The sequence below is a fragment of the Crinia signifera genome, chromosome 2, assembly GCF_055691185.1.
Source record: "Crinia signifera chromosome 2, ASM5569118v1, whole genome shotgun sequence".
In the NCBI taxonomy this organism is placed as follows: domain Eukaryota; kingdom Metazoa; phylum Chordata; class Amphibia; order Anura; family Myobatrachidae; genus Crinia; species Crinia signifera.
In genome coordinates, this window is record NC_139218.1 from 22,971,184 (window position 1) to 23,115,362 (window position 144,179).

The 144,179-nt window shown below is 48.4% G+C and overlaps 5 protein-coding genes across 6 annotated transcripts; 1 reads left to right on the forward strand and 4 right to left on the reverse strand.

Moving 5' to 3' along the window:
* Positions 1-13,583: 13,583 nt before the first annotated feature.
* LOC146059484 (carbonyl reductase [NADPH] 1-like) lies at positions 13,584-20,436 on the reverse strand. Its single transcript, XM_083171744.1, has 3 exons — positions 20,073-20,436; positions 16,413-16,520; positions 13,584-14,343 (listed from the first exon to the last, which is right to left on the reverse strand). Exons 1-3 carry the CDS (start codon positions 20,359-20,361, stop codon positions 13,907-13,909), a joined length of 834 nt encoding a protein of 277 aa, XP_083027870.1. The 5' UTR covers positions 20,362-20,436; the 3' UTR covers positions 13,584-13,906.
* Positions 20,437-20,555: 119 nt separating this feature from the next.
* Positions 20,556-33,370, reverse strand: LOC146059485 (carbonyl reductase [NADPH] 1-like). 2 transcript variants are annotated; one of them, XM_083171746.1, is made up of 3 exons: positions 26,980-28,366; positions 25,003-25,110; positions 20,556-22,365 (listed from the first exon to the last, which is right to left on the reverse strand). In XM_083171746.1, the coding sequence occupies exons 1-3, from the start codon at positions 27,266-27,268 to the stop codon at positions 21,929-21,931; spliced, it is 834 nt and encodes a 277-aa protein (XP_083027872.1). In that variant the 5' UTR covers positions 27,269-28,366; the 3' UTR covers positions 20,556-21,928. The 2 variants fall into 2 exon arrangements, with proteins under 2 accessions (XP_083027872.1, XP_083027871.1); XM_083171745.1 differs by lacking the exon at positions 26,980-28,366 and adding an exon at positions 32,909-33,370 and having other exon boundaries at positions 21,762-22,365.
* A 5,539-nt stretch (positions 33,371-38,909) lies between these two features.
* LOC146058379 (uncharacterized) lies at positions 38,910-48,344 on the reverse strand. The gene is made up of 3 exons (XM_083170662.1): positions 44,159-48,344; positions 38,971-42,169; positions 38,910-38,936 (listed from the first exon to the last, which is right to left on the reverse strand). Exons 1-3 carry the CDS (start codon positions 48,319-48,321, stop codon positions 38,910-38,912), a joined length of 7,389 nt encoding a protein of 2,462 aa, XP_083026788.1. The 5' UTR covers positions 48,322-48,344.
* A 6,211-nt stretch (positions 48,345-54,555) lies between these two features.
* On the reverse strand, positions 54,556-59,939 carry LOC146059486 (carbonyl reductase [NADPH] 1-like). The gene is made up of 3 exons (XM_083171747.1): positions 59,497-59,939; positions 57,853-57,960; positions 54,556-55,138 (listed from the first exon to the last, which is right to left on the reverse strand). The coding sequence occupies exons 1-3, from the start codon at positions 59,783-59,785 to the stop codon at positions 54,702-54,704; spliced, it is 834 nt and encodes a 277-aa protein (XP_083027873.1). The 5' UTR covers positions 59,786-59,939; the 3' UTR covers positions 54,556-54,701.
* Positions 59,940-63,263: 3,324 nt separating this feature from the next.
* SETD4 (SET domain containing 4) lies at positions 63,264-87,294 on the forward strand. Its single transcript, XM_083171748.1, is given in 11 exon segments — positions 63,264-63,724; positions 65,104-65,199; positions 67,410-67,447; positions 68,320-68,408; positions 70,770-71,058; positions 71,060-71,200; positions 74,842-75,016; positions 75,179-75,260; positions 80,042-80,122; positions 81,714-81,837; positions 86,605-87,294. Coding segments are annotated over 11 exon segments (1,311 nt in total). The 5' UTR covers positions 63,264-63,660; the 3' UTR covers positions 86,737-87,294.
* The last annotated feature ends 56,885 nt before the right edge of the window (positions 87,295-144,179 follow it).

Here is a 144,179-nt window from a genome sequence, read left to right on the forward strand (position 1 = left end):
ACCCTCTGAGGCATGTATTATATAGCTTCCCATTGGGACTTGTAACTTGGTGGGACTGCTATGCTATTACTGGTGCCTGTCCTTGTGTTTCCCTCCTATGTCCCTATAGATTGTAAGCTTGCAGCAGGGCCCTCCTACCCCCAAGTTTGTTTTATCACTGTCTACTATTGTAAAGCGCAACGGAATATGCTGCGCTATATAAGACGCTGTAATGGAATCTGCTGCGCTATATAAGACACTGTAACGGAATCTGCTGCGCTATATAAGACACTGTAACGGAATCTGCTGCGCTATATAAGACACTGTAACGGAATCTGCTGCGCTATATAAGACACTGTAACGGAATCTGCTGTGCTATATAAGACACTGTAACGGAATCTGCTGCGCTATATAAGACGCTGTAACGGAATATGCTGCGCTATATAAGACACTGTAACGGAATCTGCTGCGCTATATAAGACGCTGTAACGGAACCTTCTGCGCTATATAAGACACTGTAACGGAATCTGCTGCGCTATATAAGAAACTGTAACGGAATCTGCTGCGCTATATAAGACACTGTAACGGAATCTACTGCGCTATATAAGACACTGTAACGGAATCTGCTGCGCTATATAGGACCCTGTAACGCAGGGCTGGGCAATTGCGGCCCTCCAGATGTTGATGAACTACACATCCCAGCATGCCTTGCATCAGTTTCAGCATGGCCACATAGCAAAACTAATGCAAAGCATCCTGGGATGTGTAGTTCATCAACATCTGGAGGGCCGCAATTGCCCAGCCCTGCTGTAACGGAATCTGCTGCGCTATATAAGACACTGTAACGGAATCTGCTGCACTATATAAGACACTGTAACGGAATCTGCTGCGCTATATAAGACACTGTCACGGAATCTGCTGCGCTATATAAGACGCTGCAACGGAATCTGCTGCGCTATATAAGACACTGTAACGGAATCTGCTGCACTATATAAGACACTGTAACGGAATCTGCTGCGCTATATAAGACACTGTAACGGAATCTTCTGCACTATATAAGACACTGTAACGGAATCTGCTGCGCTATATAAGACACTGTAACCGAATCTGCTGCGCTATATAAGACACTGTAACAGAATATGCTGCGCTATATAAGACACTGTAACCGAATCTGCTGCGCTATATAAGACACTGTAACAGAATATGCTGCGCTATATAAGACACTGTAACGGAATCTGCTGCGCTATATAAGACACTGTAACCGAATCTGCTGCGCTATATAAGACACTGCAACGGAATCTGCTGCGCTATATAAGACGCTGTAACGGAATCTGCTGCGCTATATAAGACGCTGTAACGGAATCTGCTGCGCTATATAAGACACTGTAACGGAATCTGCTGCAATATATAACACACTGTAACAGAATCTGCTGCGCTGAATAAGACACTGTAACGGAATCTTCTGCACTATATAAGACACTGTAACGGAATCTGCTGCGCTATATAAGACGCTGTAACGGAATCTGCTGCGCTATATAAGACACTGTAACCGAATCTGCTGCGCTATATAAGACACTGTAACAGAATATGCTGCGCTATATAAGACACTGTAACCGAATCTGCTGCGCTATATAAGACACTGTAACAGAATATGCTGCGCTATAAAAGACACTAACCGAATCTGCTGCGCTATATAAGACACTGTAACCGAATCTGCTGCGCTATATAAGACACTGCAACGGAATCTGCTGCGCTATATAAGACACTGTAACGGAATCTGCTGCGCTATATAAGACACTGTAACGGAATCTGCTGCGCTATATAAGACACTGTAACGGAATCTGCTGCGCTATATAAGACACTGTAACGGAATCTGCTGCGCTATATAAGAAACTGTAAATAAATAAATAAAATCCCTCTATAAATACAATTGGAAAATGCATAGTATACTATATCTGGGCATTAATATCCCCCAAAAATTCTCTATAACAGCGGAGATTATCTTCTCCACATTATTATCGCAAATAGAAGCCACCCTAAAAAGATGGAGCGAGTTGGATTTATCGCGGCTAGGTAGACTGGCAGCGTATAAGATGTCCATCCTTCCGAAACTGATGTATTTATTTTGCACTATCCCAACGGGATACCATATCATCCTGAAAAGACATACAAAAACCTCTTATTTTAATACCCCAATGGTGGAATTCGACATCATAGAAGATCCCACTGAGCCCAATATCTGTGTACCATCATGCTTAGCATCTTACCTTACCTTAACGGCACCTGTTAGAGACAACATCTCTCAGCTTTTTATCACCTGTAGGAAACCTTATTATCCCGCCAGACCCTCTACCATCAGAGGGTGGATAGACTAGGGCAGCTGCTAAAGGCATTCCCCTGCAATCAATTATGCAAGCAGCAAGATGTCCTCTGCCCGTACCTTCCCAAAGCACTATTGGAGACCAACTGATCTTCAAAAGATCGAGTTTCTCAGAGCAACCACCGGGTATGTGGTAGTCTGCCCAAATGCTGTTGCTAGGTGGCAAGCCTTCCGAAGAACAAAACACTGGTTTGCAGCAATCTATGACCTGCAAACTGGATATGTTCTAGGGAACAGGATTGCCACCTAGCAACAGCTCCCACCCTTGGTTTACACCAAATGTCGCTAGGTCTGGTGTTTCCTCTAAGAAATTTGTTGGATACTGATTTTACCCTCTTTCTTCCCATAAGGTGCACAGAGGGACCAAAAGAAGCCGCAAGCAGCTGCCAATAAGGATCAGAAGTAAACTACATCCTACGGTCAACAGTTAATTTTCATACTTCACCAGACGTTACCCGTTTCAAGTTCAGTTCTAAGGAGTCCAATCCTTCTTACATAAGGATCATTAACCCATCTAGTTAGCCCAGTTACCAAAAAGGGCTGCCTGTTTTAGTTTAATAAACCTTTTTTGGTTTCAAGGCATTACTGGTTTGTATCTTTCCTGTCCTATGACTGGGCCAGGAGTAAACTAAGGTCATAATGCCTTCTCATATACTTGGAGGACAGGTTTGTCACCAGTACGCTTCTGAAAAAATCTGACCAGCACTGGGGGGGTGGGCTCATGTGTGCGCGAGCATGCACGTGACGCGCCGTGCGCACATGCACGCCCCCGGCGGTGCTGTAGCTGTATAGGGAGAGGTAAGTGAAAAATGTTTCACTTTGTCTCCCTCAGCAAATTCGGGAGGCTTGCTGCCTAACCCACCTGCTGTTGCTAGGTGGCAATCCTGTTCCCTAGAACAAATCGGTTTGCAGGTCTTAGATTCCTGCAAACCAGTGTTTGTGCAAATCTGCTTGGGGAGACTCAGACAAAAGTCCTGCACCTTCAGAACTCAGAGCCTATTATGTCATTCCAAAAACACTATCTGTACCCAGGAATCATGATGGATGGTGCGTCATGCCTCAGTGACTGGAAAACATTTTCAGGGTGAATGGCAGATTGAATAGAGTAAAGGTGCCCATACACTTATACGATATGGCTCGGTTTCACACGATTTCACATCGGGACGATATCGTGCCATATCGTTGGTGTTTTACCACGGGGTCCGATGTGTGGTCCCGTGCTGCCACAAGGATTGGTCATATCTTGGGCCAAAAGTATCAAGCTTAAAAAAGTGACAAAATGGAGAGTGATAAACAACAAGCCAATCAGCTCATAACTGCCATGCTACAGGCTGGGTTTGAAAAATGACAGGTAGGAGCTGATTGGCTCGCTGTTTATAACGCTCCACTTTTTGAAGCTTGATACATCTGGCCCCCTGTGGCAGATACATTTTTATATGATACATCGTATGCAAAAAGACTGCATAGGGTATATCCTGTGCAATCCTGCCGCCCAGCGGGTAGCTGGCTGGTTATCACATACGGTACTCTCTCTGAGCCGTAAGACATTAGAACAGGCATGTCCAAACTATGGCCCTCCAGCTGTTGTGAAACTACGAGTCCCATCATACCTTGCCACAGTTTTGCTATTACAGAATGCTAAAAATATGGCAAGGCATGCTGGGATGTGTAGTTTCACAACAGCTGGTGGGCTACAGTTTGGACTAGAGATGTGCGGCGGCCACTTTTTCGGGTTTTGGTTTTGGATCTGGATCTCCCTTCGTGTTTTGGATCTGGATTGGTTTTGGCAAAACCACCCTTGTGGGTTTTGGTTTTGGATCTGGATTTTTATGAAAAAATGCTAAAAATGGCTAAAATAACAGAATTTGGGCCTGTTTTTGCCCCTAAAGTATTATTAACCTCAATAACATTAGTTTCCACTCATTTCTAGTCAATTTTGATCACTTCACAGCTTACAAAATAGTTTTCATTTACTGTAGTTGGGCCAAAAGGGTATACCGAGGTAGCTGGAGGACTAAGCTAAGCGACAGCAGTCGGCATCACATACATGTGGACCTTACACTTCCAACCTGGCAGAGCGGCACTGCAGGGGCAGACAGGGTGGCAGTTTAATAAACTATCCCAAAAAAAGAGAAATGCTCCAAAGAGCAAATACAAAGAGGTATCGGCCTTGTCATGACTGGTGGTAGAAGCTTCAGCACTTCTATCAGGTTGCTGATCTCCCACTATTTCCTCCTCCATCATCCTCCAAAAATGTGTTTTTATTTTATTTATTACTTTTATTTGTTTTTCTTAATTTACACTGGACACAGCCTGTCACACTGGACACAGCCCCTTGGACACTGGACACTGCCCCTGGACACAGCCCCTGGACACTGCCCCTGGACACTGGACACAGCCCGTCACCCTGGACACAGCCCCTGGACAATGGACACAGCCTCTGGATACAGCTCTTGTACACTGGACACAGCCTGTCACCCTGGACACAGCCCCTGGACAATGGACACAGCCTCTGGACACAGCTCTTGTACACTGGACACAGCCGTCATACTGGACATAGCCCCTGGACAATGGACACAGCCGTCACACTGGACACAGCCTCAGGACACAGCTCCTGTACACTGGACATAGCCTTCACACTGGACACTGCCCCTGGACACTGGACACAGCCCGTCACCCTGGACACAGCCCCTGGACAATGGACACAGCCCGTTACCCTGGACACAGCCCCTGGACACGGCCCCTGGACAATGGACACAGCATCTGGACACCGCCCCGGGACACAGCTCCTGTACACTGGACACAGCCGTCACACTGGACACTGCCCCTGGACACAGCCCCTGGACACTGGACACAGCTCCTGTACACAGCTCCTGTAAACTGGACACAACCCCTGTACACTGGACACAACCCCTGTACACAACCCCTGTACACAGCCCCTGTACACTGGACACAGCCCCTGTCACACTGGACACTGGATATATGTAGTCACACTGGACAATGTATATATGTCACACTGGACACTGGATATATGTCGTCACACTGGACAATGGATATATGTCGTCACACTGGACACAGGATATATGTTGTCACACTGGACACTGGATATATGTCGTCACACTGGACACAGGATATATGTCGTCACACTGGACAATGGATATATGTCACGCTGGACACAGGATATATGTCGTCACACTGGACACAGGATATATGTCGTCACACTGTACACAGGATATATGTCGTCACACTGGACACAGGATATGTCGTCAGTCGTCACACTGGACAGGACACAGGATATATGTCGTGAGTGACTTGAAACACTGGACAATGGATAAGATATAGGCCGTCACACTGGACACAGGATATATGTCGTCACACTGGACACTGGATATATGTCGTCACACTGGACACAGGATATATGTCGTCACACTGGACAATGGATATATGTCACGCTGGACACAGGATATATGTCGTCACACTGGACACAGGATATATGTCGTCACACTGGACACAGGATATATGTCGTCACACTGGACACAAGATATATGTCGTCACACTGGACACAGGATATGTCGTCAGTCGTCACACAGGACAGGACACAGGATATATGTCGTGAGTGACTTGTGACACTGGACAATGGATAAGATATAGGCCGTCACACTGGACACAGCCCCTTGTATTAATGCTGCCCCTGTACACAGTGTACTACTCAGCAGCACTGCAGCCCCTGTGTGTGAGCACTGCAGCACTGAGTTAGTTAAATCACAAAAAAAAACACAGGGTTCAGGGCTAAATAAAATAAATCACAACACAGGGCTTAGGGCTAAATAAATCACATCAGGGCACGGGCCACAGGACAGCCCCTGGACAGTGGACACTGCAGCCCCTGCGTGTGAGCACTGCAGCACCTAGTTAGTTAAATCACACTACAGGGCTCAGGCCACAAGTCTACAACACAGGGCACAGCACAGCACGGAGCACATGGCACGGAGCACAGCACAGGGCAGTGAGGGCAGGTCACGGAGCACAGCACGGAGCACATGGCACGGAGCACAGCACAGGGCAGTGAGGGCACAGGTCAGGTCACGGAGCACATGGCACAGAGCACAGCACGGAGCACACGGAGCTTCCCAACCACCCTCTTCCCTCTCCAAGATTGGAGTGAAGATGGCGGGCGCGCGTGCGTCTTTTATAAGATCCCACTCCCGCGAGAATCCGACAGCGCGATGATGAAGTTCGGCCTCGTTATTGGTCCGGAATTCAGGCGGGAACACCCGAGCCGGCTCGGATCTGGCCCGGATCCCCGATATTCGAATCTGTCGGATCTCGGGGATCCGGACCCGCTCATCTCTAGTTTGGACATGCCTGCATTAGAAGGTTACAGTCTGCAAGAGGCAGGACCTGGGAGATTTTAGTCCCCCAGAACCAGTGGCATAACTATGAATTGGGCGCCCCCCCGCCGTTAATGGGGGGCACCCCCCGCCCGCAGGCTTACCTGCCTTGCTAGTCCCGTCCCGGCTCCCTTGCTGGCTTCATTCTTCTGCTAGTGAGACGGACCAACACAAAATGTCCTCCCCCATACAGCAGACAGTTTCAGAGAACTGTCTGCTATATGGGCGGACATTTTATTGTGGTCCGTCTCACTAGCAGAAGAATGAAGCCAGCAAGGGAGCCGGGACGGGACCAGTGAAGTCAGGTCAGGCTGCGGGCGGTGGATTGGCGGGCGGCAGATGGGCGGACGGGAGGGGGCTAACTATAGCACCACAGCCCCCCGGCGCCCACACATGCACAGCGCCCCCCCCCCCGCGGCCGCGGGGGCTGCGGTGCTATAGTTACGCCTCTGCCCAGAACAATGACCCCAAGCCTATGGGCAAACAGTACTGGACAGGTTCAGAACACAAAAACTGTCCTGATTTCTGGTCAAAACCTAGAACTAAAGCAGCAGGTAACAGAACAACCACAGGTACAAGGTTCGGTGGAGAGCCCATGCTACACAAGGGCCAGTGACTGAGAACGTGGCCCCTGTACTGTAGTCCCCTCTCTATCCTCACCACCAGCAGCAGCAGCTGTCCTTCCACCAACGTAAGTATGTATGTATGTATGTATGTATCTATCATTACCCATCCCGACAGTAAGCGCACTCGTGCTGGGCCCTCATTACAGCCTGCATAGTGTTGTTTATTCCATAATAATCCCCTCAATTAGACATTGCTGCATAATATGTTTGTACGGTATAAATAATAGATTACAATAACAATTCTAACGAGAATTTGCAGAATGATTTGAAAATTGCTGTTCACCAAAAGGTCACTGTGATTCCATCAGTATTACAGAGGATGAGCTGAAGGGGACGTGTACGGAGGTGCCAGCGGCTACACTTCCCCAAATAGTAGCTACAGGTGCTCCTATCCAGTATTACATCAGTATTACAGAGAATGAGCTGAAGGGGACATGTACGGAGGTGTCCAGCGGCTACACTTACCCAAATAGTAACTACAGGTGCTCCTATCCAGTATTACATCAGTATTACAGAGAATGAGCTGAAAAATGAATGTGTGTTTAGATAGGGGGGGGGGGGGGGGGGTAACATAGAAACATAGAATTTGACGGCAGATAAGAACCATTTGACCCATCTAGTCTGCCCCTTTTTTGTAACCTTCAGCTAATCTCAACCCTTTTTAATCCTTATTTCTTTGTAAGGATATTCATATGCCTATCCCCAGCATGTTTAAATTGTTGTTAAGGTGCCCACACACTAGAAAGATCTGCGATCGTAAGATGTGCGCATAAATTAGCCTTCAAATCTCTTGCCCGTCCTGGACAAAATATTTCAGGCAAGCGCACATCTTTACCAAAGATTTTTCTTAAGGTCCCGTGTGTGTTCCTATGGATCTTTTGTTAAATCTTCTGATCTTTCGTGCAGCACGTAAGATCAGAAGATTCAGCTAAAGATCCACGATTTTCGACCGATTATCAGTAAACATCGGATGATATATCGGATGATTTATCGGAAATCGGCCAATCGGCCCAAAAATAGTTCTAGTGTGTGGGCACCTTTAGCCTTTACCACCTCTGATGGGAGGCTATTCCACTTATCCACTACCCTTTCTGTGAAGTAATTCTTTATAACATTTCCCCTGAACCTCCCTCCCCCCAGTTTCAGTACATGTCCTCGTGTTCTATTACTTCTTTTCCTTTGAAGAAACTTTCCCTCCTTTTAAACTATGTTTAAACCCTTGATATATTTGAAGATTTCTATCATGTCCCCCCTTTCCCTTCTCTGCTCCAAACTATACATGTTAAGATCTTTTAGTCTTTCCAGGTAGGTTTTGTGATGTAGGCCATGCACCATTTTAGTTGCCCTTCTTTGTATACTCGCCAATGTATTTATATCCTTCTGAAGATATGGTCTCCAGAACTGGACACAGTATTCCAGATGAGGCCGTACCAATGACCTATAAAGTGGCATTATTCATACCTCCCAACAGTCCCGATTTTATCGGGACAGTCCCGATTGTCAGGGCCTGTCCCGCTGTCCCACCCACAGGCGGCAGTGTCCCGCGGTGTGGGGAAGCTGTTGGGAGTCCCCCCTGTCAGCTGCTAAGCAGCGGGGAATAAACGCGTCTATTCCCGCAGACAGGGGGCTGGGGGCATGGCTAGAGGCTCACAGAGCCTCTGGGTCATGCCCCCATAGCGGCAAAATGGGGGCGTGGCCTCGTGGGGAGCCGCGAGTATAGGCCACGCCCCAATTAGGCCACACCCCCGAAATTTCACCGCGCCTCCGGCACGCAGCAGCAACGTCCCGCCTGCGGCACTAACAAAGTTGGGAGGTATGCATTATTACTTATTTTTTTCTGCTACTGATTCCTCTCCCTATGCAACCAAGCTTCTGACTTGCCTTCCTCATTGCTTTGTTACATTGCCTCCCTGGCTGCCTTTAAGTCACTTGAAATAGTGACACCTAGATCTCTTTCCTTCTCAGTAGTTTCCATTATAGTACCTTTGATACTATATTGAGCCTTTGGGTTTTTGAGTCCCAAGTGCATAATTTAGCATTTATTTTAGCATTAAACTGTAGTTTACTTTGATCATCAGTCATTTGATCTACCCCTCCTGGTGTGTTTACTCTGTTGAATATATTTGTATCATCTGCAAAAAGGCATACTTTACCTTCAATACCATTTGCAATGTCACTAACAAAGATATTAAAGAGCACTGGTCCAAGTACAGATCCCTGGGGTCAATGTTCCCTCTAATTTTACGAAGGCTGTGTGCGGCAAAAGATTTTGGCTGTGCAACTTTGGAAGGAAATTAAAATTTTTGTGTGTCACTTCTATATATAACTGGAAAATGACGTTCAGCATTTGTGTTAACTTTACTTCAAAATGATATTAAACATTTAAACATTCAAAACACAGCACACAATGTAGTTAATGGGTGTAACACACATTAATTGAGTCCGCAACTGCAAAAAGGGACCACTGCTGCTTTGTGCGCTCTGTTGTAATGTCTGTGCACACACTCGTCGAGTTGTGTGCGCGCGCACAGCTTAGAGGGAACACTGCCTGGGGTACTCCACTGGTAACATGTCCCTCCATAGAATGCACTCCATTTGCTACAACTGTCTGTTTCCTATCCTGCAACCAGGTTCTTATCCATTTAATTGTTTTATAATCCAATCCCAGACTTTCAAGTTTATTTAGCAGCCTGTGATGTGGGACAGTGTCAAATGCACTAAAGTCTAGATATGCCACATCTACAGCCCCCCCTTCATCTAGTATTTTGGTCAAGGAGTCAAAAAAGTCAATGGACTTGTTTGGCATGATCTCCCTGCAGTAAAACCATGCTGTTTTGGATCCTGTAAATTGATAATTTAAGATATTCCACTATTCTTTATTTTAATAGAGTTTCCATTAATTTCCCTACTACTGATGTAAGGCCCACTTCAATACAGGGCCACAGCTAAACTATGGCCACAGCCGTATGCAATGAGAACTAAAATACTCTAACAATGAATGGTTCTCAATTTCCAATAATTGGAATCTACACCCTCAGTCCCCACCCCCTGCTATACAGAGCAATAAAAGTGGCTTACACAAACAGTTCTGGCATTCCAGGATACTATATCTCATTTAGAATAAAAAATACATGCCTCACTACACACAGGCAAGGTACTGTTGTTATTTACACAGATCAGATATTTGGTTGAATTTACCTATAAGACAATCCCACACACAAGGGATGCAATGTTCTGCAGTGAAGACACTTGCTTGCAAATGTACCCAGTAGAGTTCAAAAGCATGTGGATGTTACAGCAGAGAGAGATACAGTCTGCAGGTATGCCCGTGATAAAGTTGAATTGACCTATAACACAATCCCACACACAAGGGATGCAATGTTCTGCAGTGAAGACACTTGGTTGCAAATTTACCCAGATAGATTATGTCCGTCACGTGTACAGCAATTACCCATTTAGTACTGAATGTAGCGTCCTAGAAAGGGAGCGCAGGCAGCCAAAATGGCGCCCGGAGCGGCATAGGGGGGCGGGGCAGTGGCGGACCAAGTCCGAACGAAGGGAAGGTCAGGGGGCAGGCAGGTAGGCCTGACCCCCTCCTTTCACACCTGGCACTCCGGCCAGCCAGTCAGAGAGAGCAGGGGGGAGCCTGGCCGGGAGGGGTTTAAATAGTCAGGCCAGTGGGGGAGGCAGCATTCAGCACAAGCAGAGCCAGGACACAGGGGGAAGTCGCGGCAGCGCAGCATCCCCTTGTGTGGAGTGGAAGTATTTTTGTTCGGACAGGCAGGGAGGTGGGGGGCTCGGGGAGGCACCAAGGTGCGAGGAGCGAGCAATGGGCTGCACGGGGGGCGGTTGTTAAGACGCCTGGGCGGCAACGACATTGGGAGGATAAGGTCCCTTGGTTTTTAAGTGAACAGTGCGGGACAACCTGGCATGGGCAAAAGTGCGAGGGCCAGAGTTGCGCATTATACGGTCCTAGGTCGGTCGGGCAAGAGGCGCGCAAGGGAGCGCCAGCGGAAGACGAAAATGCTTAAAAGCATTTTAGGGGTGAGCATCGTACAACGCACGGATAGCATTCAGAAGGCACCAGGCTTATACATGGGAAAAGGGGCAATGCACGCAAAGGCGCCGGGGGGCTAAACTAAGTGGAAGCGGCAGGGTGGGGGTTTTTCGGCCCCGGGGCAGGTAGAGGGGCCTCAGTGGCGGGAAGAAGCAGTGCGCAAGGCATCGGGACAGGAGGAGCCAGCTGAGGTTTGCAGATTCACCCTCGGTCGGGCCACACGCCAGGCTCTAGCTGTCGACGGCAGGCCAAACGGCTGCGCGCCAGCCAACGGGTGATCCGCGGGGGCTGGCTCACTGGTAAGGGGCGTAGCCAAGGGCCTACAGCGTAGGCGGGGGGCACGCCCCGCGGTTTAAGTCAATGAAGGTCATTGACAGGTTTCTTGCCTTGCCCACCGTTCTCTGTCCCTACCCTGCAAAGGTAATTAAGGTGTGGTAAATAAACTGTGGCCAATGATTCAATCCCATGCACTGTCTCTGAGTATGATTTCGGTTGGGAGTGAGGTGACACGGGGACACAGCACACAGCCCTCGCACCCTTATGACCCTGTAATTGGTTACCGATCTTTTCTTGGCTACAGTCGTGTTTTTTTCCCTTAGAGAACGTGCTTTGTGGATTTAGCAAGTATTACAGCGGAGAGGAAAGGATGTGACAGAGTGAGTTTCTGTATAATAAAGGTATTGGATATGCGTTTGCAGGAGGTTCTGATCTCGGACCATTTTTTAAAGCGGCAATCATTAACGAGGCAGAAGTAGTCTGTGGTGGCTGCTGCTGCTGCTGACCTCACCCACAGTCGGCCATACAAACCGCCAGACATACCAATATATATGTAATTGATCAATCAAATGATATTTTGAAAGTGTGTAAATCTATTAAAATGAAAAGAGGTGATGTTGCCCATAGCAACCAATCAGATTCTGTCCGTCATGTAAATTGATATCTCTTTTAATTTTTTAAAAGCTTTAGTTAATTTAACCCTTGTAGGCTATAGATTTAAAGCAGCAATAGTTTAAAAGGCAAAACCAACCTGGATCGGCCTTTCTAATGATTGCTGCTTTAAATCTGTGGCTTTGGGTCCTGATTCAGACAAGTTGATTGACAGGGAGTGGGTGTGTGGTGGTGGAAACCGGACGATTTTAGGGAGTGGCAAGGAAAACGATGGGCGTGCCCGAAACTTTTGGAGTGTCAGGGAAAACACAGGCGTGCCAAAGCCGGTTAGGGGAGGGTGTGTGAGGTCAGTGGCAGGCCGGATGTGCCTGGAGTCAGTCCTGGGCTACGCAGAGCCAGCGATGGGCTGTGGCCAGTATAATATTCATCGGATGGCGAGACGGTTGGGAAGGGTTTTGAACATATTTGCCAGGGGGCGAATGGATGTGCAGCCGTACACATCCATTCGTACAAGTGTACAGTACATATTCAATTTGGTTGTGCAAATTTAATGCCAGCAATTATGTCTGAATCAGGCCCTTAATTGCAGAGATTGTGCCAGTTCACGGAACTCACATATACCCCTCTGTATCCTCCCTATATGTATGCAAACCTCCCACCTTTGTCAGGCACCCAGTCAGGACTCGCACATGGCCCGTCGTTCATGGGCCTGAGAAGGGGGTGTGGCTATGAGCAAAAGGGGCGTGGCTTCACTGGATGTCTGTGGGCATGGAGCCAAACCCCCGTTTTTTTGCCGCTGTGGAGGCCATGGCCAGCGCGGTGTGTGCTGCTGGCCACGCCTCCCGTGAATAGACGCTACGTCTATTCACTGCTGTACTGCTAGACAGAGCAGCTTGTGGCAGGGGGAACTACAAACTAGCCCCCCCCCCCCCCCCCACAGCAGGACACTGCCGGCCCCCCCCCCCAAAAAAAAAAAAAATCAGGAAAGTCCTGAGAAAATCGGGACAGGTGGGAGGTATGTATAACAACAGGAACTTGTTCTACATGCTAAATGGACTTAAATCTGCAATCACCCCATGCATATGATGAGCTGTCTTGGTGATCACTGGGACATGGAAAAGTAATAGGCCGCAATCTCATTGATTTTGGCTCAGCCCACAACATGGCCGCCTCCACCATGCGCATCATTGAAGATTGTGATATCATATATTGTATCCCATTCTACTTACTGCAACAATATTTAATCAGCCGCAAACGGTTTATCAACGTAATCTTTTATTCCTTAACAACAATAAGAGATGAAAGGCACGAATGATGCACAAGAGGTATCATACAAAAACACAAAACTTTATCAGTGCATCCGCTAACACAAGAGGTTCTCAGCTCCTGTCCCCAAGTGTCTCCAACAGGCCATGTTTTGTGGAGGTTTTCCTTCATGCACAGGAGAGTTCATCTATTTTGCTGGACCAGTAATTATCCCATCTGCTCCCACAGACCGACATCTCGAAAACATGGCCCGCTGGGTTGATGTTGAGAACAGCTACGTAAACATCAGGAGGTTTGGGCGCCAGTTTGGATGTTGCTATTACCAAGTTACGATCTTCTTTTCACTGACGATCTCTCCATTGGGTGATTCGGTTCCAGTCGGGAGTAGAGCCAGATATACCGGTGTGACAGCCCCTTCATCTGGAGACTTGGTAGCGTTGGGACCAGCCATGTCGGTCCTCACCCAACCTGGGCAGCAGGCGTTGAGGATAATGCCCTCTCCTTTCCTGGTCTTGTTTAGCTGACGAGCTTGGATTCTGGATAGCACCGTCACGCCAATTTTGGACACCCCGTAAGCAGTGTTTGGCCAGCCTTCTTTTTGGTGGACGCCCTTCTTGGCAGCTTCTACAAACTTCTCCATGAGCGTTGCCAGCTCCTCCTCGGTGATGGTGTCACTGCGGAATCTCTCCTGGAGTTCCGGGCTGCAATTTGGGAGGCTCTTATAGCTCATCATACTGGACACATTGACCACCCTCCCTAGGGGAAAAAGAAATAACAGCACTTACATGAAAATACACAAAATCTAAGGAAATTAGCTGGAAAACACCACCAGGAGCCCCCAAAGCCTCAATGGAAATGGCTGCCTTGCATGTGCGGTCAGTGGGGCAGCTCACTGAGCACATCACCAGCACCTTGTAAGTGACCCATAATGCATCACTCCTATCTAATTGCATATTGCAATTCGATCGAGGGAGTTTATATCAGCTGCAGTGGGCACACCAACAGGTACAGCGGCCTGGGCAAAATGATTTATGGCTCCATGTTACCCACTGCCTCACCAGTCACCCACTATCCCTGTCACCCTCTGCCTTACCAGTCACATGCTGCCTCTCTCTGTCAACCACTGCGTCACCCACTATCTCCCTGTCACCCGATAACAATCTGTCTCTCTCTGTTTACCTTGCCTCTCTCTCTGCACCCACTGCCTCCCAGTCACCCTCTATGCTGCCCTGTCACCCACTATCTCATTGTCAACCACTGCGTCTTGCTAGTTACCCTCAGCCTCTCACCATCTGCTATTACCACTGACTTCCTCTCCCTCTTAACCACTGCTTCTCTATCTCCCACTATCTCTCCCTGTCACTCACTGCCTCTCACCATCATCCTCTACATCACCATCTTCCTCCGCACGTTACCCATTCATCACTCACTGACTCCCCCTGTCTCCCATTCCCTTGCATCACCCACTACCTCCCGCTTTCACCCTTTGCCTCTCCGTCTCCCAGTATCTATCCCAATCACCCACTGCCTTATACTCTGCCTCACCCCTGCATCACTACCTCTCCACCACTCCTGTCACCCTCTCCCTGCCATATGGATATTGTATTCCTTTTGAGGCTACACCCTTTCCATAAGGCTATTTCCTTTTGCTTGGCCATGACCACTTCCCCAAAGAGTGGAATGCTTTTGGCACGTTCAAACATAATCACGGTGCCCTCCAGTAAATTTCTTTTGTCAGTTCTCGAACCGCCCCTATACACTGTCCTACTATTGGGACAGCCGGCCAATAATCATCTGATTGGGTCAATAATTAAACAGTGTATTGCAGAGACTGATCAGTAATTATCTGTCTGTCTGACATGCTGATATTGCCTAGCTGTACCGTAGACTGCCCGACATCTACCCTGTTCCTTCACTGGAAGGGAGCGGGGAACTGTGTCATCCCCAGAACATCTCAATGTATCAGATAAAATGTCTGTCAGTCTATGGTCAACATTAGCCTGCCTCGGCTTGCCCTAATACTAACTACACCGTAACCTCACAGCAATCTTTGTAAGAGGTCCCCATTCCACCAAACTGTGTCCCAGGTCAACACTCTCCCAACACGTATACAGTGCCACATTGGGTTTGCTTGTTCTGCATTGTAGGGGTTCGGGGAAATGTACGATTTCACGTTCCAGCCTGCTGTAGGCCAATCTCATGCATTCTCCTGGGATGTTGACCCAAGAATAAGTTATGTCTGGTTGCCACCTTCTAGTTACAGGTGAACCCATCACAGCTGGGATACGGCCATTAGGTTGACAACTGGAGGTCGACAGGGCTGAGGTCAACAGTCAAAAGGTCGACATGAGTTTTTCAAGCTCTTTTGAGCCGACATGCTGCTAGGCGGTATTTTATACCATAACATCCACTACGGCGTGGCGGGAGAGTAAAATAGCGTGCCGAGCGTAGCAACCCATGCGGTACACTTAGACGGTGTCCATGTCGACATTCAGGACAAATTAAAAAACTGAAAAATTCATGTAGACCTTTTAACTGTCGACCTTCCGACCCTGTCAACCTATTTCAGGTGTTGACATAAGCTCTGTCAACCTTCATGCAGTCGACCCTATGACCCATAACCTCACAGCTTCAGTCTTAATTTTAGACCCAACTTTTCACACTCTTACCCAATGGCCTTAGCTGCTCTATGACATCATAAGTTTGTTTATACACACACGCACGTGTGCACACACACACACACACACACACACACACACAACTTTTGGCTGGAGCAAGTTAGTCTGCCAGTATAATTTTCAATGAGTTCATTGTTGTCAACGTACCATTTGGTTTAATGAGAGGAAGAAGCTCATTGCAAATATCTCTGGTGGCAAAGAAGTTGGTCTTCAGCGTTACTTCGGCTTGGGTGCCAAACGGGGTGGTGTCAGCGCCTGGAAGTACCAAAAACAGAACTACATTAGAACCTGCTCCATGTAACAGTAGGAGAACTGAATAAAAAAATGTTTAATTGGTATTAATAAAACAACAAAGCTAAAGGATGGGATGTATCAAGTCTTGGAGAAAGATAAAGTGGAGAAGTTTCCCATAGCAACCAATCAGTTTTTGTCATTTCATAGACTGTGCTAGATAAATGATAGCTAGAAGTTGACTGGTTGCTATGGGAAACTTCTCTGCTTTATCTTTATCCAAGGCTTCATACATATCAGATATCGAGATGTAAACAGGACAGTAGACAACAGGACAGGATATAACCAGAGTAGGCCGCAGAGGGAAATGACCAGAGAAGGCGGGAGACAACAGGATAGAGCCTGAAGAAGGCAGGGTGGGATAACGGCTGGTTAGAGAAGGTAGGGCAGGATAACATTGGGCTCGAGAAGGAAGGGCAGAATAACACTGGGCTGGAGAAGGCAGGACAGGAAATCGGTGGGCTGGAGAAGGCAGGACAGAATATCGGTGGGCTGGAGAAGGCAGGACAGGATATCAGTGGGCTGGAGAAGGGAGGACGGTATAATGGTGGGCTGGAGAAGGCAGGACGGTATAACGATGGGCTAGAGAAGGCAGGATGGTATAATGTTGGGCTGGAGAAGGCAGGGCGCGATATCGGTGGGCTGGAGAAGGCAGGACTGTAAAACAGTGGGCTGGAGAAGGCAGGACGGTATAACGATGGGCTAGAGAAGGCAGGATGGTATAATGTTGGGCTGGAGAAGGCAGGGCGTGATATCGGTGGGCTGGAGAAGGCAGGACTGTAAAACAGTGGGCTGGAGAAGGCAGGACGGTATAACAGTGGGCTGGAGAAGGCAGGATGGGAAAAGGGTGGGCTGGAGAAGGCAGGACAGGATAATTTTGGGCTGCAGAAGGGATAATGTTGGGCTGGAGAAGTCAGGACGGGATAATGTTGGGCTGGAGAAGTCAGGACGGGATAATGTTGGGCTGGAGAAGTCAGGACGGGATAATGTTGGGCTGGAAAAGTCAGGACGGGATAATGTTGGTCTGGAGAAGGCAGGAGGGGATAATGTTGGGCTGGAGAAGGCAGGACGGGATAATGTTGGGCCAGAGAAGGCAGGACGGGATAATGTTGGGCCGGAGAAGTCAGGACAAGATAATGTTGGGCCGGAGAAGTCAGGACAAGATAATGTTGGGCCGGAGAAGTCAGGACAAGATAATGTTGGGCCGGAGAAGTCAGGACAAGATAATGTTGGGCCGGAGAAGTCAGGACAAGATAATGTTGGGCCGGAGAAGTCAGGACAAGATAATGTTGGGCCGGAGAAGTCAGGACAAGATAATGTTGGGCCGGAGAAGTCAGGACAAGATAATGTTGGGCCGGAGAAGTCAGGACAAGATAATGTTGGGCCGGAGAAGTCAAGAGAGGATAATGTTGGGCCGGAGAAGTCAGGACGGGATAATGTTGGGCCGGAGAAGTCAGGACGGGATAATGTTGGGCCGGAGAAGTCAGGACAGGATAATTTTGGGCCGGAGAAGTCAGGACGGGACAATGTTGGGCTGGAGAGGGCAGGACAGGATAATGTTGGGCTGGAGAAGGCAGGACAGGATAATGTTGGGCTGGAGAAGGCGGGACAGGATCACGTTGGGCTGGAGAAGGCAGGACAGGATCACGTTGGGCTAGAGAAGGCAGGACAGGATAATGTTGGGCTGGAGAAGGCGGGACAGGATCACGTTGGGCTAGAGAAGGCAGGACGGGATAATGTTGGGCTGGAGAAGGCGGGACAGGATCACGTTGGGCTAGAGAAGGCAGGACGGGATAATGTTGGGCTGGAGAAGGCAGTATTGTTACATTGTATTGGCTGAGGCAGTGAAAAAAAAAAAAAAGAGTGAAATATCTGCTAAATGTTACCACAGCATGATAACTATGCCAAGGTTACAGTGTAACAGTGACCAGTGATATAGGCATACAGGGCAGCAGTGGAAGTGGTTTGTAAGGAGATGGGAGGGTACTACTACACTAATCCCTCCTAGGGATGGCCATAACTCGGTTATCATCGATGGCCACAATTGATGTTAACCTCATTGAGGTAAAATCACGTGCAAGGAAGCAATCCATCGGTTCACCCACTGATGGTCAGTCCTGCTTTACTATTCACTGAGATGCGGGCCAATCACAGACTCTGGGATAGGGCTTTGCGGGTGTGTCAGGGGGCGGAGCTAGGCTCCGTGTCCAGGCACCTTGTAGAAAAGAAAATACACCACCCATTGGTTCGACATCATCGTGCATAGACCATGGATGATGTTGAATCATCGATAGTCGATGGCCAATCCTAGTCCTTACTCACATATCACAATCAGAAGTTAGCTTTATTTTTTTGCAGTCTCACCGCAGGCGGAGCCGTCACCATGACTGAACAGTGAGCCCAGCTTCCAGAACACACAGAGCATCTGACAGACTGGGGTTATTTTCATCTGACACAATTTGTCTTGGGTCCAAAAATGACTTGTGATAGCCCCGGGCATGTGACACAGACTAATAAATACAATACACCCTTATTTTGATTACAGTGTAACGATACTGAAGTGCCAGCCCTGTATCATTATATGGGTCAAGGGGGAAGTCGACATGCGTCAATATATACACACCTGAAGATTGACATGGGGTTAGGTTGACACATGCATTAGATCAGCATGGGCTAAGTCGACAGTGAAAAGGTCAACATGGGGTTTTTAATTTTTTTTTATCCCGGATGTCGGCAAAGTCAATGTGGATACTAAAAAAGTGCACCGCTGCGCTCGCCATGCTTCGGGCATAATATTTTGCTCTCCTACCATGCCCTAGGGCATGGTAGGACATGAAATATGGTCTGTCGGCACTTCAGCTGTGTCGACATCTAGTAGTCGACACAGTGCATGTCCACCTTTCTATTGTCTTCCTAGTGACCGTATCCCTCATTATATACAAGATCAATATTTTCTGTTCAGTTATGGGGCCAGATTCTCTAAGCTTCAAAAGTGATAAAATGGAGAGTGATAAACAGCCAGCCAATCAGCTCCTGTCTGACATTTTTCAAACACAGCCTGTGACATGGCAGGTAGGAGCTGATTGGCTGGCTGTTTATCACTCTCCATTTTATCACTTTTGAAGCTTAGTGCATCTGGCCCACAGACACTGAATTCTTACGTAAGTGCAGCTGTCATTCTGCACAGGCCGGTTACTTCACGGTTACTTCACTGTTGATGAACTACAAGTACAAGCATTCTTTGCCAGCCAATGTCTGGTGTCCCGTATGATGACAAGGCACAAGGGGAGTCTATTTACAAAGGGGTCTATGTTCTAAGGCCTGGAGAGAAATAAAGTGCATGGAGATAATGTACCAGCCAACCAAGCCTGTAGCTAGAAGCTGATGTGCTGGTACTTTATCACTCTCCACGGCTTATTACACAGACCCTGTAGTTACCATGGTAATGAAGCAAATGCTCATTTCATATGGGGTAGGGCATGCTGACACGAGTAGTCCAACAACAGGGGAACATACCTTTAAATGCAATGCCAGCATTATTAATGAGGACATCCAGGCCTCCATACTTGTCTTTCAGGAAGTCGCGCAGAGCCCGGATGCTGCCCAGGTCATTGATGTCCAGCTGGTGGAAAAGTGGGCACAGACCTTCATTTTCCTTCAGTGCCCTGATAGCTTCCTCCCCCAGCTGGGGGTTCCTGGCTGTCAGATACACGTCTCCCTGGAACTGCTGGCACAAGGCCCTCACTACAGCCAGGCCGACCCCTTTGTTGCCCCCTGTGACTACTGCCACCCGTACCCCAGCCATGCTGCCAGTTACTATGTGCACAGAACCTGGTGACAGTCTGCAGGATCTCACACAGCCAGTACACTATGCACCGGGCAGAGTCTGCTGCTGCAGGTATTTATTAGAATAGCTCCACCCAGCAAAGGTAACATCATGCCCATCCCCCAAGCACAGACAGATTAGATAACAGGATAAACTGCTGCCTGTACAACCAGATACAACTACTGACACCTAGTGGTAAGAAAGGGAACTGCCCAAAAAGTTATATTTTATAACATTTGTAGTCTTAAATCAAATGTTTAGGAACACATTTCCTTTCCAAACAAAAAGCTGCACCTTTAGGGCTGGGAGCAAAGTATAAAAAAGGAGTAATTTGGCACTTTGGCAGAACCGTGCTGCACTGCCGATATATTCTGTCCATGCTGTGTTGGCACTTACATGTTATAGTTAAAACTTAAAATCAAGATTAATGCCGTATTTATTAATCTATGTCATCTGCCCAGGTCTGCCACAGACCATGTTTGCATGCTGTATCGTGGGCCTTATTCAGAGGTGCATGCAGTTGTATCAGACCTCGAACATCATAACCAGGACAAGACCCCTCTTCTCCCGCAACACTACCAAAACACTTCTCCATACAGTACATCCTTATAATTATATTTTGTTATATCACTTTTACATTTTTTTTACGTTTTTGGATCCGGATGCAACCCGGCAGTTGTTCCCTTTTACACCGGTGTCCCCCGGCACCGCTGGCGAAGGCGGGCCCTGAGCCGCGCAGCTTGGAGATGACATCCTCTCCATGCGCTGGGAAACCCGCCAGCCGGGACCCCATCGACGAAGACCAACACGCTGTGGGAAAGCCCAGCACCCGGGAAAGATGCTGGGCTGCCCCCATCCTCCGTCCATGATGTTAATGGATGCCACACACAGGCATCCATTCACCTCCTCCCAGCCTCCGCTGCGGTCTGCATAACACCGCAGACAGCAGCAGAGGCTGTATGCGGCCCCTGCCTAACCTCTGGACTGACCGCACGATGCTGCGGTCCGGCGGTATGGGCTCCCCTATTGGTGGAAATGGGTCCTCGGGTCGGATGACCCGGGCTACCCATTTACACCGCCCCTGACTCCGTGGAACCCAAGTGTCCAACCTGAACATTTGCCGGGTCAGACATTTGGGGAACAGGTTATTTTTTTTTACCCCTTTTACACCAAGCCCTGTCCCGGAGTCTAGGCTCTGGTGTAAAAGGGATATTATTGTACTTGCTTTATTGTTACCTTACTTGTATTACATCCTTGTTATTGCTTTTTAAAAATGTGACGTTTATTGTGTTGTAATTTATGTGATTTTTGCCCACTGCGCTCTATGGCACTGCAGTAATATGTGGCACCTATAAACACCAGTAATAATAATAATACTCAGGAAAGAAAACCACGTACTATTTAGGTCAAGTAACTTTATTTCTACACAATAATGACAAAGGCATGCAACTCAGGATACCAGAGAAGGATTCCATAGGTTAAGGCTGTAAGTGGGCAATAAGGTCGGCTGGTTGGGATTTCACAAACACTTATTGGGATTTTGCATCTACCACGGCAAAACTTTCTTTTCACTGACCAGCTCCCCATACGGTGAATCCACCGAAGGCGGGAGGAGCGCCAGATACACCGGTGTCTCTGCACCTTCATCAGGAGACTTGGTAGCGTTGGGACCAGCCATGTCGGTCCTCACCCACCCTGGGCAGCAGGCATTGAGGATAATGCCCTCTCCTTTCCTGGTCTCCTTTAATTCCCGCGCTTGGATTCTGGATAGCACCGTTACGCCAATTTTGGTCACCCCGTAAGCAGAATTCGGCCACCCTTCTTTTTGGTGGACGCCCTTCTTGGCATCTTCTACAAACTTCTCCATGAGTTTCTCCAGCTCCTCCACAGTGATGGTGTCACTGCGGAATTTCTTCTGGAGCTCCGGGCTGCACTTAGCTAGTGCCATAGAGCTGGCCACACTGGACACATTGACCACTCTCCCTAGAAGGACAGAACACAGTCAATAGATAAACAGGTAGAGGACAGTATAGTCCTTCATACTCAAAATAACTTGGCATGGCAACAGAGGGCCCTCCCCAATCAGTCTTCCAGCAGGCCTATCATTTATACACAGTACAGGCAGCCATTGTGTGGGCTAAACAAATATTTATTAGAATGTATCCAATCATTTCCCTAGGAACCACTACTTCAGGAAAATAAGTCTGGAATTTTGTGGAAACCATTCGTGAAATTTAATAGGATGAGAGATTCAGAAAGTGAGAGATTTGGTAAGAAATCTCCAGGGTTTTTTAAAGCGGCAATTACACTGCAAAATCAAACTGGCTTTGCAGTGTAAATGATTGGCGTTTAAAAAATAAAAAAATAAATGGAGATTTCTTTCCAAATCTCTCACTTTCTGAATCTCTCATCCTATTACATTGCCCCTATTATATATAGCTTATTACTTCTCACCTCTGAGGTGAAGTACCACCAGTGACCACTAGAGGCCACTGGACAGACCAAATTACTCATTTGAAAGTGAAGCAAAATGATCTGTTTCAAACTTGCTGGATATGGAGGGAGGGAGCTGTAAGACATTGGGCAGTATTCAATGTAAAATATCGCCGTGTGCAGCGAATCCTGTTTAGGATTCGCTGCACACTCGCTGTGTTCCGGAGGGCTGGCTGACACTCGCTCTCCCTGTATTCAATGTCGGAGGGGCGAGTTGCCCCTCGCGGCGAATCTTAACCCCTGCAGCGGACGAGCAGGGAGCCATGGGATGGTGGCAGGCAGGGAGATTGAAGTCTCCCTGCCTGCCCCAGAACTTTTGTGGAGGGGAGGAGGACTCCCCGGAACCCAGGCAGCACAAGCTCCCCCCCCCCCCCCCCCCAGAGCCAGCAGGGGACCGGGTATATTCACTGCACCCGATCGTGCATATGTAATGATCGGGTGCAGTGAATATATGAATATCTAATCAGCAGGTCGGCTCCCGGGCCCCCTGCTGGCTGCTCTGTGTAAAAAAAATAATAAAAATGTTTTAATTTTTTTAATTAAAATATATATTCATGTGCTATAAGCACATGAATAAAAATAGCATGCCCCTTCACAGAATAAAATTCCTGATTTTTAGACACCAAAATGAAAACAAAAAACCTTTTATTTTAATAGTTCACATTCCACTTCTCCAAGAAAAGATGGAGAATTGCTACACGGAGAGACACGGCGAAAATCACTCAGAAAGACGGCGAGAAGTGCACGTTGAATAGGGTTGCCTGCTTTTTGAGAGCAAAAGTCTCCGTCCAACACGAGAAAAGCACAAACTCGCCATAAAACACGGAGAATTTTTCTCATTGAATACTGCCCAGAGATTGGAGGGAGCAGATAGGGACTAATACTGGCCACACCTCAGACCAAATTTCCTTCAACCATACAACTAGTCGCGCAATTTTTCATCGCATCGCATGCCATACACCCGATGCACTGCGATGCGATTTAAGCCCCCTATGCGATGTTAAATTGTATAAGCACCCTAATGGGTGCTTACAATGTTAAATGCACCCCCACGCCACCCCCCAGTATAAACGTGTACCCGAAGCGTGGCGAGCGCAGCGAGCCCGCGAGGGGCGGCGGTACGCGTCCTCCGACCTTTTCATACCCCCACTATCCATGTCGGCGTGGAGTTGATTTTAGAAAGTGTGGCGAGCGTAGCGAGCCACCGAGCCCGAAGCGTGGCGAGCCCCGCGAGGGGACGCGTATACCTGTGAAGTTATGCGCGTCCGCTCGCCACGCTTCGGGCTCGGTGGCTTGCCACTATCCACGCCGACGTGGATAGTGGGGGTATGAAAAGGTCGGAGGACGCGTACCGCCGCCCCTTGCCACGCTTCAGGTTCACGTTTATACTGGGGGGTGGCGTGGGGGTGCATTTAACATTGTAAGCACCCATTAGGGTGCTTATACAAGTTATAATCGCATCGCATTGTATGCCATATACAATTTTAAAATTGTATGACATTGGGGAACATCGTGCGATATCGCATCGCATGCCTTATGGTCTGCGATGCGATGGGTGCCGTGATACTACACAAGTACCGAAATTAAAATATGGTACTGGATGGGCGCAAAGGACAATCAGAAATGTGCTCACAAACCCAGGGAAATGGTCAAAAACATTCAGTCAAATTGTTTAAATCAAACAGGTTCAACTACAGTACTGTGTCTGAGCGACAGTTTTTGGCCTTTTCTAGATTTTGGGAGCAAATGTCTGAAGTTAATATTACATTTGCTCCCATCCAGCACCATATTTTTATTCCATACATTCTTAAAAGAAAAGAAATAAAGTGACCACTAGGGGCGCTTTCCTATAGGAATCTATTTCCTAAATATTTTATCTGGTTGTACATCAAAAAAATATGTCTAGAATAATTTAAAATATACCAGGTTTATGCCTACATCGCTTTTGAATGAATGTGCCGGAAAAAGCGCCTTTTAGTGTTGCCTGGAATATTGTATTAGAGAATGCGGAATGTAGGTTATGGGCTTGGTTCTGAGGTGGCCACGTCTATTGCGGCAGTCACATCGGCATCTATATGGTAAGGTTTCTATAGGGGGATGGAGACACTTACACCGCTATGAACTTACCGTTTGGTTTAATTAGTGGAAGTAGCTCGTTACAAATGTCTCGAGTGCCATTAAAGTTTGTCCTCATTGTAACTTCGGCCTGGGTACCAAACGGGGTCGTGTCAGCAACTGGGGAAATAGAAGTTCATCGAAACATCACTAAACAAATGATAAAATAGCGGTGGTAACCAGGTGTATCTCCGCTTTACCACTCATTGGGGCAGATGTATTATAGTGGCGCTTATCGTGCTGATATAATACTCCTTGGGTGCTGAGCGATCTGTCAGGGCCAGTGTTCTCCAGTGAGAACACTAGCCCTGCTCAGCAATTAACTAGATTTATCCAGCATGCTGGATATTAATTGCCAGGCTTCTTCAAAAGTGCAGCACAACTTGAAACCTTACCCTGCTTGGAAATCTTTGCCTGGGAGAGACCTTGCTGATGCAGTATAACCACTGTGAGTCTTGTTACTGTGCCAGGTGTTGCCATGGTGTATGACATGAGACATGAAAATGTCCTACCTCATCTTTAAAGCAGGGTTTGGTTGTTTCTCACCTAGTTTTAAGCTTCCTACATACATACACCTGACTATGGGCCTGATTCAAACTCAGTCACTTTGCGAAACTTAATTAGTACCTCAGTCAATTTGATGACCATCTGTGCTGAGCAATGGATTTCTTTAAAACCTGGATCGTTGGGGTGCCTCCTTAAGGACTGTGTTTGGGAACCCCTGCTTTAGACCATCTGCTGGTCAGCATGGATGACGTAGTGGTTAGCGTTACTGCTGCACAGCACGAAGGTCAAAGTACAATTTGTATGTTGTCCTGTACTCTTCTGCATTTCCTCCGAGGGTTCCTCTTCCAGGGCATATGACACCACCCCTTTCTGAGGTCAGTGGGTCCAGATCTGGCCGATGGCCCCTCCTCCTTTTGTCATCCACGAATCACAATTGGTTGGTGGCGGCTGTTGTTGCTCCCGCTCTAACATCGATAGTGTCAGTCCCAATTCAAGGGCTCGTTCCTTAAGAAGCTGCCCGGAGACTGCGTAGGACGTGAATAGGATTTAGGGAAGATAAGTCACAGGCAGCTAGGTGAGGAGCTCCTTGGGTGTCCTGCGGTTATACTGTCCCCATTAGCTCCCTAGGGGAACATAATGGCAGATAGGCAGTGACTCGTATGGTGATCACGAGGGCATTTTTATCATTACCTCCTGGGACAAAACTGGCATTGGCCTAACTAAGGTTTCTCCTGTGTTCTGCAAGCAGATGAGCCTGGCACAGACTGTACTGTACTGTGTTCATCTGGGGGTCAATGAGTTTTCTTTTTGCGTTCTATGGGGGCAATGCGATTTCTTTGTTTTGTTTTCTTTTATGTGGGGACCAATGTGATATTTGTTTTTTTCATGTGAGGGCCAATGTATTTTATTTTTGTTACATGTGGGGACCAGTGTGATTATTTTTATATGAGGGCCAGTAGGATTGTTTTTTTTTTCTGTGGGGGGCCAATGTGTTTTTCCCTGTGGGTATCTGATGGTGTGCTGTGAGTTAAAAAAGGTACCCGGCATTAGATATTCTCTGTACAGCGCTGCGGTATATGTGTGTGCTATATAAATAAATACAATAATAAATGACTGGAACCAGCTATGTAACATCTGCGCTTTAACATTTATACCAAGAACAAAAAAGGGATTTTCGTGCAGATGGTAACCAATCAGAACACAGCAGGTATCAGGGATGACTTTCTGCATGTTTCCTTTTAAAACTAATAAAATAAATGTAATATCCCTTTATATAAAACTTGAACCTGTTACTAACATATAATCACCGCCAAACATAATAACATACACTGTAACTTTCCACTGGGATAAGACTAATTCAGCGTCTGGCAAGTTACAACACATACTGCACTGTAAAATGAACTACCTGACTGCCAGGCATTGCGGCAACACATGGCACAGTACAGAGAGTGGGTACGTTACCAGACCCATGGGGGACCATACCTGTAAATGCAATGCCAGCATTATTAATGAGGACATCCAGGCCACCATACTTGTCTTTCAGGAAGTCTCGCAGAGCCCGGATGCTGCCCAGGTCATTGATGTCCAGCTGGTGGAAAAGTGGGCACAGACCTTCATTGTCCTTTAGTGCCTTGATAGCTTCCTCCCCCAGCTGGGGGTTCCGGGCGGTCATGTACACATCTCCCTGGAAGTGCTTGCACAAGGCCCTCACTATAGCCAGGCCGACCCCTTTGTTGCTCCCTGTGACTACTGCCACCCGTACCTCAGCCATGCTGCCAGTACTGGAAACAATATTCAGGGTGTGACACTGGCATAGCTACAAGGAGTGTTTTGGAAGCATTCTATGGGCTCCCAGCTCCTCCTTATGAGGCTGGGACTAGATGCACAATCACTTCCAGACAGACAGCAAGTAAAGGTCCCCCCACCCTGTTACCAAATATTCTGTCTTCATCCAAAAACAAACAATGCAATGCTTCTGCCATCTAGTGGTCATAGGAATAACTGCTGCAACTCTTTTCCTGCGACACACTGATACAGAATAACAGCACAAGTTAAGGGACCCATTCATCATAAATGTATCGGGCCAATTCTCCTTTCTGCTGATGATTGGGTTTGATGATTGGCAAAATCCAACATGATGGCCAACTTCGATTTGCCAGTTCCCTCCCAAAAATATTCGGAATCGCCAATTTGGGGATTTTTAACACGTTGGATTGGTCCAGTGGGGGTGTTAGCTGAAATGTAAATTGCAGTGAGAAAAAAAAAAAGCTGTCTAACACTTTTGGGCTGCAGGCACAAACAGACAGTATTTACCCTGCATGCAAACAAAATAAATGTGTGTTGCAGCATGGGGCGCCCAGGTGTGAAGCCGTTTTGTTGGATGTGTTTGTGTATCCACCTAATAAACATTAATACATTGGGGGTTACTGAACTGCAGCTGGGTATAGATGTGGTTTAAGGTCATATCAGGGCTCAAACACACGGGTAGAGTGGAGGGTACAAGGTGTCCCACACACGGGTAGAGTGGGGGTACAAGGTGTCCCGCACACAGGTAGAGTGGGGGGTACAAGGTGTCCCACACACGGGTAGAGTGGAGGGTACAAGGTGCCCCACACATGGGTAGAGTGGGGGGTACAAGGTGTCCCACACATGGGTAGAGTGGGGGTACAAGGTGTCCCACACATGGGTAGAGTGGGGGGTACAAGGTGTCACAAGCACACACAGGGATCGGGGGTGTACAGTATGTCATACATGGGGGGTGTAGGGGAGTACAGGTGTCACACACACACACACAAACACAGGGGTAGGGGGCGTACAGTTGGCCTAATTCAGACCTGCTTGCTAAGCTGCAAATATTCACTGCCTAGTGAGCAGTTAAATGTTGCCCCCCCCCCCCACGAGCGAATCCCGTCCCTAGCAGGCAGATGTGCGCGCTCAGACCTCCGCTAGCACGCTGCCGCAAGGAGGAAAAACTCATTCGGTGGTCCCTCACTATGGAATGATGTTTTCACCCTGCAGCATGTGAAGTTACTTACTTCTCAGATGGCTGCTTTCTGCAGAATTTGGGGTGGGCGCTGTCGTCATGTGATGACAGCTACTTGCCCCGAACAGGCATGGAGACACACCTGCGTTCGCAGGGGTACACACAGCGTTTCTATGGGCATGCCCATCGTTTTTGTGTCCATAAAACTCTGGGTGGTCCCCCTGCGTCTGCCCCCTGCCCGCCATCAGTGAGGGAACGCCCGCCGAGTGTGAAACTCACCAAAGGCGTTCGCTCCGGGGGTTTCCCACCATCGGCTGGGGGGCCAATTCGGACCACACCTTGCAGTTCTGAATCACCCCAGTGTGCCATACATGGGAATAGGGGAGTAGGCAACCATGTACCTTGTGCCATACTCACATCCCCAAATGATAGCACAGGGTCACCGTCAGTGCCTTTACCATGTGACCCTAATCCTGCTCCCCCACCTCGCCCTGTTCCCACTGGTGCACTCACACTTATGTCACATGATTTGTTCTCCCGTACAGGATTATAGGTACTTGTTTCCTAGCACGGCCACAACGATCATGATCGTGGGCATCGTGAGGAAAAATCGGGGGCATCGCGGCCATCGCAAGCACTAAAAAAAAAATCGGGTGCGATGGTCGCGACGTGATGCCCGCGATTTCCCCATAGGGAACAATGTTAAATGCCTCAATTTAGCCGCGATGCCCCCGATTTCCCATAGGAAACAATGTTAAATGGGTCAATTTAACCAAATCATCATAGGGAACAATGTTAAATGGGCCATAAACCCCCCAAAACACCCCTGAACAGTGAAATGTCCCCCCAAAAGTATTTTACGCCACCCCACGATCAACACGAACCCGAAGCGTGGCAAGCCCGCGAGGGGCGGCGGTACGCGTCCTCCGACCTTTTCATACCCCCACTATCCACGTCGGCGTGGAGTTGAGAACAGAATAGTGTGGCGAGCGCAGCGAGCCACCGAGCCCGAAGCGTGGCGAGCCCCGCGAGGGGACGCGGATACCTGTGAAGCCCGCGAAGGGACGCGTTTACCTGTGAAGGTATCCGCGTGCGCTCGCCACGCTTCGGGCTCGGTGGCTCGCTACGCTCGCCACACTATTCTATTCTCAACTCCACGCCGACGTGGATAGTGGGGGTATGAAAAGGTCGGAGGACGCGTACCGCCGCCCCTCGCGGGCTTGCCACGCTTCGGGTTCGTGTTGATCGTGGGGTGGCGTAAAATACTTTTGGGGGGACATTTCACTGTTCTGGGGTGTTTTTGGGGGCTTTCTGGCCCATTTACCATTGTTCCCTATGATGATTTGGTGAAATTGAGGTATTTAACATTGTTCCCTATGAGAAATCGGGGGCATCGCGGGTACATTGAGCCATTTAACATTGTTTCCTATGGGGAAATCGTGGGCATCGCGTCTGGACCATTTAAGGCTTTTTTAGCCGCATACGACGCGATTTTGACTATTTTCAATGCATTTCAATGGGAAAATCGGGGGCATAGCGTCGGTCGCATCGTACACCACTAAAAATGACACACGATGCCCGCGATTGTGGCCTTGCTAGGAAACAAGTACCGGATTATATACGCCGTATCCATTCTAGCGCCCTGCGCCTGTCGCCACCCCGCGCAGTTCCTCTTTCCTGCCTGGGGTCTGCTCTGGTGCTTCCAGCACACTCTGGTCTGTATCACGGTGCGATTGTCGTGGGGATTCGGTTAGATGAAGGGATTCACCAGCAATTGGATTCTCTCCTAAAGTACTGATCCAAGGACGCAGTATCGGATCTTCCCCGGCACCATCGGGACGTTTTCATCACCCATGGAGATGCGCAAGCCGCCCGTCGCAGATGCCAGGAAATCTGGTCTGTGTGCTATGTCACATGACCCATTCGCAACGACCGGACTTGAATAAGATCCACAGCACATTTGGACCACGAGTATCCATGGCGACCATCCCTATCTCTGTAATCAGTACATCAGGTCTAGCCGCAGTGTTGTCATATCTGTGGATGATCTTATGGTTTAATATCCTGTTTAGCCGTACAGGTGGGAGCTCATTTCACACGGCTGGGGGAACGGCTAGAAAACCTGGACTGCATCTCCTTAAATTGTCCCCTGGGAAAAGTGTGGTGTAACATCCCACCTCCTCCTCCATTACCAGCAGTTTAAGGGGGATATGGTTGGCAGGGGAGCAAACTTCACCCCTAAAGAGTTTATTACCATATAAGTTTCTGCATTTTGGCCCTTATTCTGGTTCACCGGCAAAGGACAAAACTTTGTGCACTGCAGGTGGGGCAGATGTAACATGCGCAGAGAGAGTTAGATGTGGGTGAGTTGTTTTGTTTCTGTGCAGGGAAAAAAGTGGCTGCTTTATTTTTACACTGCAATATAGATCTCACTTTGAAGTAAAACCCCACCCAAATCGAATTCTCTCTGCACAAGTAACATCTACCCCACCTGCAGTGCACATGGTTTTGTCCATTTGAGAAGGAATTTGCCTTTACGAGCGAATTCCTTATGCGACTTGCATAGTTGCCGAGCCTGTCACAAACATCGGAGTGGGCGGGGGGCAGACAGCGGCGGGGACCAACCATGGGAGTGATCAAAACTTTATGGGCATCCCCATGGCAACGCAAACAAGCCGATGCCTGCCATGGATGGGGGCTGACATCACAGGACGTCAGCCGCCCCCCACCCCCATCTATGTTCCGGACTTTTATTTTGCGAAGGCAGGAGATATCACTCAATGGTCGGCCACATCAAATGGTTTCCCCTCGCATGTTAAAGAGGCAGGACGGTGCTCGAACGGATGGCGTCTCTAGTCCTCTGATCCTCGCAGCTTACCATGCCAACCAGAATGACCCCCATAGATCATAGGCGTTGCTGCAGCAGGAAAGATTATCAAAGTCTCCTCCACTGGCGCTGAAAGTTACGTCCCTGTAAATAAAGGGGCGGTCCTCTTCTCCAGAAACTAGGGAAGATTTTATAGGTAGAATACCGTACGCCCCTTTTAGGGTCAAAGGGGGTCCTCTTCTCCATTTATAGGAAGCTCAAATAACCGGGTCCACCTGGAAGGCTACCACGTGAAGGGGAGATGTTCGTAACCCTTGTCAACCTCAGTAGATAGTCGTGGAAACCCAAAAATGAAAGATAGTTGGGGGTATGGTGTAAAATCATTTATTATGTATGCAAATATAAACAAAATCATGCAATAGTCTTCAACCAGGAAGCCAATTGGTTAAGAATGTTCTTGTTATCAACCAGCTGCAGCAGGGACTGAAATGAGTGACTGAGGTATTTTCCGTACAGCGCTGCGGTATATGTGTGTGCTGCATAACTCAATACAATACCAGCTAGAGGGCCGAATGTACTTAGCTTGAAAAGTGATAAAATGGAGAGTGAGAGTAACGGTCACGTCATAGGCTGTGTTTGAAAAATGACAGTTAGAAGATGATTGGCTGGTGGTTTATCACTCTCCGTGTTATCACTTTTCAAGGCTTAGTACATTTCCCCCAGAGAGAGAGAAAATCTGCAGCTTTAACATTTGTTGCAGGAAAAGAAAATGCAGATGGTGCCCACACACAGTACAACAGATATCAGCGATAACGTCCGCCATTATTAATAATGATCATAATATGCCTTTATCTGGAATAAAAGTGTTGCCATAGCAATACACAGAATGGTTGCACATGTCAATAACAGAACTTTCCACTCCATGCCTTGTAATATATACCAGGGGAGATGTTGGGAGAGTGAAACACCAGGGACTAAGTAAAAACCAGACCCGGATAAGACACCGGAACGCCGGACCAGACATCAAACTCTGCATTCCGGAGCTTATAGTGTCTGGTCCGAGGGGTGTCCCATGCGGGGGGTGTCTTGTCCGGGGGGATACCTGTGATTGCTCACACCAGGGACATGGGGAAGGGGAGATTACAGCCTCCCCGTGTGGTCTGGAACGTTCCAGTTTTTATTACACCCCCGGACCATGCGGTGAGGCTGTATTCTCCCCCCTCGCCTCTCCCAGGTGACAGGTGCGAGAGCAGCCCCATCAGATGGAGCACCCCCGGACAGGACACCCCCGGACCGGATACTACAAGCTCCGGAATGCAGAGTTTGATGTCCAGTCCGGCATTCCGGTGTCTTATCCGATTCCGGATTTTACCCAAACACCAGCCAATCAGATCCTAGCTGCCGTGTTACAGGCTGTGTTTGAAAAAAGACAGTTAGGAGCTGGTTGGTAGTTTATCTCCATTTTATCTTTCTCCAAGGCTTACATCTGTCCCACAGTATACTCGTTACCTCGTATCTGTCCCACAGTATACTCGTAATGCGGCAACACATGGCACAGTACAGATGGTGGGGTAAGTTGCCAGACCCCAGGGAGGACATACCTTTAAATGCAATGCCAGCATTATTAATGAGGACATCCAGGCCTCCATACTTGTCTTTCAGGAAGTCTCGCAGTACCCGGATGCTGCCCAGGTCATTAATGTCCAGCTGGTGGAAGAGTGGGCACAGACCTTCATTTTCCTTCAGTGCCCTGATCGCTTCCTCCCCCAGCTGGGGGTTCCTGGCTGTCAGATACACGTCTCCCTGGAACTTCTTGCACAAAGCCCTCACTACAGCCAGGCCGACCCCTTTGTTGCCCCCTGTGACTACTGCTACCCGTACCCCAGCCATGCTGCCAGTACTGCAGACAATGTGCCAGATGAGACACTGGTATACCTAATGAATGTTATAGAGGCACAGTCTGGGCTCACAGCTCCTCCCTACAAGGCTGGGACTAGAGGCACAATCACTCCTAAACATACAGCAATGTTCCCCCACCCTAACAGACATGTTTCCTCTTCCCCATAACAAACTGTGCAATGCTCCTGCCATCTAGTGGTCACAAGAGCAACTGCTGCAACTCTTTTCCATACACTGGTGGGCAGATGCAGAATTGGGGGCAGAGCACAAAAAGGAGTAAAGGGGCCCACCAAGAATCTATGAGGGGCAAGTCCCCATTCTGCTGATGATTGGGTCATATGGTAGGCAAATCCAACATGCTGGACAATATTGTTTAGCAGATTCTGACCCAAAAGGGATCGGAATCGATGAGTCAGGGATTTTTAACACGCTATATTATGTTACATCTTGGCTGAACCACGCTGTGCTGCAGGCGGGGCAGATGTGACATGTGCAGAGAGATTTAGGTTTGGCAGTGGTGTGTCCTTGCTCTTATCTAAATTGCAGTGTTAACCCCTTCAGTGGTGTTTTTTTTCCTCAAAGTAGTGCTCCCCACTGGACTAGTTTTTTAGGGTGAGCGCTACCTAAAAAAAAAACCACCACACTGTGTGTAGGGTCCGGGCAGCACCGCTGAACACTATGTCAGCCGCTGCCCGGCCCTGCCCCCTGTCCCTGGGGGGGGGGGGGGGAGCGGGGTGAGGCGGAGGTGCGACGGAGGCACTAAACACTGGCAATCCCGAGAATTTTCCGGGCTTGCCAGTCTGGGCATTAAGGCATAGCCCGGAAACTTCTCGGGATTACCAGTGAAGGGGTTAATATAAAGCTGACCGAAACTTTTGAGCTTCAGGCAAAAGAAGCCAATATTTGCTCTGCATGTAAACAAAATAAATGTGATTGCACTGCAGCATTGGGTGTTGCTACTTTTGTTTGCTTTGTTCCCCGTGATGTATGAAAGTTCCGGCGATGGTAAGGCAGCTATCATTACTTATATTTTTGTTTCCTACTTTTTATATTTCTCCCAGCTCTTCTCTTTTGCAGAAGACCGGTAGGGTCAGACTAACGGCCCATACACACTGGGCAATTTTGAGCTGAAAGTGGCTCAGATTTACCTTTGTTACCTCAGTGTGTACAGGCCATCGCTGCTTACCTGTTGGTAGTAACAGCAAATGAGCAACGGGTCGATGGCTTTCCATGGCGTCCTGCTATGGAAAGTCGTCCGCCCCCGGGGAAATCGCTTAAACAGATGAAAATTGCTCAGTGTGTATGCACTGAGCGATTTTCAGCCCAGCGATTTTCCCCATCATCACTGTCCATACACGTTGGGCAGAATCGTCCAGGGTCTATGGACCTTAACTTACGTTTGCACAAACTGGATAAAAACATTTGATGGGTCAGGATTTGCGGGCAGATAACGATCTGCGATAGGTTCACAGATAATTAGGGCGTTTTCTCTTTCTGCCTGGGTGAAGGCTATCTACTCACTGTCATCTGCAACTTTTCAGATCAGCTCTGAATCAGGCCCTTTGTATGAATTCACATACTGCACTAAAAGGATGATTACTGTGCCACCTTATCGGCTGGCTGGTGCATGGCCATTCAAGTTCAGTAAAAGTTCACAATCCTTTATTTATTCAACGCTGGGGTTTTTATTTCTGGGTTAACTATAACATGTATTTACACTAGGGATGTGCAGCGGCCACTTTTAGGCCCTTATTCTAGTTCACTCTTTCTGACAAAATCCTTCTTAGATGTACAAAACCATGTGCACTGCAGGTGGGGCAGATGTAAAATGTGCAGAGTGAATTAGAGTTGGGTGAGTTATTTTGTTTCTGTGCAGGGTAAACACTGGCTGCTTTATTTTTACACTGCAATATAGATCTCACTTTGAAGTAAAACCCCACCCAAATCTAATTCTCTCTGCACAAGTAACATCTGCCCCACCTGCAGTGCACATGGTTTTGTCCATCTAAGAAGGATTTTGTCAGAAAGAGTGAACTAGAATAAGGCCCTTAGTGTTTCGTGAAACGTGTTTTGGATCCGTATCTCCGGCAGTGTTTTGGATTTGTCTTTGTTCCGAAATACCAACCTTCAGTGTATCATGTTTTGTTGTGTTTCGTGTTTTGGCTCTATATTTTTTTTTTTTAGAAACCATAACAGTTGCTAAAAAGCAGAATATTATTATTATTTTGCTCCTACGCAATTATTAACCTCAATAACATTTATTTCCACTAATTTCCAGTCTATCCTGAACACCTCACACCACACTGTGGACACCGCTAGGGGGATTACCTCACTTGAAGCGCCTGGAATCGGTCCCACTAGTCTTCTTCGGTTCACGGTCTGGAGTCTTCTCTTACTATAGGATGGGTACACAAATCAATCGACACACTTTCTCAATTGATGCTTTATTCTGGGCCTGCAACTAGGGGCGCCAGCTGTTTTCGCACTTTGAAATGGGGAGAACAGCACGTAACAATATAACGCAATATCAAAGTGCAAACATCGTTTTAAATACAACAGTACAGTAGTTCTAGAACAGTTATTTACAATTACGATTATTTATGATTATCGCTAACACCTATATCATGAAATATTACTTGCACCACTTAAACCTATGTACCCGGGTACTATCGTTAGCTAAGACCGGTCAGTCCTCAATAAGAACCTATGCATAGGATTTAATTATGTCTATGAGTCCCTGTTATTTTATCCTTTGGCCACCGGGTGGCAATATTGGTCCAGCAACCTTTTCCTTGGATTTGGGAAGTGGGGTTAACTTTTAAGGTCAGGGACAAAGTACCTGTAGACGGTGCCAGCTCCCGCTGGGTCTGGGCAAATATTCACCGGTCGCAGTGCACCCCGACGGGATTGCTAGTGTGGGCGCCAGGCGTTGCCACACTCCGCTACACTGCGCCCCGGCTGCTGTCGGGTTCTCTGTCTGGCTGCAATGCTGCTGGGCTCTGCAGTTCCCCCTACTGCTCACTCGGTTCTCCCACTGTATGGGCACCTGGTGGGGAGGCTTGTTGGTGGCCTGGCGTGGCCCTGTAATGTCCTGCTGGTGGCCGGGTGCTGGTGGGGGGCCTCTAGTGGCCTGGGGCGGCTTGTGGCCTGATACTGCTGGTGGGGCCTGGGGCTGCTCGTGGCCTGATGCTGCTGGGGGGGGCCTGGGGCTGTTTGTGGCCCGATGCTGCTGGTGGGGCCTGGGCTGTTTGTGGCCTGATGCTGCTGGTGGGGCCTGGGCTGCTTATAGCCTGATGCTGCCGTGGGCGCCGTTAGTGGCCTGGGGCTGGTGGGGGTCTACGCTGCTGTTGGCTCTTTTCCCCTCTTACCCGCTCCCTTGTCGTCCTGGCAGTCGGCGGGGGTCAGCGTCGCGGTCCCTCCTCTCCCCTGGGTAGAGGCGTCGCTCCTGCGCGCAGTCCACGGCTCCCGGCGTCTGTCTCACCCGGCGATGACGTCACTGCTCCGCCGCGTCCTCCGCTCCCGTCTTCTTCACTCGGCAGGGAGTCCCGCTGCTGGCTCTCTGCTCCTTCCCTTCACACGCTGCCGCTTGACACGGGGATTCTTCTGCGGGCTCTCTCCTTTCAGCGCAGCGTCCCAGCACTTCTCACGCTGCCGCTCAGCTCTGCCTCCACGTGAGTACTCTTCCCAGCTCTTCCCTCTTCATCCGGTCCTCCTTTTCCTTTTTCTCCCACCAATCCCAGGTCGCGCTGACCTGTCTGTCAAAGGTTGCTTCTGCCCCCCTCCCACTTCAACCCTCTCAAAGCGTCCACATTAACCCCTACTGTGCTGGGGCTTACATCCGCCCATACCTTTTTGTGGGCGTGTCCTCGCGCCACACCACTTCAGTCACAAGTCTAGGACAGTCACACAGTCCTAAAACACAAAGTCCATTTGGTGAGCCCTAATATGCTCGCTAAGAAGAACAACCTACTAACAGTCATTAACTGCGTCATGAACATTATAACTGGTAAACTGAATGCAGAAACGTTGTACACAACAGTGGTACGATTCGGTTATACAGTACTTATATCTTACTCTCGGTACCGGGCTGGCAGGACACCCCTAGTGCTTCTGGCCGAACGCCTGGGCTCAGGTTCCAGGGCGGGCCCCGTGGTTGCAGGGAAGTCGTCCAGGGTGCCGGGGTCGGTCTGGAGAATGGCGGGCGCCCGAGGGGTGGTGAGGCAGCTTGCGTACAACAAGAGTTCAAAAGGGTTTTGTAGAATGTTGGACCCCAAGGAGGGTTCAGTTTCCGGCGTCTTCCGGGGTGGTTCCTCCCCGTCAACAGTTTCGGGTTCCGCAACCCGGCTGATACAGGGTTTGAGTTGATTCCGGTGGGTCCACTGCAGACGGCCCCCATCTTGCCGTTGAACCTGGTACACTGGGAGAGTCGATTCTGGCTCCCTGGTGACCACGTACGGGTAGGGTTCCCACTTGGGGTCAAGTTTGCTTTGCGGTCTGTTGTTCCTCTTGAATACGAGGCTGCCTACCGTCAGGGGGTCAGCTCGAGCGTCTAGATCGTAATTCCTCTTCTGTTGTTCCCTTACCTGCTCCATTCGCTGGTCCACGATGGACCGAGCTTCGCTAAGGCGGTTTTGATGTTCTTGAACCCACGGGGTCCGGGTCTGGGGGTCCGGGGGTGACAGTTGGAGCTGCAGGTCCGCGGGGAGTCGTCCCGTCCTCCCAAACAGTAGGTAGTACGGAGTATATCCCGTTGATGTGTGGCAAGTGTTGTTGTAGATGAAGACAAGCTCTGCTAGCAGGGAGGGCCAGTCCCGTCTTTGCTCATGGGGCATCGCCCGCAACATGTTAATGAGGGTACGGTTCATACGCTCGCACACCCCGTTCCCCTGGGGGTGATAGGGCGTGGTGCGTAACTTCTTGCAGCCGTACAATTTGCAGAGTTCGGTGAAGAGCTGTGACTCAAACGTCGGGCCCTGGTCGGACAATATTTGACCTGGGAATCCGTAGGGTCGGACGAACGCCTTCCAGAAAACTTCAGCGGTCGTTCTGGCTGTCAGGTCTCGGACCGGTAGGGCCACGGCGAATTTAGTATAGTGGTCTACGATGACCAGGGCATACTGGTATCCGGTGGGGCTCGGCTCCAACTTCACGTGGTCCATGGTGACCAATTCCAAGGGATATGATGACACAATAGGGTGGAGGGGGGCCTTCTCCATCGATGTCGCTGGTCGCCGCATGGCGCAGTTGGTGCAAGCCTTGCACCAGTCCTCCACGTCCAACCTCAAGTTGGGCCAGTATACTCGGGTCCGTAGATTTGACTCCATCTTCTGGCTCCCGAAATGACCGGAGTGGTCATGGTAGGCTCGCAGCACTTCCTCTATTGCTTCTTTAGGCACTATCAGTTGTTTACTAACGACGTGGGTCTTTGGGTCCACATACTTCCTGTAGAGCACGCCTTGACGCAACTCTAGCCGTTCCCTCTGTCGCCATAATCGGAGCACCTCAGTGGGCGCCCGATCCGCTCTTCTCGCGTTGGAAAGTGTCGGGACTCCAAGTAGCTTTTGACTTGTTGGATGTGCGGGCATTGCTTCTGCCGCTGGGCCCAGTTCTCCTCCCCCTCCTTCCGGTTGGTGCTGACGATGGTCGCGCTGGTGCAGAGTGGTGTGGGCCGCTTGGTAAACTGGGGCAGCTCTTCTAGCTCCCTTATGTCGGACTCTTCTTCTTCTTCCCCTTCGGGGATAGGCAGACGTGAGAGTGCATCTGCGTTCGCGTTACTGCGTCCGCTCCTGTATTCGATGCTATACTGGTAGTTGGCCAGCCGGGAGGCCCAACGCTGTTCCAGGGCGCCCAGGCGGGCCGTTGCTTGATGGGCCAGTGGGTTACAGTCAGTGACGGCTACGAAGGGAGTGGCGGCCAAGTAGTCTCTAAACTTCTCTGTCACTGCCCACACCAACGCCAGGAACTCTAGTTTGAAGGAACTGTAGTTCGCATCATTTCGTTCGGTCTTCGTCAGGCTGCGGCTGGCGTATGCGATGGTCCGTTCCTTCCCATCTTGGACTTGCGCCAACACGGCCCCGAGGCCCTGTTTGCTAGCATCGGTATACAAACGGAAGGGGACACTGTAGTCTGGGTACGCCAACAGAGGGGCTTCTGTCAACACCGTTTTGAGTCGGTCGAATGCCTCCTGTCGACTTTCTGTCCACACCACCGGGATTCTCTTGTTATACCCGTCTTTGGGAATCCCTCTCATTAGTTCAGTCAGTGGCGCTGCGACCTTGGCGAAGTCTCGGACGAACCTTCGGTAGTACCCCACGAAGCCAAGGAACCGTCGGACATCTTTCACCGTTTGTGGCACGGGCCATCCCTTTACGGCGCTGACTTTCTCTGGGTCGGGGGATACCCCATGGGCATTAACAATGTGGCCCAGGTACTGCACCTCGGGCTTCAGGAGGTGGCACTTACTGGGTTTCAACTTCAGCCCGAACTGGATGAGTCGCTGAAACACTTCTTGCAGGTGGCCCAGGTGATCCGCATAGGTTTCCGAAAATATAATCACATCGTCGAGGTATAGGAGCATGATGTCAAAATTTCGGTGCCCGAGGCAGTGCTCCATCACCCGCTGGAATGTCGCCGGGGCATTACACAGTCCGAAAGGCATGCGGTTGAACTCAAAGAGCCCCATGGGCGTGGTGAACGCCGTCTTCTCTTTGTCGTCTTCCTCCACTTGGACCTGCCAATACCCGCTGGTTAGGTCGAGGGTCGAAAAGTACCGGGCCGCCCGCAGGGCCGTCAGGGACTCCTCGATCCTGGGCAGGGGGTACGCATCCCGATGTGTCAGGCTGTTGAGCTTCCTGTAGTCCACGCAGAACCGCAATTGGCCGTCTTTCTTTCGGACCAGGACCATCGGCGCAGCCCACGGGCTGTGACTCTCCCGTATTACTCCGCTCGCTTTCATCTCCTCCAGCATTCGCCGAACGGGTTGGTGCAGTGCCGGGGCTACCGGCCGGTGCCTCTCCTTTACCGGGTGGGCCGTGCCGGTGGGGATTCCATGCCGGATGTCCTCAACCAATCCCAGTTCAGTGGGGTCTTTGCTGAAAGCCTCCCCGTTATCGATCACCACCTGCAGGACTCCGTTCTTCTGTTCTTCAGGGGTAGCTGCGTCCCCAATATGGATTTCTTTCCACCAGATACTGGCCGGGCCCGGTCCCTCCCCCTGTTTGGCTGCCACGCTCTGTTGTTGGGCCTGTTCGGGATGAATCACGTCTTGGAATGTAGTCCAGCTCAGCGTTGCTATGGGTTGGTGTCGATACAGCTTGACCGTGTGATTGTGAGGGTTCAGGACGCGCACTGGGACTCGACCGTGGACGACCGTCACTAAGGCACTGGCGACCACTACCTCTTGTTGTGCGGTTACGGGGTAGGCCTCGACCAGTGCTTCATACTTATCGCCACTTGGACCACAGCGGGCCTTCCCCCAGAGTATCGTCTCGGTGTTGGGGCGGAGTTTGACGGGCCTTCCGTCGGTCAAGCGGATCTTCCCAATTTCTCCGGTGCCCTTCACAAACTTCTGGTGTCCTTGGAGAACTTTGATGGTCTTCTGTAAGGCCCGCTGGCTCGGTGGTTCTGCCGCCGGGAGTCGATTCTTCAGCGTCGCTACAAGTTCATTGGGGCAGCGTTGCAGGACGTTCATCCCCAGGATTATGGGCGCCACCTTTGTCTCATCTGTGGTGGTCACCAGACACCCTTGTCTTGGCAGTAGCGTGTCTCCAATTTGTATGTCGGCCTCCCAGTACCCTTCGCAGGCGATTTCCAGTCCGTTACTGGCGATCAGATGGAGCCAGGTGGGGGGTGGGGACAACAGCTGGTGACTTCCCCAGTAGCGTTGAAGGGTCGGCAGTTGGATCGTGGTGATCTGAGATCCGGTGTCCACCATTGCTACGGTTTCCACTCCGTTGATGGTTACTGGTAGGGTCGGGCATCTTCCGATGTATTGGGGCCACCATTTGTCTGGATCTGGGTCTATTCCAGCGACTCCCCCCGAGGTTCGGCCCTCCCCCTCGGGGCATTGGAGTTTAAACGGTCGGAAGAGGGACAGCTTCTTTCGACGTGCCAGGCTTCTTGACAGCGTCAAGAAGATGGGTCGGCCCTGATGGTCGAACTGATCGGTTGCTCGCCTCCCGTATTCTCGAGGCGGGTCCCAACGGTTCCGGCTTGATTGTTGCCTCTCCGTCCTCCATCTATTGCCTCCGCTGTTCGGCGCGGTTTGCCGGGCTAGTTGACGCAGATCACGCTGCATTGCAGCCATTCCGATGGTCAGGTCTTCTACCTGACGTTGGAGTGATTGATCCGAGTTTCCCGTTGGCTGCTGGACACTCTGGGTGGGCCGGTCCTTTGGCCGCGCCACTTGTTCGGACGTCGTCGCTATGGGACCTCGAGACGCCGCCATCTCCGGGTACTCCGCCTCGGGGTCTGAATGGTTCCCAATGGTTAAGATGGCGGTGTTTTTAAAATCTGCGAAGGGCTTACCCGGCATTTGCATCTTGAGGATCCGCAGCTGAGTCTTGACGTTAGGGTTCGACGCTCCCTCTATGAATTGGATAGTGAGCGTCTCGTCGCTGTTACGAATCTCATCTTTATCGGCCGCTTGGATGAGCTTCAGGGTCTTCTGTAGACTCAGGGCGAAATCCCGGAGGCTCTCGCCCGGCCGCTGTTTCCGTCCGTAGAGCTGCATCTTCAACTCCGGGAGGGTGGCGGTCTCGAAGATCGTGGCCAGCCGATCCAAGATCTGGTCAATGCCCGTCTTTTGGTCATCTGCCCATGATTCGACTTCGCTGAGGGCGGAGCCCGTAAGCTGACCGATCAGGATCTGTACCCTCTGTTCTTCACTCGGGGTGTAGAGTTGGGACATGGACTTCAGTTGGTTCTTGAACGCCGTGAACGTGGCGCCCTTGTTGGGGTCCCCACTGTAGGTCAGCATCCATGGGGCCCCGAAGTAGTAGGGTAGTGTGATGGGAGCACGAGGTGTCGCCGCTGGGTCGGGTGCTATCACTGGGGCTACGACTTGTTGATCAACGTTGGGGGGCACGGCGGGTGCCTGCCCACCCACGGCTTGGGGTGCCTCCATCCTGGGTTTAGATTATACTCCGAGTTGACCGCGATCCTGTTCGTGACGCCAGGAAAGATGTGGACACCGCTAGGGGGATTACCTCACTTGAAGCGCCTGGAATCGGTCCCACTAGTCTTCTTCGGTTCACGGTCTGGAGTCTTCTCTTACTATAGGATGGGTACACAAATCAATCGACACACTTTCTCAATTGATGCTTTATTCTGGGCCTGCAACTAGGGGCGCCAGCTGTTTTCGCACTTTGAAATGGGGAGAACAGCACGTAACAATATAACGCAATATCAAAGTGCAAACATCGTTTTAAATACAACAGTACAGTAGTTCTAGAACAGTTATTTACAATTACGATTATTTATGATTATCGCTAACACCTATATCATGAAATATTACTTGCACCACTTAAACCTATGTACCCGGGTACTATCGTTAGCTAAGACCGGTCAGTCCTCAATAAGAACCTATGCATAGGATTTAATTATGTCTATGAGTCCCTGTTATTTTATCCTTTGGCCACCGGGTGGCAATATTGGTCCAGCAACCTTTTCCTTGGATTTGGGAAGTGGGGTTAACTTTTAAGGTCAGGGACAAAGTACCTGTAGACGGTGCCAGCTCCCGCTGGGTCTGGGCAAATATTCACCGGTCGCAGTGCACCCCGACGGGATTGCTAGTGTGGGCGCCAGGCGTTGCCACACTCCGCTACACTGCGCCCCGGCTGCTGTCGGGTTCTCTGTCTGGCTGCAATGCTGCTGGGCTCTGCAGTTCCCCCTACTGCTCACTCGGTTCTCCCACTGTATGGGCACCTGGTGGGGAGGCTTGTTGGTGGCCTGGCGTGGCCCTGTAATGTCCTGCTGGTGGCCGGGTGCTGGTGGGGGGCCTCTAGTGGCCTGGGGCGGCTTGTGGCCTGATACTGCTGGTGGGGCCTGGGGCTGCTCGTGGCCTGATGCTGCTGGGGGGGGCCTGGGGCTGTTTGTGGCCCGATGCTGCTGGTGGGGCCTGGGCTGTTTGTGGCCTGATGCTGCTGGTGGGGCCTGGGCTGCTTATAGCCTGATGCTGCCGTGGGCGCCGTTAGTGGCCTGGGGCTGGTGGGGGTCTACGCTGCTGTTGGCTCTTTTCCCCTCTTACCCGCTCCCTTGTCGTCCTGGCAGTCGGCGGGGGTCAGCGTCGCGGTCCCTCCTCTCCCCTGGGTAGAGGCGTCGCTCCTGCGCGCAGTCCACGGCTCCCGGCGTCTGTCTCACCCGGCGATGACGTCACTGCTCCGCCGCGTCCTCCGCTCCCGTCTTCTTCACTCGGCAGGGAGTCCCGCTGCTGGCTCTCTGCTCCTTCCCTTCACACGCTGCCGCTTGACACGGGGATTCTTCTGCGGGCTCTCTCCTTTCAGCGCAGCGTCCCAGCACTTCTCACGCTGCCGCTCAGCTCTGCCTCCACGTGAGTACTCTTCCCAGCTCTTCCCTCTTCATCCGGTCCTCCTTTTCCTTTTTCTCCCACCAATCCCAGGTCGCGCTGACCTGTCTGTCAAAGGTTGCTTCTGCCCCCCTCCCACTTCAACCCTCTCAAAGCGTCCACATTAACCCCTACTGTGCTGGGGCTTACATCCGCCCATACCTTTTTGTGGGCGTGTCCTCGCGCCACACCACTTCAGTCACAAGTCTAGGACAGTCACACAGTCCTAAAACACAAAGTCCATTTGGTGAGCCCTAATATGCTCGCTAAGAAGAACAACCTACTAACAGTCATTAACTGCGTCATGAACATTATAACTGGTAAACTGAATGCAGAAACGTTGTACACAACAGTGGTACGATTCGGTTATACAGTACTTATATCTTACTCTCGGTACCGGGCTGGCAGGACACCCCTAGTGCTTCTGGCCGAACGCCTGGGCTCAGGTTCCAGGGCGGGCCCCGTGGTTGCAGGGAAGTCGTCCAGGGTGCCGGGGTCGGTCTGGAGAATGGCGGGCGCCCGAGGGGTGGTGAGGCAGCTTGCGTACAACAAGAGTTCAAAAGGGTTTTGTAGAATGTTGGACCCCAAGGAGGGTTCAGTTTCCGGCGTCTTCCGGGGTGGTTCCTCCCCGTCAACAGTTTCGGGTTCCGCAACCCGGCTGATACAGGGTTTGAGTTGATTCCGGTGGGTCCACTGCAGACGGCCCCCATCTTGCCGTTGAACCTGGTACACTGGGAGAGTCGATTCTGGCTCCCTGGTGACCACGTACGGGTAGGGTTCCCACTTGGGGTCAAGTTTGCTTTGCGGTCTGTTGTTCCTCTTGAATACGAGGCTGCCTACCGTCAGGGGGTCAGCTCGAGCGTCTAGATCGTAATTCCTCTTCTGTTGTTCCCTTACCTGCTCCATTCGCTGGTCCACGATGGACCGAGCTTCGCTAAGGCGGTTTTGATGTTCTTGAACCCACGGGGTCCGGGTCTGGGGGTCCGGGGGTGACAGTTGGAGCTGCAGGTCCGCGGGGAGTCGTCCCGTCCTCCCAAACAGTAGGTAGTACGGAGTATATCCCGTTGATGTGTGGCAAGTGTTGTTGTAGATGAAGACAAGCTCTGCTAGCAGGGAGGGCCAGTCCCGTCTTTGCTCATGGGGCATCGCCCGCAACATGTTAATGAGGGTACGGTTCATACGCTCGCACACCCCGTTCCCCTGGGGGTGATAGGGCGTGGTGCGTAACTTCTTGCAGCCGTACAATTTGCAGAGTTCGGTGAAGAGCTGTGACTCAAACGTCGGGCCCTGGTCGGACAATATTTGACCTGGGAATCCGTAGGGTCGGACGAACGCCTTCCAGAAAACTTCAGCGGTCGTTCTGGCTGTCAGGTCTCGGACCGGTAGGGCCACGGTGAATTTAGTATAGTGGTCTACGATGACCAGGGCATACTGGTATCCGGTGGGGCTCGGCTCCAACTTCACGTGGTCCATGGTGACCAATTCCAAGGGATATGATGACACAATAGGGTGGAGGGGGGCCTTCTCCATCGATGTCGCTGGTCGCCGCATGGCGCAGTTGGTGCAAGCCTTGCACCAGTCCTCCACGTCCAACCTCAAGTTGGGCCAGTATACTCGGGTCCGTAGATTTGACTCCATCTTCTGGCTCCCGAAATGACCGGAGTGGTCATGGTAGGCTCGCAGCACTTCCTCTATTGCTTCTTTAGGCACTATCAGTTGTTTACTAACGACGTGGGTCTTTGGGTCCACATACTTCCTGTAGAGCACGCCTTGACGCAACTCTAGCCGTTCCCTCTGTCGCCATAATCGGAGCACCTCAGTGGGCGCCCGATCCCGCTCTTCTCGCGTTGGAAAGTGTCGGGACTCCAAGTAGCTTTTGACTTGTTGGATGTGCGGGCATTGCTTCTGCCGCTGGGCCCAGTTCTCCTCCCCCTCCTTCCGGTTGGTGCTGACGATGGTCGCGCTGGTGCAGAGTGGTGTGGGCCGCTTGGTAAACTGGGGCAGCTCTTCTAGCTCCCTTATGTCGGACTCTTCTTCTTCTTCCCCTTCGGGGATAGGCAGACGTGAGAGTGCATCTGCGTTCGCGTTACTGCGTCCGCTCCTGTATTCGATGCTATACTGGTAGTTGGCCAGCCGGGAGGCCCAACGCTGTTCCAGGGCGCCCAGGCGGGCCGTTGCTTGATGGGCCAGTGGGTTACAGTCAGTGACGGCTACGAAGGGAGTGGCGGCCAAGTAGTCTCTAAACTTCTCTGTCACTGCCCACACCAACGCCAGGAACTCTAGTTTGAAGGAACTGTAGTTCGCATCATTTCGTTCGGTCTTCGTCAGGCTGCGGCTGGCGTATGCGATGGTCCGTTCCTTCCCATCTTGGACTTGCGCCAACACGGCCCCGAGGCCCTGTTTGCTAGCATCGGTATACAAACGGAAGGGGACACTGTAGTCTGGGTACGCCAACAGAGGGGCTTCTGTCAACACCGTTTTGAGTCGGTCGAATGCCTCCTGTCGACTTTCTGTCCACACCACCGGGATTCTCTTGTTATACCCGTCTTTGGGAATCCCTCTCATTAGTTCAGTCAGTGGCGCTGCGACCTTGGCGAAGTCTCGGACGAACCTTCGGTAGTACCCCACGAAGCCAAGGAACCGTCGGACATCTTTCACCGTTTGTGGCACGGGCCATCCCTTTACGGCGCTGACTTTCTCTGGGTCGGGGGATACCCCATGGGCATTAACAATGTGGCCCAGGTACTGCACCTCGGGCTTCAGGAGGTGGCACTTACTGGGTTTCAACTTCAGCCCGAACTGGATGAGTCGCTGAAACACTTCTTGCAGGTGGCCCAGGTGATCCGCATAGGTTTCCGAAAATATAATCACATCGTCGAGGTATAGGAGCACGATGTCAAAATTTCGGTGCCCGAGGCAGTGCTCCATCACCCGCTGGAATGTCGCCGGGGCATTACACAGTCCGAAAGGCATGCGGTTGAACTCAAAGAGCCCCATGGGCGTGGTGAACGCCGTCTTCTCTTTGTCGTCTTCCTCCACTTGGACCTGCCAATACCCGCTGGTTAGGTCGAGGGTCGAAAAGTACCGGGCCGCCCGCAGGGCCGTCAGGGACTCCTCGATCCTGGGCAGGGGGTACGCATCCCGATGTGTCAGGCTGTTGAGCTTCCTGTAGTCCACGCAGAACCGCAATTGGCCGTCTTTCTTTCGGACCAGGACCATCGGCGCAGCCCACGGGCTGTGACTCTCCCGTATTACTCCGCTCGCTTTCATCTCCTCCAGCATTCGCCGAACGGGTTGGTGCAGTGCCGGGGCTACCGGCCGGTGCCTCTCCTTTACCGGGTGGGCCGTGCCGGTGGGGATTCCATGCCGGATGTCCTCAACCAATCCCAGTTCAGTGGGGTCTTTGCTGAAAGCCTCCCCGTTATCGATCACCACCTGCAGGACTCCGTTCTTCTGTTCTTCAGGGGTAGCTGCGTCCCCAATATGGATTTCTTTCCACCAGATACTGGCCGGGCCCGGTCCCTCCCCCTGTTTGGCTGCCACGCTCTGTTGTTGGGCCTGTTCGGGATGAATCACGTCTTGGAATGTAGTCCAGCTCAGCGTTGCTATGGGTTGGTGTCGATACAGCTTGACCGTGTGATTGTGAGGGTTCAGGACGCGCACTGGGACTCGACCGTGGACGACCGTCACTAAGGCACTGGCGACCACTACCTCTTGTTGTGCGGTTACGGGGTAGGCCTCGACCAGTGCTTCATACTTATCGCCACTTGGACCACAGCGGGCCTTCCCCCAGAGTATCGTCTCGGTGTTGGGGCGGAGTTTGACGGGCCTTCCGTCGGTCAAGCGGATCTTCCCAATTTCTCCGGTGCCCTTCACAAACTTCTGGTGTCCTTGGAGAACTTTGATGGTCTTCTGTAAGGCCCGCTGGCTCGGTGGTTCTGCCGCCGGGAGTCGATTCTTCAGCGTCGCTACAAGTTCATTGGGGCAGCGTTGCAGGACGTTCATCCCCAGGATTATGGGCGCCACCTTTGTCTCATCTGTGGTGGTCACCAGACACCCTTGTCTTGGCAGTAGCGTGTCTCCAATTTGTATGTCGGCCTCCCAGTACCCTTCGCAGGCGATTTCCAGTCCGTTACTGGCGATCAGATGGAGCCAGGTGGGGGGTGGGGACAACAGCTGGTGACTTCCCCAGTAGCGTTGAAGGGTCGGCAGTTGGATCGTGGTGATCTGAGATCCGGTGTCCACCATTGCTACGGTTTCCACTCCGTTGATGGTTACTGGTAGGGTCGGGCATCTTCCGATGTATTGGGGCCACCATTTGTCTGGATCTGGGTCTATTCCAGCGACTCCCCCCGAGGTTCGGCCCTCCCCCTCGGGGCATTGGAGTTTAAACGGTCGGAAGAGGGACAGCTTCTTTCGACGTGCCCGGCTTCTTGACAGCGTCGACAGATGGGTCGGCCCTGATGGTCGAACTGATCGGTCGCTCGCCTCCCGTATTCTCGAGGCGGGTCCCAACGGTTCCGGCTTGATTGTTGCCTCTCCGTCCTCCATCTATTGCCTCCGCTGTTCGGCGCGGTTTGCCGGGCTAGTTGACGCAGATCACGCTGCATTGCAGCCATTCCGATGGTCAGGTCTTCTACCTGACGTTGGAGTGATTGATCCGAGTTTCCCGTTGGCTGCTGGACACTCTGGGTGGGCCGGTCCTTTGGCCGCGCCACTTGTTCGGACGTCGTCGCTATGGGACCTCGAGACGCCGCCATCTCCGGGTACTCCGCCTCGGGGTCTGAATGGTTCCCAATGGTTAAGATGGCGGTGTTTTTAAAATCTGCGAAGGGCTTACCCGGCATTTGCATCTTGAGGATCCGCAGCTGAGTCTTGACGTTAGGGTTCGACGCTCCCTCTATGAATTGGATAGTGAGCGTCTCGTCGCTGTTACGAATCTCATCTTTATCGGCCGCTTGGATGAGCTTCAGGGTCTTCTGTAGACTCAGGGCGAAATCCCGGAGGCTCTCGCCCGGCCGCTGTTTCCGTCCGTAGAGCTGCATCTTCAACTCCGGGAGGGTGGCGGTCTCGAAGATCGTGGCCAGCCGATCCAAGATCTGGTCAATGCCCGTCTTTTGGTCATCTGCCCATGATTCGACTTCGCTGAGGGCGGAGCCCGTAAGCTGACCGATCAGGATCTGTACCCTCTGTTCTTCACTCGGGGTGTAGAGTTGGGACATGGACTTCAGTTGGTTCTTGAACGCCGTGAACGTGGCGCCCTTGTTGGGGTCCCCACTGTAGGTCAGCATCCATGGGGCCCCGAAGTAGTAGGGTAGTGTGATGGGAGCACGAGGTGTCGCCGCTGGGTCGGGTGCTATCACTGGGGCTACGACTTGTTGATCAACGTTGGGGGGCACGGCGGGTGCCTGCCCACCCACGGCTTGGGGTGCCTCCATCCTGGGTTTAGATTATACTCCGAGTTGACCGCGATCCTGTTCGTGACGCCAGGAAAGATGTGGACACCGCTAGGGGGATTACCTCACTTGAAGCGCCTGGAATCGGTCCCACTAGTCTTCTTCGGTTCACGGTCTGGAGTCTTCTCTTACTATAGGATGGGTACACAAATCAATCGACACACTTTCTCAATTGATGCTTTATTCTGGGCCTGCAACTAGGGGCGCCAGCTGTTTTCGCACTTTGAAATGGGGAGAACAGCACGTAACAATATAACGCAATATCAAAGTGCAAACATCGTTTTAAATACAACAGTACAGTAGTTCTAGAACAGTTATTTACAATTACGATTATTTATGATTATCGCTAACACCTATATCATGAAATATTACTTGCACCACTTAAACCTATGTACCCGGGTACTATCGTTAGCTAAGACCGGTCAGTCCTCAATAAGAACCTATGCATAGGATTTAATTATGTCTATGAGTCCCTGTTATTTTATCCTTTGGCCACCGGGTGGCAATATTGGTCCAGCAACCTTTTCCTTGGATTTGGGAAGTGGGGTTAACTTTTAAGGTCAGGGACAAAGTACCTGTAGACGGTGCCAGCTCCCGCTGGGTCTGGGCAAATATTCACCGGTCGCAGTGCACCCCGACGGGATTGCTAGTGTGGGCGCCAGGCGTTGCCACACTCCGCTACACTGCGCCCCGGCTGCTGTCGGGTTCTCTGTCTGGCTGCAATGCTGCTGGGCTCTGCAGTTCCCCCTACTGCTCACTCGGTTCTCCCACTGTATGGGCACCTGGTGGGGAGGCTTGTTGGTGGCCTGGCGTGGCCCTGTAATGTCCTGCTGGTGGCCGGGTGCTGGTGGGGGGCCTCTAGTGGCCTGGGGAGGCTTGTGGCCTGATACTGCTGGTGGGGCCTGGGGCTGCTCGTGGCCTGATGCTGCTGGGGGGGGCCTGGGGCTGTTTGTGGCCCGATGCTGCTGGTGGGGCCTGGGCTGTTTGTGGCCTGATGCTGCTGGTGGGGCCTGGGCTGCTTATAGCCTGATGCTGCCGTGGGCGCCGTTAGTGGCCTGGGGCTGGTGGGGGTCTACGCTGCTGTTGGCTCTTTTCCCCTCTTACCCGCTCCCTTGTCGTCCTGGCAGTCGGCGGGGGTCAGCGTCGCGGTCCCTCCTCTCCCCTGGGTAGAGGCGTCGCTCCTGCGCGCAGTCCACGGCTCCCGGCGTCTGTCTCACCCGGCGATGACGTCACTGCTCCGCCGCGTCCTCCGCTCCCGTCTTCTTCACTCGGCAGGGAGTCCCGCTGCTGGCTCTCTGCTCCTTCCCTTCACACGCTGCCGCTTGACACGGGGATTCTTCTGCGGGCTCTCTCCTTTCAGCGCAGCGTCCCAGCACTTCTCACGCTGCCGCTCAGCTCTGCCTCCACGTGAGTACTCTTCCCAGCTCTTCCCTCTTCATCCGGTCCTCCTTTTCCTTTTTCTCCCACCAATCCCAGGTCGCGCTGACCTGTCTGTCAAAGGTTGCTTCTGCCCCCCTCCCACTTCAACCCTCTCAAAGCGTCCACATTAACCCCTACTGTGCTGGGGCTTACACAATGTTGTTTTTAGGCCAAAAGGTTGCACACGTGATCCATCTGTGTGGCACTGCAGCAGCAGACAGGATGGCAGTTTCAAAAGCAGACAAAAATGCTCCAAAGAGCACATAAAGCTAAGAAAATAAGTGCAAGATGGAATTGTCCTTGGACCCTCCCACGCACACTTATGTTGCGTAAATAGGACATGCACACTGTCTTTAGCAAACCAATCATTTCAGCCACAGGGTTGCCACACGACTGTGGCTGAAATGATTGGTTTGTTTGAGCCCACACAAAAAAAAAGAAGCAAATCACCTCTCCCTGTACAAACTGGCTCTACAGAGGCAAGATGTCATCGTCATCCTCACATATTATCAATTTGTCCCAGCTGGAATCCATAATCACAGGTCCCTCTGTAGTCTTTGGAGGCAATTGCTGGTCTTCATTGAAGAACTGATTAATTTTGATGAACATCATCTTCTCCACATTTTGCAGAAGCAACCTCCTATGCCGCTCACTGACCAGGTTCCCTGCTGCACTAAAAACTCTTTCGGAGTACACACTGGACTTTTGCAGCAGTACCAATGGACTTTAACATTAGTGCCACAGGACTTATGCAGCAATGTCACTGGACTGGATCACTGTGCTATACACACAGTGTCATTGGACTGGAATATACAGCACTTTCACTAAACTGGACTATATACAGTACACAATGTATCACTGACTGGACTGAACTAAACACTACAGCACTTTCACGGACTGGACTGTCACTGATATATACACAGCAGTAAGCGGTATCACTGGCACTGTGATTTCACTGGACACAGCCTTAAATGGACTGGTGGATGACTGGATGTATATATTATTAATTATAGCAGCAGCAGCGGGCAGGCGGTGAAGGGAGGCAGGCGGCCAGGACGTCCTCACACTTTATTCTCTGTGTCTGGAGTGAAGATGACACCGACCGCCCACCCCTTTAAAGGTTCCGGATCTCACAAGATCTGACGACAGGATCTCGCAAAGCTCTGGAGACCCGCGCTCCGAGTCTTGGCGGGAATTCCTGAACAGGCTCCGAGAGCGGGTTCAGATTGTGGGTGTCTGGGGGTGCCCGGATTCCCACAATCCAATCTCGCTCATCTCTAATTTACATAAAGATAGTAAGCGACGCAATGATAGCGGCCTGCGGCATTGCAGACATTCCTAACGGCGCCTGTAGTGCAAATTAACGCTCGGGACACGTGACATGTGACATCACATGATACCCACCAGCAGCATTGTAGCTGGGCAGGCGCAAAGAAGAACCCGGAAGTGACAATGTGTCTCCCGCACGTGTGCCGCAGCTGGTCTCCACCTGTGGATCAGTGACTGTATTGACAAATGCCCGTTATGTGAATCAAGCATTTAATTATGGTAGACGTCTGTCGTGCGTTGTATAAACCGCAGGATAGTTTATGTCATTAGCAGCTTGTACCAATGCATGTGATAATAATGTACAGGAAAATGCTGGGAGATGGGCCAATTCTGGAACAAAAATACACAATAGATAATGCATTTTTAAGGTCGATCCATTGTGCAAGAACAGAAACAAAAAAAATCAATATCTGAATTGAATACGCTATAAATGCAACCTAAAAGAGGGCGCACGGCCCCGTGGAGAGTAAGAAACGCTGGAATAGGATCTGCAGGACTGCGCGTGTATGTTTCATTGAATGGCCATCGACGCTATTGTTGATGGCAATAGTGCAAATGGGTGCCAGACGCGGTCCCGACAGTCGGGATCCCGACAGTCATTTACCCGACGTCGGGGTCCACTACCCCCATAGAGGGAGAATAGAATAGCTTGCTACGCTCGCCACTGTGCCCGCAGCGTGACAAATGCAGCGAGCCCGCAAGGGGCTTTGTTGCGCTCACCATGCTGTCTGAGTCCGTGCAGTCGGGATCCCAACGTTGGGCTAATGACTGTCGGGATCCCGACTGTCGGTACCCTATACCACACCCGTGCAAATGACCAGCAATGGTAGCATACTATGTAATGTATGACCATCGATGGTTTTAACTATCGATGCTATCCTTGTTATTTAACTGACTGGCCCGTGTGCCAATCAGAACTGGGGGTGGGGCTTTACAGGTGTCGGGGGGCAGAGCTGTACTCCGTGTGCGAGCCCCTTGGTTCTAAAAAAAAAATATTCGGTTATGCTTTTCCATCAATGGAGGGAAACATTCTGGTTCTCCCATCAATGGCAAAACTATTCAACATCGGTCATAAACCATTGAAAATTTAGAAGCATTGATGGTTGATGGCCATCCCTAGGTCAACCCGAGATTGGTGCCATGGGTCCGCTACCTTGACTATGACCACGCCCTGTTTAAAAGGGATATAACTTCTGTAATTTAAATCGTGACATTCATGGATTACACAGGTTCTGTGGCTGATTAAAACCAATTGAAATGCAGGCTTGATGTCCGCCAGCCACAGAACCTGTATAATCCACGAGTGCCCTGGTTAAAAGGGATCATCTGGTAATCCTAGATACAGTATAAGGCGCCTTATGCGTTAGTCAGATGCAATTTGTATGGTGAAGAGTGAAAACAGGCCAAAGGTTTACCTGTATTATTCCATCTGATAACATACATAGTAACTTATAACATAGTAATTAAGGTTGAAAAATACGTTAGTCCATCGAGTTCAACCTCTTTAACTACTGAGTAAATCATTTATATGACTCCATTAGTGGCCAAGAATTTATCCAGTTTTGATTTAAATTCATTAACAGTAGATGCTGTAACCACCCCACCGGCAATGAGTTCCAGAATGTTACTGCTCTAATGGTGAAGAATCCTCTTCCTAATTCAGCACGGAATTTCTTTTCCTCGAGCCTCAGTACATGCCCGTGGGTCCTAAGTATAGGCCTGTTAGTGAACAAATCATCTCCCAGTTCTATATGATTCCCAATTCTAGGGTATATTCACTGTCAGACGGAGGAGGAATATATTCCGTCAATTTGATATTCCACCTATTCAGAATGCTTTCCTAGTGGAAAGCGTCCTGGCGGAGGATCAAACAGGCGTACATTCTGCCTGACAGCCCCCTGCACTCCGACAAAAGTAGTCAGACGTATGTCTGATGTAGGTTTGACAATAAATCCACCAAACCCAGCCCCCATTAACTTTGTTGCTTTTTATTGTGGTCAGTGAAGATGCCATCCATGGCCTCCTGCTCTGCCCGCTTATTTGGCAGACTCCTCTTCTGCCCCTTTGGCCTACACCAGTGATGCCCAACTATTTCCATCCTGCCCTGACCTCACCACTTCCCTCCACCAAGGTCTAATTTTCTCTCTGCCATCACATCCTGGATGCTTAAAAAAAAAATGTCCAGAACCAGGTGTACTGTTCTCTTCCTCAATGATGACATCATCACATTCTCATGAGTTCCAAGTCTTCTGCCGGGAGGACAACCTCAGCTTCTCTCCTCTCCTCCACCCATCAATATTTTAGTCCCAGGCTTGGTCCTATCGTTTCGAACATCATAACCAGGACGAGACTCCTCTTCTTCCGCAACACTACCAAAACACTTCTCCATACATCCTTACAATTGCATTTTGTTATTGTACTTGCTTTATTGTTACCTTATGTTATTGCTTTTTAAAAATTTGAGTTTTCTTGTGTTGTAGTTTATGTGATTTTTGCCCACTGCGCTCTATGGTACTGCAGTAATATGTGGCACCTATAAACACCAGTAATAATAATACTCAGGAAAGAAAAACACATACTATTTAAGTCCAGTAACTTTATTTCTACACAATAATGACAAAGGCATGTAACTCAGGATACCAGAGAAGGATTCCATAGGTAAAGGCTGTAAGTGGGCAATAAGGTCGGCTGGTTGGGATTTCACAAACTCTAATTGGGATTTTGCATCTACCATGGCAAAACTTTCTTTTCACTGACGAACTCCCCATACGGTGAATCCACCGAAGGCGGGAGGAGCGCCAGATACACCGGTGTCTCTGCACCTTCATCAGGAGACTTGGTAGCTTTGGGACCAGCCATGTCGGTCCTCACCCACCCTGGGCAGCAGGCATTGAGGATAATGCCCTCTCCTTTCCTGGTCTTCTTTAATTCCCGCGCTTGGATTTTGGATAGCACCATGATGCCAATTTCGGTCACCCCGTAAGCAGTGTTTGGCCAGCCTTCTTTTTGGTGGACGCCCTTCTTGGCATCTTCTACAAACTTCTCCATGAGTTTCTCCAGCTCCTCCTCTGTGATGGTGTCACTGCGGAATCTCTCCTGGAGCTCCGGGCTACAACTAGCTAGTGCCCTAGCGCCGGCCACAGTGGACACATTGACCACTCTCCCTAGAAGGACAGGACACACAGTCAATAGATAAACAGGTACAGGACAGTATAGAACATAGATGCTCCAAGTCCTTCATACTCACAATCCTAACTTGGCAGAGGAAAAAGCAAATCAAGGGACTTCTCAATCAGTCTTTCAGTGGGCCTATCGTTTATACACAGTACAGGCAGCCATTGTGTGGGCTAAGCAAATATTCATCAGAATGTATCCAATCATTTCCTTTGGAACCACTACCTCAGGAATATAGGTCAGTGACCACTAGAGGCCACTAAACACACCAAATTACTCCTTTGAAAGTGAAAGCAAATGATCTGTTTCAAACTTGCTGGATATGGACGGAGGGAGCTGAGAAGACAGATTGGAGGTAGGAGCAGATAGGGACTAAAGCCTTCACCCTTTTTTCGACTAGCTACTTTTTTCGACTAGCCTATCCCTCTTCCTAACCTCTTTTGATCCTCCTATCCTGCCTCCGTTCCTACTTATCCTGTTGTTTTTCGTTCGTCCACCCACCTATTTTTAGTATGTTAACTCTTATGAGTAGGGTCCTCCTTCCTCACGTACTCACCCTACCTCTTTACCTCACCTGTGCTCCTGTCCTGTTCTTCTCTTCCTCTACTTCATCTTCAGTCTCCTCGACAATTTTGACACCTACTTCTGAACTGATGCTGATTTTAGTTCTACCAGCTATACCCCTATTTATACTGTATTTTTCAACACACCCTGTACGTTACCTTGTCATTTGTTTTTTGTTTGCTATGTACGGCGCTGCGGACACTTTGCGGCGCCTTATAAATAAACGTACTACTACTACTTCATATTGACTAGTATAATAATAATAATAATAATAATAATAATAATAATAATAATGATGATGATAATACAGAACACTCTTAAAAAAGGAGAAAGTGACCACTAGGGGCGCTGTTCTATTGGAATCTATTTTATAAATATTGTATCTTGTTGTTTGTTTAGTATATTAAGCAAAACATGTCTAGAATATGCACCAGAAAAGCGCCTTTCAGTGTTGCCCAGAATATTACATTATAGAATGCGGAATGTAGATTTAGGGCTGGTTCTGAGGTGGCCACGTCTATTGCCGCATTCACATATTCATCTACATGGTAAGGTTCCTCTAAGGCAGGGGTGTCTAAACTTTTTGCGACGAGGGCCAGATTTGGTGGAGTGTATATGTGTGTGGGCCGACCATTCAGCCTGACATTCTTTGAATCATTCATCACATCAGGTCCCCCACTCTGCCCCCATTCACTCTATATCCCCCAGCCTGCCCCATCACTGTATTTCCCCCAGCCTGCCCCCATTCACTGTATGTTCCCCACTCTGCACCCATTCACTCTGTCCCCCAGCCTGCCCCCCTTCTCTTAATGTCCATCAGTGCCTCCATTCATTGTATGTCCCCAAGCCTGACCCTCCTTCACTGTATGACTCCCATTCACTGTATGACCCCCACTCTGCCCCCACTCACTGTATGTCCCCCAGCCTGCCCCTGCTCCCCCTTCTCTGATGGCCATCACTGCCTCCATTCACTGTATGTCCCCCAGCCTGACCCTCCTTCGCTGTATGTCCCCCACCTCTTCTCTGTATGTTTCCCAGCCCCTTGTGTGAGCCAGAGGAAGGAGAGGCAAAGCAGGCACTGCAAGGACAGGAGATGCTTGGGCTCCCGCTGCTGCCCTCCTCCGCTCTGCATGTTATGGGAGCAAGCTTCCCCTTTGCTGTCCCCCTCCCCAAACACTGCTGTCACTGTGATTGTGGAGTAGGGTGATACACAATTGCAGCAGCAGGGGTAGGACGTCAAACACATCTGACTGTGGCGGCCGGCACCTCCTCACCGCAGCAGACAGCAAGGTAAAGGTGCGCTCGCCGGGGCCCCACCTTGTGTCCTGTCCTGTGCTTCCCACATTTGATGCTCTGCCTTCTTCCAGCTGGAGGCTGCGGGCCGCTTGAAATGACAGCACGGGCCGCATTTGGCCCCCGGGCCTGACTTTGGGCATGCCTGCTCTAAGGGGACGGAGGCACTTAAACAGGGAGCACTTCATTAAGAAACCTGTCCGACAAGGTTGGGCGGCATTCAATGACTCCGACAAGGGGGTTTATATGGAGAGGATGTTTTTTTCTCGCCAAAAACAAGACATCCTCACCGTCAAACCCCCTCGCCGTATTCAATGTACAGCCCGAATCCTCATGAGAGGACGGTGAGGATCCCCCAAAACGGCGAGGTTTGCTGCAAATGCAGCGAGTCTGCCGCATTTTGTGACGAGCCCCGCTGTTGTAATGGCCACACTCGCCTTAGGGAAGAGACGAGGTGGAAACAGCGAGTGAAGGGGAGGTAGTTGAATACTCTGACGGCGAGCTACCGGCACTTCTCGCCGTCGATAGCTCACCGTCAGGGCATTGAATATACCCCGGTGTGTACATGGGGGAGGGGGTCTGGCAGTACCCTATGTAATTCCCTTCTAGGTAATACTGTACAGAATGCCTTCTACGTCAGTATAGAATATAGAGTATATGCTGGGAATTAGCTTATATTTTAGACAGCTGACATTTATACATATATATTTGTTGGCTGTTTAATAACTGGAAGATTATTTCCTATTAAAGACCCCAAATGAAGGCTTTCCATATTTAGTTATGCCCTTTATTACATCACAAGTCATCTGTGACATTGAACAGTCTATGACCACCGCTATGTACTTACCGTTTGGTTTAATTAGTGGAAGTAGCTCGTTACAAATGTCTCGGGTGCCATAGAAGTTTGTCCTCATTGTTACTTCGGCCTGGGTACCAAACGGGGTCGTGTCAGCCACTGGGGAAATAGAAGTTCATCGAAACATCACTAATCAAATAATAAACTAGATGTAATAACCTGGATGTATTTCAGCTTCACCACTCATTGGGGCACATGTATCGCGCGCCCCTGTCAGCAAGGCAGCGGGGACAGGGGGTGCTTCCCTGCCCATCTCCGCTTACGGGAGACAGGCAGGGAGCGGGCAGCATGCAGGGGAGAGCGGGCGAGACGAGCAGCAGTGGGAGTCGGCCGCAGGGGCTTCCGACTGAAGGGGGTGCGCGAGCGTCTTGTTCTGTCGGCGACTGGCAGGGGACAGTGCATGGCAATTCAATCGCCAGGAGATGCTCTAAGGAGAGTCGCTCCATCTGTACGCATGTGCAGTCTATTGATAACACCTGTAAATCACAGTTGTGAGAACAGATCTGAATCACCCCCTTAGTCTGTGGTTGTACTTGGTCCTGAAGAAGACCACATTTTTTGAAGACTGGGATGTAAAAAGCAGTAAACTTACTGTAGCAGAGATAAAGCCAATCAGCTCCTAACTGTCATGTTACAGACTGGGTGGAGATTTATTAAGCCTTAAAAAGAGATAAATGCGAGGGTGATAAAAAGGTACGGTTATACTGTTCCCTTCAGCTCCCTAGGGGACATAATGGCAGCTAGGCAGTGACTCGTATGGTGATCACGGGGGCATTTGTATCATTACCTCTTGGGACACTACACACTGAACACTGGCATTGGCCTAAGGTTTCTCCTGTGTAAGCAGATGAGCCTGGCACAAACTGTACTGTACTGTGTTCATCTGGGGCTCAATGAGTTTTCTTTTTGTGTTCTATGGTAGCAATGCAATTGCTTGTTTTTTTCTTTTATGTGAGGACCAATGTGATATTGTTTTTTTTCATGTGAGGGCCAATTTAATTTTATTTTTGTTACATGTGGGGACCAGTGTGATTGTTTTTTATTTTCATATGAGGGCCAATAAGATTGTTTTTTTTTTTTCCTGTGGGGGCCAATGTGTTTTTCCCTGTGGGGATCTGATGGTGTGTCTTGGAATTTTGAAATCTTGTTTGGTATGCCGTGAGTTAAAAAAGATGGATCGTCACTGCTCTAGTGTATTCTCTGTACAGCGCTGCGGTATATGTGTGTGTTACAGTATATAAATAAATACAATAATAAATGACTGGAACCAGCTACAGCGATACGTAACATCTGCTGCTTTAATATTTATAAAACAAACAAACAAACTGTATTTTCGTGCAGATGGTAACCAATCAGAAGGTATCAGGGATGACTTTCTGCAGGTTTCCTTTTAAACTAATAACAAAGAATGTAATTTCCCTTTATATCAGTTAAAAATGTTACCAAAATACAACTCCTGGGAAACCTAATGATAACATACACTGTATCTGTCCACTGGGATAAGACTAATTCCGCGCCTGGCAAGTTACAACACATACTGCACTGTAAATTAACTCAGTGACTGCCAGGCAGCGTGACAACACATGGCACAGTACAGTTGGTGGGGTAAGTTGCCAGACCCCAGGGAGGACATACCTTTAAATGCAATGCCAGCATTATTAATGAGGACATCCAGGCCTCCATACTTTTCTTTCATGAAGTTGCGCAGAGCCCGAATGCTGCCCAGGTCAATGATGTCCAGCTGGTGGAAGAGTGGGCACAGACCTTCATTTTCCTTCAGTGCCCTGATAGCTTCCTCCCCCAGCTGGGGGTTCCTGGCTGTCAGATACACGTCTCCCTGGAACTGCTGGCACAAAGCCCTCACTATAGCCAGGCCGAGCCCTTTGTTGCTCCCTGTGACTATTGCCACCCGTACCCCCGCCATGCTGCCAGTGCTGCAGACAATGTGTCAGATGAGACACTGGCAGAGCCACTAGACCTAATGAATGTTATGAAGCACTGACAGCTGTATGGGCTCACAGCTCCTCCCTACAAGGCTGGGACTAGAGGAACAATCACTCCTAAACATGCAGCAAGTAAATGTCCCCACAGACATGCTTCTCCTTCCCATAACAAACTGTGCAATGCTTCTGCCATCTAGTGGTCGCAAGAGTAACTGCTGCAACATACACTGGTGGGCAAATGCAGAATTGGGGGCAGAGCACAAAAAGGAGTAAAGGAATCTATCAGGGGCAAGTCTCCATTCTGCTGATGATTGTATCATATGGTTGGCAAAATCCAACATGCTAAACAATATTGTTTCCCTGGTTCTGGCCCAAAAGGGATCGGAATCGGCGAGTCAGGGATTTTTAACACGTTGATGTATGGGCTAACCATGCAGTGCTGCAGGCGGAGCAGATGTGACATGTGCAAAGATTTAGGTTTGGCATTGATGTGTCCTAGCTCTTATCTAAATTGCAGTGTTAATATAAAGCTGGTCAACACTTTTGAGCTACAGGCAAAAGAAGCCAGTATTTGCACTTCATGTAAACAAAATAATACCCCTTTTACAAAGTCCCAGATCCGACCCGACATTGATTCCCCCATTGATGTAAACGGGAGGTGGGGTGGATGACCGGGTGTACCCGTTTACACTGCCCTCTATCCAGGTCCAAGCCGTGTTCAACCCAGATCAGGACCTGGGTAGAAGTCAGGGGCGGATTTAGGGATGTTGGCGCCCCTAGGCACAACAATAACGGCTTCCCCCGCCTAATTCTATTATTTTTATTGATTACTTATAAGCCCTTATTTGATAATAGCCAATTTAATGGATTAATTAAAAAAAGCCACTAACTGTATTTTTTTTAATTATGTATACATATTTACTAAGTAGGACAGTTACAGGGGAAGTATCTGTCCTATCCATTTGCACTCTATTCGAAATGGAATATGGTACAGTACAGTGTATATTTTGCACTTACTGGTACATTTCAGGTTGATAGTACTATCACAAGCATCCAAGTGCCGCCCTCAAACACGTGCCGCCCCTAGGCACGTGCCTCACATGCCTAATGGGAAATTCGGCACTGGTAGAAGTCCCGTGTAAAGGGACACGAGGTGACCCATTTACACCGCCACTGACCCCGGGTCTTTGCGGTGGTGTAAAAGGGGTATTAACGTGCTTGCCCCCTTTGCACTTCAGCATCGGGTGTCACGGTTTTGCTACTTTTGTTGTTCCACGTGGCGTAAGAGAGTTCCGGCGATGGTATGGCAGCTATCATTACTTATATTTTTGTTTCCTACTTTTTATTTTTCAACCAGCTTTTCTTTGTTGCAGATGACCGGCAGGGTCAGACTAACACTGGGCGATTGTGAGCTGAAAGCAGCGGTGTGGACGGGCCAGTGGTGAGCGCTGATGTGCGGTCCTGCATTGTCACCGCCCATCGCTGCTTACCTGTTGCTATTACCAGCAGATGAGCAAGGGGGTGGATGGCTTTACATAGAGTCCTGCTATGGAGAGTCATCCACCCATGCATACCTCCCAACTGTCACGATTTTAGAGGGACAGTCCCGATTTTCGGGTCCTGTCGCGCTGTCCCACCCGCGGCAGGCATTGTCCCGCTGCGGGGGGTGGCAGTTGGGAGACCCCCCAATCTAGTAGAATAGACGCTGTGCGCATGCGCACAGCGTCTATTCTCGTATGAAAATGAGGTCGCGGCTAATTAGCATAAACCGCGCCCTCATTTGCATACGCCCCGCCCCCTTTTCGGGCGCACGCGCGGCTTCGCCGCGCGAGTGGCCCTATTTCTTCAAGTCAAAAGTTGGGAGGTATGCCCATGGGAAAATCGCTTAAACAGAAAATTGCTCAGTGTGTACGGGGCAGAGTGTATGCACTGATCAATTTTCAGCCCAGTGATTTTCCCCATCATCACTGTCCATACACGTTGGGCAAAATCATCCAGTGTCTATGGAAACTGGAAAAAACATTTGATGGTTTAGGATTTGCGGGCAGATATTGATCTGCGATAGGTTCACAGATAATTAGGGCATTTTCTCTTTCTAGGCCAGATGTACTAAGCTTCAAAAGTGATAAAATGGAGAGCGATAAACAGCCAGCCAATCAGCTCATACCTGACATTTTTCAAACACAGTCTGTGACATGGCAGGTAGGAGCTGATTGGCTGGTTGTTATTCACTTTCCATTTTATCACTTTTGAAGCTTAAGGTGCGTACACACGGGGCAATATGATCGCTGGCAATATATTGCTAGCAATATATTGCTCAGCAATCATATTGCCCCGTGTCCCGTTTTCATCTGCGACCAGAGATGGTCGCAGATGAAAATTTAAACACTGCTGGGTGAAGAGGCAATGGAAGTCGCTGGTCTGAGGAGCATGCTCCTCCGACCAGCGACCATTCAGGGGTTGAAAACGGGAGCACGCACCCGGCGATTTATCGCAGGTGCACACTCCAATCACTGGCAATATGGTCGCTCAGCGACCATATTCCCAGCGATTTCAGCCCCTATCGCCCCCGTGTGTACACAGCATTAGTACATCTGGCCCTCTGTCTGGGTGGAGGCTATCTACTCACTGTCATCTGCAACGTTGCAGATGAGCGATCAGCTCTGAATCAGGCCCTTTGTATGATTTCACGTACTGCACTAAAAGGATGAATACAGTGCCGCCTTATTGGCTGACTGGTGCATGGCCATTACAGAGACAACCGCTGTGTGTTTGCACGTGCCTGATAATCATTAGATACGTAGTTTACATGCGTCTGATATGAATTAAATATGGGAGTACACGGGTTTTCTTTAATATTTCACTATCCCGCTGATTTCAATGTGGCTTACAGCTTATGCAACTGTTCAAACGCTACTGAGATGAATTGGCCATTGAAGTCAATGGGAAAGCACCTTTAAAAAATAATTTCAAGAACAAGTTTAACTTTGCGTCCGATTTACTGGGTTCGTCCACACTAAAAAGACATGCCATATTATATAGGTCATATTATAATATTCTACAATACTTGATATACCACAAATATAGGAGGGTAATCCACTTTATGTGGCTGAGGTAGGATGGCCGTGGCTCTCAAACCTGTTGTGGAACTATAAGCCCCAGCATACCATGCCAATGGTACAGGCTGCATCAGAATGATCTATGGCTAGCACAGAAAATTTCTTAAACAGTTTCAATTTCAGTAAAAGTTCACAATATTTTGTATTTATTCCGCTCTGAAGGATTTATTTCGGGTTAAATTTAAATATATCTATTTACATAATGATAGTAAGCGACGCAATGATGGCGGCCTGCAGCGTCGCAGACAGACATTTCTAACAGCGCCTGTAGCAAGCAGTTCACGTTCGGGACACGCAGGTCAGTGACGTCACATGATACCCACCAGCAGCATTGTAGCTGGGCAGGCGCAAAGAAGAACCCGGAAGTTACAATGTGTCTCCCGCACGTGTGCCGCAGCTGGTCTCCGCCTGTGGATCAATGACTGTATTGACAAATGCCCGTTATGTGAATCACGCATTTAATTATGGTAGACGTCTGTCGTGCGTTGTATAAGCCGCAGGATAGTTTATGTCATTAGCAGCTTGTACCACTGCATGTGATAATAATGTATAGGAAAATGCTGGGAGATGGGCCAATTCTGGAACAAGAAGTTACACCATAGGTATGCAGCATATCATTGCATGCACAGAGCGACACAATATAAGACAGCCATTTTCTTTGTCTACATTTTTAAGGCAGATCCATTGTGCAAAAACAAACTCAAGTGATCAATATCTGAATTGAAGATGCTATATAAATGAAACCTAAAAGAGGGCGCACAGCCCGGCGGAGAGCAAGGAACGTCGGAGAGAGATCTGCAGGTACTGCGCATCTATGTTTCATTTCTTTGTCTATAAATGAATAGCTCAGTGTCTTTGTTTTAGTAGTAATGCCGCTTTCTTGCCGAAATCCCGGGAACGAGCCAGCATAAATAAACATGTTTCTAGTTCTACTGGTGTTAGAATCCCTGTCACATCTGGATAGGGTGACCAACTCATCCCTTAAATCCGGGACACATATTAATTACACAGGTTCTGTGGCTGGCTTTCACCTGGTTTTAAACTGCCACACCTCAAGACTCCATTTCACCTGGTTTTAAACTACCACAGAACCTGTGTAATTAATCAGGGTTGCCGACTTTCTTATTCTCCTCTCCGGGAGAATGAGGAGAGCTTCAGTAGCCGCTCAGGGGGCGGGGCTTAAGCGTGACATCACTAAGCCCCACCCACATGCTGGTAAACCAGCGAATTCAGGGATCTCCGTTAAGGGGGCGGAACTAAAATGACGCGATTGTGTCATTTTAGCTCCGCCCCCTCCTCTGAGACCCGAGGATTGCGGTATTTTATTGCCACGATCCGGGGGTCACCCTTCCGGGGGGCCGGGAGGGGGACCCGATTTTCGGGAGGCTCCCGGAAATTCCGGGAGGGTCGGCAACCCTGTAATTAATATGTGTCCCGGATTAAAGGGATGAGTTGGTCACCCTACATCTGGACCCCAACCTGCAAAATACCAGGTTGTGTGCTGGCGTAAATGGGGTCAACCTTCCTCCTTGACTATGGTCCACGATCTGTTGAAAAGAGGTATTCGTACTGTACTGTACTGTCCCTTTAAACTGGGACATTCATGGATCTGTGGCGGATTACAACCAATCAGGCTTAATGTCAGCCAGCCACAGGACCTGTGTAATCCATGAGTGTCTCTGTTAAAAGGGATAATATGGTAAGACTAGATACAGAAAAGGAGGCCGATTCGGACCCGCTCATAGTGGGCTGAATTTGTCACATGATGTCATCGCCCACCCTAAATTTGTCCATCTGCACCAGAATAACAGTCAGTCTAGACTGGTTTTTATTAGCCAAGGGCAGGAAATAAATTTTGAGCGAACATCGAATGATTTCGTTCAGCCGCATGACTCACCTGGTAGTTGAAATAAGCTCTGCTTCATTTGTATTAGCTAGTTCTGGCCAAACTGTGGCTCTCCAGCTTTTGTCAAACTACATATCCCAGCATGCCTTGGCACAGATTTAGCATTCCCTAATAGCCAAACTGTGTCATGGCATCTTGGGAATTGTAGTTTTACAACATCTGGAGAGCCAAAGGTCGGCCAGTCCTAGTATTAGCATTATATATTTATAGTAGAGATAACAATATGCAAAATCCCAAAAGATGCAAGCTAATTTTTTGTTCTGGTTCCCTCTAGTGAATTACACTAGGGAAAAGCAGTATATTCAGCTGAGGAGATGGCTGCAGGAGAGAGGCTTTCGGGATACACGGCTGAGGGAAGCACATTTTCCAGGTAAAAGACTCATTTCCTCTCAAAATGTCGCTCGCTGTGACAAGAAAAAGAAAAATCATAAAAAACTGTTTTTAAAGTAAAGCTGCTACGCGACAATATATACAGATGGAGTATGGCTCAGCCTTGCTGGCGGATCGCCAGAACGTCCCTGCTGGTGATCCGCCAGCAGCCTTGCCATCCAACATACTGAGACGCACGCGCGTCTCAGTCTCTGTCGCCAGCGCAACGGAAACCCTATCCGTCTCCGCCTCAGGGAGACGGACAGGGTTAGGGGGGCAGGCGGCGGGGACCCCGGGGGAACGGATGGAAGCGCCGTCGGAAGGTGACGCGCGCCTCTCGTGCGCACGCGTGTCCCCTTCTCGCCATTGATATGGCGCTGGCGGGGGATGGCGGCTGGCGTCGCCAGCGCCATCCCCTGCCAGGATGAGCCGTACTCCATCTGTACAGTGCATCTGGAAAATATTCACAGCGCTGTACTTTTTCCTCATTTTCTTATGTTGCAACCTTATTCCAAAATGGAATTAATTTATTTTCTCCCTCAAAATTCTACACACACACAAAAAAAAAAAAGAAATCCCATTTACAGAAGTATTCACGGCCTTCGCTCAATACTTTGTTGATGCGCCTTTGGCAGCAATTACAGCCTTAAGTCTTTTTGAATATGATGCCACAAGCTTGGCACACCTATCTTTGGGCAGTTTAGCCAAATCTTCTCTGCTTTGGTGCACAGCCATTTTCAGATCGGTAGAGACTAGATCCCCTTCAGTTTTGATTACAGGATGTGATGTTCAGTGAGGGCGGAAGCTGTTAGATGCCCTCACAACGTTTTTTATTTTATCTCTAATTCATGTAGGTGTAGGTTATTTTGTTTTATTGTAGCTGCATTGTACCCTCGCGAGCTGGCTACGTTTGCACGCTTCGGGCACTGTGGCTCGCTTCGCTCTCCACAGATTTATATCCCCCCTCCAGGTATACGTGGACCCAGGGCATGATGGGAAAATTGTCAAAACTGAAGGGGATCTAGATACTATCTTTTCAGATCTCTCCAGAGATGGTCAATCTGGGCTCTGGCTGGGCCACTCAGGGACATGAACACAGCCACTCCTTGGATATCTTGGCTGTGTGCTTAGGGCCGTTGTCCTGCTGATGGACCGTAGCCCCAGTCTAAGAATTGCAGCCTTGCCAGTCCACCAGACGCCGCCCTGTGCATGCCGGTACGCCCCCCCCGCATGCCGCGTACGTTCGCACGGGCTGAGAAAGGAGGTTTACCATAAACATCTATTCGCAGGCTGTGGGGGAACACCCACATCATTCGATGATCACCTTAGATCTGGGTGGACATTCGCCAGGAAGTGGGCAGGCAGCTGACATCCGGTGATGCCAGCTGCCATCCGGTGATGTCAGCTGCCCTCCCCAAGCACCCACTTCACGGGCTGATTTCCATGGGAACGCCCATGAAACGCTGGCCATTCCTATGTGCTCGACTATCCGCCGCCACTCCATGCGAACTGTTGGTCCCCGTGCGAACGGACTAGAATAACCCCCATAGTTTACAGAGGTTCTGTGGCTGATTAAAACCAAGTGGATGGCGGCTTGATGTCAGGCAGCCACAGAACCTGTGTAATCCATGAGTGTCCTGGGTAAAAGGGACAGTATGGTAACCTCTCTATATAATGTGCCTTATACGTTGTTCAGATGCAATATATATGGTGCCGAGCGAATATCGTATTTTATGATGATTTAAATAAATGGAGATTATAATCAGAGGGTAACACACCAGTATAGGGTCTGTTACTATTTGCTGGGATGCAGGAAACCGGCGGTTTGAAAAGTTTCTATTACTATTTATTAGCATATTACCCCTGTTTTAGTTGTGGTGGCCCCACTCTCAGTTGTTGTGCCCCCACTCTCAGTTGTTGTGCCCCCACTCTCAGTTGTTGTGCCCCCACTCTCAGTTTTTGTGCCTCCACTCTCAGTTTTTGTGCCTCCACTCTCAGTTTTTGTGCCTCCACTCTCAGTTTTTGTGCCCCCACTCTCAGTTGTTGTGCCCCCACTCTCAGTTGTTGTGCCCCCACTCTCAGTTGTTGTGCCCCCACTCTCAGTTGTTGTGCCCCCACTCTCAGTTTTTGTGCCCCCACTCTCAGTTTTTGTGCCTCCACTCTCTGCGAGCTGTGTCCCCCTGTATTTAACCTTGATTATTTATTTTTTAGATACAGGACGGGGACTGCTGACCACCCAATCTCTGCAGGTTTGTAGCTGGCCTATAGGCCACGTATAATCACAATTTTCTAAGGGTATTGGTCATCGTCGATCACTAAAGGTTATAGGGTCGGAAGGTCTACAGTCAAAAGGTTTATTTTTGTGCCGAATGTCCACGTTAGTCGACATGGAAATTGTGTACTGGGTATTAGTGTATCGCGTCCCCTCGCCGTGCTTCGCACCCTATTCTATTCTCCCTCCATGCCCTATTGGATGGTAGCGTATGAAATACCGCCTGTTTTTGACAAAAAAAGTGAAAAACTCATGTCAACCTTTGACCCACCCAAATCTAACTCTCTGCACATGTTACATCTGCCCCACCTGCAGTGCACATGGTTTTGTCCATTTGAGAAAAAGACTGCTTTATGATCAAGTCTGAATTAGGCCCATAGTTAAGATCACATTATGATAAGTAGTTTTGCGCCTAGACCAATGGCCATATTGGCCTATGAACTTGCCAGATGGGAGGCCATCTTGTCCTCTCCGCATTGGATAAACATACAGGAGCGCCTAATTCGTACATAAGTGATAAGCGCAGTATAGATTTCTTATCTAGTCAGATATTGGCTCGTTTACTGCCGAGATGCGCTCGTTAGGTCGACACGATGACGACTGACCACTAAAGGTCGATATGGCTAAGGTCGACAAAGGGAAGGTCGACATCAATGTCTCTCGTTTTTTTTAAACCGATGTGCTGACATGTGGTACAGTGTACATTTACTCATGTCGACCTTCCCATTATCGACCTTGTTAAACTCATACACTGATAAATAGCGGAGTGGGAAGCAGTGTGTACCTGAGGCCTAGTGCATCCGCAGTGCGCTCTACATCAGCTCACCCGCATTCTGTTTCCCTTTCCAGCCGGGGGAGCTGATCATCTCCTTACCAGAGTCCTGCCTGCTCACCACCAACGTTGTCCTCCAAAGTTACCTCGGGAAATATATTAAAGGGTGAGTGTTCCCGGCTTACGTCCTTCCTTGTACTCTGGGATACCACCTCAGCAGTGACCGCGCTCTGTCCTTCCTGGTGCTCCAGGATACTACCCCAGCAGTGACCGTGCTCTGTCCTTCCTGGTGCTCCGGGATATCACCCCAGCAGTGTCTGTGCTCTGTCCTTCCTGGTGCTCCAGGATACTACCCCAGCAGTGACCGCGCTCCATCCTTCCTGGTGCTCCGGGATATCACCCTAGCAGTGACCGCGCTCCGTCCTCCCTGGTGCTCTGGGATATCACCCCAGCAGTGACCGCGCTCTGTCCTTCCTGGTGCTGCAGGATACTACCCCAGCAGTGACCGCGCTCCGTCCTTCCTGCCGCTCCGGGATATCACCCCAGCAGTGACCGCACCCCGTCCTCTACTATATGGAATCAAACATAAAGCAAATCACTTGCCTGAGCTCAGAACCCTCCTGATGCATTATGTTCTGTCACATGATCCTTGGTTTATAATAATGGCTTCTATTGGGATGTCCTCGGTTGCCCTATATGGCAAGCGGACGTCCTCATTTCCAGTGCTATAATCCTCAGCAGATGCCACAGTACAGGGAGGAAATCACCCTTGTTACTCTAGTCACATATAGTGTGCATAGGGGCTAATTCAGTATGGTCTGCAGTTTCCCGAAAATCTTGCGCACCACCCGATACGCCGTGTGCCGAGCGGCCCCTTGCAAGCCTTCCATAGGGAGTCATTGGGCCCATAATCTTTACCCTTAAATAAATTACAGCAGAATCTCCCAGGATATCCATGCTTGAGCACATATGCCTTTATTAGTACCTCTGTCAATTTAATTTGGATGTCATTTAAACCTAGACTGTAATGTTGGCGTTTGGGAATCCATGGTCTGCAGTCTGATTAAGAACACATGAATGACCAAACTCCTAATTACTAAACTTAAACACAAAATGCTCCACCCTGTACCTGGAACTAGAGTAATACCCTCCTATCCCAACCACCGCCCCACCCCCAATCTAGCACAGTTCCTGTCTGGTATCACCACGTGTACTGAAGTACAACCCTTGGTACTTGTGTACTAGCACGTCGCCCGATTTTTGATCGCATCGCATGCCATACACCCAATGGCATGCGATGCGATGCGATTTTGCCCCATATACGATGTAAAATTGTATAAGCACCCTAATGGGTTCTTTTAAGCACCCTAATGGGTGCTTACAATGTTAAATGCACCCCCACGCCACCCCCCACTATAAACCTGAACCCGAAGCGTGGCGAGCGGTGGCGGTACGCGTCCTCCGACCTTTTCATACCCCCACTATCCACGTCGGCGTGGAGTTGACTTTATATAGTGTGGTGAGCGCAGCGAGCCACCGAGCCTGAAGCGTGGCGAGCGGACGCGTATACCTGTGAAGTTATGCACGTCCCCTCGCGGGGCTCGCTGCGCTCGCCACGCTTCGGGCTCGGTGGCTCGCTGCGCTCGCCACACTATATAAAATCAACTCCACGCCGACGTGGATAGTGGGGGTATGAAAAGGTTGTAGGGCGCGTAACGCCGCCCCTAGCGTGCTTGCCATGCTTCCGGTTCACGTTTATAGTGGGGGGGTAGCGTGGGGGTGCATTTAACATTGTAAGCACCCATTAGGGCGCTTATACAATGTTTAATCGCATCCCATCGCATAGTATGGCATTGTATGCCATATACAATGTCATACAATTTTTAAATTGTATGACATTGTACAACATTGCGCGATATCGCATACCATCGTATGCTTTATTGTATGCGATGCGATGGGCGCCGTGATAATACACAAGTACCCAACCCTCACCCGGGCTAGTGGCTATTGGCAAGTGGTTCTTGTGTCGGTCATCCAGTCAGAACAATTGGACCGCTGACAGTCCGTATTCACCCGCCAGCTCTGGGATGAGCGACCACCACTTTCCAACGCCACCAGAACCCCCAGCACTTTTCTTAAGAAGGTGGCGCTCGCCTTTATAGCACTTGAGCCAGAAAACAGTTGTAGCCATTTAATGCATTGAGTGAAATTAGGTGAAATAAATTCTTGTTGCTCATTTTTATTTTATATCTCAAAAAAAGAAAAATCGTATACGGTTAATTATATTGATTCATTGTTAAGTTAGCTTCTAACGGTATTGATATAGGCTAAATCTAGTCGCGGTCAACAACCCTGTTCCCACGGCCAGGCTGTAAAAGTTTGATTAACATTCTATGCTAAAATAAATTCTGCATTGCTCTAAATTGCAAAATACAATATTGTAAAATGTATTTTGTTGGGAATTTCGTGTGATTGAATTCTTTGTTTTTAAGTTGAATAATCCAGTGTTATTTGCACCCGTGACTAGGTGGCGTCCCCCCATTTCCCCTCTACTGGCCTTGTGCACGTTCCTAATCACCGAACGCTACGCTGGGGATCAGTCACCATGGCGTCCATACCTAGATGTGTTGCCCACCACCTATGACTGCCCAGTGTACTGGGAACCAGAAGCCGTGAACTTCCTGCCAGAACCAGCAAAGGCGCGAGCCGTAGAGCAGAGGACAACGGTCCGTGAGCTCTACTCCTCGGCTGTGCCGTTCTTCCAATCCCTACAGTCCCTATTTTCGGAGAACACGGAGAAGATTTTGCATTACGATGGCTCTGCGGTGGGCCTGGTGCACTGTGAACACCAGGACGGTGTACATGAAACATGCGCAGCGGGACTGCTTCTCTGCGGAGCAGGACGTGTACGCCCTGGCTCCGTTCTTAGATCTGCTGAACCACAGTCCAGGAGTACAGGTAATGGCTTAGAGGCGACCGTCAGGGGATCGGGCAATTACCCCAATATATTGTAAATGTATGGGCACCATGCGTTGTACTTGGATAAATGCTTAGCGGTCTGTAACTGTACATTATTGTGGTTGCTGTGACAACCGCCGTTTACACTGCTGAAAGACCGTTATGGAGGTGCCCAGGAAGTTCTGCAGTGTTGGGCTACCGTAATAATGGATAAAGCATGCTTGATTGACAGCTGCCTCAGCTCAAATTCAATGCTGCCTGTGTAATCTGACAACGCCACCTAGTTGCAGAACAAAGAATTGCAGGCGATGTCCTTATGCTTCGGGATCTAACCCAATGGAATGTAGAGTCTCTGCCTTCCCAAGATGCACTAAGCTTGAGCTGATTGGCTGCTTGTTTACCACTCTCCACTTTATCACTTTTTGAAGCTAAATACATCTGGCTCTCATTTCTAGAGGACTTACCTGTACTGTGGTTGTCTAGACCAATCCCGGCCAACCTTTGGCCCTCCAGCTGTTGTGAAACTACACGTCCCAGCATGCCTTGTCACAGTTTTAGCATTCACTAATAGCAAACCTGTGGCCTAGGCATGCTGGAACTTGTAGTTTCACACAGGTTGGCCAGACCTTGTCTAGGGTTTCTGACCATGTTATCAATGCTGAAATCACTAGTGGACCAGTGCAAATCATCTACTTGACTACACAGAAAACAATATACTACATACTCATATACTCATCTGTTGCTGTGTAGTGTGCATGAGCAACCATGTGTTTTATATTCTGTGTATATAGCTCACTAGTGTACTGTATAGCTGGGTTGGCCAAACCAGTCCTCGAGATCTACCAACAGTCCATGCAGGGGCGGATTTAGGGGTGATGGCACCCCTAGGCACAACAATAACGGCTGCCCCCGTTATTACTTATAAGCCCTCATTTGATAATAGCTAATTTAATGGATTAATTTAAAAAGCCACTAACTGTGACGTTCTTTTATTATGTATACATGTTTACTAAGTAGGACAGTTTACAGGGGCAGTATCTGCATGTCCTTTCCACTTACACTCTATTTAGGATGGAATATAGTACAGTACAGTGGATATTTTGCACTTACTGGTACATTTCAGGTTGATAGTACTATCACAAGCATCCAAGTGCCGCCCCCAAACATGTGCCGCCCCTAGGCACGTGCCTAATGGGAAATCGGCGCTGAGTCCACATTCCCCAGATCACCTAGCTTGTGCACAGCTGTAGTCATTACTAACTGTCACATTCCCCAGATCACCTAGCTGGTGCACAGCTGTAGTCATTACTAACTGTCACATTCCCCAGATCACCTAGCTGGTGCACAGCTGTAGTCATTACTAACTGTCACATTCCCCAGATCACCTAGCTGGTGCACAGCTGTAGTCATTACTAACTGTCACATTCCCCAGACCACCTAGCTGGTGCACAGCTGTAGTCATTACTAACTGTCACATTCCCCAGATCACCTAGCTGGTGCACAGCTGTAGTCATTACTAACTGTCATATTCCCCAGATCACCTAGCTGGTGCACAGCTGTAGTCATTACTAACTGTCATATATCCCAGATCGCCTAGCTGGTGCACAGCTGTAGTCATTACTAACTGTCACATTCCCCAGATCACCTAGCTGGTGCACAGCTGTAGTCATTACTAACTGTCACATTCCCCAGATCACCTAGCTGGTGCACAGCTGTAGTCATTACTAACTGTCACATTCTCCAGATCACCTAGCTGGTGCACAGCTGTAGTCATTACCAACTGTCACATTCCCCAGACCACCTAGCTGCTGCACAGCTGTAGTCATTACTAACTGTCACATTCTCCAGATCACCTAGCTGGTGCACAGCTGTAGTCATTTCTAACTGTCACATTCTACAGATCACCTAGCTGCTGCACAGCTGTAGTCATTACTAACTGTCACATTCCCCAGATCACCTAGCTGGTGCACGGCTGTAGTCATTACTAACTGTCACATTCCCCAGATCACCTAGCTGGTGCACGGCTGTAGTCATTACTAACTGTCACATTCCCCAGATCACCTAGCTGGTGCACGGCTGTAGTCATTACTAGCTGTCACATTCCCCAGATCACCTAGCTGGTGCACGGCTGTAGTCATTACTAGCTGTCACATTCCCCAGACCACCTAGCTGGAGCACAGCTGTAGTCATAACTAGCTGTCACATTCCCCAGATCACCTAGCTGGTGCACAGCTGTAGTCATTACTAGCTGTCACATTCCCCAGATCACCTAGCTGGTGCACAGCTGTAGTCATTACTAACTGTCACATTCCCCAGATCGCCTAGCTGGTGCACAGCTGTAGTCATTACTAACTGTCATATATCCCAGATCGCCTAGCTGGTGCACAGCTGTAGTCATTACTAACTGTCACATTTCCCAGATCACCTAGCTGGTGCACAGCTGTAGTCATTACTAACTGTCACATTTCCCAGATCACCTAGCTGGTGCACAGCTGTAGTCATTACTAACTGTCACATTCCCCAGATCACCTAGCTGGTGCACAGCTGTAGTCATTACTAACTGTCACATTCCCCAGATCACCTAGCTGGTGCACAGCTGTAATCATTACTAACTGTCACATTCCTCAGATCACCTAGCTGGTGCACAGCTGTAATCATTACTAACTGTCACATTCCTCAGATCACCTAGCTGGTGCACAGCTGTAATCATTACTAACTGTCACATTCCTCAGATCACCTAGCTGGTGCACAGCTGTAGTCATTACTAACTGTCACATTCTCCAGATCACCTAGCTGCTGCACAGCTGTAGTCATTACCAACTGTCACATTCCCCAGACCACCTAGCTGGTGCACAGCTGTAGTCATTACTAGCTGTCACATTCCCCAGACCACCTAGCTGGAGCACAGCTGTAGTCATAACTAGCTGTCACATTCCCCAGATCACCTAGCTGGTGCACAGCTGTAGTCATTACTAGCTGTCACATTCCCCAGATCGCCTAGCTGGTGCACAGCTGTAGTCATTACTAACTGTCATATATCCCAGATCGCCTAGCTGGTGCACAGCTGTAGTCATTACTAACTGTCACATTTCCCAGATCACCTAGCTGGTGCACAGCTGTAGTCATTACTAACTGTCACATTTCCCAGATCACCTAGCTGGTGCAAAGCTGTAGTCATTACTAACTGTCACATTCCCCAGATCACCTAGCTGGTGCACAGCTGTAATCATTACTAACTGTCACATTCCTCAGATCACCTAGCTGGTGCACAGCTGTAATCATTACTAACTGTCACATTCCTCAGATCACCTAGCTGGTGCACAGCTGTAATCATTACTAACTGTCACATTCCTCAGATCACCTAGCTGGTGCACAGCTGTAGTCATTACTAACTGTCACATTCTCCAGATCACCTAGCTGCTGCACAGCTGTAGTCATTACCAACTGTCACATTCTCCAGATCACCTAGCTGGTGCACATATTCTACAGATCCACAGGTGGTCTGGAAAACATGGACTGTTGGTAGATCTCCAGGACCGATCTGGCCACCCCTGCTGTACAGCCTAGGCTAGCAGAGTAGTATACCCGCTGTGTATATAGCTGTACCAGCTTACATTCGCCTTCTTATCTCTCCCTACAAGGTGGAAGCTGCATTCAGTGAGGAGACGCGCTGCTATGAGATCAGGACTAATGTCCACTACAAGAAATATGAGCAGGTGTTTATCTGCTATGGACATCATGACAACCAGCGCCTCCTGCTGGAGTATGGCTTTATGGCAGCCAGTAACCCTCACAGAAGCGTCTATGTGGCCAGAGGTTGGTATAGCCTAGCACTGTGCATTACTGCGCATGTGAGGTTGTATAGTAATGATACAGATCACCTACAGGAATAGATATAGATGTGCCACTTCATTCTTTCAGTACCATGATTAATATATATATAAAATCTTCTTTTTTTTCCCTTTGGAATCTCTCTAGATGTCATCCTTAGCAACGTGTCCAACACAGATAAACAGTTCAAGAAGAAATGGTCGCTGCTGGAGGAGAATGGGTTCTTAGAGTAAGTTCTTGTCCAATTTCTGTGGATTTTTAAGCCATTATTCATATTATTTTCTCCCCTCATTAAACTTTTGCTGTATGCCACTTTAAAGTTTATAAGATTAAAAGTTCCCCTAGCCAATCAGAGTTGTAGCAAATTCACAGGATTGGCCAATCAGAACATTACAACATTAATGGGATGGGCCAATAAGAATATTGGAACATTCACAGTACTGGCCAATCAGAAAGCTTGACCAGTTGGTAATTTACCAAAACAGTTACGGGGTGTTATAAGACTGATAACGCTGCTCTGAGTAATTGGTCTTCCTTTAGATCTGTCTATTACACAGCCCAACACGCGTTTTGGTGGTTTTTTTAGCTGATTTTGGGGGAAATTTACTAAGATGAGAGTTTTTTCACATGGGATGTTGCTATGGGCAACGAATCCGATACTATCTAGAAGGTGCTAAATATTTAACATCCTGTGTGAAATAAAACTCCCATCTTAGTAAATTTCCCACTTTTATGTATATTTGGTGTGCTGAGTTCAAATAGAACATACATTGTCACCTATCAGCCAGTGGCGTAACTATATATTTTGCGCCCCCGCGCCAAAAATTTTCGGCGCCCCCCCCCCCCCCCCATACTCTTACCTGACGGTCACTGTCCCGTCCAGTCTCCCTCAGTCACCGCTGCGCTGCTGCCCGGCTGCATCTGCGTCACTGTCCCGTCACTCGCTCCCGGCGCCGGCTCCTGCTGATAATGAAAAGTGACTCTTAGAAAATGGCTGCCAAAACTGTCTGCAATACAGGGGCAGCCATTTTCTAAGTGTCACTTTTCATTATCAGCAGGAGCCAGCGCCGGGAGCGAGTGACGGGACAGTGACCGCAGATGCGGCCGGGCAGCAGCGCAGCGGGTAACTATAGCACCGCAGCCCCCCAGGCGCCCATAGTTACTCTGCGCCTCCCCGCCATGGCGGGGGCTGCGGAGGCTTAGTTACGCCCCTGCTATCAGCTCTTATTTTTGAGATCTAAAGATTTGACTGATTTGTGTTACCCTATTTCTTATTTCCTAGTATATTTTAGTGACATGAATAAGACGTACTAACATTACAGTAACGTGATAGTGACTCAAATAACACTTTTTTGTGTGGTGATGATTTATACAGACTTCAGGGCATTAAATCTGGCCACACGCTGGAACAGTGGTTCTTAACCTCGGTCCCCAGGACAACCCAAGAGATCACATTTCTCAGCTCACCTTGCAGGTGCACTCATTGGGCCTTATTCAGATCTGATCGCAGTACAAATTTGTTTGGAAAATGGGAAAAATCATGTGCATTGCAGGTGGGGCAGATGTAACAGGTGCAGAGAGAGTTAGATTTGTGTGAGTTATTTTGTTTCTGTGAAGGGTAAATACTGTCTGCATTATTTTTTACACTGCAATTTAGATTTCAGTTTCAGCAAACCCCACCCAAATGTAACTCTCTTTGCACAGGTTACATCTGAGCCACCTGCAGTGCACATGGTTTTGCCCATTTTCCAATCAAATTTGTACTGAGCTCAGATCTGAATAAGGCCCTTTATTCACTGACACCTTTTAAAAGATCCACAGGTGGAGCTAATTACTTCACTTGTGATTCTTTGTGGAGACCTGGAAAACTTGAACTGTTGGTGGGGTTTCCTGAGGACTGAAGTTGAGAACCATTGCGCTAGAATGATATCTGGCCAATCTGCACGACTTCATCAGGTCGTGCGATCGATTGTGTGCACATTGTGAGGTATATTGGTATGATGCGCAGTCCCGCGGGTCCAGAGGTCACTCCTCAGATCATACGTGCTGCACTTATGATCTGTCGACTTTGCTTGTGGTTATAAGCATATCGTATGGGCTTTTAAAGCCCATACAATCGTTCTTTCATACTTATGACCTGCATGCGATCAGGTTGTATGCAGGTCGTTCTCGGGTATGGCCAGCTTTAGGTATACTGGACTGGAGTCTCTCCCCTTCCCCCATTTTCAGATTTCAGTACTTTTCCAGTATTCATCTCCCAGTTTTGATTGTTTTATCCATCTGTATTGTGAGTGTGAGCGGCAGTGAGTTGTAGCAATAAAGCTTTGCTTGTTACAGCTTCACTTTTTTTTTCCCCTTCAGTAACAAATTTGATTTACCACAAACAATCTCTTACAGTATATATTTGGCTACATCTGTCACTCAAAGTGTGTCTGGAGCTATAACGCTGGGTGGAGCCTCGGACTCACATGACTGACTCACATGACAAAGAACCAGCCCAGTGAGCCCACAGACAGTGCCAGACACCCTCTGCCTCTCCATGTTACACAACAAAGACACAGCTACTCACCAGACACACCAGGTGAGCGCCCCCCACCTCCATACCTCCCAACATGACCCTCTCCAGGAGGGACAGAATGCTATGTTTGTGGACTTCCATCTTAATTTATGATTGTCATCACCTGTCATTTTAAACAGGGTAATTGATAAGAAAGGTGTTTAAGCACAGGTGATGGTAATCCATAAATTAAGAAGAAAGTCCAGAAACAGAGCAATGTGTCCCTCCTGGAGAGGGTCATATTGGGTATGCACCTCCCTCCCTCCCCCCCCCCCCCCCATTCACGGCATCCCCACGATTAAATGGCACATGCAAAACACTGACATGGCTATGGTCGACAATGAAAAAGGTTGACAAGATTTATTTTTCACTTTTTCAATGTTTTCATATTCATTCTCATGTGTCGACATGGACACCAATGAAGTGCCACACTTATGTCAACACTTACATGTGTTGACCTTTCTGTGTTGATTTTTTTTCTTGTGGCGATTCGCGGCACCCCCGGGGACTCCCGCGATTCGCGGCCCCACCCCGTGGCACCTCCCCCCACTCCTGCAATTCGCGCCAACCCCTGGGCCCCCCCTCCCGCGGTTCACGGTGCCCCCCACGACCCCCCCTACCGCGGTTCACGGTGCCCCCCACGATCCCCCCCTACCGCGATTCCCCACCCCAGACCCCCCCTCCTGTCATTGCGGCAACCCCCCGCCCCCGCGACCCACCCTCCGCGATTTACTGCAACCCCCCGCCCCCCCATCCCACGATTCGCGGCACCCACACCCCCCCCCCACGACCCATCCTCCCGCAATTCACGGCATCCACCCACGACCCCTCCTCCCGTGATTCGCGGACACCCCTCTCCTCCCTCCCCCACCCCTGCGCGTGATTCACGGCAACCCCAGGATTAAATTGCACATGGAAAACACTGACATGGCTATGGTCGACAATGAAAAAGGTTGACATGAGTTTTTGAAGATTTATTTTTCTTTTTTTGAATGTTTTCATATTCATTCTCATGTGTCGACATGGACACCGATGAAGTGCCACACTTATGTCAACATTTACATGTGTTGAACTTTCTGTGTTGATTTTTTCTTGTGTATAATATATCTAATATGTGTGTAACCTACAACAATATAAACTTAATAGAAGGATGATTTATCATTTCAGAAGTTTATTTGCGTCTTATATGCTTAGGTAGCCTGTTTATTAAAAAGAAAAAAATAAATAAAGATCAATCAACATTGGTTGACATCGGTTTGACTGTACCAATGTTTAGGGTTAAACAATCTCTTGTAACCAATGTTGAATAACATAATTTAACTGACCTTTTTATTCAATGTCCCATACCTAGCTCAGGTCACCCAGACGGCAATGTGCCGCAGCCTGGACTGTGCAAAAAGTACAGCTGATAGAGAAAAACTGTTTTCGTATTTAGAATTAACACGCCCTATGTAACCAAAAACATTTGCAGCCCAGTGAGCGGAACTGAATTAGCCCCTTAGTGATAGGGGAATGATTTCAGAACCACCGATTAATCGGACCAAATCCGTTCTTCATGACATGGGGTCAGGTCCGATGCGCGGTCCCGTGCGTATCGGACCCGGCCCCAGGGGTCGGACCTGCGGGACATACGATGTCAGATCAGTCGGGGCGGCCGGCGGTGACAGTCAGCGCCGTAGCGGTGAGGAGCAGTGGGGGCGGGCGGCTGGGGAGGAAGCAGTGGGGCAGCAGCGTTACCAGATCAGTCGGGGGCGGGGCGGGCGACGGTGACAGTCAGCACCATAGCGGTGAGGAGCAGTGGGGGCGGGCGGCTGGGGAGGAAGCAGTGGGGCAGCAGCGTTACCAGATCAGTCGGGGGCGGGGCGGGCGGCGGTGACCATCAGTCTCCACTGTCCAGCGCTGTAGCGGGCGGGCGGCCGCGGCAATTACAACTTTAAAATAACATGTCAAATTACTGCCCGGCTAATGATTGGCTGAGATAGAGCACGCTCAGCCAATCAGTGGCCTCCCTCCGCAGCCGCTGATTGGCTGAGAGTGCTCTATCTCAGCCAATCAAAAGCCGGAGAGTCATTTGACGTAGATGTAATAGCCGCCGCTGCCCGCCCGCTACAGCGCTGGACAGTGGAGACTGATGGTCACCGTCGCCCTCCCCGACTGATTTGGTAACGCTGCTGCCCCACTGCTTCCTCCCCAGCCGCCCGCCCCCACTGCTCCTCACCGCCCTGCAGCTCCCTGTTATTTTTTTTACATGTGATAAATCGCATGCGATTTATCACATGTAAAAAATGGCCCATCAAAGTCCTAATCGTATGTGAGCCTCCCGGGGAGCTGCCGGGCGGCTCGGAGGAGAATTGAGTCCGACTTGTCCTTAGGACAAGTCGGCTCTATGTATGGGGGCCTTAACATTGCGCACCCGATATGTTACGTTACTAACATTTATTGTCCCTTTCCAGGAATTTGACGTTCGGACAGGATGGTCCCTCCTGGAAACTGTTGACGGCTGTCAAGCTACTGTCCCTCGGAGCCGATGAATTGTACGCCAATCGTCTGAATATAATTCATTGTTTTATTACGGATTTGCTGGTGATATTGTATATATGACACTGTGACATAGGTTAGGCCTGTTCATTTTTGGGGGAGGAGTCATGTCCACACCTCCTGATTAGGCCACACCCCCTCTTTGCCCAGGCTCTGCTGATGTCTCAAAGGCCCTGTACGTAGAACATATGGTCTGCCTTTATAAAAAAACAGAGACAAGAATTATTATCCAGATACGTTGCGATTGGAGTAACCGATTATAGGCACTTGTTGTAACAGGTATTAACCACTTAAGTTCACATGCGGCTGCAGAGAGGAGAAATTATTCAAAGGATTTCTCCTCCTCTGACCCAGCCGGGGGCGGGCGCATGATATTGCCGAACAGGCTTTTGCTGAGGCCCAATCCAGCGTTTCCATGTTTCTCATGCCCATGAAACGCTGGGGTCCACCCTGGGACACCCCCCCCCCCCCCACACCTGTCAGTCGCCCAGTGTACGGCAAGCTAAGGCTACCCTTCACGCGGTTGGTACACAAGGGGACCCCACGCATGCGCACAGCGTTCGGATGGGCTGCGGATTTAAAGACCCCAGTACGGGACTGGATAGGACACATGATTTCTGGGTTTCAACCCCAAATAAAAATCCCCCTACCATTCATGCCGGGTCTCAGTGGACAGATCTTGGAAACACAGTATATGGGGTCAGATGTAAGAGCATCCGAGTTCAGAGGCTGTGCGGGGTGCCGGCTGAATTCAGACAGTTTTTAAAGGGGACGCCATTTACAAAGCATGATTTTGCCTTGTAACTGATTGCCCCTTTAAAATATTCTGAGTTCGTCCGGCATCCCGCACGGCCGCTGAACTCGGACAGGATTACATCCAGTCCATTGAATTTAATGCTGACATAATGTTGGTGTCCAAACACTGCAAATTCCGGTTCACCAGTTCAAGAGTATGGGTTTAAAATTGGGGACACGGGACCCCTAACTCTGATTCTATTTATACCACTTGTTGACCAAAATCCTAGGTATGACCAGGGATCATCAAGCCGTGTTGATACCCGTTTCAGTCGGAGGAAAGGACCTGGGATTTGGGTCTGATGTTGCTGGGGCCCAGGTCATGTGTCGGAGTGAATTGGGTCAGTCCTGATTAATATTACACCGATATTAATGGAACTTGGGTGCTCCCTTTCACACCGCTGCCTATCTGGATTTGTCGTGACCAGGGGCAAGATCCTGGGACACACAACCCAGGTCAACTCTCACACCGAAGCACACAGGTTTTTTTCATGGTGGAACCTTGCGGCCCAGATTCTAAATCCTGCACTTAAAATGTTTCCCAGTCTGAAAATCCCCAGGATTTTACTGGTTTCAGAATTATAATTCTAATAGAACCCATTACGGTTGTTATTCCGCCATGTATAAATGTGTTGCTCATTGAGCGGACCCAGAACATGTAGAGGTTTCCGACTTAGGAACCTGTTTTCCAGTCAGAATAGATGTAATGAAAATAGATTCCACATATTCCTTCTGCCTGTGCAACACTCGTCTCCTTGTTACACATATAATCCTCTTATGTTTTACTTTCAGCAAATACTGGAAAAATGTTCTTCTGGGAAGTTATGTTTCCGAGTCCAATGAACGGAACAGCTTGGACCTGGTGGGAAAGATCTGTCTCCAGTTACTAGCACAGACCTCCCATGTTCTGCAGGCGGTGAGTCAGGGAAATGATGACATTCGGCTCCCAGAAAATAAATCGAATTGGTCTTTGGAAAGTTACTGTCATGTGAATGAAACAGTAAAATGTATTCTAGTGATGTTTCAGAGCATTGTATGATTCCGACTCCACCATATACTGGGCGGTATTCAATTGTTTTTCCCCAGCATTTCCACTCGCTATCCCTAGGGGTGCGGAGCTGAAATGTGTGGAGGCTAAACCTGACCGTAATGATAAGTGCAAAAAACAATAGATCAACTGAATTTTGGCCTACAATCTCCCATCTTTTCAGACGGATGTTCAGGGGCTATATAAGGGCTGTGGAGTCAGTAGATAAATGTTCTGACTCCTCGTACTTCTGACGCCGACTCCTCGACTCCGACTCCTCTGTATTAATATGCGAATGTATTTGATACATTCCTTGAAGGAAAGAAAGGCAACATACATATTATTACTACAGAAACTAGAGGCTGGGAAGCCAACAGTCTATTGTATTGAACAGTTTAAGCAAAGGACAAACACAATGAAAACAAAGTTATTTATTAATTAATTAAATGGCTGGATAGTAGCAGTAGGCATAAACATCAGGAACAGGAACTTTACCAGTTCAAAGCTAAAAACCACATTATTTGGTTGTTTTGGGAACAAAAACAATAGGAAAGGTTCAGAAGTGTGGAGCATGAGTTCCGCATGCTTTGTGACGACAACAAAAATCAACGAGCCACAATCTCCGCTGGTTTGCTTGCTCGTCGCCGTTCAATTCATGGACACAAGGAACGATTTCTTTACCGAATCGTTACTGGCGACGAAAAATGGTGCCTGTACATCAATATGAACCAGCGTAAGGAATGGCTTAGCCAAGGTAAACAAACGACCCCGCGCACGAAACCAGATCTTCATCCGCGTAAAAAGATGATGTGCGTATGGTGGGAGAGCTTGGTTGAATGAATTTTTCGAGTCTACACCAGGTGATTTCTACCAACGAGGTATTGAAAACCTTATTGAACGTTGGAAATAAGTTGTAAACTACAAGGGAGAATACATTTATAAGTATTGGTGCTCAGAATTGTGCGTTGCGGGCCATATAGTGAAGCACATGAAAAGCATGCTTTTTCACGGTCACTTAACGTGTTCGTTTTGCGGTTATGTGAGGAACTGCATGCATTGGTCTTTATTCTTACAGTAGAGAAGTCATTAATTATAATTGTCGGAGTCGGTGCATTGTTTGCCGACTCCAGGTACTCGAAATTTCCTCCAACTCCTCGACTCCGACTCCACAGCCCTGTATATAACAATTGAATACCACCAACTGTGTTTATTTTTTTTGTCCACCTTTTAAATATACACACTTAAGATCCAAGCAATGATTAATGGGATTTAGTGGGTGAATCAAGTTGGTTTGCAAAGCACGTTTGGTTTGCTAATGGACCAAACCATGTGCACTGCAGGTGGGGCAGATGTAACATACAGAGGCCCTTATTCTAGTTGACTCGGACGGATGCGTATTTTCGGACGGCCACCGAGTGTTCTTAGCCCCGCCTACCGTACGGATCGCTCACACCGTCAGAATGCGGTAAGACACAGAGCGAACGGACCGCAAACAACTCTGTCATCTGCGGGAACCTCCCCCATCCTCCGATGGTCGCCGACCATCGAATGCTGGACCGAGCGGTCAGACAGCTCCGAGTGCTCCAGACCACTCGGACATGTTTCCGTATGAAAGCAGGGATATGGGCGGGCAGTTGACATCCGGCTATGTCATATGTCCGCCCCCCACACGTGCGTCACGGTCAGATTACCATACGTACACCCAGCGTTTTCATGGGAACGCCCATGAAACGCGGGGCGTACGCATATGGTAATGAGCCCAAACAGCCCTTCACGCCACTCTCCACCCCCTGCTCGGATGGTTCTGACCGATCGTTTTCTGTACGGAATTCATGCTGTATTCGGACGTGCGCGGCGTTCGCACATGCGCAGAAACGCCTCTGCACATGCACAAACACAATACATCGGCCGTCCGACCGAACACGCAGCCGCCCGACTCAATCAGAATAAGGGCCAGAGATAGAATTAGATTTGTGTAAGTTATTTTGTTTCTGTGCAGGGTAAATACTGACTGCTTTATTTTTACACTGCAATATAGATATCAGTTTGAAGTACACACCCCACCCAAATCTATCTCTCTCTGCACATGTTACATCTGCTACACCTGCAGTGCACATGGTTCCATTGCAGCTATAGATCGTGTATTTTATATATGTGGCCTTTTAAATCTATGTGCAGAGCTTTTTATATATTTATCCTTGGACGAGCCCCCAGTCCAACATTTTATCCTCTTTCCCTCTGTTATAGTGTTGTAGAGGAAAGTTATCTCTTTTGTTCTTTCTTTGTGTTTTAACTGTATTTTACGTTTCCTTAAATGTGCAATTGAATGACAAAGTTGAACAAAGAACACTGCCATATTTCTGGTAAAGTCTGTCCCACATCCCTAGCACTGTACTTAATTTGATCTAGCAGATTGTGATACCTCCTTTTCCAGTTACAATATATTGCTTCAAAATTAGCCGATAAGAACAGGACGTCAATCCTAATATTTTGCGAAGTGTCTCTCCTCTGTGTCGCTCGTCATGCTGTGATTGGATGATGCCCAGAAGATGTGGGGAGGGGCTGCGAGTGGGTACAAAGGTCTCTGTGTCTCTGCGGCATGCCTCCCCTACACCTTGGTCTAGCTGCCCATTGCATTCCTCAGAAAATGTAACAGTACATGTATTCTAAATAAAGTGCCCGGGATATATGTTCTATTGCACTAATACAGGGGCTGGCTGGAAACTTTTAGCCTGGGGGGGCAATTCCAGAGCACTGGCCCATAAGTAGGACACCACAGACTGCTCCCCTGTATAATAATAGGACCCCACATATACTGTTCCCCCTGTATAATATCAGGACACCACAGGCTACTCCCCCTGTCTTATAATAATAACGGGACACCACAGGCTGCTCCCCTGTATAATAATAGCACCCCACAGACTGCTCCCCTGTATAATAATAGGACCCCACATATACTGTTCCCCCTGTATAATATCAGGACACCACAGGCTACTCCCCCTGTCTTATAATAATAACGGGACACCACAGGCTGCTCCCCTGTATAATAATAGCACCCCACAGACTGCTCCCCATGTATAATAATAGCACCCCACAGGCTGCTCCCCCTGTATAATAATAGCACCCCACAGGCTGCTCCCCCTGTATAATAATAGCATCCCACAGGCTGCCCCCCCTGTATAATAATAGCACCCCACATGCTGCTCCCCCTGTATAATAATAGCACCCCACAGGCTGCTCCCCCTGTATAATAATAGCATCCCACAGGCTGCTCTCCCTGTATAATAATAGCATCCCACAGGCTGCTCCCCCTGTATAATAATAGCATCCCACAGGCTGCTCCCCCTGTATAATATTAGCATCCCACAGGCTGCTCCCCCTGTATAATAATAGCACCCCACAGACTGCTCCCCCTGTATAATAATAGCATCCACAGATTGCTGCCTCTGTATAACAAAAGTACACCACAGGCTGCTCACCTTGTATAATAAGACACAACGGGCTGCTCCCCCTGTCTTATAATAACAGGACCCCACAGGCTGCTTCACTGTATATAACAGGTCCCCACAGGCTGCTCCCCCTGTATAATTGGACACAATGGGCTGATTCCCCTGTCTTATAATAATAACAGGACCCCACAGGCTGCTCCCCTGTATAATAACAGGACCCCACGGGCTGCTCCCCTGTATAATAACAGGACCCCACAGGTTGCTTCCCTGTATAAAAACAGGACCCCACAGTCTGCTCCCCCTTGTATAACAGGACCCCACAGGCTGCTCCCCCCTGTATAACAGGACCCCACAGGCTGCTCCCCCCTATATAACAGGACCCCATAGGCTGCTCCCCCCTATATAACAGGACCCCACAGGCTGCTCCCCGCTGTATAACAGGACCCCACAGGCTGCACCCCGCTGTATAACAGGACCCCACAGGCTTCTCCCCCCTGTATAACAGGACCCCACAGGCTGCACCCCGCTCTATAACAGGACCCCACAGGCTGCTCCCCCCTATATAACAGGACCCCACAGGCTGCTCCCCGCTGTATAACAGGACCCCACAGGCTGCACCCTGCTGTATAACAGGACCCCACAGGCTTGACCCTGCTGTATAACAGGACCCCACAGACTGCTCCCCCCTGTATAACAGGACCCCACAGACTGCTCCCCCCTGTATAACAGGACCCCACACAGGCTGCTCCCCCCTGTATAACAGGACCCCACACAGGCTGCTCCCCCCCTGTATAACAGGACCCCACAGGCTGCTCCCCCCTGTATAACAGGATCCCACAGGCTGCTCCTCCCTTGTATAATAACGGGAGTCCAGATTCTTACCTGATCTTTTCTGAGGCTGAGCTGCAGGCACTGGGAAGTAGGTGGAACTAGTTGGAATGCACACAGAAAGTGCACAATCTCACTCTCTCTAGCGGCCTCCTGCACTAGACATGTCCTCAGTGCAGGAGGCTGGCGGCCATGTTTCTGGAGACCAGTCAGTCAGAAGACTGTTCTGCCGTGGCTGCAGCAGCAGCCTCAGAACGTGCGGCCCGCATACACATCGATTGAGCAGCCCGGGGGGCACATGGCACCCTGCCCCCCGGCTCAGCCCGCCTCTGCACTAATATCATTTATAATATATAATACAGTACAATGTGTCTTTCAGATCTGCACCTTGAAAACCAAGAAGTCCAATGACCCCCACATCGCCTTGGTGGAAGCTTTAAGGCTGGAAGAAAAGAAACTGCTGCAAGATTCAGCAATCTGTCACCAGTATGGAAACACTGGAACACTCTGATAGAGTGCGCTTCTGTCTGTCCGTCGGCCAGGTTACATAGTTACATAGTTACATAGTAGGTAAGGCTGAAAAAAGACTTGCGTCCATCTAGTTCAACCTGGTATAGATATCCATTGCTGATTTGGTTGGTTCTGGTATTTTACAGACAAATTATATTTCTTATTTGTACCCATGGATGTTTTTCTCCAGTAAATGTTTGTCCAACTTTGCCTTGAACGCATTTAATGAGCCAGCCGTTACCACCTCCCCGGGAAGAGAGTTCCAGAGTTTGACTGTTCTGACCGTAAAGAAATTCTTTCTACTAGCTGAATGAAATCTTTTTTCTTCTAATTTATACTCATGCCCTCGTGTCCTAGATTCCTTTCTAGTAGAAAATAGGGTGTGTGACAGTTCCTTATATTGGCCCTTGATATACTTGTACATGTTGAGCATGTCCCCCCTTAAACGTCTCTTTTCTAATGTAAATAGTCCCAAATTGCTTAATCTCTCCCCGTAGCTTAAATTCTCCATTCCCCTAATAAGCTTTGTTGCTCGCCTTTGGACTTTTTCTAATTCTATGATGTCCTTTTTATAGTGTGGGGCCCAGAACTGTACTCCGTACTCTAGGTGAGGTCTCACCAATGCTTTATATAGTGGCATAATTACCCTTGAGTCCCTAGTTTCCATTCCCCTCTTAATACATGCCAGAATTTTGTTGGCCTTTTTTGTAGCTACATTACAATGGGCACTACATCCTAGATTGCTGTCTATTTGGACTCCTAGATCCTTTTCAAGTATGGAATTACCCAGTTCCTCTCCACTAAGGTTGTAACTTGCACACTGGTTGTGTCTCCCAAGGTGCATAACCTTACATTTATCTACATTGAACCTCATCTTCCATTTTTTTGCCCACTCATCTAGAATTGCAAGATCATTTTGAAGCATGGTGACATCTTCTGGTGATTTGATGACTTTGCTAAGTTTTGTATCGTCCGCAAAGATGGATACATTGCTGAGTAACCCTATCCCAATATCGTTAATAAAAATGTTAAACAAAATGGGCCCCAAAACCGAACCCTGGGGCACTCCACTTAGTACCGGTATCATATCTGATACGGCACCATTCACAACCACTCTTTGTTCTCTATTACATAGCCAATTCCCTACCCATCTGCAGATATTTTTACCCAATCCTAGGTTCTCCATTTTATTAATCAATCTCTTGTGTGGGACAGTATCAAATGCTTTAGCAAAATCTAGGAAAATCACATCTACAGCATTTCCATTATCGAGGTTTTTGCTAACCTCTTCATAGAACCCTAGTAGATTAGTTTGACATGAACGATTTTTCACGAACCCATGTTGGTTAGTACTGAGTAGAAGGTGATGATCTAAATATTCCTGGATACTATCCCTTAAAAATCCTTCAAATAGTTTACCCACAATTGAAGTTAAACTAACGGGTCTGTAATTAGCGGGATCTTCCTTTTTTCCTTTTTTGAATATTGGCACTACCTCTGCTATTCTCCAATCTTTTGGTACTATACCTGACGATAGGTTATCTAGTGTCCGGCAATGTGGAGCCCAACACTGTTCATCATTTATCCTATCCGCTTACTAGGAGGCTGTAACATCAGTGAGACGTGAGGTGCAAGGCACCATTGCTTCCTCGCTGATTACTGGGCCACCTTGTTAGCTTTGGGGAGCTGGAAACTACCAGAGAAGTGTTTTTTTAGCTTTATGGCCTTTTTCTAGATTTTGTTTTTAAACACGGAACCGTATCTGGTGACTAGAGGGGCTGATTCTGCGCTGGACGCACGTGTGATCTCTTTTCCGTACATCCGCAGCGCTCTGCTTTTATACGCAAATGTGAGAACCCGCTGACGTGTGCGGACATTCTGTGCCACTGAAAGTGGTAGCCTGTGCCGCCCGTCAGACGCAACCACCGCTATAAGCATCTGAGCTGGCGCACATCCCAATCCGTCAGAAATAGACTCCCCATCTCTGTCTGAACCCTACAGGATCACGCATGGGAGTTTGATTAACCACCCATGACAATCCCCAAAATGCTATACTGTCCCCGCAGAGGGGACTTGGATATCAGTCACGAGCTTTGCTATGTCACCTACATCTCAGATTTCCAACTCGGTCCTCTGTAAACATTGGGAGCGGAACTCCAGCGTTTTGTGGGAGTGCCCTCGGAAACTGCAGGCATTTCCCGGCAGTTGGGAGGGAGGTCCTCTGATGTCATCAGCCGCCGCCTCCTCCCCATGCTGATCGCAGCGCTGTGTAAGTCTTGACTGACTTGATGGCTGTGTATAGGGGCAAATCCATTCAATGGTGAGTGTTTCCGAACGCAATGGCAGCCGCGCACATGGGCCGGATTTTGAGGTGTGGGGTGACTTTTACCTGATCGCTGGGCTCAAAACGCGCGCAGACCAGCAATCGTGTCTGAATCGGGCCCTTTGCTCCAACCGGTCTGGTATTGATATGTACTATCGACCAGTTGCCACATGACACTTTGCTGTTCTCCCAGCGGTAACCGCTCAACAAGTCTTTACTAGTTGTTAAGATGTGTTCATGAAGTAGATTGATATTGGTGGGGTATAGGGTTCCGACGTCGGGATCCTGACTGGCCAGACTCACGGCGAGCACAACAAAGCCCCTTGCGGGCTCACTACGCTCACCACCTATTCTATTCTCTCTCTATGGGGGTCGTGGACCCCCACGAGGGAAAATAGCGGGTGGCCATCGGGCACCAGGCTATCGGCGTTTTGACAATCGGGATCCCGACTGTCGGGACCGCGTCCGGCACTCGATTGATATGTAGCTTATTTATGTATTTTATATATGTGATATAGATTGTATATTCATTCCTGGGAATATTAATGTGAATATTCATCTATTAAGATTTTTATTAAATCCGTTTATCTAAATCCTATTTCGGTGTGTTAAATGCGTCTACCAGCGCCACCTGGTTCTTTATATTGCTCCACCCCCCGGTTGACGGCTACAACCCAGCAATAAGCCCGGGTCACTGTGAGCAGCTAAACATCGCAAATGCCGGGTCGCTCCTGGGATGAACCCATTAGCAATTAGCACAGCTGTGTGATAAACTACACCCCATACAGATTAATGAGGCAGTTGTAAAAGCGCTGCTATAGTAATCCCCACACACATCAGATTGTGACAAATACTCTCTAGTGTCCTGGGGAATAATAATAACAAGGAACAGCAACAATACTGTCAGTTATAACGACAGATGTGTATAGAGCACTTTCTCCTATAGGGCGGGACGTGTATAAGTGGTTGTACATCACGCCACTTATGGAGAACGTACCGGTATGTACCAAAAAATTCACACATGGCAGCCAATCCCGATGAGAGCGGTCCTTTGTGTTAGAATGACTTCCGAGTTTAGAACTCTGAGTTTTGTGCGCATGCGTCTGTGGAAGGTGATGGTAGGGATCCATTTGGATCCCTCACCGGAAAAATCCGATGAGAAGCTCATAGGCTTCCGTTGGGTAATGTCAGCAATAGCTGGTGTCATCCGCCACATCCAAGGCCCGGAGAGCTTGGTACATATGGGAAATGCCTCCATATACGTAAAACAGCAGTTTCTGGGTTTTGTGCATCCCACCCATACCCATATTACAGTGGGATATGGCCACTAGGTTGACACTATGGTGGTCGACAAGGTTAAGGTCGACAACGAGAAGGTCAACAATCAAAAGGTATACATGAGTTTTTCACGTTTTTTTTGTTTTAGCCGACTTGTGCCGACAGGCTGTATCTCATACACTACCATCCACTACGGCACGGCGGGAGAATAGAATAGTGTGGCGAGTGCAGCGGTACAGTGATACGGTTTCCAATTACGGGGTAATTTGAGTAAAAAGGTCTGCCCCTGTCGACCTTAGCCATATTGACCTATTTCATGTGTCAACCTAATATATGTCAACTTTTATTGTGTCTACCCTATGACCCATACCCATTTAGAGCTATTAAATACACATGTGAAATATATCTAATTAATACTGCAGTGAAGACGTCCAAGTAGAGGAAAGTCCCCAGGGTCTACAGCATACTACTTATACAGTATTGTATACTATTGTAATATACGGCGCTTATCGCGCCGCTATAATACTTCCTTAGCGAGGCGAAGCAGGAAGGGACATCGACAAGATGTATTAACATCTTGTCCGCCAAAGCGGGGGAGCACTAACTCCCCCCTCCGGCGATGTCCCCTCCTGGAGATAGCGCATTAGTTTACACTGATGCGCTGTCTCCTGTCCCCCGGCAGGCTCGACGGCGCATGCGCGGGATCTCGCTGCTCACGTGAGATCCCCAAAATCCAAAACCGGCAGCAGGCGGAATGGTCAGCGAAACTGACCGTTCATACATCCGGCCTGCTATCATTTAGATAGCAGCGCCGATATGGACCGCACGCTGGCTCCGTAGTACATGGGGGAGAAGCGGTATCCGTGCACATAACGTGCGCTGAGACCCCTTCTCTCCCTTAACAACACTTCATACATCTGCCCCACAATTCTGTACAAGTATTCCCAGTGGGACAGATGTATGAAGTGTTGTTATGGGGGAGAAGGGGTATCAGCGCACATTATGTGGGCTGTGCTGGGGATCTTGCGTGAGCAGCGAGATCCCGTGCATGCGCCATCGAGCCGGCCAGGGGACATGAGACAGCACATCAGTGTAAAATAATGCGCTATCTCCAGGAGGGGTCATCGCCGGAGGGGGGAGTTAGCGCTCCCCGGCTTTGGCAGACAAGATGTTAATACATCTTTTCAATGTCCCTTCCTGCTTCGCCTCACTAATGAGGCGAAGCAGGAAGTATTATAGTGGCGCGATTAGCGCAGCTATAATACATCTGCCCCAGTGTCTCCTATTAATGTAGCCTTGTATATGTACTGTGCATACTGCTTCTCTCTGTATAGTTACAGTATAACCGTGTGACTGGGCTGTCCGCTCCAGCTTATACCAACATCGTTCTCACAGTAGCTAAGAATGGTGATAATTGTATAGAAATAATCAAAATATCCTAATAGTGGTGATATCCATTTGCAAGGTTATTTCATCTACATGAAAATGACGATGACACCGATACATACATTCTATGACATACTGATACTTTGAGATACAGTTGGTAACAGTGCCGTAGGTGGGGCTGTAGCACAATTCAGATAGTGGAGGTGCACTAACTGCCACCCCAACCACTGCCAAACATCTCCGCACGGGACTTGGTGGCAGTTGGCGCAGTTGCACTATTTAAATGTTGAACCATGTAGTGTGTGTGTGTAAATGCTGAATACAGTGGCACCCGGGAATCTGCATGCTACACACACTCCGAAACCAGCTCCCAGACTCCTGTAAAACTAGCCAATAGGAGTCCGGAGCAGACTCCTATTGTCCCTGTGACTGTTATTAATTTATTTACACAACACTTACACAATGAATCCCAAGGCTTAAATGATATCTCTACTCTCCGAATATACCTTATGGGAGTGACAAAATAAGTAATGTTTTACTCGATCACTGCTTATCAGGTAAAAATTGTACCTTCCAGGAGTTATCTCACCGAATAGGTTATGTTTTACAAATACTTTTACGCATAATTATTTCTTCTGCATTCTGGCAATCGTCCTGTAGATGGCGCTGCTGACTTACATTCCACCACTTCTCATACACACATTGGGAAACCTTTGAACTGCTGCAATTTATGAGCAATAGGGAGGAAATGGCTCACACATTATAAAGTATGTAACAGAGTATAAAGTGTTTCCCATGATGTCAGTTTGAAAGTAAAGTGTAGTGAATATTCCCGTACTTCATAGCCGGCTTTGGCAGCGGTAAGCCGTCAGCTTGGCCTGTAGCAGTAGCTTAGCTACTGTCTGTGGAGAGATGCGAGGTGGGTGCGGAGGTTACTGGTGCGATAGTATAGGAACAGATTTCAGGCTCTTTCTCCTTTCCCAGCAGGCTGTTATTAGTAATAATATTATTATTTCATTACAGTGACAATACTTTTATTTTTAGTGCTTTGGTTTATATTTATTATCATGGCAATAAATAAAAGTGCGCTCAGTCTTTGACTATTTTGTTCAGTAATACCCCTTTCACACCAAGCTAATTTCCCGGGTTATTGCCAGGTTGACCCGGGTTGGGCCTCAGTGTAACCGACCCCCTTAAATATAACCCGGGTCCTAAGACCCGGCAATCCAACTCAGGAAATGTTACGGGTTGAACACTGATGAGACTTGTGTTCAGGGGCAGTGTAAATGGGTAACCCGGGTCATCCTGCAGTCAGGACAGGGCATGCAGCCTCCACCGCTGTTTGCTGTACTATGCAGATGGCCTTGGTGCCGGGGAGGAGATGAATGGATACCTGTATGTGGGACAATTTACTGCACAGACGGAGGCCCAGCAGCAGCTTTCCTGAGTGCTGGGCTTGACCCCAGCATGATGTAGGCCATGCGTGCATCCCGACCAGTGGATTTCCCTGCACTTGGAGATGATGTCATTTCCAAGTGCCGGCTTTCAAGAGACTGCAGTGTGAACGGTGCCGTCCTGGGAATATCCCGGGTCAGCATTTCAGTGTAAATGCAGTAAATCCTGGAACTGTGTTCCAAATACCGGGTCTGATCCAGGACATTGGTGGAAAAGCAGTAATACTGGTTTAGTAATTGTTCCGTACAGGAGAAAATGGGGGCATGGCCTGTGACCATGAGTCCACGCCCCCTACAACATAGGCCATGCTCCCTTTTTGGGCACGCGTGGCTGAACCTCTAAGTCACGTCCCCAAAATTCCGGGCCTGCACCTTTCGCGCGCACAGGTTCCCACTTCCCACCCATCACTTGTTGGGAGGTACAGTATGCTTATCACTCTCCATTTTATCACTTTTCAAGCTTAATGCACCTGGCCCCCTAGACGGAGCGCCCAATGTTATACAGTAGTTCAGAAGGACTTGAACTAAAGTGAAGCTTGTTAGATTGTAAGCTTGCAGCAGGGCCCTCTTACCTCCAAGTCTGTCTGTTGTTACCCAGTTTGTTTTATCACTGTCTACAAATGTAAAGCGCAATGGAATCTGCTGCGCTATATAAGACACTGTAACGGAATCTGCTGCGCTATATAAGACACTGTAACGGAATCTGCTGCGCTATATAAGACACTGTAACGGAATCTGCTGCGGTATATAAGACACTGTAAATAAATAAATAAGTACAGTATGTTGCTGCCTGACTGGTTCTAGTAAATGCTGACCAATGAATAAAGTCTAGTTGCAATAGATTTGTAGAGTTGTTACTACATGTTACCACTAGATGGAGCTCTTGCTCTTCAAGAAGTATCTATATACAGTAGGGTTAGTCGTTGAATCACAGTAGTGACTGATGTACTGTACGTTGTTATTGGTTTCCATCCTTCAGACTTCAGCACCTTCCATAAAATCCAGTATTGCTGAGCAGCAAGGAATGAAAAGTCCTGCAGTATTATCATCTAAATTATTTTTATTACCAGTTGCTTTTATATAGCACCTACATAACCATAAGAATCTAGTTGAAATTGAACACACAACCGAAGAAGAAGCCTTTTAATGTCCCCTACAATAACCCTTTGTCCATTTAAAAAACATGCACTGGAAACACAATTGGTCATAAAGGTTACTAGATTGTAAGCTCCTCCGAGCAGGGCCCTCTTCCCTCCTTTTGTCAGAGCCCTCTTCTCTTCACATGTCACAGCTCTCCTATACTCCAACACTCAGTGACCATCTTCGTCCGCATACTCATCTCCATCTTTGACCACCAGCCCCTATTAGCACATTGGTCAAGTCCTCACTACCTACATTTAAGCTGTAATGTGTATTGAATTGTGTTGCTCTTATTATCTGTACTCTATTTTTGTTATTCATTTACTGTAATGCTAAGTTTTGTCGGTACTTGTGTACTTTCACGGCTCCCATCGCATGCCATATGTAGTGGCATGCGATGGGATGCGATTTTTGCAGTTTTTAAGCAATTTTTTTTAAATCGCATGCGATTTTTAACAGAAATGCATTGAAATGAGTATCAAACATGTTCAATGGCCCCCAAATGTCATTTTTCAGGCTGTACCACCCTCACTATCAACGCGAACCCGAAGCGTGGCAAGCGGCGGCGGTACGCGTCCTACGACCTTTTCATACCCCACTATCCACGTCGGCGTGGAGAATAGAAAGTGTGGCGAGGGGACGCGGACACCTGTGAAGCCCGCGAGGGGACGCGGATACCTGTGAAGGTATCCGTGTCTTCTCGCGGGGCTCGCTGCGCTCGCCACACTTTCTATTCTCAACTCCACGCCGACGTGGATAGTGGGGGTATGAAAAGGTCGTAGGACGCGTACCGCCGCCCCTCGCGGGCTCGCTGCGCTCGCCACGCTTCGGGTTCGCGTTGATAGTGGGGGTGGTACAGCCTCAAAAATGACATTTGGGGGCCATTGAACATGTTTGATACTAATTTCAATGCATTTGGATGCATTTCTGTTAAAAATCGCATGCGATTTTTGGCTATGCGATGGACATCGTGGGAGCCGTGATTGTACACAAGTACTGTTTTGTCTCCCTGTACTGTTCCTTTGTACAGTGCTGCCAAACACTTGTGGTGCCTTTTATAAATAAAATAATAATAATAATTTTATATGAGGAAGTCAAAGGAAAACATTAAACACATTGTAGCACATTTTTGAAAGCTGACACATGTGGAGACCCATAGCAACCATGAACTAACTACAGTTTTTGACCACTGGCCCTGTGAGGCCGCAGCCTAGATAGAAGGATGAAAGGGCCGCTTTAAAATGTTGCTTTAGGGCCCGTAAAGTTCTGGCTACACCCCTGGCTTACGTCTGGTGGCTCACCTCATTTCCATGAGCCCTAACTGTGTGGAGTTTGTATATTCTCCCCGTACTTGTGTGGGTTTCCTCTGGGTACTCCGGTTTCCTCCCACATTCCAAATATTTACTGGCTGTTTAAATGGCCCCCAACAAATTAACCCTAGAATGTCTGTGTGTGTGCGTGTACATGTGGTAGGGAATATAGATTGTAAGCTCCACTGGGGCAGGGACTGATGTGAATGTCTAAAATATGATAAATAGCAATAATAACCTCTGTATTCCAACTTTAAAAAAGCAATTAGCAGTGATAACCAGTTTTCACAGAGAATATGGGGGAAATGTAATCGGATGAGAGAATCAGAAAGTGAGAGATTTGGTAAGAGGCAGAGGCAATGGAGTCATCTGCCGCCGGGCTCCTGTTCCCAAGGGGGCACCTCTCCTCCTCTGTGAGTTTGAATCAGTTAATTGAAACCTGTTGATATCGCTTCTGTGGCTGACTCCTCCTTGTAACATCATTTTTGCTAGTGTCACATCCTGTATTAGAACCCATGACCTGTCGTACTGGAGACAGACACCTTACTGACTGAGCTATTGGGGGGCACCAATATTTATCTTGCGTCCGGGCAACTGGGACGAACTTAAGCCACTGGTAAGAGGGGTGCCCGCAAATTCTGGGAGGGGTGCCCGCGAATTGGGTGTGTGTGTGTCGAGGAGGGGCAACTCCTTGTGATCCATCTCTCAATGTGGCCCCTCTTCTTCCTTCTCTCTGTGATCCCTCTCTCTCTGCGATCTCTCTCTCGATCTCTCTCTCTCTGCGATCTCTATCTCTCTCTGCGATACCTCTATCTCTCTCTGCGATACCTCTATCTCTCTCTGCGATCCCTTTCTATCTCTCTCTGCGATCCCTCTCTATCTCTGCGATCCCTCTCTATCTCTGCGATCCCTCTCTATCTCTCTCTGCGATCCCTCTCTATCTCTGCGATCCCTCTCTATCTCTGCGATCCCTCTCTATCTCTCTCTGCGATCCCTCTCTATCTCTGCGATCCCTCTCTATCACTGCGATCCCCCTCTCTATCTCTCTCTGCGATCCCTCCCTCTCTTTCTCTCTCTCTGATCTCTCTCTCTGCAATACCTCTCTATCTCTCTCTGCAATCTCTCTGTGATCCCTCCCTCTCTGTGATCTCTCTCTATCACTCTCTGCAATCCCTCTCTCTCTCTGCGATCACTCTCTCTATCTCTCTCTCTGCAATACCTCTCTCTCTGCGGGGGAGTTTAAGATGTTGAGTTCAGGGGCAGCCTGACACTTAAATCTGGCACTGCCCATAATGCTCATCCTTGTCACCAGCCTGGCAGTCTCTCTCACACCTGCACCTGTTCCATCTCTCTCACGCCCGGCCCGGTCCTTCCTGTCACACCTCCCCCTTATTCCTCCTCTTACGCCACCCAGTATCCCACTTCTCACTCTTCTCCCCCTATCCATCTTATCAGTTTTCTCCCCCTATTCCTCCACTCATGGCTATCCAGTGAGGAGTCTATGCCATGTTGGCCTGTGTCAGGGCCACCACTAGAAATATTGGGGCCCGGGACTGACCCACAGTCCGGGCCCACAGCGGCACAGCACCATACCTCCGGCCGCACTCCCCCCCCCGTGAGCGCCCACTCCCGCCTATTCCTGCCAGCACTCCCCTACCCCGTCCCCCTCACTTGCCATCATGTCGCGGCATCGTCCTGTGGCTCCTTCAGTTTCCACTGTCAGGTCCAGAGCGCACACTGCACCGAACCCCTCTATGTCCTAGGCTGTGTGCAGCTGCCCGGGCCCCTCCAGAGCCTGGGGCCCGGGACAGCTGTACCCAGGGCACCCCCCTGTCGGCGGCCCTGGCCTGTGTGCTTTATATGGTAGGGACAATTTTTAGACCCAGCCCTATAGTGTGTCGTATAAGGCAAGAGGGGGTCACTCATAGGTGCCGATTTAACGTTTTGCTAGTGGGTGCTCAAGCCAAAACTACAGGGGAGTGGCTTCATGAAGAAGGGGCGTGGTCACAAAATAATACCAATTTATATTACATGGTGTAACTATGGAGGGTGCAGGGGATGCAACTGCTTTGGGGCCCGGGGCTTGGGGGGGCCCGAGGACTATCAGGCAATCCCCTGCACCCTTAAGTATTGTTAAAAAAAAAATAAGACATCAGCTGAACCATCAGTGGAGGGGGATACAAGGGACATAAGCGGAGCCATGCCCTTAAGTGGCTGGTTTACATAATGTGGAAAGAGGAGGACCCGCTGATCCCACCTCTCCTAATGTTTTCTGGTGCTGCCCTGGAATATCCAGGCGCCGCTGACCTGCGGGAAGTCCCGGGACTGCTGAAGTGCATGGTGACCCTGCGCCACTGACTTGCAGCAAGTTCCAGTGCCACTGACCTGCTGGGAGACTAGGCACTGACCTGTGGCTGTGGGGTACCGGGACGGGTAAGCCGGGTGGCCAGTGGGTGCTCTTGAATTTCCGTGGGTGCTCAAGCTCTTGAGCACCCACAGAATCGGCGCCTATGGGGTCACTGCTTTTGAGAAGGGCTCCCATACCTTCCTTACCTTCTACACGGCCCTAAAAAGGCTCCACCCCCTTAATTGGCCCCACCTCTTTTGTAGGGCTGCTTTCCCAGATTTCTTGTCCTGGTTTTCCATCCCAATCCGCCCCTGTTTACGCTGCAGTACCAGTTTGATTTTGCAGTGTAAATGATTGCCGCTTTTCTTACCAAATCTCTCACTTTCTGAATCTCTCCACCTATTAAATTTCACCCTACAGTATGTGCTTTATCGCAGCTATTCAATTGCTCACATGCGATAACTCTCCATAGGGTTTATCGTGAATTTCTCTTCACCTATTCTGAGCAGGTGTAAAGTTGGGGGAAAGTTTGTGGTAAAAATGTCGGGACTTTTTTTTTTTAATCCAATAATGAGTTTTTGGGTGAAAAAGTGCAAAGTGATGGAAATAGGTATACAAGGTATGGGCAGGGCAGGGGACAGGGGGGGTCAAAGGGGACACCTGTACCGGGCCCCAAGCTTGTGAGGGGCCCCAAGGTTCTGATGGGCTCAGGGGCTGTAAGCATGGCTGCAGCAGTGCAATGCCTAGCAATGGGTTATAAAGGTCCCAAAATCTTTTTTTTTATTATGTCCTCTATTATACTTCCATTCTGTTATCCCATTTTGGGGGGCACAGGTCAATTTTTCCATTTTCTCCTGCACCTGTCACTGGTTAACACATCTCCGGTCACCCTATTCCGTGACTTTGTACTAAGATAGGATGAAAAACGGAAGCGCCCATTCCTACCATAAGCAATTTTCTTTGGGGTGATCGGTATGAAACCATACCTCCAAACTGTCCCGCTATTTAGAGACTGTCCCGCTGTCCCTCCCTCGGCTGGCAGTGTCCCGCTGGGGCAGTTGGGGGGAGCCGGAGGTCAATGCTGCTCACGGTCACCTCTTCAATGCAGGGAGGGAGGAAGTCAAAGGAGCTGGGGGCTGCCCAATCGCTAGGGGAGCACAGGGCATGCTAAAAACAGGTCACAGCATCAGACCACACCCCTTTACCCAAGGCCATGCCTAACTGCACCATAGCTCTGCCCCCTTTCCAGGCCTGCCCAGCAGGTCCAGATTCGGGGAATGAGCAGGGATGGCCATCGTTGCCGTTGCCATCGATGGCAATTCTGCAACTGGCCATCGATAGTGCTAAACTATGCAATGGATGACCATCGATATTTTTACATATCGATGGTCATCCATTGTGTTTGATTGATTGATCAATACACGGGGCGGGGCTTCACAGGTGTTGGGGGCGGAGCTATGCTCAGTGTCCCGGCAATTTGAAAGAAAAAAAAGCAAAACACCGTTTTGCTGTTCCATCGATGGAGTGAAACATCTTGTTGTCCCCCATCGATGGCAAAAGTATTTGACATCGGCCATGAACCATCGATTATTTCGAATCATCGATGGTCGATGGCCATCCCTAGGAATGGGAAAGTTGGGAGGTATGACGAAACTTCAGCTAACTGGATATTCCCCTTTGTCGTTACGCTTGTACCTTTGACTTTATACAACTCTTATGTTCTTTCTGTATTTTTATTTTACTCCTGGCAAGTGTGTGAGACTCTTCACTGTGATGCATTACAAGCCTGTCGGGTTCCACATAGATCTAGCATTAGGAGCATTGCCGTTACTTATACAATACACACCAGTATAATATCAGGCTACGCTCTGTGTGTAACACGTGGTAAGATATAATGGGCCTGTTGACATACAGTGCTGGTAGAAGGCTGTGTGCCGAGGGCCCGGCTAAAGTGTCCTGTGACTTGTTATTGGCCGAGTCTGGAGAAGTCATCTCTGATTCCGACAAGTCAGAGAGATTCAGTCCATCCAGCGCCTGGTGAGATCTCTGCGGGCTGTCTGCAGGGGGAACTGGGCTGATCGGCCCCTTTGATCTCCTATTATCACACCTCGCTATTGTTTTCACTTCTCTTTTCATCTTTAAACAGATCGGATCTTATTTATAGATTTCTGGACTTTTGCTGCCAAGGGAAAGTTTTACTAAGAAAATGGGAAGATGTGTTTATATGTGGGGAGCCAGGGCCTGCTGCTCGCAGGAAAGATTATTGATTGAAGCCAGATAACAGGATGTGGGGAGATATATCAAGTCCTGGAGACAGATAATGCACCGGCCAATCAGATTCTAACTGCCCTATTACAGGATGGGTTTGAAAAATAACAGGAGCTGATTGGTTGTTACGGGCGGGGGGGGGGGGCAGTTTTGGATTACCGCTGGTATGCCAAATCCTGATACATGCAGTTTTCAATTGAAAGAAATAGTTGTCAGCGCTGAAAACTACTTGGTACGTGAAAAAATTAAATAAAAATACCTTCCAGGAGGTCTCCAATGGCCCATGTGGCTCCTGGCAGTCTCACCTTCATCTGGCCACTTGGAAAGGGGCTGCTGAGAGTCCCAGGGGTTTCTGGGAAACTCTGAGGGTGTTTGAAGGTGTTATGGGCTGCTGAATATGTAGTTCACCCAGTGGCCGGCTATGGGTGGGGTTACTATATCTCCACAGCATAAAGGGGTGGGGCTGCAGGAGGAGGGGCGGAGACACATTTGCGCCATTTTAGAGGTCATGCCCAGCAGCTGGCCAGTCCCGGTTCCCTCCCCGCACTGAATAGATGCAGCAATGACTCCAACAACTTTCCCCTCCCCCCACAGGACACTGCGCAGTGCAACGTGGTCTTGCCCATATGTGTGCTTTTTTGCTTTGCTTACAAAGCTGAATCAGATCCAGGGTGATATTTAATAAGATGAGAGATTCAGAAAGAGAGAGATTTGGTAATCATTTACACAAAAAAACCTGGTTTTGCTGTGTAAATGATTGCCGTTTTAAAAAAACCTGGAGATTTCTCACCAAATCTCTCACTTTCTGAATCTCTCATCCTATTAAGTGTCATCCCCGATGTTCAAAAAAGCTCTGCGTATTACAAAATGTGGCCAATGACGATTGCAGATGCCACTTTGACAACAGGGCCGGCTTGATCGAATTTTGAGTCCGATGCTGCAAATACAAAATGACTTCTATAACGACAGTCTATAACTAGGGCCCCCTCCTTCATGTTACATTACAGCCGTCAATGACTGTCAAAAGTGGATAAACTTCTTAGTAAGTGTAACGTAGCGCACTTCTACCTCACAAAGTCCCACAAAGCTGCAGAGATTACAATGGAAGTGTTTAATAGACGCCTGCAGGTGACAGGCCTAATTCCTGTTAATGATACAGCGCTGACTGGAACGGAGAGCTGCGATGGGTGGTCTCTGCCGTAAGACAATTGCGGTTACTGGGACAAGAGTTTACGTGGTAAATAAATCACACTCGTCCTGGCAGCGATGAAACGTGTTGGGACGCATCGCTCTCCGTACAGCTGTATATACACAGTACGTGTGAGGAAGTCAGACGTCTATTACTTGCAGATGTAATGAGGTGACGGCACCTACGCTCGCAGGTGCTGAGACCCAGTGGCCATGCCGAGTGCCAGGACTGATGAGGTGAGGGGTTGAAGCGTGTCAGCTGGAGGCCTTTTATACATGGAGGGAAGAATTTTACACCGTCATGGTTCTGAAAAACAATTTCTTTTGGTGAACTTTACACTTTTCGGTACTGATGTATTAGCAGGGCGCCCAATTAGCATACGTACGGCACCGTAGGGAAATCACATCGCATGCGATTTTTTTGCATGCGATGCAATGCGATTTTCCTATGTCATTTATTCACTGCTCTCTGTCCTTGGGCGGTGCAATGCCATTTAATGTACTATACACTTGTATGACATACAGTATGATTTAGGATCCCCCCCTCCACTATCCACGCCACCCCGAAGTGTGGCAAGCGGCGGCAGAACGCGTCCTCCCGACCTTTTCATACCCCCACTATTCACGTCGGCGGTGTTCATTTTATATAGTGTGGCGAGCCCGAAGCGTGGTGAGGGGATGCGAAATACATGTACCGTAATCCGCGTCCGCTAGCCACGCTTCGGGCTCGGTGGCTCGCCACATTATTTAAAATCAACTCCACGTTGACATGGATAGTGGGGGTATGAAAAGGTCGAGAGGACGCGTTCCGCCGCCCCTCGCGGGGCTCGCTTCACTCGCCTTGCTTCGGGGTGGCGTGGATAGTTGGGGGGGGGGGGGGAACGGTGCCTAAATCCCATTGTATGTCATACAAGTGTATACTAAATTAAATAGCATAGCACCCTATAATAGCGATTTTATGTGCGGTGCGATCGCATGCGATGCGATGCAATTTTCTGCAATTACATAAGTACTCACTTTTCTTATAGATAAAACCAAAAAACTAACTTTTTTTTAATGCGTGTTACCTGGCTGTGAACTACTACCAGGTCGTTTTGAACTAAAAAGAATATTTCGGGGCACAAATGAAAACTGAGCACTGTTTGAACCTTCGAGACCTATGACGATAGTTTCAGGAAGTCTGCTATATAATCTGTCCTATCCCTGATGGTTTAGAACCTTTTTTTTAGATTTTATGTCTTGGAAAAATCTCCTACAGTAGATAACAAGGAACCTGTACAGACTGCAGGGGATTTTGCAGTGATGTCACAGTAAGCATAACTGACACTGCTGTGCTTTGCCACTTTAGCTTTTTGTCCTGCGTCGGGACATTTTGATTCGCTCCCAAAGGCCTCACAATCTTAGAGGAAGCTAAAATAGAGAGCGAGAATTCGTTAAAAGCAAAATTTGTTTGCTTGCAACCCAAAATAGGATGCAACAGAAATGGGTGTGAGTAATGTCATTTGGCCGAGGATGTCTGACCTATTAAAGTATTGGTTCAACGTGTTCCTAAATGTTCCCACTGATCAAAAAAAAACAAAAACAAACATGCAGCATTATTAGATAATCCTTCCTAATACCACAATATAAATCAGAGATACAACAATTTGCTTGCCTTCCTTTCCCACAATCCTCCCCTTTTGGGCTCATCGTACTCAATAATAGCGCCACTAATCTGTTTCCTGTGCAATAAACTGAAAGCTTGTCCCCTCTGCCTTGTGAGTGTGGCCCATGAATAGCGCCACTGTGTGACGAGCAGGCGTTATTGCTGGCTAGGACAATGTTGGTGACAGCTTTTCCCAGGCCATGCAGGAAATCTTGGCCTTATTAGTGGTTTATATAAGTGGCTGTTAGGTCAGACACTCACACTGTGGTCTAACACCAGCAGCCGCATCTCTGACCTCAGCACGCTGATCCTGAAAGGGAAAGCCAAACATGACATAACCTCATTACAGCTGAGCCAGGAGGGGAAGGCGCACACAACCACCGGGCCTGGACGCACATTAACCCTTTCCAAGCAGGAATCGCCACACAGGGAATTCAGATAAATTGTTACCTCTACCCCTTAATGAATAATTAGGCATTTGGAAGTTTTTTAATAATTACATGTCATCATACTTACACCGTCCGTACTGCCCCGTATATATAACACATGGTGGGGATAGAACCCATGACCTCAGTGCTGTGAGGCAGTAATGCTAACCATTACACCATCCGTACTGCCCCGTATATATAACACATGGTGGGGATAGAACCCATGACCTCAGTGCTGTGAGGCAGTAATGCTAACCATTACACTGTCCGTACTGCCCCGTATATATAACACATGGTGGGGATAGAACCCATGACCTCAGTGCTGTGAGGCAGTAATGCTAACCATTACACCATCCGTACTGCCCCGTATATATAACACATGGTGGGGATAGAACCCATGACCTCAGTGCTGTGAGGCAGTAATGCTAACCATTACACCATCCGTGCTGTCCTGTATATATAACACATGGTGGGGATAGAACCCATGACCTCAGTGCTGTGAGGCAGTAATGCTAACCATTACACCGTCCGTACTGCCCCGTATATATAACACATGGTGGGAATAGAACCCATGACCTCAGTGCTGTGAGGCAGTAATGCTAACCATTACACCATCCGTACTGCCCCGTATATATAACACATGGTGGGGATAGAACCCATGACCTCAGTGCTGTGATGCAGTAATGTAACCATTACACCATCCGTACTGCCCCGTATATATAACACATGGTGGGGATAGAACCCATGACCTCAGTGCTGTGAGGCAGTAATGCTAACCATTACACCATCCGTGCTGTCCTGTATATATAACACATGATGGGGATAGAACCCATGACCTCAGTGCTGTGAGGCAGTAATGCTACCCATTACACCATCCGTACTGCCCCGTATATATAACACATGGAGGGAATAGAACCCATGACCTCAGTGCTGTGAGGCAGCAATGCTAACCATTACACCGTCCGTACTGCCCTGACTAATAGAATTGTTTTAAAATAATTACAGATAAAATAAATATGGGGTGGATGTGGGGGGAGTTGGAAAAGCGCTGCGGCATTTTACGCTGCCATTATCGGTCACATGGAATCAACCAGCGACAACAGGCATAAATCCTGTCTTCTGAGGGAACATACAAGTTCCAGTCATTTCTCAGTCCACAGAAAAAGAATTCCTTTTATCCGGCTATCTCCGCTCACTCTGCCTTTTTTAACTCACAACCAAATGGTATTTGTCAGAAGTAATTGGCAAGAGCCTGAGGCGGTTTTCAAGGCTGTTTGATTGGAAATTCTCAAAGCGGTTTGTCTGCATTGAAAGAAAATATTACATTTGATCTTTTTTTTTGTCATTGTCTTTACAGACACGATGTATGTCTGCATTCTTTAGCATGAAGGCACTTATCCCCCGCCTCCACCCCCACCCTGAGGATTCTGAGCAGAAAAGGAGACTTACAGTACTTATAGGAAGTCCCATTTTACAATGAATTTACTGCAGGCCTGTGAAGTAACCGCAACGTACGGAGCGAAAACCCCTAAAACAACTGTTTATGAACATACTGTATGATTCAGTGATTCCTTCAATGACATTGTCACTTTAATTACAGTTGGGTAAGACCGTCGGTGGTGTAACGGGGTGGGGGACAGGCAAAAGGTTGTGACCTCCCTTACAAACTTTTTAGAGGCGCCAGTAAGTGTACTGGGTCGCTGGGCACAGTGAAGCTACCGTCTGGCCTTGATGGCTAACCTTGACACTCCAGCTGTTGTTGAACTACACATTCCAGCATGCTCTGCATCAGATTTAGCATGGCCAAATAGCAAAACGGAAGCATGCTGGGATATGTAGTTCAACAACAGCTGGAGTGTCAAGGTTAGCCATGAAGAGCCTAGAGTCACCACGGCAGTGCCAGGACAGAGATAATACCCTACACCATCCGCTCCACCTCCATTGAACCCACAGCCTTTTAACACCTACCTCCAGTGCCCTCCTCCACCCGGCCCCTAGCTCCAGCCACTACAGCATACTTATATACACTCCCGGAATGTTTGGGAGGCTCCCACAAATCTGGTGGCACTCCCGGACTCCCTGAGAAAGTGGGCAAGTCTCCCTCATCCGGCCTACTCAGCTGGCCCTCTGCTGGAAACATTGTGATTGTGTGCAGCTTTGCAAATACCTCTACTGCTGAATAAGGACCAGTGTATCCTGAGTTGACAATCTTCATTTATTTGGGAGAAGAGGACAAATGTGACATTATTTGCTGGCTATAAAGGCCGTAACTGTAACAAATTTAAATAGTCTGAAATCACTTCCATCCTGACCAATCAGGTGTGAGAGATAAGAACCAGCCCTCACCTCGCCCGATCTTTGGTGGTGAAGACAATGATTAAAGATGGGGTGAATAAACCCCCCGAAATATTCTGAAAACCAACAGTTTTCCGAATATTTCAGATAAGGGACCTACGGATAAGGGATGCTCTACCTGTATTGTGATGCTGTCACTGTATGGTATATGCAGCGATGGAAAATGCAACTTTGTCGAGTAGATCTTTAGTCAAATCCACACAGGGTTTACACAAAAGATATACTCAGACAGGAAGACATTCCTAAAGTAAATCATTTAAGAACTCATCTGCAGCGTGCGCTCTGCTTGTTCCAGGTGATGTGTCGGAGCCTGCAGCAGACAGTCTGTCACAGTTATCACCGCTCAGGTGAATGATCACATGATAATGGATAGGCGCTCTCCCTCACACTCACCTCCTGAGCCGATGTACAGCTCCGGGCACTACACAGTGCTTACAGTCTGCTGTCATGACTAAATGCACGGCAATGGTTCATACTGATCTCTATGGTAATAGATTGGGACAGTCCGGCCATGTTACTTATAGTTTTCGTTTTACCTGCAATAAAATTTTCAGAGGACTCCAGCTAGTGCTGCCGGCGACGCTAACTGTGTCTGGCAGCGCGTGTTGCTAGGCGTTAAGTCATTTGTGTTTAGTCATTGGGGACTGATTCAGAACTGATCGCTGATGGGTGATTTTGCAGAGCCCTGCAGTCAGATAGGCCCCACCCAGGCAGAGTGAGCTCCCGCCCTGTGCAGGTCTGCGAATGGATTGCTGATCGGCCTCTGCGTGCGACTCTATTTGCAAACCACTCACCATTGAATGCTTTTTCCTGTCTGTACAAATGTGCGTAACCCTGACCCGCAGCTCTGCAATAGAATCAGGGGATGTGTAATGAAGACCCCCCGCTCCCTGCATGCCTCCGCTGCAGGAGAAGTCATTCGATGGTCACCAACTATGAAATAATTTCTCCTGGCTTCGCTAATAGAAGTCTGTGGGAACTGAGTTTTATTTCTGAGCAACGAAGGAGGGGAGGGCGGCAGACTTCCTGTGATGTCAGCCACCCGCCCTTGGCACACATCATCCCACCCGCGTATCCATGGGATATCCAGTGTTTTCATGAGCCCTAAAACTTTGGGCGTTCCCATGGGCGACCAGTCCCTGCCGCCATCCTCCACCGCCCACCCTGATGCTTGCGAATAGCTCGGCGACTATGCAAGTCCCCGAAGCCGTTCGCAAAGGGGAGCCGATATTGGCGCCGAGAAGGGGGGGAGGGAGGGGGTACTTTTTTTTGGGGGCCCGAATCAGATGGAGGCACCTGGAGCCAAGGGCAGGCCCGGACATATCCACCTCCTGGCGCTCTGCTTGACTGCCCATCTTTTAGAAACATGTGGTCACTACTCAGCTCCTTGAGCTGTGACCCCGTCTCTAAGCTACTACGCCATCACCCTTGTACAGTGACAGTCTGCCCATTATAGGTGCCCAGATGATGGTATACCAGCCACTTGGCACCTACTTAAAATGCAGGCAGCCATTATGGGTTCAATTCAGTTGAATGCCATGTACCGCGGTGCTCTGGTGCTCTGCTGCGGTCATATCAGACAAATATGGCTACCCCTGAAATGGCAGGCTTTTCTACGCATCTGTATGAGTCATTTTGCGATGTTGATGGCCACAATGTTCTGTTCCAAAATAGCACCTCACTCACATTGCAGGGAATTGATTAGTCCTTTTTTGTGTGCTGAACTCATTTCTACCGGGTCGCGTTAAATAAGTGACATCACCGATACCACGAATTCTGAAACCGTCGATGAGCTGCATGCCGTTGGACTCCACAACGAAGAGGCATCAGGTGCAGTTCAAACATAACAGTAAATCTCCTTTGTTCTAGATCTGTACTGAACGTTTCCCATAGACTGCGTTGTTTACCAGTGACATCACTGCACCAATGCGTACAACAACCTGAACAGGGAGGTTAGCGGTCTGAAACGGAATCACCAGACAAGAGAGGATTAATTGTGCATGGATGGAAAAAATGGAGAAGAGACGGCACGGGCAGAAGTGGATGCCAAAGGAATTTCTGAGGATTAGAAGAACATTTATTTTGAAGAGTTGGAGATTTGGCAAGTCTCCACATCTGCACATTATAATTGTCTACAGAGTATAAACTTCTCTTTGTGAAGCGGTCGCTCTCTCTGCAGGGTATATTTGCATGGCACAGTTTCAGAAGTGTCTATAGAACATTTGCGGTTTAACCCTCTCGGCTTCCACTCTGTGTTTTTTTATTTTTTATTGATGATATACATAAGGGAAGTTTCCATGCCTAACATATATACTTCTATCACACAACAAGACGTGCGCATTTTGCTGTAAGCCGAAGTATCCAATCGGATATAAACAAACGCATCCAAGGACTGTGTCCACTGAAGAAATCTTCTCAAGATTGATACAAGAATGGATTAAAAAAAAAACAACTGTTGAAACCTACGCGTTTCATTAACAGATGAAACGCGTCAGTATTATCAACAGATGAAATGCGCCAGTTTCTACAAATTGGGAGGTTTTTTTTCTGGAGGGTCACTCTTGGGGATTCATGCCTGCCAGTCATAGAGTTTCCATTGGCAGAAGGGACATCGAGACTCCATGATCACTCTAGATACTTTTGAAAGTATGTGCAATATTTTTTAACAGCCTTGAACAAATATATCAATTATTCTATTGGAGAATTAGGGAAATCGTTAAGCTGGCCATACATCTACAGATCGATTGTCAGATCGGGCTGGTTGGAACAAAAACCTGGTAATATTTGAATGACAGTTTTTGGCAGTTTTCCAGCATTTCAAAGCAAATGGCCAACTGTCATTTGCTCTTATCCATTACCAGGATTTTGTTCCAACCAGCCAGATCTGACAATCTGTAGATGTATGGCCAGCTTTACCCTAAGGGTGGAATTCAATTGAGCATGTAGTTTTGCACAAAGGGTGGCTTATTGGGAGAGTTTCCCTTTGCGTTGGTCATTGCATATGTCAGTACCAGGGGCATAACTAGATATTCGTAGGTCCCAGAGACAAATGTATGTAAAACATATTACTTACACAGTGAAGATGGGCCCCCTTCAGCTCTGGACCCCATAGCAGCTGAACCCCTTGCTCCTATGGTAGTTGCGCCCTTGGTCAGTACATCGTAGCATCGGCACAATGTACCGTCGCTGGTTTATACATCCCGCTCCATGCATCTCCTGCTGGGAATTTTTAATTGCTTGTAATACGTTGTTTGTGTTTTTGAGACTTAAAAAACAATGTATCCCTTCTTTACCATATACTACATGGGTGACAAATGCATACCCTCCAACATGACCCATTCCATTAGGTACAAAATGCTCTGTTCCTGGACTTTCCTGCCAGTGGCAGTTACAGAGGTGGGTCTCCAACACAATCCAAAATTCAAAGAGGGGGTCACATCAACTGCCAGTGAGTCCAGGACAGTGATGTTTGGAGTGGCAGTAGGTGTGGCTCCCCTTTTTGAATAATGGACTGTGCTGCAGGCTCACATCTGTAACTGCCACTGGCAGGGAAGTCCAGGAACAGAGCATTTTGTACCTAATGGAATGGGTCATGTTGGAGGGTATGCAAATGAATGAAAGTCAAAACACGCCATTAGGGAAGTTCTGCCGTAAAACACGTTGTTGCGTCTTCTCCTCATTTTCCATGGAGTAACTTTACAAATGGAAATGTGTCTGTAGTTCTTTCTTAGGGAATTACTGTACATTAGCAGTAAAGAGGTCTAGTGTCTGGGAGCCTCTTGGGGCACAGACAAGTGCTTGGTTTCAGGGCACTCTTTGAAGTATTTTAATTGTTATCTTCTATCTACCAGGATATTGTTGCGCTGCATATTGACATGTAGCAAGTTCACGTGTTACCAGCATATTATGTACAGAATCATCATGCTGACCTCTGACCTTGCTGTTTAATGATCTGCACCTGTGTTTCATCATCCTGGCTCCCTGGTTCCTCCCAATTGGATTGTGACTATATACAGTAGGTCTGTAAATAAAACTGTAAACTCAGTGCTAGAAGTGAATACCCCCCCCCCCCCTAAATAAAGCAGAGCCCACTCAAACTTCTGGGATCCAATGGAATCTGAGAAGCAGTTTGGGTTCTCCTGCCTTGCATGGATTTCAAAATGATGCAAGATATCATAATCCAAGAGTCGGATTCTTGGGGGATTGGGAGTCTATATAAATCTTAAAAAAGTTTGGAAGAGAAAGTTAAGAGAAGTGTGTTTTTTTATACAAATTGTTGTGTGTGCTGTACCCCAGTGTGTTAGTTCATGTAAATATAAAAGGACTGTGACTCTATGCAGTGTCAGCTGAGCTGTCAATTAAAAAAAGTAGAAAAAATTTATATTGTTCTATTGTTTGTACTACTTCTGTGTGCACGTCAATATGGATATCAGTAGAGAGAAGGGCAGGTGCAGCAACCAAATAATAGCGCTGCAGCTGTTGTCAGTCATGAGAGCACAGCATCTACGAAAGGTGGTCTAGAAGGCAGAAAGTTTAGGAAAAGGATATCTGAAATTGAAATTTTTCACAATGTTAAAAAACAAGTGGCTGGTATACCATCATCTGGGCACCTATCGCAGGCATATTGTCACTGTACAAGGGTGATGGCATAGTAGCAGGTGGAAAGAGACGGGGTCACAGCTCAAGGGGCTGAGCAGTGACCATGTGTTTGTATAAGTTGGGCAGTCAAGCAGAGCACCAGGAGGTGGATATGCCCTTGTCTCCTGTTGCCTTCTCGGTGCCACTGAATTTCAATAAATATTCATTTCAGGGAGGGGATTTTGGACCTGCCCAGCTGTTCAGGGATGAAATCAGGGTTATCAGCCTTAGGCCACAACCTCCATCCTAGACCCGTCATGAGATCCCATACCCTTTTTGCCTGAGCAGGTACCGCTTCCCCCACTGGAAAAGTTGGGAAATGTCGGAAGGGAATCTAGACTGTAAGCTCCACTGAGGCAGGGACTGGTGTGAATGCGTTAAAGAGTATGTATGTATGTATGTATGATAGATAGATAGATACAGAAGTACCAACACACTCGCCACTTCCCAGGTTGGGGTGCACTGGCCTGTGACCACACACACTCTAGTAAATACAAACACAGGGGGCCCAGCACTCACTACAACAAACTAACTCACCTTAACATTCAAACATCAATTAAATAAATAATGGGGTTTTAGTTCATGAATTGATCAATGCATTTAAGCTTGCAGCCCATCGCCAAGGGACCCCATTTCACTGCAAGTCCTACACTAACAACTGGTTTTCATGGGAACCTGACAACTTCTTGCACATCATAGCTAAAATGAACATGTGTTTTTTCTTGGGTTAAAGCTTAACTGCCAAGTGCCTTATGGCTTTTAAAAGTGAGACAATCCCAAACACAGCACCTGAATTAGTATTAAAGGGGCAGCTGTCACAGGTTTCAGGTAAATGAGCTTATCTAGGGTGCATGAGAAAGCTATGATCACAGTAACAGAGGTTAATTAAAAATCAACCCAAATATCTAGATACAGAAGTACCAACACACTCGCCATTCCCACGAATGGGGTGCAAACAGCACCCACTTCCCAGGTTGGGGTGCAGTGGCCTGTGACCACACACTAGTAAATACAAATACAGGGGGCCCAGCCCTCATTACAACAAAATAACTCACCTTAACATTTAAATAATCAATTAAATAAATAATGTTTTTTTTGTAGGACTTGGGGTGTAGGACTTGCAGTGAAATGGGGTCCCTTGGCGATGGGCTGCAAGATTAAATGCATTGATCAATTCATAAACTAAAAACCCAATATTTATTTAATTGATTATTTGAATGTTAAGGTGAGTCCACCGTGGCCCTGACAATATTTGTGAAGGCATCTGCTCCATTTGTGAGGCCAACATTGGTAGATGTAGGGATGTTAGTTAGCCATCTAGGCACCACCTCCATGTTACGTCATTTACAAAATTATAATGTAATTAACACTTTCATCATCAACCTCATTAGTGATCAGAGGTAGAGGAACACTACAGATGTTATTATTGGCCATGAGGAAAGTCTCTGAGCTTTTTAGCTAAGGGTGGAACAATGATGGTAAGCAAGTGCTTTTTTTTTTAACCAAATTAAAGCCTCTGGAATATTTTGGGCTTCAGACAAATTGTCTATAATATGATTTTTAAGTTTAAAAAATATTGTGAAAAACATATAGTATAAAAAATTATTTGCCATCTATACTTTCCCCCCAAATATTTTTTTTTTATATTTTCCCTACTTTTTGCATTCTACCAGGTTGCACATTAAAATCCATGTACACTCCCATTGAAACCTGTGTTAACCAAGTGCTTCCGTAGAGATTTCAATTTATTCACAACCTGTTGTTGCGTGCGATGGATTCCTCTGGCTTTCAGTACCTCCGCAATATTGCGATACACCATCAGGTCCCTAACAGTGCCGGTCATCTGACGTCGAATCTCCTCATCTGCCCTGATTTGCAGGAGCTCACGTACCTCCTTATCGGACCAGTTGCTGGAAGAACATGATAGACATGGTAGTGCAGGTCAGGTTTGGTGTCTGCCAAACAGTCATGCTGATGGTGATGCTGTGGGACACACTGTGTGACAGCAGAGGCGTAACTACATTGATGTGGGCCCCATAGCAAAAACTTGGAAGGCCCCCCCCCCCCATTGTCACTACAGTGCCCATGAAGGGGGGGGGGGGGTGCAGAAGAAAGTGAGAGTGAAAGAGGCAAAGGGTGTCGGGGAGAGAGAAAGGGGTAGAAAATAGGGAGAAAGAGGGAAGGAGAGAGGGCGCTGACTGTACCTATTGTGAGTACACAATCTCATACCTATGCAGGAAGTAGCCACTAATTGACTGTACCCATGCAGTAGGGCTGGCAATGTGCCAATGCAGAGGGGCAGAATTTTACTCATGTAGGAAATAGAAAGTGTACCCACTACCCAGGCATGCAGAAAGCAGCCACTGATTTACTGTACACATAGAGGAGTGTGGGCAGTGTAACCTGTGGGAGGGCAGGGTGGGTACCCATGCAGATATAGGCACAACGACTGTTCCCTGTACCCAAATCCCTGCAGGATGACAGGAAGCGTACCCATGCAGGACTCAGACACTGCAGGAGGACGGGCACTGTAGCCAGCCTGTGTCCCTTGCATATGTATGCTCCGTGTGAGCCAGGGAGAGGGAGCGCAGCGGAGTGGACAACGCAGCATGCGGTATGCTCAGTGTGGAGCAAGCTGGTGAAGAAGCGTACTATAAGCAGGGGGAGGGAGCGGGGTGTCCTGTGTACTCTACGCTCCGTGGAGCAGAGCGGGTGGGGGAGCAGGGGGAAGGAGAGAGAAAAGAGCAAGAGAGGGGGATCAAGAGAGAACACCCCCCCCCCCTTCCCGGAAGGATGACGCTACCTCTGGCAGCACTGTCTCCTCTCCGTCAAATCTTCACACTGCCGGGTGCCGCGCCGGATGAGCCGGGTCACACACTGCACGCAGCACAGCACATAAGAGCCGGCAGTTGCTCCAGCGCTGGGTCTCCCACCGTGCTGCGTCTGCACAGTCACACCTCATAGAACCGGATGATCAGTGCTCAGGTCAGGCGCTTTGTATTTGGCGCTGGGGCTGGTCACAGTAGAGTGACGTTAAGCCCCAGGACACAGCGGGAGAGAGACAAGAATATGTGGACCGCCTCCAGCTTCAGTGCTGCCGCCAGTGGCGTAACTATAGCTCCGCAGCCCCCGCGGCGGGGGGGGGGGGGCGCAGAGAAATTGGGGGCGCCGCCGGGGGGGCTGCGGGGCTATAGTTACCCGCGGTCTGCGTCTCACCCGGCTCTCTGTCGGGACCTTCCTGACGTCATGGTCCCGGCCGGCTCCTGCTGCAATGAAAACTGACAATTAGAAAATGGCTGCCACCATACTGCAGACAGTTTTCTGTCTGCAGTATGGGGGCAGCCATTTTCTAAGAGTCCGTTTTCATTGTAGCAGCAGGAGCTGGCCGGGACGTGACGTCAGGAAGGTCCCGACAGAGAGCCGGGCGAGACGCAGACCGCGGGTAAGAAGGGGGGGCAGGTTAGGAGTGTGGGGGCGCAGAATAAACGTGCGGCGGGGGGCGCTAAATAGTTAGTTACGCCCCTGGCTGCCGCTGCGCTGTGACAGGGGACAATGGCACTGCCATCATGCCAAAAGGGTGCAGGGGATTGCTAGCTTCTCCTCGGCCCCCCCAGCTGCTGGGCACCATAGCAACTGCACCCCTTGCACCCTCTATTGTTACGCCACTGTGTGACAGCCAGCGTGTGTTGCTGCAGATGAGGCTGTAAACACAGTGTGGACAGTTCTTGCAGCACGGACTGTTGCTGTAGTGTAGGCTACAGGCTACAAACTGCCTGGTAATGCTGCTTCTGCTGCTGCTGCGATTAGGGCCGGATTTGTGCCTAGGCCTGGGAGGCACTGGCCTCAGGGCGGCACCAATTAAGGGCGGCAGGCAGGTTGACATTCTGTTAAATGGCACAGCAGGTGGGCAGCGGCGAGTGATGAGCGCCGCCGCCGCAGACATGAATTATCATATGTCGGCGGCAGCGCCGCTCGTCACCCGCCACTGCCCACCCACTCTGCCATGCACCTTACATCACCGCTTAGTGGCTGGGTCCGACGGTCCCCTTGCGCGTTCGGAAATGGCTCAGGCTAACTGCTGCCGGTTCCCGCCCATTGGCTACTCTACACACACACACACAGTCAATTGGCTGCTGTGTATCCAGCAGCTGAGCTGAGCGGCGCGCAGATCCTCCCTGTGCTCATCACAGTGTGTGAGCCGGAGAGAGACTGACAGAGACACTGTGCTAATCACTGTACTAATAAGTGCCTCCCTCCGGGTCCTCCGTGCAGTGAGCAGTCCAGAGTGCTTAAAAAAATATTAAGGTGGGCTACAGTTACATTTTTATGAACTATATAAATAACAATGTATATACATATATGATTACATTAAAATAGGGGGGGGGGGACAAAAATGTTGTGCCTAGGGGCGGCCTGACCCCTAAATTTGCCCCTGGCTGCGATGCTCCATGTGCTGTCATGTGCTCTGTGCGGGTCTCCCGCAGATGACATCACCTACCAGAGCCGCAGAAGCACCAATCAGCTCTGTGTGACGTTCTCCAGGTCAAATAACCCAGATAAGTACCATTTACACAGGCCCTAACCCCAGATAAGTACGATGTCAGACACTGAGCATTTCCTGTATCAGATTGCTGGGAACAGCCCATTTACACCAAACCCAGCCCGGACTGGAGCGGCAATAACCTGGGTCGGGGCTCTGGTGTAAAAGAGGTATAAGTGGATAGCTAAATGTTCTCTCACGTTCAGTGGCATAGAAAGTTCCTCCAGGCTGTTGTGACTTTCCAATATTGTAGCCTTCTCTGGCATTTATTTCCTGGGCACCTTGCTTGGCGCCTCAATGATAGAACAGTAATGCCTCCTGCAATAATGCATATCCAAAATCCTTGACGCGTTTCGCCACCCCTGGAAGTAGTCATATGTCTCTCTCTGTTCAATCTCTAGTTACGGCACTGTGTAAGCTCCACTGGGACATGAACTGATGTGAAATGACTCACTTCCCCTGATTGTATGATGTTACGATATATGTTGGTGCTACTCATATTAGCTTTTATGTATATGGTGCCAACATTACCATTTTCATGTCAGTAGAAGCTCAGTAAGGAGACTTATTCTTTCTACAGTCACTGAGAGGAGCACTGCAACACAATCTACAGGTAATCCTTGGGGCAATTGTTGTTCTTGAACCCTGCGGTCTAACCCACAGTGGTCACATGCAGCGGCGGTTCCAGCGGAGAGGCTGCAGCACAGACCAAAATTCAAATAGTAGAGCAACACCCACTGCCGGTGAAACCCCTTTCACACCAGCCAAAATTCCAGGGTTGGCCGGGAATAGTTCTGGTATGCAAGGTTCCCGGGCCAAATTCCAGATAAAATTTGCCGGTATTTCAACCCTGATAGCCAGTAGGGTTGCTCCCGCGACCCACAACTTACCCGGGCAGTGGGCAGCAGGGTCTGGGCAGCAAGCGTCAGGGTCCGGGCAATGGGTGGCGGTGTCCAGACTGAAGGGATTTGCCTGGCAGCCAGGCGGGAAGCGCTGCTGGATTTGAAAACATATTGAAAAGACTGGCCGGACGCTGTTAGCCAATCAGCATACGGCCAGTCTTTTTAAAATGTTTTTGAATACAGCAGCGCTTCCCGCCCTACTGCTCAGCAAATAGCGCTGCAAACGATCAGCCGCGGCTGGCCGGATCGCCACAGTCTGGACCCCGCTGGCCGCACCCTCCTGCCTAGATGCCGCTGCTCCCCTCACACTAGAAAATGCAGGGACCAGGGTGGTGTGAGAGGGGCCAACCCGGGAATGTCCCTACTTGATCCAGGGACCATTTTCCCGGGTAAATCCCTGCATTTTCTGGTGTGAAGCAGTATGAGTCAGTTTGGAATGGCAGTTGGTGAATCTCCCCTATTTGACTTTTGCACTGTGCTGTAGCCCCTCCTCCTCCGGACTCGCCACTGGTCACATGTCATTAGCTTGCTCGTACAGTCCGATACGCTGCAATGGGTTAAAGCAGGTAATTGCTATATATGTGTTACTAAATAAGCCCCATTATCTCTGCACTGTTTGCTCTGATAGCAGGTGCTGGCAGTAAAAGGCCCGTGTATGTGGTGGCTGGATATTTGCTTATCTCTGCGCTTGTTTGGAGACTGAAACCACAAGCATGTCGGGTAAAACAACTGAGGTCAGGCAGTAATAGCACACTTTAAAAAACACACAATTCTGTTTTACCACAAAAACCTCAAGCCCGTCCACACTTCCCCTTCTACAAATGAGCATGGCTGGCGAATCCTTCCTGGTGACACAAGTTTACCTCTTTGTGTCTGCGCTGGCAGCACACGACGGCTGAGATGTTCCGCAAACACATCTGCAACATGTAGCAACGCGTTTCTGGGAGAGCAGTCTCATACCTGGTGTAAGAGGTTACAAGAACTTGTCTGGCATCCAAAGACTCATCTATCAGCTCTCATCACTGGCTGTGTGTAATTGTGTTGTGGTCACATACTGTTACCTCTCCTCCCCACAGCGGCCTCCGCCAACGCGGACTCAGTTCTTCACTCAGCAGCTGCATCTACCAGCTCAGTGCGTTTACCAAAGAGCAACTAACAAAGTCAGACTCTTCCCCCCCCCCCCCAAAGTTCTGAAAAAAAGGTTTAAAGTATGCTGCAATATGACAAACTGGTTCTGACCCCTTAATATCGGCGGTTATTATAATATCGGCGGTTATTTGAACCAGTGGCGACTCCAGGGGGGGGTATCGGTGCCGCAGTACATTTGAAAGTCCAAATAGGGGAGAAATACCAACTGCCGGGAGTTTGGAATTGCAGTTTGTGGCAGTGGGTGTGGCTCCCCTGTTTGAATTTTGAACTGTGCTGCAGCCCGCAGTCTGGTGAGTACCCTAATTATAATATTACAGGCAGTGAGCAAAAGCAGATAGGACCAGTGCCACCACTGGGGTTATTGACGCAGTATGCCAAATAGCCTAATAAGGGTCACATGGGTCGTGCCCAGTACTCCTCAGTGACGGGAGACAGGGGCTGCATGATAATGTCACAGTCCTGCACCTGACTTCCGGTCACTGAGGAGGAGTGTGTAGTTTGGCGCCACCCCCTAGTATGGTGACACCTGCTGCGGTCCTCATCCCCCTACTGATGCCACCGGATAGGCTATCAGTTCGTGGTGTCTTGTCACCATTTGTCTATTCCAACCTAAAAGAAACACAATTTATCACAATAAATCTCATGTATTGGTATATATTTTACATTTACATCTCAATGTCAAAGGTCAAGATTTACACATGAAACATAAAGTATAAACATGCTTGCTATACACACACACACACACACACACACACACACACACAGAAACTGTGATTTCTACATGTTGTATAATCTCCATTCTGTAGAAATATAATCGCTGCCTTGTTGACATAGTATAGACGGTGCATTCTCTGGGAGCGGTGAGACCAGTTTCACAGTCTCTGTATAATCTCCACAGATAACAGATTCCTAATTCTCCACACAAAACAATAATAATGCCTCACAATACAGGTTCGATGAAAGACTATACACCCCCCCCCCCAACTATACAGCCCCCCCAAAAGAATAATAGGAAAACACAGCGTTAGATGTTTCCTTTGTGCTGTTTCAATATTAAAGAGAAAAAAAATCTTCACAAAAAGGTCGCAGTTGTGATTTTTCAAAGGATGTTTTTTTTTTTTTCATGTCAAACCGATATTTACTATAGAGTTACATTGTTCACAGTACAGAGAGCTTTTGATTTGTGTGGTTAAAAAAATGATACACTTAAGTATGTGGGCTGTTTGAGTATCTTGGCAGGAACCTCCTCTAAGCCGCATCGAAGTATTCAGTATAAAGCTCTTAAACTTTTGCAGGAAAGCAAATCCATTCCAAAAGTAGGAAACTGATTTCTGCTGTACGTGTTCAACATGCATCTAGTGTCTGCAGAGATAGATGATCTGTAGGGCAGTATAGGCTTTGGCCTAGGGGCCAGTGGGAACGGAGGGGCTCGCATTACCTTTATTAGGTGAATTTTTTTTTCTTTTCTTTTTGTAGGCATAAGTATGGTACCTTTGAATTCACCAGGAGTTTTTTTTACACCTGTTTTTTTTTTTTAATGCATAAAAAATAACAAAAATAAAGCACATGATTCATTATACACATACAGCACTTATCTGGGAATAGTGGCCGATGTAGAGAGCAGGGAGAATGTTGCGTATTTCTAGGCTCACCACCTTATCTGCCTACACCGGCACAAACAATAACCCATAGTTGCCTACACTCCTGCATCGTGCAGGAGGCTCCCATTTCAGTCATAACTCTCCTGCTGTCCTGCATTGTACTCCTAATCTCCCGGATTCCTGAGATTCTGCCAGGGGTGCCACTAAAGAGTTTCATTGCCAGGATAGTGATTTGCTGTAATCACTGTGATTTGCTCTAGCTGCTTAGGAAGTCTAGCAGACAGCTATCCTGGGACCTTATTCTAGCCCATGCGCAACAGTGAGCGATGTTTCCTAACTGCACATGCACCATGTGCGAGCGACTATGTCAAACAGAGTGTTCGCCGGGTGCTTGCACCCAGCAATGTGGGCGGTAGGCGTGGGGACGCAGGCCAGGGGATTCGGCCATGGGAACGCCCAGCATTTCATGACTGTTCCCATGAAAACGCTGGGTGTTTCCATGGTAATGAAGCAGTAATGCGGGTGCCGGGGGCAGGCAGCTGACATCACCGGATGTCAGCTGCCCGCCATGTTCCCCTCCAGAACACACGCAAACACCTGAGAGTGTCTTCCTGAGTGGAAGGCAGGCTTAAAAAGAAATGCAGCGCTGCGAACCTTGCAGCGCTGCATGCCAACTAGAATCACCTCCCTTATTCCTGGTGTGAATCCTTGAGCAGGAATACAGGGACTGTCAGAGAGAGAGAGAGAGAGAGAGAGAGAGAGAGAGAGAGAGAGAGAAGCGGTGATGCAGCTGTGGTCTGGGAATACAGGGACTATTAGTGAGAATGGGAATACAGGGACTGTCAGGGAGAGAGCAGAGGTGAGGAAGCTATGAGCAGGGAATACAGGGACTGTCAGAGAGAGAGAGAGAGAGAGAGAGAGAGAGAGAGAGAGAGAGAGAGAAGCGGTGATGCAGCTATGGTCTGGGAATACAGGGACTATTAGTGAGAATGGGAATAGAGGGACTGTCAGGGAGAGAGCAGAGGTGAGGCAGCTATGAGCAGGGAATACAGGGACTGTCATGGAGAGAGCAGAGGTGAGGCAGATATGAGCAGGGAATAGAGGGACTGTCTGGGAGAGAGCAGAGGTGAGGCAGCTGTGAGCAGGGAATACAGGGACTGTCAGGGAGAGAGAGAGAGGTGAGGCAGCTGTGAGCTGGGAATACAGGGAGCATCAGGGTGAGAGCTGAGGTGAGGCATCTGTGAGCTGGAATACAGGGACTGTCAGGGAGAGAGCAGAGGTGAGGCAGCTGTGAGCTGGGAATACAGGGACTGTCAGGGAGAGAGCAGAGGTGAGGCAGCTGTGAGCTGGGAATACAGGGACTGTCAGGGAGAGAGCAGAGGCGAGGCAGCTGTGAGCAGGGAATAGAGGGACTGTCAGGGAGAGAGCAGAGGTGAGGCAGCTATGAGCAGGGAATACAGGGACTGTCATGGAGAGAGCAGAGGTGAGGCAGATATGAGCAGGGAATAGAGGGACTGTCTGGGAGAGAGCAGAGGTGAGGCAGCTGTGAGCAGGGAATACAGGGACTGTCAGGGAGAGAGCAGAGGTGAGGCAGCTATGAGCAGGGAATACAGGGACTGTCATGGAGAGAGCAGAGGTGAGGCAGATATGAGCAGGGAATAGAGGGACTGTCTGGGAGAGAGCAGAGGTGAGGCAGCTGTGAGCAGGGAATACAGGGACTGTCAGGGAGAGAGAGAGAGGTGAGGCAGCTGTGAGCTGGGAATACAGGGAGCATCAGGGTGAGAGCTGAGGTGAGGCATCTGTGAGCTGGAATACAGGGACTGTCAGGGAGAGAGCAGAGGTGAGGCAGCTGTGAGCTGGGAATACAGGGACTGTCAGGGAGAGAGCAGAGGTGAGGCAGCTGTGAGCTGGGAATACAGGGACTGTCAGGGAGAGAGCAGAGGCGAGGCAGCTGTGAGCTGGGAATACAGGGACTGTCAGGGAGAGAGCAGAGGCGAGGCAGCTGTGAGCTGGGAATACAGGGACTGTCAGGGAGAGAGCAGAGGTGAGGCAGCTGTGAGCTGGGAATACAGGGACTGTCAGGGAGAGAGCAGAGGTGAGGCAGCTGTGAACTGGGAATACAGGGACTGTCAGGGAGTGAGCAGAGGTGAGGCAGCTATGAGCTGGGAATACAGGGACTGTCAGGGAGAGAGCAGAGATGAGGCAGCTGTGAGCTGGGAATACAGGGACTGTCAGGGAGAGAGCAGAGGTGAGGCAGCTGTGAGCTGGGAATACAGGGACTGTCAGGGAGAGAGCAGAGGTGAGGCAGCTATGAGCTGGGAATACAAGGACTGTCAGGGAGAGAGCAGAGGTGAGGAGGCTCTGAGCTGGGAATACAGGGACTGTCAGGGAGAGAGCAGAGGTGAGGCAGCTATGAGCTGGGAATACAGGGACTGTCAGGGAGAGAGCAGAGGTGAGGCAGCTATGAGCTGGGAATACAGCGAGTGTCAGGGAGAGAGCAGAGGTGAGGCAGCTGTGAGCTGGGAATACAGGGACTGTCAGGGAGAGAGCAGAGGTGAGGTAGCTGTGAGCTGGCAACACAGGGATTGTCTGGGAAAGAATAATATGAACTATTGGCTGCAGAATATGGGTTTATCATATTACATGTGAAGCACATACAAAATGTAAGTGTATATGCAGCTATACTGTATATGTCTCTGTTTCTCAGTAAGCAGAAATACCACACACATAGCAGCACACATTTGTTTAGCTGTTAGGATTTTTGCATATTACTCATTGGTTGTGAAAACACCTATTTTCCTGTCAGCCGCAGCAATGTTTCATTTTCCCAGTCAGTTGGAACACAAGAAAATCGTTTTGAGTTAAGAGAAAAGCAGTAAAATCATTATCACTGGCGTTACCAGTCTCTTACGTAGTGGAGTGACAGACATAGGTGCCGCGTCACCAGACTGTGAAATGTTACTTCAAGTTCAGCTGCTTATCTTTGAACTCTATATTTATCGAACAGGGGAAAAAAAGACTTGATAAACGTCATTTAAGAAAGCAGGTGCATTGCAAATGCCGTTTCACTTTTTTTGTCCCATGATCCCAGTTTTGCACGGTTGGGCTTACCTTTTATGGGAACATGTGGGGCTTAGCTTGTCAAGCTGGGGTGAACTGCGCGGGTGCAATTGTTTGCTCCTTCTTATGGCAGATGCCTACATGTTGTTAGGTGCAACGAGGTTAGTCCGCATATTGACTCTAAACCAAAGTAGGTTTAATTGAAGATAACAGGATACAGGTGATAGAAGATAAACAGCAGTCAATATTATATTTTTACAAATCTCTCCTGGGCTAAGTACTGTACAGCCGAACAGCACTGTGTCACTTCAATAACACAGTGACAGGTTTGTCTACATGCTGACCTTTTTATAGAGACAAGTAAACAACATGCGCCTGCAGTCTAATTAGCCTGACCACTAAGTGTGGTAACCCAGCCAATGAGCTCCAACTGCCATGTTGGATGTGTTTGGAAAATGACAGGAGCTGATTGGCTGATAAGTCTGCCTTTCTCTCTGGGCAGGATGTACTAACCAAAGGCCTTTGTGATCAGTGCCGGTCACTGGAGTTTCGCGTTCAAGACCCAGTAGTCCGCCTGTGCATGCATGTGGTGGACGTATGGTGCTAGGAGGGATCTGATTCGATCCCTCTCTGTGATAATTGCAGAAAGAAGCCCATAGGCTTCCACAGGGTAACCCTACACATACTATATATATATATATATATATATATATATATATATGTAAACACAGATCTCATCTGAGGTTAATAGCGATCACATTAATATATTTATAATTCTTGTAAGTGGTATACTTCTCTTTTTTGTTTGCTACGCAAATGACTTACTGAAGCTTTACATGTTTTTTTAAAATCAGCTTTTACTAACCACATAAAGAGCCCAGCGCTCATTATATTGTTCAGACGTATAATCCACACTGAAATCCTGCCATTTAGCCGGAGAAAGGAACCAGTTAAGTTTATCCCCCTATGCAGATGAACACAGCTCCTGGTATCTCAGTAACATTGGGGCCTGAGATCACGGGGCCTTTGGAGATGGTGAACGCCCTCTCTGTGTCAACGTGGCGCAGGTGGCCGGCCGTAATACCTAAATAAATATCACCAGTCACTTGTGAAACTTTCTTTGTATCAACATTTGTTGCCCATTGTCAGGCAAACACTTTGATTTAGTGCATGAAAAATAAAGAGACTTCGGGGAAGCGGCGAGGGAGCTGATAGCGTAATCTGCGTTACTGTTTCACGGCATTAATTATTTTATTTACTTTCAAAGCTCACATCAGCAAGTGTTCAAATAAAGCCGTCAGTGTGCCTTTGTGGTTGTGTTGTGTTTACAGTAGAACTATTGTTCATCGTATCTGATAGATGGCAGAATCGCTAAATGATTTTGTGTACATTTAAGCCGTGTGTTCAGAATAGCCATATTAATATAGACTTTCCTAATGACTGTAATCTCACTTATTATATACTGTAGACCTGGGATGGAAAGGTCGCTGGGTAGAGCGACTTATCAGGAGGTAGAGCGTATTATAAACGTCAGGCATCTGTAATCTTTTCTGCCGAACAAGGTAAATGCTATGCGGACATTGTGCTAGTGTAGGGTATGTGTGCGGGCGAGTGTACAATGTACCTGCACCCTATGCATGCAGTGATTGGAAACCGTCTGTAAATTGATAAAAAATTAATTCAAATGTCAACGTTTTCGCATGAGGACATTACAGGTCGGTAGAGGTCGGCTTTCATCTCATTTATCAATGCTACTATTTTTGTTCTAAGCTATATTTATGTACAGGTGTGTTTTTCCCAGTTCTGCCAGGCTGGCGCCTGACACTGGGGACTTGCGGGACCAATCGGATTCTCAGGTGTCATGTGACCAGCAAGTTAGTGGTGGCCATTGACCATAGATGGTTCATAACCATTCAGAGGTTCTTCCAGATGGTAGATAGTCCTGTCATTGATGGGGGAGGTCCAGCGGCAAATCTCCATCAGTTTTAAGTGCTGAGCATGTGTGGTGAACTCAGTGTCGCTTTGTGCATGTACAGAACTGAATCATCCCTACATTGGAGGAACCAAATCATCCCTACATTATTAAGATTGGAGTTCTATTTCACAAGGGATGTTGCTTTGGGAAACCAATCAGATGCTATCTATTATCTTTTAGAAGGTGCTAATTAAATAAGACATAGATTCTGATTGGTTGCCCATAGCAACATCTTATGTGAAATAGAACTCCCATCTTAATAAATATCCCCCACTGGTATCCAGATGACTCAAAGACCATGTCTAGGTAGACAGTCAAAAGGTTGACACCAAAGCCAGCCAGCCTGACACGTGCAGTGGCGGGACTGCGATAGGTGTATGAAGTAAAGGGGTACTACTGTGTGGCGTAACATGAATAAGGGACACCACTGTGTGACATTACATGAATAAGGGACACCACTGTGTGACATTACATGAATAAGGGACACTACTGTGTGGCGTAACATGAATAAGGGACACCACTGTTTGATATAACATGAATAAGGGACACCACTGTGTGACATTACATGAATAAGGGACACCACTGTGTGACATTACATGAATAAGGGACACCACTGTGTGACATTACATGAATAAGGGACACTACTGTGTGGCGTAACATGAATAAGGGACACCACTGTTTGATATAACATGAATAAGGGACACTATCATGTGACGGTATGTGAATAAGGTTGCACTATTTTGTGAAGTAATTTGATACGATTGCGTGGCCATGCCCTTTCCCAGTAAGACCACAACCTTTCTGGGGGGCAAGCACCTTTGACGAATGCTGTTTATATTTAAAATATCTAGTTGCGGCTCTGTGGGTAAGGGGTGATGGGTGTTGCTGACTGCTGTTGTGACCTGTGCTGCTGGGTGATGGCTGCTGTGCTGAGAGAGGGGTTCTTGGTCAGAGGCAGAACTAACAGCATTGCTTGAGGGAACCAGCCCAAATCATGCCTAGGTCTTTACTATTGCCTGTCTGTGAGCTAATCCACAGCGCCCCCCCCCCCCCGCCCTACATCTGCATATTTTTTGCTGCAACAGAATTCAATTTTCATGCGGAGAATATGGGTCCGTTTAGAGATTTTAGTTTTGTCGTAAGCAAATAATAAACTAAAACCAAAAAAATATGGCTCCAGTTGCAAACCAGCCTTGACGTGACCCATTCCCATTGTACAGCGGATCCTCTTCTGAGAAGCAGAGAATTACTGAAAAATTAATTTCTTCATATTTACTTTCATGTCTTAATGAATCCACAGAGAATTGCAACATCCTGACTACGTCATTCAGCATGTGTGCCAGTGCCATTGCGCAACACACAACATGACACATTGCAACAACACGCAAAAGTCACTTGGAATGAAAACACCATAGGCTATTCCCGGTACTGGATAATAAAAATAGGCAAAGTGTTTTCAACGTAGAGGTTGTTACAGCGTTGCAGGAAAGTCATTTTTTGTGGATGGATCTTTAGCAGGCTTGCCTACCCTCCCGGAATGGCTGGTAGTCTCCTGAAAATCGGTCCGCCTCCCGTGTAGGTGGCCAAGTCTGCCGCTTGCTGGGCGCTACCCCTTTCCCCAATGGGTCAATTACCGCAAATCGAGGTGTACTGCTGCAATGCTACCGCAGGTGGAGCACCACTGGTGGAGGGTTACCTGTGGGAATCTTTTCCATGTGATCTCCAGCTCTTTTATAAATAGTGACCTCAGTCTGGAATGACCACTACTATTGCAGTGACTTCGGAGGTCCCGTATGAGAGGTGTTACTATGGAGGTGTAGCCTACAGTGCATATATAGCCTGTATTATAGTATCAGCCTGCTGTGTATTTAGTCTGCAGCCTGGGTACAGTATTCCTCTGACCACAGGAATGTGCAGCAGAAACACAACAATAGGGAAATCACTGCTCCGTCCCTTACTGTCAGTTATAAGGCTTTTACTTTCTAGGATCGGTATGTGAATTATTTCTAGATTAAAGGACTGAAAACCGCCTGTTTGCAGTGTCAGCTGCATTTATGCCATTGCAACACCTCCATCTGTCCGCTTGTAAAGTCGTCATCACTAACAGTACACATTTCCACCACCCCGATATTGAATGCAAGAGACTCACTTGAGTAGAAGTGAAAGCTGCCCATTTCCACCAGCCCGATCTTTGGTGCAAGAGACCCATCTGAGTAAGAGTGTAGGTCGCGCATTTCCACCAGCCCTATCTTTGGTGTAAGAGACCAATATTAGTAATAGTGTAGGCAGTCCATTTCCACCAGCCTTATTTTTGGTGAAAGAGACCCACCTGAGTGATAGTGTAGACCACCCATTTCCACCAGCCTGATCCTTGGTGCATGAGACCATCTGAGTAAGTGTGTAGGTCACCCATATCCACCAACCCGATCTTTGCGGCAAAAGACCCATCTGAGTAATGGTGTAGGCCACTTATTTCCTCCAGCCCAATTCTTGGTGTAAGAGACCAATCTAAGGCCGTCCATTTTCCACCAGCCTGAACTTTTGTGCAAGAGACCCACCTGAGTGATAGTGTATGCCACTTATTTCCACCAGCCAAATCCTTGGGTGCAAGAGACCCACCTGAGTGATAATGTAGGCCACTAATTTCCACCAGCCCAAGCCTTGGGTGCAAGAGACCCACCTGAGTGATAGTGTAGGCCACTAATTTCCACCAGCCCAAGCCTTGAGTGCAAGAGACCCACCTGAGTGATAGTGTAGGCCTCTAATTTCCACCAGCCCGATCTTTGGTGCAAGAGACCCACCTGAGTGATATTGTAGTAGTGTAGGGTGGGCCGGTAGGTACCATCTTCCCAGTGACATATTCAGGAAATATATTCTGGAAAAATTGGCACCCGCACATTGAAAGCAAAGACTTTGGAGCTGTGCCAGTCTTCACTCTCTGGTGCGGGGGGAGCCAACTCCAGTCCTTGAGAGCTACCAAGAGTTAACATTTTCCAGGTCTCCTCACAGAATCACAAGTTAAGTAATTAGCTCCACCTGTGGATCTTTTAAAATGTGTCAGTCAGTAATGAGTGCACCTGTGTCCCTGTGAGGTGAGCTGGAAAATGTGCACTGTTGGTGGCTCTCTAGGACTGGAGTCGCCTGCCCCTGCTCTAGTGCATATAGGGCTTCTTGCTAAAGATAACTGGAAAGATGGTGCTGGCTGAGGAAGAGTAACCTGCTTCCCACAAGCACAGTAGGGCCCTCCCCCATGCCCTGCCTGTACCCCTGGATTAGCATTGGGGCCTGAATCTGCCACCATCACCATTCAATACAGGAGCCCGGCAAGGCTTTATATGCCTCTGGGTACAGTGGAATAATGCTTTTACAGGTTGAGTCTCTCATTTCTAAAATATTGGGACCATATACACCTTATACAACCCACCCCTCCTGTAGCCTAACCCTCCCCCTAGTGCCAGACCATAATTGTCCCACCCTAAAGACTAACTGTCCCCCTAGTACCTAACCTAAAGACCCCACACAGCCAAACCCTATCCCTATCCCTAGTGCCTAACCTAACACTTTAACCCTCCCCCTAGTGCTTAATCTAACCACTCCCTGGAGCCTAACCCTAGCCCTCCCGTTAGTGCCTAACCTAACCCCCCCCCACAGCCTAACCCTAGCCCCCTGTGCCTAACCTAACCACCCTCCACAGCATAACCATAGCCCTCCCCTAGTGCCTAATCTAACCACTCCATGCAGCCTAACCATAGCCCTTCACTTAGTGTTTAATATAACCACTCCCTCAGCCTAAACCTAGCTCTCTGGATTTTATACCCGATAATGAAATATCATTGGGATGTAGCACTGATCACATCTATCGGAACTTGTCTCTACAATGTGTAAAAATAAAGTGATCATGGTGGTGGGTGCTGGTGGCACTGTTGTGCGTCCACGGCCAGTAGACCACATATGAGTGCCCATGAATGGGTAATTATCGAAAACGGGGCCAGTTAACCTCAGGGGTGAGGAAAACTGTGTAGTGCAGCTGAAACGGCTGTCGGGCCGTGTTTGTACATTTTTTCCATGCCTTGAATAAAATCACGTTGGACTTATACAGTAAGTGCCGGTTCTTCAAACTTCTCTTTCTACAAAGAGGGTGAGTGTGAATACTCAAGTAGACAGAGATGAACTTCCAAACCAATTGGCTCCTAACTGTCATTTTAAACACATTATGCAACATGGCAGTTAGGTGCTCCTTGGCTGCTATCTCTCTCCAAGTCCTCTGTTGTGCATCTGATTTCCCCCCTATTTATTTACACTTCCCTCTGCAAGCGGCTTACCTTAGAATCGGGGCGTGACCGCCATTATCGCCCTATTCTTCAATCGTAAAAATTATCACCGTTCCTATTTACCCAGCTGTTGTCAGTTTACTGTGCTTTTACTCTGTTCTATAGAAAGATTTGCCTGAAACGTTTGCATATTCCAAGCGGCCACAATGGCTGAGCACACATTACAATGAGTAATCAGCACAAAATCAATGATAACCTCTCTGCATTATAAACGATAAAGTTTGTTCTTAATTGCTCCCGGCCAAAAGTGTGGGTGTGGCGGCTTACGGCGCAGGAGTCAAGGGGAGCTGTCACTTTGCGAAAGGCAGAAATTAATGGTGCGCTTAGCATGCAAATCTCAGTCCTGCCAATACAAATGTTCCCTATTTGTACAATAAAAAAAATAAGGCGAGCGAATGTTTTTTTTTTGCCTCTAGTCACAGCTTGGAGAAGGGCGCTGTGGACACAGCGCAGTGACACATGATCTCATGGGATAGAGATCGTTTTTCCTCATGCTGATAATGCCAACATGGACGGGGCAACATAATATACTGTTGCTATAGAAGCGTTACGCTGGGTCCTGGCAAGCCATTCAGCAAATATTAGGATTCCCAAGATCACCGGCCTCTGTTACGCAAGGACGTTACTTAATTTGTCTTCAAGAAGGATTAATGTAACATTAGCTGGACACATTTATTCCATAAAGTTTAAGTCGTTAGATTTTGCATCCTGCGACTTTCTTAGTATATTACTAGCTATATTTGTATTCCTTTAGAATGTAAGCTCCCACGAGCAGGGCCCTCTTCCCTCAAGTGGGGCTGATGTAACATGTGCTGAGAGACTTAGATTTGGGTGGGGGGTGTACTTCAAACTGATAGCTATACTGCAGTGTAAAAAAAGCAGCCAGTATTTACCCTGCACAGATACAATAAAACACCCAAATCTAACACTCTCTGAACCTGTTACATCTGCCCCACCTGCAGTGCACATGGTTTTGTCTGTTAGAGAGTGATTGTGCCTTTGCGAGTGAACCAGAATAACCCTCAAAGTGTATGCTGGTGAAGAGTCTGCTGGTGTGTGTTACGGATGCCGCCTGGGCGCTGGATGTAACTACCGGAGGCTGGAAGCTGGAGATCAGGCGTGAGCCCGTTGCCGGGACAGCTGGTTAGATCGGCCACAGCGAAACCTACACTGACTCTATTGAGTCCCCCGGGCAGATGTCAAACCCCTGCAGAAACTAGGCTTCACCTGTGGCTGCCGCGTTCGAAGGAGTGAGTTAGGCCCGCTCCAACCCCGATGCAGCCAGGTCTTATGTAAGGACAAAGAGTTAGTGATCGTCAGGGGGTACTCAAGAGGATAATCTAACTAACGGGCCTAACTGAAAGATCGGACCGGGCACAGGAACTGAAAACGGTGTGATGGCACACCAACCAAAGGCCAGACACTGATGCCAGGACTGGGACAGGATGAGTCCGGGGACTGGGCACAGACATGCAAGCAGGGACCGGGATTAGCTTGCAGGAAGCTATCACTGGCAGAGTATTGCAGGAGAGCCTGCCCTATAAAGGGCTCAGGTGATTAATTACACCTGAAGATCCAGGGAGCTCCCAGGCTAGTGCTTAACAAGCTAATTACCTCACAGCCTTGTGAATAATTGCTCACAGAATATTGAGCTGATGTGGCACAGACCTGCCACTGGAGGCCACCATTGAGTCAAATGCTGAACACAAAACTAAAGCAGACTGAATCACAAATTCAGATTCCCAACAGGTGTGTCCAAATAAAGTGACGCGTTTTGTTGTATAATAGACAATTGTATCAAAGGTAACCTTTGAAGAAGTTGGCTGTTATACAACGAAACGCATCAGTGTTGGGGACAGACACAGGGAAAGGGAAACACATGGGAAGAGACAGATGAAAAAATTCATTAATTGTTAAACGTAAACCCAAATATTTTGTACATTCCTTTTTGGAATATTACTCTCATATCAGGGATTAAGCCATGCACTGCACAGTGCTTTACTTTGGGAACAGGGCAATACGGCACCACTGAAATCATCCAATGGTATTTCCTGTCACTTCTCAATGTGTTTGGTCTTTACCAAAGATAATTAGGATTTTCTACCTCTAATTATTTCGTCGAGAAGTGATTCCACACCAGAGGCTCCAGTAAATGATTACTGGGACCAGCAGGGAGAGTGTTAACGTTTGTGCTCAGAAATGGTAAAACCAGAGTTAAGATTTGTCTACAGATGACATCACAGACACTGGGAGCATGCTTTGTACAGCTGATCCTGCGTCTCAATGGGTGGAGAGTTCCCGCCCGTATGTATTGTCTGCACTTCTTTTCAACCGTGTACAGGAAGATTATTCTCTCAGGAGGCATTGTAAGTATGTCATCATTTCATCTAAATCCTGGGACAGTCACCCGTCCCACTTGTTACACTCCACTTACAGGACTTAGCATATCGTATACATCTGCGGTGGAGGTAAGAAGAAGACTCAGACAGAAACATACAGCTACACGGCATCATCGGTGGACAAAGTATAAATACAATTTGTATTATTATTACATTTTATTCATAAGGCCCTACAAGTGGTTGGCAGCGCCGTACATAGGGCACACATTAGAACAATACAGGGTACACAGAAATAAACATAACAGTAACTGACAAACTACAAAAGATCACAGGTAACAATTATCTCCACAATCCTCAGTACCATAGGCCAATTTAGACTTCATGGGCCCCGAGGCAAGTTATCGGTTTGGGGCCTCCCTACCTCAAACAGCCCATTGCACTATATTTTTTGTTCCTGATTCATGCCCCCTACATTATTTGTCATTTTACCACCTCATAGAAATGTCCCTGACACATTATGCCACACACTATAATGCCCCTTACACATTATGCCACAAATTGCAATATTCCTTACACATTGCCCTACATGCCGGAGCCAGTGAATGCGTCCTTGGACACAGTCTCACTGGCCATCGGCAGCGCAGGTTTGGTGGACATCCTGAGTAATCTGGTGGGGCAAACACATGGTGCGATGTGAACTACTTAGTACATTTCGGTAGAATACATAGTACTTATCACACAACGTGTACATACAGACGTCACAGACCCTCCCTTAAAACGCCTGGGCACGCCTGCATTGTTCCTGACACTGACAGAAAACAGTCTGTTACCACCCTCAAACGCCGACTTCCTGGCGACGGGATTGCGCAGTCAATCGATAATTGATAGGATTGAGAATTCACACAACAGCGCTGCTTTATCTGTAGTCAATATCTGTGGTTCTGGGCTCCAGGGAGTTCAAGGGAAATTGCACCATGTGTATGCACTGTGAGACTTACTCAGATGTCGGATGGGCTGGCCGATATTTATGCTATGGACCCAGATGCAGACAGTGTATCTGAGAAGCCAGCAGTGGGGGTCTTTTTACAAACGATGCCCCCAGATCCATTAGCAATTACACTCAGGTCCTCTCCGACCTACTGTAAGACACAACACCGATCCCCGCTGCGTACACTTGTAAATCAGCACACAGCTCGGTACTTATCTCTAGGCCAGAGGCCAATGGCATAACTAACATTTGTGCACCTCCTACCGCTGCATCTGCCGCCACCGCCGTTGCTGATCTGCTGCCGGCCCGCCAGGACCAGCAGATCCTCCTGTCTGTGGTCCCGGCACTCCTGCTGTTAAAATGTCACTTGCACTTAATGTCACTTAATAACCGTCTGCTGTGAGGGGGCAGCCATTTTGTGAGGGGTATTATCATAGAAATGAGGAGCGCCGGGACTGCAGACAGGAAGCTCTGCTGGTCCCAACGTGTCAGCAGCAACAGATCTTACGCCACTGCCCTAGGTATGTGGGCAAATAAGCCCTGAGTTAGCCATTGTTGGCCTAAAGGATGCTGGGAAATTACAGTCTGTACAATTAGAAAACGTTTGGCTGCTTTATGCTATTAATCGCCTGAGATTAGTGTGAAATCTCCTCACAGGTGTCAGCGCAGCGTTTCCTGGCCTACATCACCTGAAAAATCACCTGTTTGAGGAGGTGTCATGAGGCGATAATGTTACGCAGGTAAGCGGTGATTTTCTGCAGCCGCAGGTGAGGATTCCGATACACAGTGATTAATTGTCTCATCTGCAGGATACAAGCTGCATGGAAATCTGCATTTGGTTGCTATAGACAACACCCCATCTTCAATAGAACTCCTATCTTAGTAAATGTGCCCATTGATGTCCTGTTTTGCACTTTTCTCTCTCTGTCAGAGCCACCTTAAGGCTTATAACCACTTGCAGACAAGAAACATACGCGCTGCGGAGCTTCATGGCAGCTGTCTGTCGGGAGTTATTTACCCAGGAGATTCTTACACTGACACTGTACACAGCCATATTATCTGGCCAAAGGCCTGCAGTCACCCTGACTGAACATGTCTGCGAGCCCAAGGGCTGAGCCTCTGAAGACGCAGATCCAGCTCTGAGGCGGCAGGTTTCACCCGTAAGCGCCAGAACGGGAGTTACATCTCTAAAATGATTTTTATCTTGATGAAAAACTCCATTGTTGGGTTATTTATCTGATTGGTAGATCTAGGAATGTTCATTTAAAAATATTATTGTGAAAAGACCTCACCCACTGGCCCTGAGTTTACAATAATAATAATAATAATAATAATAATAATAATAATAAAAAAAGTATATATATATATATATATATATATATATATATATATGGGTTTCCAGGGCAGAGTCACCTTGCTCTTGTTGGTGGAATATCTACCCAAGTGATAGGCAGGGGGCTGTGTGGGTTAGACTAGGGACAACTGGAGCCTGTTAAGAGTCTGCTATGCTGAGAGAGCCTGTATGCTACTGCCTGTAATACTGACTGCATGTGGATTGAAACTACTATGCTAAGCCTATAACCTGCTGTTGAGAATAAACAACAAAGTTGTCATCTGAGACCCTGCTTTGTGACCCTGGTGACTCTCTCTCTCTCTCTCTCTATTATATTTATCTGATGTCATCCAAATTGGAGAAGAATGACAGCAGGCACTGTAGCAGTGACTGGGGCATTTACAAGTATGTTCCAACCTGGCCTTTTGTGATTGGCTATTAAACGCTGAGACTCCTGGTTTTAATTTTTTTGCGGTGGTCGTTGCTAGGGTGGAGCATGTTTTTTAATCTTTTTAAGGGGATATGTATCTTTTCAAGGGGATATTTCTTTTTATTCTTTGGATTGTTTTTAATCAATAAAGAAAACATATAATTTCTGAACCTATCCTCTCTAAGGGCCTTATTTTGGTTCATTCTTTCTGACAAAATCCTTCTTAGATGGGCAAAACCATGTGCACTGCAGGTGGGGCAGATGTAACATGTGCAGAGAGAATTAGATTTGGGTGGGGTTTTACTTCAAAGTGAGATCTATATTGCAGTGTAAAAATAAAGCAGTCAGTATTTTCCCTGCACAGAAACAAAATTACTAACCCAAATCTAATTCTCTCTGCACATGTTACATCTGCCCCCCCTGCAGTGCACATGGTTTTGTCCATCTAAGAAGGATTTTGTCAAAAAGAATGAACCAAAATAAGGCCCTATACTATGTATAAGAATATCAATGCAATTCTGAAAGAACAAGCTGCACTACCACAAATGGCCAGTAGATGTCACCAGTTCCCTGTGCTTAGAGTCTGATATCATCAGGTATGAGAAATACACAGTAGTACACCTGCTGTACCAGTTACTGAGATTAATCCCAGTGTTTGATGTCTTGTGCTATTGTGCAGCTGTACAGTACATAGGAATCAAAGGCTGACAACCCCTCCTGCTGTACGCTTTATACAGATAAAATACTTAGATTGTCATATAATATAATCCCCTACCTGGCAGTGTGGTTAGCGATCAGCGCTTCGCATCATATCACACAGATCAGTGCAGTGTTATAGTCACCATGGGGTCTATTTACTAAACCTAAGCAGAAAAAGTGGAAGAAATTTAAATACCGGTCAATTGGCTCCTAACTGCCATGCCACAGTATGTGTTTGGATATTGGCAGTTAGGGGTTGATTTTGTACCTTATCTCCATCGTCCACTTTATCTCTCTTAGGGCGGGATGTAAACCCCTCCTCCCCCTAGCAAGGCAGCCGGACGTCCTTCTGACTGCAGGGGGGAGGAGGAGGTACTGGGGACAGCCACGCTGAGCTGTCCCGGCATGAGGGGAGGAGAGGTGACCGCACACCACATTACAGGTATCGCGGGGGGCCTCAGTCACTGCACTGCAATGCCAGACGCATATGTTAGTACATATGCGCTGGCATTGCGGCGGCCGGGCGGCGATGTATATTAAGGGCAGGATGTGGCTGTCCCCGGGGGCCTCTTTCTCCCCCTGCAGTCGGAAGGACGTCCGTCTGCCTTGCTAGGGGGAGGAGGGGTTTACCTTCCGGGTCCAGCAAGGTAAGCCGGAGGGAGGGGGAGAGGGGGGTTGGCAGAGGCGGCGAAAAGAAGCCCATAGGCTTCTATAGGGTATCGCCACCCAAAGATGCCGATATCCTGCTAAGCGGTAATGTGGCGGCCGGGGATTCATACATTAGGATATGCGGTAAAACCCTCGAAAATTGGGGTTTTATCGCATTTTTAACTTAGTACATCCCACCCATGGTCGCAGGCTGAATCTTAGCCAGACTGGCTGTCGAAACTCCTCTACCAGGTCCAGGAAGTCTGTGTTTGAAGACACACACCCTGGGCATACCTACAAATGGTCATGGGGACGGAAATTGGTAATGGGAGCACTAGGCCATATCTCCCAACTTTCCTCATCAAGGAGTAGGGACAGCTGCATTCACCGAAGGCGCGCTGCACGGAAATAGAGGCGTGGCTTACCGCAAGAGGGCGTGGCATAAAAATCGTGTCATTCAGCATCTATTTAACGGATTGCAGAGGGGACTCCCAACTGCCCCCCGCTGCAAGACACTGCCGGCCCCAGGAGGGACACGGGATGTGGGACAGTTGGGAGGTATGCTAGGCACATCCCAAAAATAACAAAAACTGAGCTTAGTGGTCCTCCAGCTGTTGCGAAACTACACATCTCAGCATGCCTTGCCATAGTTTAGCATTCCCTAATAGCAAAACTGTGGCAAGGCATGATGGGACATGTTGTTTCGCAACAGCTGGAGGACCATAGTTTGGACATGCCTGACTTAGTGCAATGAGGCCCCACCCCTTTTTATGCACACGCCCAAGGCATTTGAGGTTCTCGATCTACAAATATCAATTGTTGGGGGATATGGCACTGTGCTTAGCTGGTTAGTCCACTCCCTCTTTTAATTGGCCATCCAGTCAGGCTGTCCACACTCTATCCACCGCCTGTTCTCTGATTGGCCTTCTGCCCTCAGTGTATTACATTTAAATGGCCGGCAACTTAAGTTCTGATTTAGAGAGACGGATATGTTGCCAATAGCAACCAATCAGATTCTAGATATTATCTGCCAAAAGGTGCTACATAAATTATAAGTATAATCTCATTGGTTGCTATGGGCAACATCTACACTTAGTAAATATGCTCTTACTAGTGCTTGCTAATGCTAGAGAGAGGAGGGAGCTTGGATGGATACTGTACATGGAACCCTGCGCCCCTGACCCTATGGGCCCGTTTCAGACCTGCTCGCTGGGCTGCGAGTATTTGGACTTGCCGAATACTCGCCGCCCCGCCAAGGCTCCCTCCCCCCACCCCTGTGCACGGCTGCAAAAACACTCACCAAGGAATGTTTTTCCCCTGCTCGCAGCACTGTTTAAGTCTACCCTTACCCCCCATTGTCCTTAACCCTATCCACCCCTACTGCAGTCTATCCCCCCCAGTGCCTACCCTAACCTCTCCTCCTGTAGCCTAACCTCCCCAGTATCTACTTCTAACATCCCCTCATGCAGTCCAATGGGCCCTACACACATGCCGATGTGTGTAGGGCGACCTAGCTGTGCTATGTCGGGCCGTTCTGCTCAGCACACAGAGCTGACAGCCCACACACAGAGCGAGCTGTCAGCTCTGTGTGTTAAGCGAGCAGACAGCGCCAGTATTCTCCGGTGGGAGAACCCTGCCGATGCCGAGATTGATGGAACTGTTCATCAATCTCGGCCAGCGACAAAGAAGTGTGGGGACGCGCATTGCTGTTGGTATAGCCCCCCCACACACACCGATGTGAGGGCATTTTCTAAGCGACTTTGCCAAACTAAGCAAAATCGCTTAGAAAATGCCTTAATATCGGCATGTGTGTAGGCCGTATAACCCTAACCCCCCATAGTGCCTAACCCTAACCTCACCTCCTGTAGCCTACACCTAACCACCCCTAGTACCTAACCCTAACCACCCCTAGTACCTAACCCTAACCTCACCTCATGTAGCCTACACCTAACCACCCCTAGTACCTAACCCTAACCACCCCTAGTACCTAACCCTAACCTCACCTCGTGTAGCCTACACCTAACCACCCCTAGTACCTAACCCTCACCTCACCTGGTGTAGCCTACACTTAACCACCCCTAGTACCTAACCCTAACCACCCCCCTGTAGCCAACACCTAACCACCCCTAGTGCTTAACCACCCCTCCTGTAGCCTACACCTAACCCCCCTGGTATCAAACCATAACCTCCCCTCCTGTAGCCTAACCCCTCCTAGTGCCTAACCCTAACCACCCCTCCTGTAGCCTACACCTAACCACCCCTAGTGCCTAATAACCACCCCTCCTGTAGTCTACACCTAACCCTCCTAGTGCCTAACCATAACCTCCTCTCCTGTAACCTACACCTAACCCCCCTACTGCCTAACCCTAACCTCCCTCCTGTAGCCTACACCTAACCACCCCTATTACTTAACTCTAACCTCCCCTCCTGTAGCCTAACACTAACCACCCCTAGTACTTAACTCTAACCTCCCCTCCTGTAGCCTAACACTAACCACCCAGTACTTAACCCTAACACTAGTGCCTAACCCTAACCCCCCTCCTGTAGCTTACACCTAACCACCCCTAGTGTCTAACCCTAACCTCCCCTCCTGTAGCCTACACCTAACCACCCCTAGTACCTAACCCTAACCTCCCCTCCTGTAGCCTACACCTAACCACCCCTAGTACCTAACCCTAACCTCCCCTCCTGTAGCCTAACACTAAAACCCCCCCAGTACTTAACCCTAACCTCACCTTGTGTAGCCTACACCTAACCAACCCTAGTACCTAACCATAATCTCCCCTCCTGTAGCCAAACACTACCGCTCCCTTGCCCGTGCCTAACCCTGATTTGCTGTAGGTCCAAGAGCCCGGTGCTGGTTTCTTAAATACAGGGGATCCCTACGATTCTTTTCCCCATATTTGGGGAACTAGGACTGGCTCAATGAGCCCGGGGCTGGTTATGCTCGGGGTATTTACTAAACATCTCACATTCACGCTACTAAAAATCACCAGAAATTGCATGCAAATTCTGATTTTGGGAAAAAATTGCATATGTGATATGTGCGATTTTTTTAGATACTTAAAAAAAATCGCACCCTATTACATCTCGCCCAGGATTTTTCCCCTTATAACCATTCAGATTGTACCTATTATCTTCCAGAAGCTGCTAAATTCTGATTGGTTGATATGGCCAACATCCCAACTTCAATAGAACTCCCATCTTCATAAATTAACTCCACTGTCGTTATGGCCAAAATCAACCTTCTCTTATCCTGCTAGAATGTCCTGGGTCTTAAATGGGTCATCACAGGTTGCATAGTGCAGAGATAATGCATGTCATTGGTGCAGTGTCATTCAAGAGTAAATGACATTGGGATTGAGGGCGCGCTTCATGTCAATGTCCCTTGAAATATGCATTAACATGTATCTCCATTGAATGGGCCTTACGACTAATTGAATCTCCTTGGTATCATTATGTCATGATGGGAAGATGGTGCTACAGTATATGGGGAAATGATATGACATTATGGAGACATGGACCTTACCAGACTCTACATCTCCTCCCTTATCACCGCTTCATACATCTACCCCCGTGACAAAGGGGCAGGTGTATAATTAAGTCTGAAGAAGTGATAAAGTGGAAGGTGATAACACACAGAATCCACTCAGCTCCTAACTGCCATGTCACAGGCTGGGTTAAAAATGATAGTTAGGAGCAGAATGGCTGCTGCTTTATCACCTTTTAGAACATCTGCACCAATGTAGGTTTCATCACGGAGGCTCTGCTCAGCCGTGACCTCTCCCTCACACATTCCTCTTCCCTGACCTATACCTATGACCCCCCCCCCCCCCCGCATCATTTCTCTCCTTCATACTGTGTATACAGGTGACTATTCCCATATATCGCACATCTGCTGCTGTAGGGGATGTCTGTCAGTGATGGGACGAGATTTGTCTGATCATTAACACCTACGTCATCTTCTATATCTTGGGCGGCTAGTGTAAATGTTAAGGAATGCTAGACGCAGGGGAGATTCAGGTGACAGCCGTTAGTTTTAAACATTGGATGGAATAATCTAAGGAAAGAGGGATGTAGACTATCTGTGCTGGTGCCCAACCACTGCTGAGCTTCTTGGTAGCTGTAGGGATAGCCAGCGACCATCGATGACTCAAAATCATCGAGGGTTTATGGCCGATGTAGAATAGTTTTGCCGTTGATGGGGAGAAACAGATGAAACCATCTGTTTCTCCCCATCAATGGAAAAAATATTCTAGTATAATATACTTCTGGCTTCATCAGGAGAAAATACCACTTGCTCCTGATGAAGCCGGAGGTATATTATCCGGGGAAACGCGTTGAGCTGTAAAACCTACTGCTGACATCCACCATCCATTCTGCTGTGACCTGTCCATTCTCCCACTGGCGTCCCTCAAACCATCTGGACTTATTCAATCTCATCTTGGGATACCTGCATGATCCCTAACTAATCCAGTTTACAGAGGAAAATCGTCAAAACGGGAGGCTTGAGCCCTTGAAACCAGGACTATTGTGTCAACAACTTTCTGGATACAAATACCAGAAAAATTCAATTGAATGGTAATATACAATTCATCTTGTCAGCCATTTCCATTGGATGATTTCTATTATCACGCCCAATATCCCTGTGATATATTATTTTAATATTGCGCAATGACTTTTAATGTCTATTTTTTCACCTGAGTATTTTTAGTTAATAAATTGTTATTTTTGTTGAGAACCGTCTGGTCTAATTATTGGGACAGCTGGCGCTGGCATATTTTTTATTATTAAATTTTCCCCATTCTACTAGGGTTTGACAACCCTGTGCCAGCAGCTATTGGTTGCGTACCACACACCAAATATTTTCTTCAAATAATAGGGATGGCCATCGATAGTTAAAACCATCGATGGTCATACATCACATTGTATGCTACCGTCGATGGTTGGAAGTGGGGAGAGGGTTGTAGCTGGTAAGTTGTTATTCAGACGCATGGGCACGGCCCATCTCATAGGCAGGTTATGGGAGTGTTGTGGGCGGCCCACTGGGTAACCCTTGGTTCATGTTACTGTCTCCCATGAACGTTTTATCTATCCCAGAAGAAAATGCCCTCTGAAGTTTTAAACGATTTAAAACTCATTACATATGATAAATGGTGCCCCAACCAATCAGCTGCTGTCATTTTTCAAACACATGATAGTTGGGAGCTGATTTGCTGGAGCATCATTTATTATATGACATGAGTTTTAAATAGCTAATGCTGACTACACACTAGAGCAATGTGCACCCAGATGATAAGGGTCCGACATATTGTTATCACTGTTCATCAAAATGACATCATGAAGGACTTAATCAACCGTCAACGCGTTTTGTGGATTATTGACTTCTTCAGGGGGAATTTCTTAGGAAAATATAGGGTGTATTTTGATCTCAAAATTCATATTCAATATATTAAAATGTTATGTGATATTTAGTATTATATTATTAGCTGTACCGTTATTAACAGTAGTACATCCATTAATATAAATGCCCTCATTAATACATTAGTTAACTTACAATCGGCCAGATGTATCAACCTTCAAATAGTGATAAAATGGTGAGTATGAGTGATAAACAACCAGCCAATCAGCCCCTACCTGTCATTTTTCACATCCAGCCTGTAATATGTCAGTTAGGAGCTGAGTGGCTAGCTGTTTATCACTCTCCATTTTATCACTTTTTGAGGTGTGTACAGGGATGGATTAAAACAGAGGGGAACTGGCGCCACCACTAGGCAGCTTTAGGCATTTACCTAGGGCACCGGCCACTGGAGGGCGGTACTGAGCCGCCAAGGAGAGCAGGTGCCATAGAATGCTGCCAAGGATGGCAGCAGTACAACCCAGCAGGCTTCAGGAGCAGGGAGCAGGTGAGGGATACAACCCCAAAATGCCCCCCGTGGTCATCAGCGGCAACTCCGGGCAGTCCCCGTGCGGACTGTGCGGCATGGTCAGTGTGGCACCCCCCGGCAATCCCTGTGCATCATCCCCGACCCCCCCCCCGAGCGCGGGTAGTGCCCTGGGGCAGGGTGGGGGCTTGCACCGGCCCTGTACATATCTCCCAACATGACCTGTCCAGGAAAGACAAATGCTGTATACCTGGCCTTACCTCTTAATATGTGATTGGTGTCACCTGTGTTGAACTAAACAGGTGACACCAAATCACATATTAAGAGGTGACACCAATCACATATTGCAATCAGAATTTAAGAAGGACGTTTGGGTAGAGAGCATTTTTTCCTTCCTGTTATAGATTATGTTGGGATGTATTGGTTTTAAATTTAAACCCATGGTGTATATTACATAAAAACTAATAGTTTAATAATGCCCTGACACCCAGACGGAGAGTAGGAAACGCTGGGATCCTTGTGTCACTTACAGCTCTCTTACCCTCCTGTCCTCTGGTCAGGAAGCTCCATAAGTTCTGCTGCTGCATAAGAGGGACAGCTAGTGATGTCAGTGCGCTCTGACAAAGGGTGGCCCGGGCCAGGTTACAGTATTCCCTGAACCTCCCCAAACTGGCTATGTGTGTGTGTGTGTGTGTGTAGCTTACCCAATCGTCCCTTCTCCTGGTTGGTGGCAAATCTCCATAAGTCTATGTATAATTTTATTTAGAAATGATGTAAATATATTAATAAAATAAATATTTTCTGGGTGTATGTATGGCAATCCTGCAATCTGTAAGTCTTTTCCATCGTCTTCTCAAGTACATTGTTGACTTTTATTCGGCTACAAACCCCTGCAGGGGCTAATAATATAATATATATTTTTAAAGCATTAAAGAACAGACACATTCATTGCATTATGCCAAGTTCAGGCCCCTGGCTAAAAAAATCAGACGTGGTGTTGAAAAAGTGTTAAGTCCTCTTACAGTTAACAGCGTGTCACTTGGTGGGAAACCCCGTAATGAATGGGCTGCTTCGCCTCAACCTCTGACTTTGATTAATAGGAATTTAAGCCTTTGCAACTGGAACGCGTCCAGTGCATGCAGTAGCCTCTTATGTCTATACACAGTACACGGCGGAGATCACGGCGGATCCTGGCTGTCACGAGATGTCTTTATTGGGAATAGAGAGTTGCTACCGTCTCCTAAATATTTTTGTCCAAATAAAGTGGAAACAGTTTTCAAGAAGTTTTGAAATCCACTAAAATGAGGTCAGCTTATATACGGAGGGTGTAACGGATACTGTACGGACGAGGCTTATTTCCTAGGGGGGATTTACTAAATGGCGTCATTGAAAAAGTGCTGTTAATTCAGTTTATTTTTTCTGGCAGTGTGAAAACCACAAGCCCCTCTGCCGGACATATGATTCGGACTCGCTCGCAGGGATGCGAATTTGCAGCGTAGCAATTATCGAAGTCCGCCCATGTGCATGGAACACAGCTTGTCTGACCGGAGTCCGCGAGTGAAGGCTAGCTTCCTCTCGCTGCTCGTAGGGTGATTGACAACCTGCCGGCATTTGGGGGTGTGCCGCCAATGTTTTCTGGGCATCCCCAGAAAACGCAGGCTATCCACGGCTGTTCCCAGGCCTTTGCTGCACAGAGTGAGTCTAGTCCAATGGTCTCCAACGTTAATCGAGCGTGAGCTACGCAAGACAATATAAACCTCCTGAAGAGCTACTAAAATTTGCCCAATTCCCCTGATACTATGGCGATCACAGGTTAAGTTCTGATGGGGGCGGCAATGATGCTATGGGAGCAGCATTGGGTGGTTGTGGTGTGTGGGGGGGACGACAGCATTTTCTGAGAGGTCTGAATTATACAGGGTATAATTGTGTAAAGGTATCAGAATCGACATCATACTTGCCTGCCTTCCCGGAGGTCAGAAGCCTCCCGCCTTCCCCTGTACCAGTGCCAGATTAAGCCTTCGGGGGGCCCGGGGCACTTTAGAAAGGGGTGCCCCCTTGCACTTGTCATTACTGGCCGCAAACTGCATGGGAGAATATTACACTGTCAAAACACAGTGTAAACTTGGTCAATGGGTAACTGCAGGGGATATATAGATATATATTATATATATAGGTTTGTAACCTGATGAAAATTTTGTATATAAATTGAAACGTTGTTACCATATGGTGACTTTCTTGCTTTATTGAACTTTGGCTAAAAGTTGCAGCACCACCATGTTGCTGAATTGTGTTCCTGTGAAGGCATCGGCCCCTTGCTCCCCTGTTACAGGGAGTGCATAACCATTGCTATATATATATATATATATATATATATATATATATATATATATATATTATTGTAAGCAAATAACAGGCGTCACTCCGGGGCTTCGTGTAAAAGATATATTCAAAGCAGTGTAACGGTCAACGCCGTTTCGGATGAACCGTCTTCAGGACCACACAATGTGCAAATAAACATGAAATACATTTATACTTACAGAGTCAGATACAGCAGCGTGGCATCTCCCTCCGAGCGGCTTCCGCCGGTGACTCCTCCCTGACGTCATCAGGTGGTGTCCTGCCGCAAGGTACTGGCAGCGGAGGATGCCCATACTGCTGTAATAGAAAAAAGTGCAGCAAAACATTATAATATGCAATAAGAATAAAAAAGTGTATCATATGAGTGAGCACAAGTGAAAATTGATAAAAAAATGGAAATGTTAAAAACAAGCGCTGTGTGTTTCATGGCTAATGATATAATCCATAATGCAAATGTCCACCAGGTGTCAGTGTGGTCCCCTATCGTAAGAAAGGACCAGACTGTGAAAAATGTATAAAATAATCTGTAAATCTATTGGTAGACATAGTCATCAGTGATCATCATCAGTCGAACTGTGAGTTTACATTTGTGACATATATATATATTCAATTCATAATATTGATACAAAAAGCAATAATTTAAGAACAATTCATGTACGCTGAAATGTGGCCCCAAGAGTTATAATTAATAGGCCTCTACAAAAAACATCCTAGATTATAACATTCATTAAGACCCCCCGGGGCTATGGTTCCCAACCTGTGGATCCATTTGTTCTCTAATTGAAGGAGCCGTTTGCCCCTATTTCCACCCCTCAAATTTTCTGGGATATGGTCAATGAGTTGGAATTTTAAATTGGCCATAGTGTGACGGGCCATGACAAAATGCCTGGCCACTGTCTGATCACTCTGGCCCTTTTCAAGTGCCTTGCGTATGGCTGCCCTGTGGTTGGCCATTCGTTCCTTGATGGTACCTATGGTTTTGCCAATATAGCTCAAACCACAGGGACAGGTCACCATATATATAATGAACTTCGTTGAGCAAGTGAGTATATATTTAATGGGGATGTTTTTCCCTGATTGGGGGTGTCTAAAGGTGCGACCTGGAGTCATGTATCGACATGTCAGACATCCAGTGCATCGATAGCATCCATTAGGTCTGGACAAAAAATGATGAATGGGTGTACTTGAGGATAAACAACTTTTTGAACAGCCAATCTGGTTAGCAATTGTTGGACCCCGTAAGTAAGCGGTCTGCAACTTGGTATTGTTGAGACTGGGTAAAGCGGGATCTGTAGATACTATCGGCCAGAACTTTTTAACCCTTTTAACAATTCCCGGGGTTTTGTTAGTGAAATGAGTTACCCAGGTAAAGCACTTCTCTTGTTGACTCTCATTTTTTCTACTGGTTTTAAGGAGATCATCTCTGGACATGGTCTTGGCCTTCAT

Bases quoted from the DNA above. Each gene is read 5' to 3' on its own strand.
- LOC146059485 (XM_083171746.1), bottom strand. From the start codon at position 27,268: ATGGCTGAGGTACGGGTGGCAGTAGTCACAGGGAGCAACAAAGGGGTC. The intron at 25,111-26,979 runs GTATGGTCCCCC...CTATTTCCCCAG, and splicing joins TGCTGGCATTGCATTTACAG to TTGCTGACACGACCCCGTTT. The intron at 22,366-25,002 runs GTAAGTTCATAG...CTGTCCTTCTAG, and splicing joins TCCACTAATTAAACCAAACG to GGAGAGTGGTCAATGTGTCC.
- LOC146059486 (XM_083171747.1), bottom strand. From the start codon at position 59,785: ATGGCGGGGGTACGGGTGGCAATAGTCACAGGGAGCAACAAAGGGCTC. The intron at 57,961-59,496 runs GTATGTCCTCCC...CTATTTCCCCAG, and splicing joins TGCTGGCATTGCATTTAAAG to TGGCTGACACGACCCCGTTT. The intron at 55,139-57,852 runs GTAAGTACATAG...CTGTCCTTCTAG, and splicing joins TCCACTAATTAAACCAAACG to GGAGAGTGGTCAATGTGTCC.
- LOC146059484 (XM_083171744.1), bottom strand. From the start codon at position 20,361: ATGGCTGGGGTACGGGTGGCAGTAGTCACAGGGGGCAACAAAGGGGTC. The intron at 16,521-20,072 runs GTATGTTCCCCT...TGGTACTTCCAG, and splicing joins TGCTGGCATTGCATTTAAAG to GCGCTGACACCACCCCGTTT. The intron at 14,344-16,412 runs GTACGTTGACAA...TTTTTCCCCTAG, and splicing joins TCCTCTCATTAAACCAAATG to GGAGGGTGGTCAATGTGTCC.
- LOC146058379 (XM_083170662.1), bottom strand. From the start codon at position 48,321: ATGGAGGACGGAGAGGCAACAATCAAGCCGGAACCGTTGGGACCCGCC. The intron at 42,170-44,158 runs GTAAGATATAAG...GCTGACCTACAG, and splicing joins CTGCCAGCCCGGTACCGAGA to TGGGGACCCCAACAAGGGCG. The intron at 38,937-38,970 runs GCAGATGCACTC...CTATCCCCGAAG, and splicing joins GCGGACGCAGTAACGCGAAC to GGGAAGAAGAAGAAGAGTCC.